General features: G+C 40.0%; 1 protein-coding gene across 8 annotated transcripts; it reads left to right on the top strand.

Annotated features, from left to right (window-relative positions):
• Window positions 1–46193: 46193 nt before the first annotated feature.
• LOC118230027 (ephrin type-B receptor 3-like) lies at window positions 46194–122434 on the top strand. Of its 8 annotated transcripts, none has more exons than XM_035422704.1 (16): window positions 46195–46859; window positions 88408–88472; window positions 94763–95435; window positions 98439–98594; window positions 100739–101074; window positions 103287–103411; window positions 103903–104065; window positions 105340–105448; window positions 108147–108199; window positions 108732–108938; window positions 110082–110329; window positions 111185–111400; window positions 111812–111961; window positions 112806–112999; window positions 115482–115637; window positions 118127–122434. In XM_035422704.1, the coding sequence occupies exons 1-16, from the start codon at window positions 46796–46798 to the stop codon at window positions 118233–118235; spliced, it is 3024 nt and encodes a 1007-aa protein (XP_035278595.1). In that variant the 5' UTR covers window positions 46195–46795; the 3' UTR covers window positions 118236–122434. The 8 variants fall into 8 exon arrangements, with proteins under 8 accessions (XP_035278599.1, XP_035278598.1, XP_035278600.1 ...); XM_035422703.1 differs by having other exon boundaries at window positions 103900–104065; XM_035422702.1 differs by having other exon boundaries at window positions 103897–104065.
• Window positions 122435–144179: the final 21745 nt, after the last annotated feature.

The raw sequence follows: 144179 nt of genomic DNA, 5'->3' as shown, positions 1-144179 counted from the left end.
AATACGAACCACAGCGAAATTCACTTAAAGCAAACGCATTTAGTCACGCTCGGGGGTCAATCCCACGCCTTTCTCTATCTGTGACCACATTCAAAGCAATGTAGCTGCGGTAATAGCTTTTAGCCTCTGCTTTCAAGTTCACTTGCCACGCACCAACACAAGCTGTTATTCGCATGCAGTTTAGTGATTTTAAATTTGGATCATTTTCCCCTCAAGACTTATCCTATGTACCCAATTGTATGTATGTACAGTGCAGTCTTCATATCAGGCCAGGCCCCATCCTTTAAAATGTTGGCATTATGCTATGTCTGTATACATCGGGTGGCTGAAGGTTATCACTTTGGCTTTTGACATCCAAACTTTTATGAGCCAATAGAACCACTGTTGGCATCCTAGGGTATTAGTCCAAAATGGTGATTGAGCTGTGGTGTAATGCAGTAGCTTCTACCTACAAAACTGATCACTTTTTAGCAAGATTTTTTTTTTTTAGTCTGTAAACTTAACTCTGCACTCTTGTTTTTTCTTGTGTGGGTTACTATTTCCTGCTCTGTCTTTATTTTGTATTTTTTCATGAAAAACTTGAGATGTCTGAGTCAGAGCTTGCAATAACACTGGCACAGTGTGACTTCCATTTCTCACCATGAATAAAAAAGCATTAGAGTATTATTATTTAGAGGTTAAGAATGTGTTATTTCAAACAACAAATGATGATGTACAAAAAGGATCAGTTTTATTGGAGTTCTGCAGCTCACTGACTGAGATGTTATGTCTGGGAGTCAATCACTGATGAATCAGCTTTAGAAGCAAAGACCTAATTCATTTTTCATTGCCCACCCTATTAGGAAACATCTGAGGCAGTTTTAGCTGCACTAAATTCCTATTACCTCAATTAAATTATATATACAGTCTCAACAATCTTTGCTCTGATATTGTCTTTACGAACAACTTCTCCAAGTTGATCGTTTCCAGGTTAACTGGAAGGCTCATGAATACCAATGTTGGTGCTCTTATACGAAGGTCCTGTTTCAAATGCTGTTTAAAATCTCTTCCTAAATGTGGTCCATGCACTTTTTCAAGTGCCACCCCTCACCACCTTTTTACTCTTCTCTATCTACGTCCTCCCCATCCCTCCATCATGGACTCTTTTTTTCCCCTTCCCTTCTCCCTACCCTTTTGGATGTGGCCCAGCACCCCCAACTCCCCACCTTACTGTGTTTTGCCAAGTGCATAATCAGGAAGTTCATCCATGACTGACAGCAGTGGCGTAGCCAGGAATTTATTTCAGGGAGGGGAAGTTCAAATTTCAATTTCAACTGAACCAATAAACTTTGGAATGGAAATTATCAACCAAGGGTTGGGGGTTGATTATTTTTCCACTCTTCCAGTAATCATCTTCTGATCTTCTGTGCGCATTTGAAGGGGCTTTTGGATCTTTGCAATCAACTAACGGCATATCTCCAACATTTTGGGGGTAGGGGTTCAAACCTGAAACTCTTCGTTATGTCTACCACATTGTCTTTGAGGACAAAGATGTTACAGCTTTCCATTTCTTGCTCCCTTAACATCCCCCCTACCCACACACACACACGCACGCACACACACACACTTGAACAAGTCATCATGCCTCTTGAGCTATCTCCATATCACACACCACAAAGGAACTGACATGCATTCTTCTGATACTCTTCCCTGAGGAGATGGTGACCATTTTATACCTTATAGGCCACCTAGAGCTACAGGAACAGGCTATTTCCGTTTTGAGAAGAGGCATATCGCCGACTGACAACCGTGGCTGATTTACACCAACTCTACCCCTGGAGGGAAGAAGCCAACTCTGCCCCGCCGCTGTGGACTGTGGACTCCCAGTTGCAGTTGGCTAGTGATACAGATGAGGTTATATCCAACTGGACTGTAGAGCCCGGCCAACACTCGTCATGAGTGCCTTCACCAACTACGCCATTCAGCATCTACCTCTGCCATTCATCATCATGACTTAATTGCCCTGTGTTCTATTCTGGGTCCGTGGTATTATGGAGCTGTTATTTTATGTTCTACCCTGCCATTAACGATCAGTGTCCTTCCACGGCTGTCTCCCACAATGATTTACTGAAATTCACCAAGTCAACAGGAGCCATATGCTGAACACCCAGTTCCTCAGTAGAGGGATTAATAGGCATTTGCTGGCACCAGCAGGCATAAGCAGTGGAGGGTGAACAAGATACTGGTGAGTGTGCCCTTGAATTACAATAAAGACTGATTCTCTCACTTACCTGTCATCTTGTGTGCTGCTTGGGGTGCCTGGTGTGGATTCCTGAAAATTAACTGAAGAAAAACAGAACCTGGGTTACAGGCTGGCTGAGGTTAATCCAACAGTCACATGCTCTGATGCTATCAAAGAACCGGGTCACCATGCAACAATAAATACAACACCACAAATACCATCAAAGCCACCTATCTAGTCAGAAATCTTTTCAGTTACACATAGGGTCCCCCTCCTATATGCTGTACCTGGGCTATGCACAGGGCACCACAAGTCAGTGGGGGGAACCAGGACAGCTCAGCTGACTCAGCTGTTGAGCTGTAAAAAAATGTTATTTCAGATACCAAAGTTACAGAAAACTGACAGATTTCACAAAGCACAGAAGTGTGAAGACTCATAAACATTCTAGAATCCTTAAAATCTAGCTTCCTATAGAGCTGAACTAGTCGCATTTTTCATTTGTCTGGTTTTTATCATGTGGTCTTTCAGAACTCTTTTGCTTTTGTATGTTGTTAAACAATACAAGGAGTGCAACAGTGTGATCATTAGCAGTAACTAAATGAATAAAAATCATTGTGCTGTTAAACATTTTGAACACACCAACATGGCAACATCTTGCAAATGGATGACTACACTTCATCTCCAACATGAAAAAACAAGCATTATATTCATAACAGAATTACTGATTATATTTATGAGGAAAAATTGTGCCATCTCGATACATAAACTATTGTATTGATCTTTAGAGTATGTATATTGCATTCCAAAATGACCAGAAAGCCTGTACGGGCAGGTTGGAAGAGGTGAGCCTGTGAATAAACACTGGGTATAGTCATTAATCACTGAATCAGTCATGGCTGACATGTCATAATATACCACTGCATTAGAGTGATTGTAGTTTAACTTAAAACAACCATTAGAAAGCTACTGCAGGAAAGTATAACCACATCCCTGTCTGTGTAACAGAGAAATATAGAACACACCAGTTCATACTTTAAGGGAAATGCCTGAATTTCTGGTAAGATAAGGTGTTCACAGACATTGAATTTCTTGGCTCAGTATTTGTGGGTAATTAATGGTGATTTGCAGATCTTTCCTGTTTAACTGTGTGTGCGGCTCATTAAGAAAAAATGCAACACAGCGATTGTTGGAAGTAAATTTTAGACTTGATTGCAATGACTGAAAACACACTTTTTAAGTTTTACATTTTTAGAAAACTAGGGAAAACATGGCCTGCTGCTTCAACAAGTCACTGTCAAATAAAAGAACGTCAGAGCATGTATGAAATCATCACCATGTAGGAATGGATATTTTCTATGCGATGATTTCAAATGATCAACTCATTTTCCCCCCTCATAGTATTTTTATATTTTGAATTTTCTGAAAACAGCCTTGTTATTTGACATCTTGGGCTTGTAATAAGGTCATGGAGGGATATGTCTTAGCCATATTGGTCATACAAGTAACTATGTCCTGAATGAAAAATGAAAAACTTTGTTCGTTTGTTGAAACGTATATATTTACATCTTGACCAAGGCCCAAAACACACTGCAGTATAATTGAACAGAGCTCTATATTGTTTATTGTAAAAAAGCTGCGTGTCTCTCTGTGTCATTCTGTCAGGCTTCCTTTTTCAACATGATTTAAGTCCTTGGAACTTATGTGACTTAACATGGAAAGATTTGAGTGGCAGTGGAAGTTGATTTTGGCTAAAGCCAGAGAATACTGAGGGGAATAGCCCCATCCCAGGAGGGAGGCTAGAGAGCGGGCCTGTGCAAGAATTTCGGCCAAAACAAACTTCTGACTTACTCCACCCACCACCCTTATGCGAAGACAAATGCACACATTCAAACGAATGCAACCGAAAATAAGCGTATCCTCCTTGCACACACTTTGCTTAATAAATCGTCAGCACGATTATCTGCACAGTAAGAAAAAAGAAAGAAAAATAGATGCTATCCTGTTGAGTTTTCAGCCCCCTAATTATTTTGCTGCCTCAGAACTAGGTTTAAAATAATGGAAAAGTGAGAAGACAAAATTTTGTGAGAAAAGGCTCAAAATATACAGCATTTAAGCATTTGCTGAACACAACTATGGCCTTCTCGCTAAACCTTATAGTTTCATGTAACAGTTCAGTGGTACTAAAGTACAACACACCTTATGTTGCTTTGAACAGTTAGCATAACATCCTTCCACGAATAAACTGTCCAGTGTATTTTTTCATACACATATTGTTATTGGAGTTTTGCCTTCCTCTTAAGACATGATTTGGTTATTGTGACAGCTTTATACTTGGAACGCACAAGACATTTTTTAATGCTAATTTGCACAATTTATCCCATATATTTCTCTGCTGTCTACAGGTTATTTAAACTGTCCCTGCTTCATTCACAGGACTTGCTGGGAAGGTGGTTCCTATTTTAACTTTTAGAAACCTTTCCACTGGAGTTGACTCACCCTTGAGGTATTTGGCAAATCTGAAAGTTCTTGTTTTTCTCATATTATCACAAGAAATCGTAGTCCTCCCTACAAGTGAAAATAAAACATCTGCTGTATGGTGGTCACCACCTGTGATTTAGCCTATGTCTAATATTTCACAGTTTCATTCAGATACTGTCTTTGCTTATCTGAGACCGTTATGCAGTCATGTATATGCCCTATCTTATATATTATCTACACTAAAAGCTGAATATTTAGTGATTCCAGGTATTACCTTTCTGACGGGTAAAATGGCAGTGACCCAACCTGTAAGTGAATCTTCAGCCTTTTAAGGGTAGGGGTGTCACTTATAAACTCGGTGTAATTTTCATTCAAAATTTGAGTGTATACTGAAATTCTCAATCTTGCATACACATTAAAATATAGTACTTATCAAAGTTGTATACATCAGATAGAAGCACGTTTTGGTCGATATATCAGGTTGAACCTTTAAATGTGTGTTTAGCTTACCTTCCATATCCAGTGAACGCCCTAAATGTTGGACCATTCATGAACCATTCATCATGTGTAGACCTACACAGTTCATCATATCCTATAAGAAAGCTAGGGGTCATCCAGTTTTAACTGTAAATATCACAAGGATTATGGGATTGAGTCTGCATAGTTGTATGAACTTGTGACATGATTGATAAATGAAGCCTCTGGGTCATTGGCTTCATAATTATTCATATTGTATTATGATATATGAAATCTAATATATATGATAAAAATTAAATATATATTTCTACAAAATATATAGTACATTTGTATTGTATTTAGTTTTTTTCAAAATGTCAGGGGTACAAACACCCTTTGGGCCTCAGCTGCCCAAGTAACAGCTATCAAATATAGGCCCCCTCTGCTTTGGGCCCCCTGGCACAGTTGTATTTCAGCTGGCCCTGGTCTCCTGTTTCATGATTGCCAGCTTCTGCCTTGATGGTTGGAGGTGGGGGGATTGTGGGGGATTATGGGGGAGACGTGATGGAGTGACAAGGGAACTTCTGGCTTTTTGTGGTGTGTAAGCACATCCTCATTGATTTTCTCACAAAGACCTCTGAAATTGAAATTACGCTCCAGCCTTTGCGGTACGGAAACCGAGCTGTTACTTTTAACATTTCCTTTAAAAAGTTTCTACTCTCCTCAGCCCATTCGACCTGCTCTGCATGTGAATGCTGGAGAATGCACGCGATATTTGTCCTGTGAAAGCCTATTTCCACGAGACGTGTCAACTGCCCTGTGTTGTGTACTGCTAGCTAAAAATAACACCGGAGTGAGGTCTTTCTGGAGGGTCCCGAATCTGAGGACAGGACTGCATTGGGATCGGGCCATCTGTCACCGTGACAGGCCGATGGCGTCAGGCGTTGGAGAGTGTGACATTCCTGAAAGAGCTGGGCCACTGGGGCTGGAGAGCGTGGTGAACATGCACAGACGTGGCCCGGGATCACATCTGGGGCGGAACCCGATCTGCTGCCAGCATTTGGGGCAAGAGGGGGATGGGGCCGTTTCACTTCTGCTGATCACATGTAGTTTTTTTTTTTTTCAAATAAATCCATCAGCCATTTTGGGATACCTAAATTAAGCACCACAGTATACAGTTTAACAATATGTTGTACAGACATATGCAGGCTAGGTGCCCTTCACCAGGAGTCCCTCCCCTACAAATAACGTTTGCCACATACACTGTTCCTGCACACACACCTTCCTCAGCATACAGACCTTGAAGGAATATCCTATCCTTCAGCAATGCAGCATGGTATAATGGTTAGGAAACCGGAATTGTTACCTAAAGGTTGCAGGTTCAATTCCCAGTGCCATTGTACCCTTCAGCAAGGCACTTCCCCTGAGTTGCTATATCGAGCTGTATAAATTGGATAGTATGTAAGAATGCAAAAGCAGGGTAAACCGCCTACTAATGTGGGACTAGTTATAGCCCAGGATGTTCTGTAATGTAGTTTATACTCGTTATGTGGATAATTGCAACAGAGCATTCATACGGGATAAAAGAATCTTTGCGTTTTCATCCAGTCACTGAGATGTTTCGTCTAACGTTTTGGTGGCAGCCTGTATCTTTACATCATGAACAGGAACCCCACTCAAAGTCATCTGCACACCACTTGTATATGGCTTCTTCTAATTGTTGGTTCCCAGGCACGGCTCTTGACATTCTGCTACCCTGCTGGGAAATGCGGTTTTGTTTTTTATGGGTTTATTGAGTTTCCTGGTGTAGGTGACATCATCGTACGTTGCAGTCATTGCTGCCCCTGGGTTATTGTAATCCACAGGGATTTGGGCCATAGCACCCAGTATAGTAGTCAAGAGAAAGGATGACTCATCTTCTTATCTTAAAGATGCTTATACTCAGGGGATGACATGAGGGGTACGCAGGTACACTTACACGGAGGAAATATGAAAATATGCTGCAATTTTATGTCAATAAGAAAAGCATACCTAAAAATGAATACGTGCCCCAAAATAGATACAATAAAACAGTAAAAGCTGGAGATCTACAATGACCTGCTGGGTAGGTACCTGGAAAAGCCTGCCACCTGTAACCATAGTTCTCAGATGACGATTCCCCTTTTACATACCTGGCATGTCTGCAAGGAACACGACCAGTGCCTGCAATGCAAATTAGGCATGTGCTCTCCCTAAGAGGGAACGGCATTACAGAGGAGTCATCTGGCACCATCCCAGACTGCAGTCCGTAGTCTGTTAACTGTTTTGGCCGATGCATGTATATTTTATGTTTCTTTTCTGCTGTCTGCTATCGCTACAGGCGGTGGATTTCCAGCTAGGAAAATGAATAAATGATGCAACCACATTCCCACCCACAAACACACAAATTACCCAAAAAAGGGAGGGACTGCCTTATGTTCATCAGCATGAGTGATGATGGACTTTCATTCTGATGAAAGAACACCTACAATTACATTTTATTCTCTTTGGAAAATACATAAGGGACATTGAAGAAATTTTCTGTGGCTGCATCTCCTTGCATTGACCTTTTGAAGCAGAAATGAAAAGAGACAAATTGAAAGAGCTTCTTCCTAATGTTGGATCAGTCGCTATGTAGGCCATTAGCTCTTTCTCCTTTATATCTGCGTGGGTATGATTTTGTGTCATCTTCTACTGTTATTTTTAAATCCAAAAGAATTGTTGGTGAAAGTCTTACACTAACCTAGCTTGTTAGAGTATGGGCATATCTATTACTGCTTTTAGTTTCTGCAAAAGGAGGTTTCCATGAGGTTTGATTATTATTATTGGATTTCATTTATTTTATATTAGGCTTTCTGTAATTTTGTGTTCTATGCACTTCTAATAGATAGAGCCACATTTTTATTTCTTTTTTGCTTCTAATGTTTAACATCATGACACACTGTGATGACTAATTCACTGTCATTGACTTGTTTATTTGTACTTCATGGTTTGTGTGACTATCCTTACCCAATAACTGCTAATGGTAATACATCTGCTGTGTCCACTGGTCTGGGATTCCCCGTTGTGTAATTATAAAGGGGGCTCATGAATAAACTAAAATTGCCCTTAAAGGTGTCAGAATCTTCCCAATTGCATGATAAGTAAAACATTTAAAAAAAACTTAACTCAGATATTACATTTACTGAACAAATGAATAAATAAATGTCAAAGTGAAATTCACACATTAATGGAATGTTCAGAAAAGGTGTAGCTGAGAGGTTCAACTTATTTTTGAGTTTTAAAGTGTTACTTACATTTTTTGGTTTCACTTGCTCTTCATCTGAAGATCAAAAAATACTGTGTGCACTGTGAGACTGCATCGATGCCAAGGTCCCGTTCTACCAGTGTTTACTCTGAGTGAATACGAATCCGAAGTGGGAGGATTATTTTCATTTTTGCCTGTTTGTCGGAAGATGTGATTCAGAAGTTGGACGCAGGACCAGAGAACGTGGCAGCTTCAGGGTGGCCACGGCCTGTCTCGCCTTCATCCCCGTCACAAGGGCCTGAATGTAGGTTTTTTTTCCTTCTCAATACCAACTCGACACGTGCCACATCAGTCAGACAGAACTCAAACTGGATTGCAGCAGGTGAATTTTTCAGCAATTTGGAGTAAACCGAATTCTCTCAACGATAATGTATGATAGAGAAGACCATTTAAGGACAACGTCTTGTTCATTGCAAAATACAAATATGTATTCTTGAAATAAACCAATGTAATCATCCCTGAGTTTTGTGGCTAGTGGCATTCAGATAAATGCAAATGAATACACTTTTCCTAAATGCCTATACTCAGAATTCATGAGTCAGACCTACAGATTCCTCATTCAAACAAACAAAATGTAATTTACATTTCAGGATTTTAACTGACATTCCAGTGCAGAGACACCCAATTTATTATGCTTCAGGTTTGTTCCATTTCTCCAGCTGAATACATACTAAAGCAATCAGGTTAAGCATCGGTATCAGCTGAAGATACAAACACTTTGGGAAATGAACCTGGAACAACTGAGTTACATGCCCGATTCTCCAACTATGATATTACTGTACCTCTGCTCCAGCTAATTCAGTCTCACTTGACCATGTTGTACATCAGGTTGGAAAGGAGCCAGAGACCACTCCTGGTTTGTGTTGACTTGTGTCTGGAAGGTAATGGAATCACTAAGCAACAATTGTCCATTAAGGTCTAGCTGTAGCCAGGGGAGTGTAAGTGTGGTACAAGGTCAGCAGTACTGCTTGTTCTCTCTTCTGCCAGAGAGTCCATTGTCCAGTAGTGTCACAAATTGGCCAGAGATTACTGTACACTAACCTGGTGCGTTGGGTTTAAATCAGTCCCTGATCGGAGGAGAGGAATGAAAACTTGCAGTACTACTGGTCCTGAGGGTTAGATTTGAGTATCCCTGTCAAATAGGTTATCGGGTGTAGGAGCCATAGAATGGTAAATAAACAACATCTCAGTTTACTGTCATAATTTTTTTTTTTAAGTTAGCATAACATAAAATGAATCATTTGAACTCAGAAGAAATTTAGTCCTAAATTCCAATTCCTATTAGCTGATGGAAAACTGGAAGAACATTGTCAGTGTTAAGTGAAAAAAAAGCATCTAAGTGGAGAAAGTAAGCAATCTGTTTTAGATCTATTAATCAATGGCTTTAAAGGATAAATTCTTTATGATAGCTGCATGTGAACTGTGAAAGAACAGTGCTTATAATAAACATGACAAAGCATATTCCATATTTGCATCATCAACATTATCCCTGAAGTCACTGGATCATCTGAATATATGACTGCCTCTCAGGTGTGTTTCTGGTGATCCTAAAAATCGAGCCATGTCAGGATGGGGCCAAGCTGTGAATAATCTTAAGTCTCCAGGAATGACTACAGGGGACATTGCTGGCATCAGCGTTCCACTTCTTAATTATTCACATACACTGCTAGAGCAAGGTCATCATCAGAACTTCAGAGACAGCTGAGAAGCAGGAGCATCAGACGGATTAATGTCTCCATATTTCAAAAAGGCCCTTTGCCTTTCATGGGGGTTTATCCCTCATTCTCTCAGCTATGACAGGCAAAATGAGCTCTCAGTTTACCCAGCCCTCAGATAAAATGAGCAAAAATGCTGTTCAACATTCACTTTATTGTTTATCAAATGTTTTCTGCGGTCAGCCATATGAGGACATTACATAGTTTTATTGTGACACCATTGCTCATTGGGAAAAATCAATTTATTCTTTAACACAAAATCAATTTTTTTCTGAAAAAGATGTGTTCCACAATTATTGGCACCCTTGTAATTAGTACTTTGTGCTCCCCTTCAAGATAACAGCTCTGAGTCATCTCTTATAATGATTGATGAGGTGGGAGAACATATATAAAGGGATCGGAGACCATTCCTCCATACATAATCTCTCCAAATCCCCAGTCCTTGCTTGTGGACTCTCCTCTTCAGCTCACCCCACAGGTTTTCAATTGGGTTGAGGTCAGGGATGGCCTTTGCAAAAGCTTGATTATGTGGTCAGCTTTCAGATTTGAAAGCATGTTTTTGATCATTGTCCTGCTGATAGATCCAACCACGACCCAATTTTAGCCTCCTGGCAGAGGCTGCCAGATTTTGATCAAAATCCCCAGGTATTTGATAGAGTCAATGATGCCATGGATCCCAGCAAGGTTCCCAGGCCCTTTGAAAGTCACAGTGATGTTTCACACTGGCGTTTGTTGCCAAAAGGCTGTATTTTTTTTCATCTAGAACCCAGTTCCAATTAAAGTTCCCTTTAGAAAACATTGAGCAAACTCCAGGTGCTAATATGTGTGGTTTGCCAGCAGATGCATTCTTCTGGCAAACCTTTGAAATAGCTTATTGCCATGGAGTTGGCATCCAATTGCAGTTTTGGAAACTTGGTGACCCTAGGATGCAACAAACGTCTGCAATTCTGCAATAATTCTGGAATCCTTGGAGAAACGTTTGCCTCTCGAACCATACTCACTGTGCATGAGGGCAGCATGTACTTGCATTCTCTCCCAGACAGGTTGAGCAAGACACCTAACCCCTAACTGCTCTGGTGAATGAGAGGCATCAATTGTAAAGTGCTTTGGATAAAAGCACTATATAAATGCAGTCCATTTACCATTTACCATTTAATGGAATTATGAAATTCCAAACAGATTCAGCTTAATTCTTAATTATTGCCCTAATAGTGGAGATGGGTATTTTAAGATGAAGTAACACTTTTTTTATTAAAACTTCAATTAATAAATCTCAATCAATGTAGTAAACTAGATAGCCATTGTAGTTATTTTCTACAATCTTCCAGATCTGCTGCCAGTGGTGGCAAGGGGAAAGAAAGGAGAGGGGGGTAGTGGAGGGAGGGGGGTAGGAGAGGAGAGGAAGGGAGAGGGTGACAGGCAGGGGGGAAGCAAGCAAATTTCAGTATACATCTTCTACTCGCATATAGTATACAATATATAGTATTTTTACACCTCTAAAGACCATGAATATAATTTGGTTATGAAGTGTCCTTTTGGAGTCTCTAAATGTCCTTTATGAAAACCTGCCAAAACACTGCTTTAAAAAAAAAAAAAAAAAAAAATCATTTTTGTTGGTACTGTTGGCAAATTTTAACCACAATTGTATTTGTCCAGTGTTGTGGCTGTAGCTCACTTGTGTTTCCAAAACAGGGTATTAATAGGGGATGATAATCATTGTCATAATGAAAATATGTACTGAAACAATGGGAAAATGATTTTTGAACAACTTACAGCATAAAACCTGAACACATTGCATCTGTAGGCTAGGATCGTAGGAGGATAGTCACACTCATGGCTTAGAAGCAAAATTTAAACAGCATTTAAGTGTATTCTTGAACTCAGAAGTGGTTTTCTTCTTTTTCTCTGCCCATTTGTGCACCAGATTTATACCTTTTTCCTGTCTGGCTTGTAGGCAGGTAACACTAGCTGACTAGCGGACACAATAACATCTGGTATCATGCATACTTTGGGTAGCCAAACAAAAACAATAGGGCAGCCCCAGAGGGTGAGAGCGTCACAGTTAGAACAACGCAAAACAAAACTGAGTCCATTTTAACAATATGATACATCTCAACATCAACTCTGATTCAACATATATATTATTTTTGTTTTTAATGCAAATTAAATGCAATGTTATGTGCCAACATTCATTAAACATTGTGTTTCATTAATTAGGCCTAAGTTAGTCATGATGCTTGAGTATGCAGGAGCCCCCATGGTTGCTCTTGAGTATTCAGGAGCCCCCATGGTTGCATCCCCAGCTAATTCCACTTCTGCCATAGAGGTCATGTAAATATATACTTTTTTTGGTCCCGTTATCTTGAGATCACAACTTATTTACCTCTTGATCTCAACATGACAAAAGTTGTTTTCTTGCAAGAATTTTCTCTACCATCTGAATGCACAGTGATTATGTGTGAAAGACTGGGGATAGCACATCATTATTCTATGAATCTAAAGATTCAAGTATTTATGCCAAATTGCTACAGACCCATCTCAGATACTATTGGAAACTTTTCAAATACTTTGAGGCTTCATTGAGAGCCTGCCTGGAGTACCAGATCTGTGGGGTTTTGTACTTCAGACCAGTTCCACTGTTCCAGGCAAACTCATTCATGCACAGTTAACATTAATGCATTTAAAACTATTCCTGTGGATAATTGGCTCTCGTCTGATCTACAGTTAATTATGAATTTTCCAGCAAATCCGCAATCCATTGTCATTATAGTCTTTGACTTAAATTGCACATTCTGGACAAAGTGAGACTTCTGGACGAGCAGAACAAAAATGCACAGTGATTGTGTGTGATAGATTGTGGATATGTGGTAGGTTATCTGGCGATCGCATTAAAACAATTTTTGTTATGTTGAGATCACAAAATAAATAAGTTGTTTTCATGAACAACAATTTGTGATATTGAGATAACCAAAGGTCAAGTGGAATAGTCATCAGTTGACATAGTATACTGTCACACTGATGTTTCAACATCAAAACAACATAGTAGTGATGCATTGCAATACATTATCTTGTACAAGGTTCTCCAATACAAAATACATAGATAAATAATTTGCACAGTTTAGAAAAAAAAAAGTCACTTAATTGGTGACCTACAGATGGGTTTGCTTGCCTGACAGAATTTTGTGGGGGTAACTCCCCATGTGTTTAGTTAAAATAGTTATTTTTATGTGTCTGGATGCCATCTGTGTGTTGGACACTTTGGGGAACACCTGCCAACCCTTTTCTTCATCAGTATGCTGCCTCGCACATCCGTACATTTGTTTTTTTGTTTGCTTGTTTGTGTGCATTTTAATTCCACCAAAACCATTCAACTAAAGAAATAAACAAGAAACAATGGTGCCAGCCAAAAGGCCTGGAGGCAGTGCTGGCCTAGTCCTACATGGACATCTTCCTCTCAGCCGGTAAGAAGGGTGGACTGTCTTGGAATGTGTCACATTTCGTTTCTGGTTTCTTTTGCTTGGTTTATACACACCTTTTACACCACACAACATAGGCTAGGTTAGGGTCATCTAGCTTTAATCATAGGTCTGACTTTCATATTATAGTTAGGCAGCTAAATGGCTGGCCAGGTTTACTCGGCACCTGTAGATTTGTAGCTCGTAACAATATGTAGATTAATAAAATGCCTAAACCCTGCGTAGCTTTTGGGCTGGCTTCTGACTGAAAAATGCCACTCCAGGGCTGGGCACTGTTTGAATGAATAATGTATCCACATGGAGATGGCAGAGCATTTTTTGATATCCAGCTATCCAGCAAAGGAACATCCCACATTAATTATATTAATATTTCAGAGCTACCTTAGATGAAATCAATGCCTAAAATGGTTAATTAACATCTATTTAAGATTGCCTTTTACTTCTGCTCACTACCAGACTTACTATATTTTTGAGTATGACAGTGGACCTTCAATTCATATAGTTGTTTCGTTCCAGCAAAATTCTCATTTTATTTTTAAGTGATTAGACACCTTTTCAAAACCATTCAAGTGTAATCTGATTGCTGTTCACCTAATCCTTCATCATAATTCATTTCAGTGAAATTTCACTTTGGGCCCATCCAAGAATGTTGTAAGTGTCATATGACATGTCAACTGATGACTATGTCACAACATAAAGGATGTTATCAATTTGACATTGAAACTGACATGAAGACCATTTATGACAGTTGACACCAAGTGGAAGAGACATTTATGAATGGTCATGTATGTTTATGTCAGGTGTCAATTAGTGCATATGTATGCCTCATGCATACCCCCTTCAAATACAGTTTTACGCATTTTTCATACATTCAAAAAAGTATACGTAATTTTTGATGTATTACTATTATGTATTAGGCCTACCTCTGTATATTTTTATCTTGATAATATACTTTGCAATGTATTTCATATTTTTTGGTATGGGGTAGACAATGACCATCAGCACAGAATGGGTCTTGCTGTCATAATTATTGTTTTATTTATTTATTTTCTTTCAAATGGAACCAGCTGTGTCCTTGAACCAGCTGTGCTAGAGAACGCGGTTTGTCGGCTGAATTTTAAGCAGACAAGAGAGGGCACCGGCCAGTGCCACTGCTCTGCTCCCTGATCTCTGCTGAATTTCAATTCCTGCTGATGATGGCAAACCCCAGCCTTGGTTCTTTTCTGGAAGGATTGGAAGTGACCGTGACTGCTAGCCTCTCGGCGCGGCAATCAGTGGACTGCCAAGTACTCTCACACAGACAACTTCAGGTTCTGTGAGGTGAGAAAGTGAAGTGTGCACATAGAATTTATTTGTTTATCTTATATATTTATCCTTTTGAGAACCTAGGCTTACAGTGCAACCTCCCTGTAAGAACATATTACAAGACGTATATTCATAGAAGCTGGGTGCATTCAGATTACTGGATTGAATGATTTTGTGAGAAGGACATGTTTTCATAAATTGCTGGCTTGCTTTAAGATGATAATATCAGTGAAAATCTTTGCTTCTAATTAACTCACCTTTTAACAAAATATAGTATGTAACTGGTTATTTTGCCTTGGGGAAATGCAAGCATCATAACCTTTGTGTAATTTTGAGTTGACCTGTCTTTTTGGAGTATTTGACTTGCACCAGGAATCAAGTAAAATTTAGTTTGTTGTTTATATTGACAGTTGAAAAAACCTTACCTATAATTTCCATCTGAAATTGAAATGGCCTCCTGTTGATGTCAGTTACATGTGGGAAATTGCAGTGCCCGCATGGATGCTGGCCTATGATCCCCAGAGGCCATCCAGACTTGAAATTTTGTTGTTTGCTGATGTACATTGACAAATTTAACAAGGAGGCTTGCATTCTTACTGAAGCAACAAGAACCTTTTGAGACCTGAAAAAAAAAAATGTAAACCCATAACACCTATGAGGCCATTGTAGTAAACCTACATTAGTAATTTAGACTAATTTAGAGTACACTGACAGCAGCAACGCCATAAAATCCCAAATCATCCTATATACTATTCTTTAACCTTGTAACTGGGAATTTTTTTTTGTTCAACATGTGTATAAATGTTTTGGCTTTCCCATTACAGAAAGCTTGGTGGAGCTGGGTATGTGTGCTCTTTTTTTCTAGGGAACAGGCTGAAATTTACAGAAAAATGCTGAAACACAGTGAGCTTACCTTAGTGTCACCTCTCTTCACCCTCGAGCCATGGAAGTTTGGCTCTGCTGATTCAGACTGAGTTTTCCCCAAGGGATGATCCCCTCACTTTTGGGAGATGGCCTTGCTTGAGCGAGGCTTTATAAAGGTTCAGGGAAACAAGGCTTCTCGAAACAAAAAACCTTTCCGGGTTGTCAAAGGATGAAGATTAATGCCTACGCCAATTCTCTGGTGGGGTCTTAGCTCCTGAGTCTTGCCCTCGCTTGCACATTTGTATATGGGCCCCAGTCTTCCCTTGTGTTCACATGTTGCTTGGTTGCATGTTGCAGGCCTTCGGATATTCAGTTACTTCAAACACATTCAAAGTGTGGCAACAATGCAGCTGTTCAATGTGCATTCTCTAAAATCTGTCACAACCCTTGCACTGGAAGGAGTGGGATGTGCTTGATCTGTGGTTTAAAAAAATGGAAGGTTCCCTTTCCAAGAATGAAACAAGTGTTCTCAGGAGAATATGAACAATGTGGTACCCAGCTGGTGCTTTCTTCCTTGACACTATCCCTCCTACACACGTACAGGAACATGTTATACATCTTATACATGTCCCACAGCAATGCTACACCAAGCCAGTGTAAACACATATGATCCGATGCTACATATTGTATCATGAACCATTATAATGACATTTTCCAGCATTTGTGCTTTTATTTCTTCTGTTCCTCAGAAGTTGGCATCGCCATAATATTGTTTCTTAGGAGGGATTAGGGCCTGCATCCAATCAGTTGTGCTTAACTTTGACTTCCATTAAACAAAAATTATTTTTTCATTTTTATCCCTGATTGGGATGGCAGGTATGCCATCCCGCCAAGTTACGCCTTGGCGGGGGCATGCCCCCATACCTATACAGCACCGAGAGTTTGGCACTTTTCAGGGTTCCCCACAGAAATAACCACAACAGCCACAGACACTCAGCCCTTAAAAACATTAAATTCTGTACATTCTGACCCCATTTCAACAAACAGAACTCATAAACAACTTCACATGTCCACACAATAAAGCCCCAAACTAAGGGGATTTTGCGTTTTCTCCTTCTTCTTCTCTTTCTTCTTCTCATTCTTATTTTTCCTGCCGCCTTTCCCACTAACAACATGTCTCCCCATTGGACATTTCACTGACACCAGCCAAATCTTCACCTACACGACCCAATCAAAAACGCGCATACACACGCAAAATACCGATACCTTTCTACTCTGAAACATTTGCAGGGTAAATAGCTAGTCCGCCTGTGGCCTAGTGGGCAAGGTTACAGTCTTGAGAACACGGGGTCGTAGGTTCAAGCCCAGCTTGGAACACGTTTCTTTAACCTGCTTCAACCCTCACTAATAATTGTCTACTACTTATCAATTATTGCTTTTGCACCATATCTACCTGCCGTTCACCGTTCAGTTATTAACCAGCTACAATATTGCTAAGCCATATGGATTCAACGGGAGCTAATCTGTGTTTACTGGCCTGTGATCTTTAAAACCACCGGCAGGTTTGCTAATGATATTGCATAGCTATGGCATGGTGCTGCACTAACGAAGTCACAGACTGGTAAACCTCCGGTTTAAGGCTTGAATCACGACTCGCCCTCAGGCAGACCATTTCCTCTTTTATACAAACGTTTTCTTACGGTTATATTTCCTTTACCAAAACTCACTCACGGCCACCCATATGCATTTCATGACGGCAAATGTATTCCTTTTATTAAAAAGTTACACCAGTTCACCGCTGTGCCATTTCTACGAACTATATTTCTTCACTTGGCTACCGTACAAAACCTTCTTATCAGCAAACGCCACGTTTGTACATTCATGTTACCTCGCCCTGTTTTCTATCTAGCCACATAGGCTACAAACAACTACGTATGTATGTTCTGCAACTCCGCAGTCTAAACAGCTAGTCTGCCCGTGGCCTAGTGGGCAAGGTTACAGTCTTGGGAACATGGGGTCTTCGGTTCAAACCCAGCTAGGAACACGTTTCCTTAACCTGCTTCGACCCTCACAAATTATTGTCTACTACTTATCAATTATTGCTTTTGCACCATATCTACCCGCCGTTCACCGTTCAGTTATTAACCGGCTACAATATTGCTAAGCCATATGCATTATGACTTACCGTCTGTACGTTCAGTTATTAACCGGCTACAATATTGCTAAGCCATATGGATTCAACGGGAGCTCTTCTGTGCTTACTGGCCTGTGTTCTTTTTTAAAACCACCGGCAGGTTTGCTAATGATATTTCACTCACTGCATAGCTACGGCATGGTGCTGCACTAACGAAGTCACGGGCTGGTAAACCTCCGGTTGAAAGCTTGAATCCCGACTCGCCCTCAGGCAGATCATTTCCTCTTTTACACTAACATTTTCTTACGCTTACATTTGCTTTACCAAAACTCACTCACGGCCACCCATATGCATTTCATGACGCAAATGTATTCCTTTTATTAAAAAGTTACACCAGTTCACCACTGTGCCATTTCCACTAACTATATTTCTTCACTTGGCTACCGTACAAAACCTTCATATCAGCAAACGCCACGTTTCTACATTCATGTTACCTCGCCCTGTTCTCTATCTAGCCACATAGGCTACAAACAATTACTACGTCTGTACGTTCTGCAACTCCGCATTAAAACATTACATCTAAAATCATGATTCACTCATAAGTATAACTACTAGCACTGAACATGAGAAAAACACATTTGTGCGATAGATTGCACACGTTATTTAACCCTCCACTTCAACAACGAACATTAAATACAGACTGTTATATGTACCGTTTGATAAGGAAACTAAGCTCGCTCATGGTCACTTCATTTACTTCGCACTATAGTCTGTGATCATGTCAACCTTCACCTACATGCCCATTCTGCTAAAAAAAAAACATGTTGTTTCAACTACGTAATTTCATCATTTCGCCTAATTTATCTCACACTTGTTATTTTCTCATATGCAAAGCCTGCTGGGATATATGCGTCTGCTCCTATTCTCCACTATCAACTTTTCCGGTTCTAGCTTAACAAAACAGCAAAGAGGATTCCTGCCTGCAGATAAGCCTATCAAAATGCCTTATAAACCTTACAAACACTAAAAGTGCATCTTCACGAAATAACAGACAACGGAGCAGGACAGAAGGGTACACAAGTTGCGACCTAGGCAGCTCTAATTCTACGGGCTTGCTGATTCTTTTGTCAATCAAGGCTCGTTGGATGCCCGTCAAATCCGTGAGTAGCCTACATAGCTACACCCTGCCATATTTAACCTTTTCTGATGCGTTTACAATTACGCCACCGCACCATTTGTCACAGCCACTGTTTTACATATATAGCAAACCGAAACTGCTAAACGTACACGCTCTTCAGACTGTACAAATTCACACAATGATAGCCATAATTCACAACCGTTTCTTACAGGGTCACTTCGCATTTCTCACTCTCGTAATAAAACGCTTTGCAAAAAGAAATGATATCTCATAAAAAACACGTTTTCAACGTACAAAAATGCCAAGTTACTCAAAAGTATTGATATCAAAATGACGCCAAGTTACGGTACTACAAACAATATAGGCTATCTTGCCTCACCGAAATTTAATAACATGTATTCCAAAGCAATGCTACCCAGTATTTCCTCAATTCTTTAAAGTCACTTGGCCCTGTGTTTTGTAACCTTACCATATTACAATGTCATGCAAACGTTGTGTCAGATCAAAGTGTCAAATATTTCGTATTGCCTCATTGAACACATGGAAATTCATGTAGAAAACTGCTGGTCAGTCACTACAGGAAGCATATTTCTCCAGAAAACATATGTTTATACTTGCTTCTGAACTGAATTTGACTAAATGTACAAGTGATTGTATATTTGCAACATACAATAAATACATGTAAAATACATATTGTACATACATACATAGAGAACTTCTTTATCCCCATGGGGACATTTCTCTCGCAGCATGTTACATTCACATTTACGAACAGACATTTATACCAAGAAACATACAATCATTCACACAACAGAAAGGCTGGCCACCAAAATACATACATACCAATACAAATTGGACATATAGATGCCTTTTCAATCAATCATGACTGTGAGAAAGCCATCCACACATATGTTTGGCCTGTCCATGTACTGCACACTTATATACACACAGGGCCAAGTGACTTTAAAGAATTGAGGAAATACTGGGTAGCATTGCTTTGGAATACATGTTATTAAATTTCGGTGAGGCAAGATAGCCTATATTGTTTGTAGTACCGTAACTTGGCGTCATTTTGATATCAATACTTTTGAGTAACTTGGCATTTTTGTACGTTGAAAACGTGTTTTTTATGAGATATTATTTACTGTAAAAGACCCCCAAACACAAACACATACACACACATGCATGCGCGCACGCACACACACACACACACACACACACAGATTGAGATTTGAGATCTCCCTCGTGTGTAAATTCTCTGTGTGTAACGCAGTGAGGAGCAGTCTGGATAAAGCTGTAGTTTCATTCTCAGACCTCTGTCCTCTCTGCACAGCTGCAGAGAAGATGTAGACTCACCTCCATCTTTTGGTAAATTCTCCATAGGGTACACACACTGTGTTTTCGTTGGTGATTGTGTGTACACATCTTTCAAACAGAACCCTTCTTGGGACTGAAAAATAGAACTCAAAGTCAGCATCTTTAAACTGCAACAGCTGTGTGTATATGGAGGATGTAGTTAGACAAGGACCATTGGAAAATATTAAGTCACTCTTTCCCGTAGAACAAAGTTGTTATTAAGTTTATCTGAAGTGTTACGAAGGCCTTATATATGGACATATTATATGAATCATACATTATGATCACTTGTACATTAATACTTTATGATGGGTAGTAGTCCTGCAAATGTTTTTGTTGGAATACTGATAGTATGACTGGTTGGTCCATTCAAGAGGTTTTAAAAATTATTTTGCTTGGGGGGAATGCTGCAGTGCGTGAGTTATGGTACAGTAGGCAGTGTGGCGTAGTGGTTAACATTTGATTACAGTGTGCGGCACTGCCATTGTAGTCTTGATATCTAAACTGCATTGCTTCTGTAAACTTTCCACCATATAAAGGAAACAGGAACTCTAAGCTATGTCAGCAATCGTAGCGTTAGACTTAGAGAATATACATACTGCAGATTTGTACAAAGATTATTTTGGCCAATTGTAATGAAAATAGCCAGGTAGGTGACATATACCACCAAATATATCCCCTGAAATATCATCAATATGCTCCAAGCAAGTACAGGTTCGATGATCCAAGACATATACTTGTGTATTATATTAATAATGTTCTTCGGTGATTGTGTCTGTTAATGTTATTCTGTTAATTAAGCATTGACTGCACTTGCATGCAGGCTAACTATCTGCTATTAGCCGATATGACCTCGGCTGGAAAAACGCTCTCTGAGTGTTGTTTCAGTCTAGCTATGTTAATGTATTGGGATAAACAGGGGTTAAAGCATCCCAGGATAAACAAACATGTAACTTTAATTGAAATGATACCTTCATTTAATGTCATAAAGGGTATTGTGGTAAATAATGATCATGCTTGCCAAAGACCACACACATTATGTAGGTTTTGTCAAGCAGGAATTATGTGGGCTTTATTGCACAATCACAGATTTAATGAGAGACATAAACATTGTACATAAAACTTGTGCATTTAAAGCTTTTATCTCAAAAGCATGTATACACGTACCTCTCTTTAGCCATTGAAATGATACTGCTTGTAAATTGTGCCTCTTGTACCAATGAACATTATGTATTTGGATCCAGCTGCAAAATACCTTTCTCGTAAGAGTAACCGAACTAACCATTAAAGTAATTAGTGACTATTTTTCAAAAAGGGTAACTTGATTATCGCAATTGAGAAGTACTTTGTAGGGAGTTCTTTTGTTTTTGTAAGGATTCAAGATCTAATATTCTTGGCATGATGCCCACATGCTAGAAGATACACACTTATGAGCTCGATTACATTTTGACTCCTACTCCTGATATCTGATTAAACTTGGTCTTACCTACTGACCAACAAATTTTAATAAAGAGTGCATTAAAACTCACATTACAGGAAAAAAAAAAACATTTAATCTCAGGACGGTGCCCCCAAGTGGAGATAGAGAGAATTGGGAACATTTACAAGCTTGTCTGCAACAGATAATTGGCTATTTTTTTGAAAAATGCATTTAGTCCGACTGTCCTGCATTTTATGACTTACGTTTCATGGACCAATTTGCTGCATTGCGATAAGAATATCCTGCACATTTAACTGGTTTTGAGTTCGAGATTTGATTGTGGAACACAGAGGGAGGTGAGAGGGAAATGTCATGATGGAAATCATTCAAAACTTTTGAGGAAAAAAAGGCTAAATAAAGAATGAGCCAGAATTTGTCTGCAAATATTTTACTTCAGTCTTTCAATAATGAATGACAGAGTTAATTTCATGCAATGATGTCATGATTTTCATGATTTCTTTGATTTGTTTGTGGGTTTCAACTTTGTGCATACTATGTTCATGCTTGTGCCTTTTGTGGTTGTATATGTACGTGTCCATGTATTCATATCCACATGCGTCTGAACACACAGACCTAGAGGTCACTTATTTCACTCGCAGACACCTCCTCAAGTATTGATCAATTTAAAACAGGTTATCGTTATAAGTTTGGCCTTCACTGTACTATTAAACTGATATAGACTCATTTCCAACAATTCCAGCATTGAAGTCTGCCTCAGTCAATCATAACGAGAAAGACACCAGACAATTAATTACATTTCCAAAGATTGCATCTCATTATGAGAAAATGTTTTCTCACTTGCTTCACAAAAAACAAATAGTTCACTAATAATAAGTGAATAAATGACACCCTTCATCCCTTTCAGTGTTTCAAAACCACTGTTAAATCTCAAGGTTGATTATTGTGCACGGTGTACAGTATTATACATTACACTTAATAATGCAGTGTCTGCCTATTGTATGCATGGACAAAGCCTTGTATTTGGTTAACTCATGGGCTTGCTGTTCAGTGCTCAGGCATTCTGGCAGACAGTAGATGTCTGAACGACGTTGTTCTGGCCTAGATACTGACCCCTGTACCCCAGGGGTCAGTGTGTGTGTCAAAAGCAGACTCCACTCTACTGATGGGAGGGATCACACAGGGGCCATAGAGGTTATGTTCATTTCCAGAGGTCAGGGTCACAGACGGAAGCCCTCAAGCAGATGCAGATGACTGATGAAGCAGGCTTTTTGTCGCATGTTGGCATGCGTGACAAACCATGTTTTGAAAACAAATTATTTCCCCCCGAGCTGTCATTGGTTTTGATTCAGAAGATACATTCAGATAGAGAAACTGGCATTAGGTAAATGATGTAAAATTAAATAATGAAATGATGCTCATTAAAAGTATTTACAATAGTTATCACATTTATTTTTTAACTTGCCTTTGCCCTTTTTTTCTTCCAATTCAGGAAGCGTAGTTTAATGTAGAAGCCCATCTCTCTTCTTTATTGTCAGTCTGGGGGAACACAAAATAGAGTACCAGCTGTTGCTCCTTTTCACACCACAGTCAGTGAGCGGGGCAGCCATTGGGTCAGAGTACAAATCCCAGGAAACAGGCGCCCAATTGGCCAGAGGAGTTATTCATGATGAGGAGGGGATTACCCTCCCAACACAAACTGAGAGAATCAACTCCCTGGTGATGTTAGGGCCACTTTTTTTTTTCTTTTTCTTATCGTTTATCATAGCCTACAATCGGTTATTTTGTGTTGTGTATAGATAATGTAAAGTATGAGACAGTGAGACTCCTTTCAGACAAAGCTTGGATAATTGATCCCCCCCCCCCCCACACACACACACACACACACAGAAATCCCCACCTCATGCTCTTTACTTTGCTAAAGTCCTCACCCCCCAACTGCAATCCAAAATTCCTCAGCCGCCTTTAGATCTGCGGGGGTTTAGCCGCGACCAGGCCGTGCTTGGTTCTAAATGTCAACAAAGTTTCGTTGGTCTCTTGCTGTCATTTGCCAGGACCTTTTTGCAAATGACATTAAGGACTACATGGTTCTGTCCAAGTACATTCCAAATAGATGGTAAATGGTAAATGGACTGCATTTATATAGCGCTTTTATCCAAAGCGCTTTACAATTGATGCCTCTCATTCGCCAGAGCAGTTAGGGGTTAGGGGTTAGGGGTTAGGTGTCTTGCTCAAGGACACTTCGACACGCCCAGGGCAGGGTTTGAACCGGCAACCCTCCGACTGCCAGACAATCGGTCTTACCGCCTGAGCTATGTCGCCCCAGATGGTGATCAGATTTATGCCATATTGACTTGCCATTGATAGTTTGAGGCTGCAGTGCCTTTGCTCTCAAAAATCTCTCCATGATGCTTACCTAGCTAACATACAAATGGTTATTCAGAGATTGCAGACTGATGAAATAACTTTGCAATGGGCCAAACTATAAGGCAGTAGTAGCCAACCCTGTTCCTGGAGGTTTTAATTTCAACCCTAATTTGGCACACCTGACTCTATTAATTAGCAGCACAGAAAGCTTGACCGACATCCCAACAGTAACCAAGCATGGACAGGGCTTGGGATTGGTCAATTGCTAATCATTTAAACCATATAAATTCAGGTTGTTTCTTGAATACAGCTTTACACAATATTCACACAAATAACTGTTTAGGTCATGCCCATTTAGTTAGGGTTAGGGCTAGGGTTAGGGTTCCAGGTGGATGGAGCACTATATCTAAAAGCACTCTTTCCATGGTTTGTATTCACTGTTGGAACCTGTAGCAGAAGCCAATCTTGAGAATGAGTCTGATAAGCACACAATCTCCATGTAAGAAGTGAAGTAAGATAAGATGGTAGTCTATGTAAAAGACCTTTGTAAATAAACAGAAACCAATGCTGCTCTCTTCTCACACAGAGAGAAGGCCAGCCCACATTTTAGATTCAGAGTACAGTGATGTGTACTATATGGGCCTCCAGTTATGAATCTAACAACTGAGTGATAGACAACCTCTAGTTTTTTTTTTTTTTTAACCCTCTAGGTTATAGAGTGGAAGGTGGCACATACCTATTGATGATATCACCATGATCAAGGACTGAGAGAAAGATTGCCTCCACTAATCTGTATCTACAGAAACTAGGAAAACAGGCTTTATTTCTAAGCTAAGCTTCACCCTTCATTTATCAGTCAGTGCTTTAACATGAGCCTTAATTGAAAGTTTAACATCAAGCCAGATACCAGGGTATTTGTATTTATAAACTCTTTCAATACTATCTCCATTGAGACTGGTAATTGTTAGATTGCTTTGATCAGATATTTTTTGTTTTGGAGAACAACATAAATTTGTTTTGCTTACGTCTTACATTTACATTTAAGTTTTAGACCAAAAAGCACTCTGAAGTGAAAGTTGCAGGTGTTTAATGGCCAGGTTTATAGACTCAGCATTACAATGAAGTTCTGCATAATCTTCAGCATAGAGATGGGCATTACGAGTACCCAAGGAAGACATAATGTCATTAATATGTATAGTGAACAAAGCCATTCTGCTTGAATACAGATACATATACTTTTACTGGTTGAACAGATACAGATAGCGTCATCTCGTCACATTGCTACACCATAAGCTTTGAAAAGTATTGCAATTACGAACTTAATTGGAGTGTAATGTGATATCCTGTTTGTACAATATTTGCTGTACTGAAATACTATTAATCATGGGGATATTCAGTCACTGTCTTACCAGGCCTAAATATTGCTTAAAGCACTTGTCAGACTCCTGATGAATAATGCATGATGAATAATGTGAGGTTTTTCTGCCATCCAAGCAGTTCTCGCTGTATAACATCTAAAGCAATGATTAGAGCACATCTCCACAATCTCACTGCCCTCCACTTTGTGCACTTTATTAAAAGATGATAGCCCTATCTTTAAACCGACTCAGACTCGGAGTGCTGGTGGACAGTGAATGTGGAGAGGTTTCACATTAAAGGAACAGTGCCACTTTTTAAACTCAGTGAAGCACACTTCAAACGGCTTTGGCTCGGTAGCTTCCTCTCGTTATCTTTTTGATGTAAAAACAAATTGCACTGTCTTTCAGCATGTCCAAGTTCTCAGTACCCCTCTGCACTGACCCATTTGTCTGCTCTTCACTACACCCAAAATTAAAATAACCTGATAAACTTGGTGAAAAGCTCTATTGGTCCTCAAAACTGTTTGATGTCACTTTTAATCAGGTATAAGTATCATAACGCGCAATTCAAAGCTTTTAGTATATCTATTAATGATGCATAGTGTCTGTTCATATTTGGTTTACACTGACTGCTCTTTAAGTATACTCTTATATTTAATAATATGCAGCACTCGATTTGACACTTTATTCCTATTTTTCACAGTACATGCATTCTGTGATATGATGTGCAGTACAGTAGCTATATGTTACACACACACACACATATATATATATATATATATTAAGTTTACATAAGACTGTACTCTGAAAGCTTACTGGAGATTTTTTGAGTTGTTTCTCTGACTGAGAATAGCCCCCAGATAAAGTGCTGGATGCACCAAGCACAAACCAGGGCAATATATGGGCCTATAAATAATTTGTATGCCCAACCAACCAACATTTCCCCAAGGATTTCATCTCCCTGTTGAACAAAACTTAGGTGACGTAGAATTGTCTCTGATGAAACACACCAAGTCCATGGAAACACTTTATGAAGTTACTTTTCAAACATGTTTATGTAAGAAAATGCTTCTTTTTTTGATATGAGTCACAGCCTAAGATCAAACTCCTCCACAGACTGCCTTATGCTTTCGAAGCCAAAAAGAATCATGCTTGTTGTATTTTTATCTGCTCCCAAGCCAGCAACAGAGAACATCTGTCTCAGAACATAACGATTTTTCTGCACAGAATTGCCTGTCATATGGATATTTGTTGTAACAATTGTGTTATTATTGCTAAGGCATAATAATAATATCAACAACAACAATAATAATAATAATAATAATAATAATAATGGAGGGGAGGGATTACTGAGTTAGTTGGATAACTGTGCTGAGTAAAACTCAATAATGCACCAGGGCTTGTATTGAACCTACCACGGAGCTGTTCTGTGTCAGCATTGATTTCAATGAAAAGCCGTACTTAAGTATTGCTTAATAACTTAATAATCATGACACAGCACATTCATATAACTGCTTCAAAAGTCATTATTCAACCGATTAATCATCAATATACACCATGAAAATTTGGTTTGGTTTTAAATTTAGATTCATTATCCAAACGCACATCAAATATACACATAGGCACATACACACACGCTCGGATTAATACTTGATTCTGATTGGCATACATACATAATTATTCATGTTATTTATGCATAACAAATTGTTTGAAATCACTTTCTAAAGTGATGCAAAAAAAGTTTTTTAAATATAATTAATTAGCTAGCTAGCAGTAACAAGACTGGAAGTTAATAATAAGTGCTTGCATAACATTAAAAACAGGTGAACAGGTAATTAACATTCCTTTGCATTTGTCCAAGGCTGGCACAGTACTCCATGTACGTCTTCTGTATTTTGGACATCGATCATTAATAATCAATTAAAACTTTGCACATTTTTGCATTTATGTTTACCTTTGCCAAATGCACATCAACGTATGGCACATGGTTAGGATTGTGCTTTCTCATTGACTCCAATGCAAGCTGAACACCATAAATTAAAAAAAAAAATTAAAGCTTCCATCTGTTGTTTTCCTTTTTTATTGACAACTGTCATTTGATTTCCCGCCATTATATTAATATTTATTGTGACATTCCATTTAGCATGTATGATCACACAGCAATGGAAAATATGTTCAGACAAACATGGGATTGTTGAGTGGTGGAGGGTTTTGATTTGACAGAATAGCTATGTATCGCTTCTCATTGTGCTTGGGTTTCAGTTCTGCTCAATTTCCTCTGGGTGCTCAGATCTGTCATGTTGAACGGCCCCATAGTCCCAGCTGCCTTTGGAAGTGATGCCACTCCTCTCTTTCAGCTCATTTCCTTTCACACTTATCAGGAAATTCCAGATGAATCATCTAATAATAACTGCTGTCCAAGAAGCCAGACACTGAACATTCACTTCAGTTCTACACAATAGCCAGATTTTCCTGCATGACACAAGCAGGAAGTACACATATTAGCCATGACAACATATGACAAGGTCGACATGAATACAAACTGATGACTTCAAATGGGCTTTTGGACCATTAAATGGACGCAGTTACAATAATATTCCTCCATGAACATAAATAATATTGGTCTGAATTTGTGCAGATTTTACGTTGAAAACAAAAACCGATCCAAGTTTGTCCAGACCTATCCTGTACCAAGGTTGAGGTTCCCTGTTCTACAGTATTTATCTGGTCAGTCAAAGTAAAGTGGGAAACAAGTGGGGGATGATGAGGGGTAATAAAATTGGGGAAATAGTTGGCCGACACCAGTGACACCTGTGAAGTAGTTCTGAGAAAAACCATATAACATCACAGTGTGTTTTATCCTTCCTGTCTTCACCCTCACATTTGGCTCTTTTCCAAATGCTCTTTGTTCAGGCATTCTCTATAAAACAGAATGACAAGTGATGTTGCTTTAAAAAAAAGTAACAGATAAATACAAAAAAAAACCTACCATTTTAAACTCTTGACTTATTTCACTAGGTTTGAGTTAAAATGTGCACAGTTGCATATACAATATATTAAATAGAACATTACAGACACAATTCACATCACATTCACATTTATATAAATAATTATTTAATAAATAATACCAACAAAAATATACACACATAAATGTGGAAGCTTAACATCTCAAAACTGTACTATCTGCACAAATGACCATAATTATTAACTGTTTTAAGCACATAGATTTAAAAGCCATTCAGTTTCAGTAACAAATATGTGCTACTTTTATAATTTCCTATCAAACAATATTACTTCCAGATTTATATAAAACAATGTGCAAATACTAAAATAATTAAAATTAAAAAAAAATTGCTTAAAGCCAAAAAATCTTGATGAATCTCGACCATAGTGATTAAATGACCATTTGCGGTTGTCAGAACTGACTGGAAAGCAAATAGATTTATGTTGACTTACTAATGGAGTCTCTGGCTTTTAGACAAAGTCACTGTTTGGAAGAAAACCCCTCTTTTATATTTTAACGGCACAATGACAGTTAGAATTCAAATTACAAGGCCCCAATTCTGTCTCTTTCTGTGGTCTGTAATACAGTGTTTTCACACTTCATTCTGCCAGCACATTAGAGTGTTTGTGTGTGCCTTGTCAGTATAATTGAGCAGTAAATGGTTGTGACCATCACTTTTTGAGTGGAAAGGTTGACTGGGACTTGCTGAGAGCTCAACTGTCCTAATTTGAGGACAATGGCAAGGAGACAAAAGGCCTTTGGGGTGAGAAAAGCATGAAAGGGGCTCTCTTGCTCAGTAGTGATGGGACCAATTTGCTTTCTGAAATGTGTGGGGCCATGTTTGTGCTCACTACAGCATTAAAGACTGCATGCCTGCACACTGCCGGGAGAAAGAGCACACAGGAAGAATGTGATGAGAAGAGACACAGAGAGAAAGAAAGAGAGAGAAAGAAGGAAAGAAAGAATGAAAGAAAGAGAGAGAGAGAGAGAAAGAGAGAGAGCAATGGGGTGAGAGATGGAACAAACAGCATTGATTTGCAAATGCACGCATTTTTCTTCTATATTGTTCAAAAGGGTCCACTTAATTCAGCATCAATTAAATCCAACTTCAAGATTTTCTTTGTTTCAGTTCAGAGATAAGCTCAGATGAGCTTGATTCAGTGGAAATATCTGGGAACAAGTACCATTTCACTATGTCCTTTGAACCTCTGGCATAGTTTGTTATGGTAATTGCCATAATACGAAGCAGAATTAGTATTATATAATTTTTTCCCCCACAGTGTCTGTAATAGTTTCCTGCAAGCACAAAATCTTAAAATTTTATGGGGCTTAATTTGTGTCCAAATTTAAAAAAATATGTATAATGAGTTCTAGCCAAAGCAAGTAAGCAGGTGCATCTAAATAATATACAGTATATTAGGACTAGATATGTTTTAAAGCCTTCAGAGCAGTGTTCACATTCTCATTGCAAGCCACAACGTTGGTGGTCCGAATCCAGCCATGTGGCCTTTGTCACATGTCACTCCCTCTCTCTCGCTTCCATTCCTCCTATCTCTATGCACTGTGCTGTCCAATAAAGCTGGCAAGCCCTGAAAATATATCTTAAAGTGCTGACAGACCTTCATGTTGGTGTGTTCTACTGTGTTGTACATTGGCATTATAATACCAAAATGTGTCCAGTCTGTTGTTAAAATTTTAACCAGCAAAATAATGACTGAAATTGACTGGAGTAACAGCTACTTGTTTGGCATACCATTGTGGTTGTGGTACAGTGCATTGAAAGTTTCAAACTGTGTCCCTAGCCTACTGTGGAAGCTTTTGAAACAAGATGCAGCCATCAGGCTATTCACCAGCTTTTATCTCAGATTACTGTGGATTTGTTTATCCGCTGAGTCATTATTGTAAGAAGAAAAAAACTTCTGGATATTCTGATATTTTAAGCAGACCCCATTTGAGATTGGCTCTGAAAGACTGGAACCATAGCAAGAGATGTTCAATCACTGCACACCAACAGGGGGCTTATATTACCATTAACAGGCCTGTTTTACATGCACAAACAAGCTGTGGCAGATTTTACCACTGTTTTACAACTACCGCATCATAAACATGCCCTTTTTATACTGCTGCTGTTGTTGCAGCGTTCGGAAGGAGAGCCAGGCCGCACACAGTTAACCGTGGCCTTATACCTTGTAACTGGCCAGGACTGGACAGGCCTCAGACAGAACTCTCCCGTTGCTCCTGGCCTGTAATCGACCAGCTATTATCATGGCTCCACTCTCCGCTTGCCACGTCATGGGACCGTTTTCAGACGTGCCAAATGTCCTCATTTTGATTCCTGAAATTACAAAACCCACAAACCAAAGGAGCAGGTTAAAGAATTAGATCACCATTTAATGTTTTCTTGTCATTAATTTGGCAGTCACCAGTTACGTTGCAGGAATAAAGTTTTTATTTTTGCTTTAAGATGGAAGCTGTTTTCAGATGAAGCTGCTAACAAGTCTGTTGCCTCATTATTTCTTCCAAGACTTTTTTTTTTTTTCCACAGAATGATTGTCTGTGGAAACTGTGGGTTTTTTGGACAAACATTTCTAATTCACTGGTTTTGAAACTGTGATAAACATTTTTGTATTATTTATTTATTGTATACAGCGTCCACCGTAAAAATTCCAGAAGTGATGACAAAATGTGCTGGCATTTGACACAGTTTAGGAAATAGTTCAAAAGCAATCAAAGTTTGGGAGGTTTTCAAAGAGTCATAAACTTAAATTCAGATCCTATACAGTGCTGTGACAAGTATTTTCTCCCTTCCACATTTCCTCTATTATTGAATATTTGTCATAGTGAATGGTTTCTGATCTTCAGATCTTTTAAAAACATTTCATTTATTTAATGAAAAAAGTTATGACATGATATGGATGCATCAAAAGTGGAAATGTTTGGATGATATTGGTCCCATTATGTCTGGCATAAAGCAAATGCAGCATTGCAAAGGTCAGAACATCACACCAATGGTCAAACATGGTGTATTATTATTAAATAATAATTTTAAAATGTTTTGTGTTTACACAGGTGCCCTTTGTCTAATATTACATTTTGTTTAAAGACCTGAAACCATTCAGGATGACAGATATACAATAATAGTGGAAATCCATCTATTATCCATACTCAAGTATCCTGGTCAGGGTAACGGGGGCGTGGGGGCAGAAGCCTATCTCAGCATGCATTGGGTGACAGGCAGAAATACACCCTGGACAGGACACCGATCTATTGCAGGGCACGCACACCATTCACTCACAATTACTCTCCAATTAGCCTACCTGCATGTCTTTGGACTGTAGGAGGAAACCGGTGTACCCGGAGGAAACCCACGCCAACGCAGGGAGAACATGTAAACTCCACACAGAAAAAAATTGAACCCAGGACCTTCTTGCAGAGAGGTGACAGTGCTAAACACTGCACCACTGTACCAACCTAGAGGAAATCAGGAAAGGGGCAAATACTTTTTCACCCCACTGTGAGTTACTTAACGTCACTGGTATTTAGCAGTTGCTGTTATCCAGACTGGCTTACCATGTAAACACAAGCGTAAAGATCAAAGATCAAAGTACCATGATTCCCTAGAGGGGGACAGTATATTCCCAAGAGAGACAGCAAGTGCAGACTCGATTGACAACTTTCCCGTTATTGTCTACTCACTGCCATTGTCTGTCATTATTATTTTTAGCTCTAATATCATGACTAGTATTCTGGATGAATTTAAAATTTTTTTTGCAAAAAGCTGTGTGCAGAGCATGGACTATGCTTTGAAAAGAACAGAAAAATGTGATTATGCACTGGAGTGTCTCGAGGTAATTCTCTCCAGCAGCAGTTTTGTAGTCTTAACAAAGCAAACTCAAGGACAGTGTTCTGCAGTACTGAGATTGCATGAAGACCTGAACCCCCCTTACGTCTATGTCTGTTTCATGTTAAATTTTATGGGAATAAGGTTTTTCCCTGAATGTTTTCTTTTCTTTCTTTTAACAACATTTTCATAGCGTGAGCAATTTGGCTCTTTTCATTAAGCGAGGGAGGTAGAGGGGAGGAAAACAGGAAATCCGAAAAACCTTTGTATTCTCTTCAGCTACCTTTTTGGAAGAGGTCAGAGCACTTGAAAAAAAGCATACGGCAGAAATCCCACCAGTTCCCAGATGTACAGGGGGGGGGAGGACCTCCAGGCCACTGTCATTCTGAGGGGGAACGGCAGGTTAAACTATATGAAAAGAATGTATATATACATAAAGTGCAGTCAGCTTTAATTTCAGGGTTTAATTTGAGGAATTACAGACCTTTTTATACATAGTTACATGGTTCTCCCATTTTAGGGGGAGCAAAAGTAATTGACAAATTAATGCAATTGTCATCATATTTAGTATTTGGTTGAAAATCCTTTGAATCGGATGGCTGCCTGAAGTCTGCCACCCATAGACATCACCAGACACTAGGTATCTTCCCTGGTGATGCTCTGCCAGGCCTGTGGTGCAGCCATCTTCAATTCAATACAAATTTTATCCCCATTGGCGAATGAAGTTACAAAATTTGATCAGTGCACTGGAATGTTAACCTTTATGGAAATCAGTCATGGAGAAATTTTGTGAAAGGCACAACCCGCAATTTCTTCGTAGTTTAAAGAGAAACATTTGACTCTGACTGAATTTGGCTCCACATTTCCATGGCATATTCAGAGGTAGTATACGATACTACCCCAGGACATTTTCACACCTCATCAAATGGTCTACTCTGACTCTGTATAAAGAAAACTGAAGTGAAATTGGCCTTCCAGTCACAGAAGTAAGTGTGTCAGAATTCATAGGGTAGGTATTTACATTTGGAACAGTAAAATTATTGATGACTGGAGGCAACTGGCCTAATACCATCAGAGGTTGGGTAATTGGCTTGTGTACCAGTAGGGTACGTTAATCCCTCCCAATGGCCCACAAGCTATCAGGTGAGTCAGTCAGAGATGAACCAGTTGGTGGTGGCTCTTTCCTGTAGTACTGTGTGACTTGTTGTCTAAAATATTCAGATGCTTGAAAGAAAAAGCATCAGAGAAGTGCAAAAGGTGCAATAAGGGAATACGGTGCAGTGAGGGAGAATATGAAAATGTGGGTATTGGATATTCATTAGTAGATATTTGATTAATTTGGTGTCAAATGTTCATCTTTTCACAGTTTGCATTTTGAAGTTTGCCAGGATGTCTGGTTGACTCCACAAAGTGATTTGGCTTTCAGTTTCTATTTCAGAATTTGAGGCTTGAGATTTAATGAATTGGGACTGGGAGTACACATATTTCTAACATAACCACTCTTGTATCTCAATGTAATCACACCAAATACAATGTGACATAAACAGCAACACCTTTTTCGCTTCCGTGAGTCAGTCAGCCAAATACTATTAAAAGTGTTATTCTGTCAGCTGTGATTGCCTCTGTCATGGGAGCGAGTTTGGCTGGTTTAAATTTATCTGGATTCAGAACCAGCAACTGTACGCACAAATTATCTCTACAATGCACCCCAGTCTGTATTGGTTATCAAATTTGACTTAATTTGTCAACATAAGAATAAAAAAACTGAAGAACTTTTGGAGAATTCAGATGGAACTATGCCACTTGGTTAAGCTACATACAAATTATGTCAGGATTGTTGCTTATTGCACAGTTATTGTAAAGCACTTATAATAACTTTAAAAAATGTTTTATTATAACACTCAACACTCTACACTCAAGAACTCCATGCCCTGTTACATTTTCCTATTTAATAGTAGGCTGATTAAAGTAATCCATTATTAATGTTTCTCTAGAACACAGTGTTGTGTTGCCATACAAAGCCACACAGTAAAATTCTTAGTGTCACATTAATTCAAAACAGAGTCGAGTTTAAATGAGTCCAATAAGGGCCAATTGCACCACATTAGAGTTAAAAGCACGGTATCAGAGTTAATTTCACACTGAAGTCTTTTCTGTGCTGTGGCATATACATCTCACATTAAGGCCCTCTCTATTTTCCCCCCAGTAATCTAATCCAGATATCATCGCCAGGAGATAGAAGGTCACATACTGGAACTTCCAGCTTATCTCCATTTATTTTACATAGAGTTCCACCCCCACCTCTTTTAAGTCCTATCCCTCCTGATAAATGCAAACCATTCTACTCGGTACTCATCCCCACCCCATGAACCAATACCACTGTAATGACAGCATGCAGTACATCATAGCCCTCATTACTCATGAGCTAGCTCCCATTTTTTTTTCTGCTTGAAGAATTTAAGCAAATGCTCCTCAAAGTACAGAACCACCCTTAAAACGATTCTGCACTCGATGACCTTTGTAATGTTTTTACTGCTGTTGTTTTGATATTACTATTTTACAACAGACAGCCGAGGATGTGAAAGTAAACTGTTTCAGAATAGAACAGTGCAATAAAAGGTCATGATATTAGAATCAGTGTAAAATTCTGGGGAGCAACCATGCTTTCACCTTACGGGTCAAAAATCATTATACAGTCCACTTATTCATGCTGGTACGGACTAAAATATGATCTGAATTCAGAGACATGCATATTTAATTGATTCAGATGATTATCATGATGACGAGGCTAACGTTGACCTACAAGCTTTACGATGGCAAAGACCCCGTCTGTAATGTAACATAACAAAGTTAGGCCTTGTAGGCCTTGTAGGACAAATGTGATATATTTTAACATGCAAATCGTGGTTAAAGGTATATCAGTAATGCAAACATTCATATAACTTATTTTGTTTTTTACAATAGCTTTGTACTAATCACTACTAATGTATTAATGTTCTATGTTTAGTGAGGTACCTTGTTGAGTATTTCTGTGTATTGCTGTGTTTTGTATATTGTTGCACTTGTATGTGATGAGCTATTGTGTTGAATAGTTTTTCTGTCTGCCTAGGGGCTGCAGATGTAAATTTGCTCAATCGTTAACTCTGGCCCAGCTGATATATAAGCTGTATATTGTCCTTGTCAAATAAAAAAACTCATAAAACATGAATGAAATAAATATAGAAAATGTATGTGTATCACCATATTCCTTGTATTGGCTAGCTTAAACAACATAAAAAAGTTTGATCTGCAAAAATGCTTATTCTGATTTCAATGTAAATTTGAAAGACTGTTGTGATTGTAGACGACCTCACTTTAAACAGTAAAGAAAAAAAGAAAAAAAGCTAGACATACTTGCTGGTGCAAGACTCTCACCACACCTTAAACTCTGTGTTAATGGCAGGGTGAGAGAGGCCCAGCTTTGATGCAGTTCACACCATGTGACTCACCGGTTATTGACTGGACCATAAAGGATGTGTCGTATATCTTGTCTAAGCCCAGATGTCCAGACAATTTGTTCCGGCCTCTGGTGCAATCAGTTACAGAGGGGTGAGAGGCTGAGTGTGTGTGTGTGTGTGTGTGTGTGTGGGTGGGTGGATGGGTGGGAGCAGGGCTGTATTTTATGGTGGTTATATACAGAAGGAGCTACACAGTTTGGCACAGTGTTTAAGGAGTTGACTCGAAACCAGCAGGCACTGCTGATGTACCCCTTAAGTACAGTACTTAATTTGAATTGCTTCAGTAAATATCCAGCTATATAAATGCCTACGATTTTTTTTGCACTATAAGCAACCGTAGATAAGATTTTCTTTAAAGAGTTAGTGTACCACCCTTCCAGCTTTCAATGAACTATGCAATATCATATGAACGTTATTCTGCAGCATTTCTGGTGAGGGGGACCTGTCTGTATTTGTTTCCCAATTTTCTCTTAATTTGGAATTTCCAAATCTGTGTGTTTGTATGCATTTATTCAACTGCCTCTGTCACTTGCTGAGAGCACAAATAAGAACAAACTGTCCCCGAAAACATGCAGTGTCAATCCACTGCTTCTTTTCACTCCACTGTCTTCCAGTCTAACCTGCTCAAATGATGGGCTCTGTTCTGCCGCCCAGCAGCACCTGCTTATCTTTAAAATTCAGACATTCATGTGGTTCTCTGTCAACCCAGAAATGAGCTTTTAGTAATTAGTGAAAAAAAGATTTCCTGTTTTGTTTTATTGGCTTTTAAATAAATGACACATAATTGTGATATTGTTATATTCTTGTATCCATTCTTCAAACTTAAGGGCAAAACAAGTCGATTGAATCCCCCCTTTTAGGGAAGAAATGAAACTATGATCTTGTAGTAAGGTGGGAGAATGCTGCCCCACCCTATTCTTTCCTTCCACTTACGTCAATTATAGAGGAGTGCCTCTGTGGTCACAGATTGAATCAAAGCTGTGAATCTCGGAGTCTGTGAAAATCCAATTTGTTTTTCTCATCCGAGCGACGGAAGTGGACTTCTCCTTTAACCCCTAAGAGCCGGCCTCTTTCAATCCAGTCGATTAGTTCTCAGAGCATTGTGTCAGATTGGGACTGACCAAAAAGCGCAGCCGTGGTTACTAAGGCTACACCCCCCAAAAGCATCCCCCACCCCCCCCTCCCAGTCCATTCAAGCCAATTAACTCTGCCCTCTCCACCAATGTCACTCCATTTCAATCGCTGACTTCTGTCACTCTCTCCAGAGAGTGCTGGATCATACGGCCCAGGGTCAGCACATACGTGACAAAGGCAGGGATGAGTCACCCGCAATTACCACATCCTGCTCTCTCGCTCCTTTCAGAATGAAAGACCCGCCGGAGAGGACGAATTGGACGAGCAGTTAACCCTCTGATACTGTAAACTGTTTCACAGTTTATTTCAGGGGTCCGTGAATTTGTGTGTGCACCTGTTTTTTGTTTTGAAAGTGTCTCTAATTTGACTGTGCCCTGACTTATAAAGGCATTTTGGGTGCCTGTAATATTCTGTAGTCTGTAATATTGTAGACGCAGGCTGCGATGTCTCATAGGAAATACTTACCACTGAAGATGATAATAAATGTAATTTGAAAACATATAATGATCAGGTAATATATATTTACAACCTATGGCTGCATACCGTCACTGTACAAACTGTTTTGGAGGTGAAGTGTATTTTTTTGCCTTAAACCACAAACCTGCTGATGTTTCTGTTCAAATACCGGCCATTGTAAAGCCAGCAGGTAATGAAACACTAATGTAAGTATATGAAATAGCCTTCATCATGCACAAAAATTGTCTGAGCCAATTAAAAACATACACTAAAACGTAACATAAAAACTCTTTAAAAAACATTATATTTGTGACTAGATGTCGTGGGGACTGAACAAGTGGATTTCTGTTTAGCAGCGCAAGTACAGGATGTTGTATAGCGGCAATGTTACCACGTCCCAGTAACATCGTACTAGACATTGTGTGACTTCACAATTGCATTTTCAATTTCTTTACCACAGTTATATGGTAAATGGTACTGGATAACTGTTCACATTTCACTTGCTGACTTTAACCTACTAGTTAGGTAACGTATATAGAATGCATAACCTAAACCTAAACAAAAGCACCATATAGCATATAAAATGTTTATATAGCACAATGTGTGGACAAAATAATCTAAAACGGCATTAATTCACTGGTATGTTGCCACAACCTACCATTGTAACAATCAGCTGACGTCAGCTGTGGAATGTTGCTTGGATGTCAGAAAATGACATTACTATATTGGGAGGTTGCAGCAACCTGGCATTGTAATGTTCAAGCATCATCAGTTGTGGAACGTGCCTGTTTGTTCAAATTTGTTTCATTTGTTGTTCATCATCTGTATTTTAATCCAGTTATAAGAACTTTCCCTAAAGTCTGAAGTCCAGTGTACTTGGTTATCATCATCACTACCACCATGACTAACAGTCTGAAGTAACACAACACCTTCAGACGTGACAACATCCTGACAGTAAATACCCTTTCATCAGAACTTGTGTGTCACTACCTGGATGAGAGGACCAGCATTGTCAGCTGGGTGTGAAATTCTTCCACAGTATTCCATTAGGTGAAGAAAGAAAGAAAGAGAGAGAGAGAGAGAAAGAGAGAAAGAGAGAGAGAGAGAGAGAGAGAGAGAGAGAGAGAAAGAGAGAGAGAGGGGGTAACTGAAGGGGGTAAAAGGGAAGAAACGGAAGGCAGACAGAAAGGCAGAGACTTGCCTGTCTGCTAGCAGTCTCGCATTAGCTACAAGGGCAAGACTCTTCTCTGTGAGTATATATAATTGTAGGCCCAACATAATAATAGACAAGCAATCAAGAGACAGACCTGACATGATGGCTGACGAAGAGAGGAAGAGATCAGGCTTGCCAGAGATGAATTGCAGTCTGGTGGGACTCACAGAAAGACTGCTTCTATATCTCTCTTTACGTGTCATGAGCTGGACTCTAGAGAACAGCTGGCCAAGAATAAAACCATGTATAAATCATTTGAGGGTTATACACATGGATAGATGGTTCTTGGGTAAAATGTCTGCCTGGAAACCACTTTCCAAGGCAAATCTGCAATGTAAACACATTCATTTGGAAAGTCTACCATAGCATAATTTATTTATTTAACGGAAACTCTTTTTCAAAGCAACTCACACAACATACATTTTTACATTTTGCTATTCATTTGTACAGTTTGGTGTTTACTGAAGAAATGGTTAAGCACTTTCCTCAGGGCAACAGAGCCAGTGCTACACATGGGATTTAAACCTGCAACCTCAAAGTTACAAGAGCAGTTCCATAGCCATTTTGACAAACTACCACCCACTTGGTTGTACATGCAATATTTCAAATTGATGGGGTAAATTGCTATTTGCTGTCACACAGTACCTCCTCCAGGCATTATATTTCCTGTGAAAGTGTATGTTCCTTGACATGCTTTCCAGCCACATCAAATATGATTCTAAACTGCATCCATTTTAATTAGAAGCCTCGGTGCTCTGAGAATGTGTCAGTGGAGCTTTAATTCGTACATACATAAATTAAGTTTGGGTTGGAGGGCAATGCCAACTTATATCAGACAAAAATGTAATTTTTCTGTGCATGCAGTGTTTGTATGGGGGGGGGGGGGTTGCTAGTAGCAATGAAACTAGTTATATGTTGTTCATGCTTTAACTATAATGGATCTGAGAAAACAACAGACTTGTTTAATGATTAAGGCCTCCACAACAACAATTCACAGGAAATACGGAAGTGGCTGTTTTAAAGGAAGTGTGACCCCTGAAAGTGATGATTCCCCATCCCCCTTCTCTCTTTGATTCATTGATAATTACTTCTGGAATGTGTGAGTAGTGACAAAAAACACAGACATTTGTTTCTACACCGTTGTGACAACATTGGATGGGTGTTATGTGAAGCTCATTTAGTACCAGATGGGCACAGAGAGCTTCTCTCTAGCTGCTAAAAGAATGGCAGTGCGTGCTTGGCAGAATCAACGCTGCAGAATGCATCCAACACAAAGAGGAAACATGCTTCTGTATTGCTGTGTCACTATGCTCCAATGTTGAAGCAAAAAGTGGCTCCCAGCTCACATTGCCGGTAACAATGCATTTACCATCCCTGCACTCTTTTTTTTCATTTAGTGATTGTTACATTCCTTTAATTTATGCTTTATTATTAGTTTAGATTATCATTTAGATTAAATATTTCCCCTTTGCCATGATGACTCAGTCAAGAGACATAAATGCATCAGCTGCAACAGATACAAAGCAAAATAAATTGAAATAAAACAGAAAACACAACAGAGATATTCATACAGGTATAGAAAAACATGGTAAATAGATTGACATTACTCTTTATGGTGGAGTGTCTTTGGATTTCTTCCTTCCACCCTGATGGGTTACTGAAACTTCCTCTAGTTAAAGATGATTTTCAGTACAATCCTGTCATTATGTTGCTGTAAAAATAAGACAGTCAAAAAGATAGTTTTTTCAGTTTTGAGAACACAAAGTATTGCGGGATATACCTACCTATGATTTCTTAGTTTGTTTGGTTTATTCTTCCTCATCATTTCTTTAGATGATGCGTATTGTCATACAAACTTTCTACATTAGCACTGGAAATAAAGGAATTCCAAAAAATTTTGTTCTACAACTAATTAAATTGATTAAAGCAGGGATACCTTGGAATTAAGGGGGATACATTCACGAAGTTAAAGAAGAGTGAATCGTTTGTTTCACTCATGTTTCTCTCTATTTCATTCAGGAAGTTCAGGTAATTAATGTAAATTCATTTAAAGGCCCATACTGGTATTTTAAACGTTAAAGCTAATTTACTACAAATGTTCTACTTTACATTGCTGCAAACCAATTTGCAACAGCTTTTTAGATTCTTGAATTTGTTTTTTTCTAACCATGTGACCAGGTGTTTACCTTTCTGGCAGCCACTGGTTTCCTTTGATTTCCATGTGGTATGAAAATCAACTTGCAGAGATTTGAAAGTTGCTTGAGACTGGTAATCCATCATCGTAAAAGTGATGCCTGAATTATTTTTTGTCAGTTACATTATCATTGCATAATAATGCATTTTAAAGTGCATATTGATATAAAAACTAGCCTGGCTAGCTTCTGAGTAGTGAAGTCATGTAAAACAAAATCCCAATGTGAAACTGCGTTGTTACGGAACAGAATAAATTCTCACTCTGAAGTACTCTTTGAATTTGGTGGTGAATCTAGGCTGCAACAATCTGACAATGGGAGACATACATCATGCATACACACAGTATACATTATCCTCTATTAAGCATGCAGACATGGTGAAGAGGTATAGTTATTTTTCAACCAAACATTAGAATGGACGTGTCTTGTGATCAAAGTGACTTTGACTGTGGCGTGATTGTTGGGGCCAGACATGGTGGTTTTGAGCATCTCAGAAACAGCTGCCCTCCTGGGATGTTCACACACTACAGTCTCCAGGGTTTACAAAGAATGGTGTACTAAACCAAAAACATCCAATGAGCAGCAGTTTTGTGGGGAAAAAAACACCTTGTCAATGGGAAAAGTCAACGGAGAATGGGTACTCATTCTAACTAACAAAAAAGCATAACAGCTGTTTACAACAGTGGTGTGCAGAAGAGCATCTCCAAATGTACAATGTGTTCAACCTTGAAGTAAGCGGAAGACCATGCCGGGTTATGCTCCTGTCAGTGAAGAAAAGAAAGATGAGGCTGCAGTGGGTGCACCAAAGCTGGATGAGTGAAAATTGTAATGAAAATGCAAATGGTAGGATCAGAATTTGGCATAAACAACATTAATTCATGTATCCATCTTGCCTTGTGTCAATGGTGTCAGCTGCTGGTGGTGTAATGGTGTTGGGAATGTTATCTTGACACACATTGGGCCCCTTAATACCAACTGAACATGATTTGAATGCCACAGCATACCTAAGCATTGATGGTGACCATGCACATCTCTTTATGGCCACATTCTTCCATTTTTTAAATGGATACTTCCGGCAGGATAAACCGCCATGTCACAAACCACAGATCATCTCAAGCTGGTTCCACAAGCATGACAGTGACTTCAGTTTGCTCCAATGGCCTGCATAGTCCCCATATCTAAATAAAGCAGGTTCTTCAGAGAGTAGCTTTGGAATGAGGCTGAACAGGAGGTTCGCAGCATGAATGTGTGGCCACAAAATGTGGAGGAACTGTGTGATGCTATTAAGTCAGCATGGACCCACATTCCTAAGGAAAGTTTCTGGCACCTTCCTGAATCCATGCTGCAAAGACTTCAGGCTGTTTTGGAGGCAAAAAGGGTTCCTACCCGATACTAGAAAGGTGTGCCTAAGAAAGTGGTCACTGAGTGTACATTCACTTGACATCCTACAAAACATACACACTCACACACACTCACACGCACACATGCACACACATACACACACACACACACACAGTATTATACTCTGTTATATATTTGCTGACATTACACATATTGTCATGAAATTGTCCCTTATGACCTACATGTCCCTCTTTTGAGATGGCTGATGGAATAAAGTTTCCCCTGGTTCTGTTTTTGCTGAACTTCAGCATAGTATCTCCTGCCAAAGAGCAGGAGTTCAGTAAATTGTGTGAGGCTACGTTTCGGGTCACTGACCATCCATTCAGCCCGTGCAAGAGAGCCTTGGACCCATGGAGCCACTCAGAATCCCCAATCTTTTCCACCTGAAGTACTTATATTTGTTCTGCGTGCAATATCAACTGACAATTTGGAAGCATACACTAAATAGGATGGGTGTTATCCAAGCACTGTGACAGACTGATAGATATTTAGCCCATTTGCCAAAGACTGTCTCATAGACAGATTTATTGTTTCACACTACTGCTATGATTATTTTTTTTTGCCTATGAAATATATCTGGATAGAACAATAATTGCCTGCCAACTACTGTCACTCCTAGTAGGCTTAGAAAAACACAGAGCTTCCTTGCCTCCATTGAGCAACTCAAAGTTTTGCGTTAGCGTTTCAAGGATAGATGCTTTGGCTTTGGCAGACAAGCCTCTCAAGCAGGAATCCCGTGAGTCTCCTAATCAGCTCAGCGCTGAAATCTCGCTGTGGTCGAAAACGCAGATACAGGCTTGACTTTTTCCAATCAGACATTGCAGGGGCATTAATCATGCTTCACTCCCACATCTTTCTGAAGTACAATTTCAGATTGTGATATGTATTGCAGAATTATTCTTTTTTTATCACTTACAGAAGTATGATCATTACTTTTTCAAAGATTACAGCAAAATGTATTTTTCATGTGTGGCTGAAGTAGAGGTGTAGGAATCTAGAAAAATGTCTGAGACCAGTATCCATGGCAACTTAGAAATATTGCCATTGATCAGCCTTGTAGGTGGTAAAAATAAAATTCTGTGCCTAGAGTGTAGACGTACTACTTCCCAGTACTGATGGTATCTTTTAATAACAACACTCGAGGCTAGTGAGCACAGCGGTGTTGTTGTAGAACATTTCCCCTTCTTGAATACTGTGGAAATTAATTTTGCATTTGACAGCAAAGCGTCCCTCCCACTTTGTTACGCCTCATTCCCAGTAATTGGAAATAACCAAAATGATGCGGAGACAACTTGTACCTGAGATTAAACCAGCGCCTGTGTTGACCTTTGTACTCAGGACACCCCTCCTGAAATTCCTGCTCTTCAGCTGTCTGTGATTTTATTTTAGTTTGAGCCCTGAAAAAGTTTCATTGTCTTCACTGTTAACTTTTACCATAATTAATGTCAATTGGTACATGGGAGTTGTTAATTTTTGGAGGAATTTGCTTGTACATTAAGGCCGTATAATGAAACTTGAGCAATACAAGTCATTCTTGCAGGGGTCCAGGTAGAAAGGTCTGCGTCAGAGAAAGCATCCAAACATTGCAGGGAAACAAACAGGGAAACAAACATGAGAAACAAGGGCAAATCCCTGTTAAGAACTTCACAGATACCTTAAAGGCATTTATGCTAATTGGTGCAGCATATGCAGGGGGTTCATAATATAGTAAACAAATCATTATAATTATTCACCATTTTAACAAGTGAGAAATATTAACAAATACACACAAACGTGAAAAATATTGTCTCTTCATTTTGCGCAGCTATTTTACATACCATGTGACACAGTGAGGCCAATTCAGCTGTTTTTTAAAATGATTTTGTTGATCTTTAGACATGAAATTCCCTGACTGGTTCCTCCGAGGTCAATATATGTTTATATGTGAAAGTATATGTGAAATGCGTTGACATTATACTGGTAAACATATCACTATATATTAAAAACACATTTAGGCGTTTATACATATTTTCCAAACCATTTTATGTCATGCGTGTTTTCATGTGAGCAATGTAATTTACATTTTATTTATTTACAGTATATTTTGTTTTGGTACAAGGTGTCTACTTCACTTTTTTAGGTAGCAGAGCAGAATAAAGAGGGGATGAAAAATGTCTATATGGCAATGAAATGTCAACCACTTTACTCATTCTGTTTCTAATGCAGACCAGGTGTGGGGCACTTTTTAGAGCACTCCATAGACCTACAAAAAGAAAAGAATTCACAATAAATGCTTGAGTCTAACTTGAAAAGCATAGTCTGACAATAGACAAAAAAGGAAGAAAAACTGTAGAGGATGAGAAAGTGCATTTTCTTTTGTGTCCTGCTGCTAATCACGGTGCAAATCCATGTCAAACCTAACCCAACTACTACGTTAAAATGCAGCTTCAAATCGACCAGGGCTATATAGGATAGGGTGACCAATGTTTTATTCAGTAGGAATTTCCATTCATGCAAACAGAACCCTTGAGGGCTGGTTTTTACCCAACCAATAGTTATGGTTTAACATACTTCAGCAAACATTCCAGGCCAGGGTTTCTTCAATATGAATCCCAATCCCTATTTTAAAGCTTTCCTCACATCTGTTGAACATTTCATGAAAAACATCCAGTGAAACACTTTCAAAATCCACTTGAAAAGGGATCCTGTTCCCTCCATGGCTGTTCCCTCAAAGAATAACAAGCAAGCAGACAATTAACATTGGGATTTAGTGCAAGAATTAATACAGAACCATCGGTTGCTTGGCTCTCTTAGATAGGGCGGTGGTATTCGTTTGTGGAGCTTTGTCCTTTGTTAAATTATTAACTTTAACAGTTACATTTTGTATGTCTCTAAAACAATACGCCGACAAATTTAACCAATGCCATATTTGGATACACGATCGTATTTTCCCATTAGCAGGACTAATGTTTTTGACATTTATGTATTTAAAAAATAATGCATGTACTTATATTTCACCAAAGTAGCCTTACTGAATGCATTTAAGATTTAAGGGTGGGTGTAAATTTCTTTAGTGGTCCGACAGAACTCTACTAATGGCTAAGTTTCAGAATATATGGCGATGAATCGGCTACTATTGCCCTCAATTTACGACCGTGTCTCATTCTGACACATCTGTCTGCTTGCCCAAGGCAATACGGGTGTGGGGGGGAGTCATGTCTGTGACCAGTAAGGCCAGGTAGCTGTGAGCCGCAGGACAAGCCCGGTGTGGTGAAAACAATACATGGGAAAACGGGAAGCGACTGAGACGCATGCCCTATACACTCTTCGGGAATTATTTAGCCCCCTAAACCAATATCTAAACCCGACTATGGTCACAATAATTCTGCTCAAAGTTGTATTCCTCGTTAAGTTAGTAATGACTTGAAGGACGAAGTCGCTGACTCATGGACGGAACCGTTCATGTAGTAGTGGAAAAGCAAGTATACCCGCCGACGTTGGACAATACCTATTCAGTAGGCTACATAATAGCCTACTAACCGATCTAAACGCAAGAATGCATTATTAAAAAAAAAAAAAAAAAAAAAAAAAAAACAACTAAGTGAGCCTTCTTTTCCGGTTTTTCTTACAAGCTAATGTCTTTCAATTTATTGGCATGTGTTTGGAAACAATATGAAATCGTCACTGAAATCCGAGCACAGGGAAACATCATCCTATTTTTAATTAACATCCCGAAGGGGGCGCTATGTGTCTATCGTGACTGGGCTCTTTACCCTATACACGTTTGATCTTAGACCTGCGGAGCTCCAGCACAAGAGTCGCGGGAGTGCGACTATTGGAGGAGGACTGGCAGCTGCCTTAACCGTAACTCCTCCTCCGCTCCCCGAACCTCTCGCTCCAAGTCTTCATTCCAGTACTCAAACGGAGCGAAGCAACAGCCTTGCGGAGGTACACCAAGAATTCGCTCAGGGAATTACAGTGTCCGTAAAAAAAAGGTTTGTTGTATCGCTGGATTAAGACCCTCACGTGCACATTTATGTGGACTACATTATGGTAGGCCTATCTGTACAACAAGAAGAAATAACATTGTAACCGAATCTACAACCTGCGGATTTGCTTTGGAACAATTCAGACGCACCAGACAACACCATTAAGTCCACCCGGCATCAGAACATCAGTGTTTTTTTGTTGCGTGTGGCCAGAGCAAAGAGGGTAACTACCCCGTTGTTACACTCAATGCGAAGCATACGTGGTGTAAGACTTTAGCTCTGTCTTGGTTAGGCGGCATACCCCCTTGTGAGAAGGGTATCAGAGTTTTTCCATTTCATTTTTTCTTTCTTTTTTGTGGAGATAACCCTGGAGCAAGTTTTTCTGGGGACAAGTTAACATTTTTCGGGATTTCACAAAAACTCTCACAGGAACCTGTTTTCATGCCCGAACATACTTTATGACAATGGATTATTTGCTATTTTTATGCAGCGTTTTGCTGCCCGTGGTATTAGCTGTTGAAGGTAAGTGCATACTGTGCTAAAATGTAGTATTTCTGTAGTATATGGGTGTCCTATGTTTTTTTTTAATTTTTTAAATATATTTATTTTTATTTTATGGGAATTGCTTTAAGCTACTCTTCGCCTGCCAAGATGTGCTGTTATGTGCCGTTTGACGCGCTTTTCGGATACTGCAGCCTGCTAGACTACACCGAGTTTGATCCAATTTTAGCTACACTATACGAACAATAGCACATTTATCGCGGTAAAATGTAATCCTGTGTCCGAATGTCACATTCGGTGTGATCATCAAGTAGCCTGCGTCTCCCTGTTCAGCTTGGATCTGGACGCTTAAAGTATCCCTCTAGAACCCATAGCGGCAGATAAATCTAATAACGGCCAGGTTTGGCGGTGACACTTCCCAATTTAGTATAATCAACGAAAGTCCGCGGTTTACTACCACAGAAACGCACTTAGGCTACCAAAGCAAACATTATATTACTTAATTACTACGGCAGTAATTACGACCAGCTATCGAAAAAAAGAAAGAAAAAAAAAAAAACATTTGAAATGACGTGGAGATCAGGAATTAAATAGCAGTGCGAACAAATGCCTTTATTTATTTATTTATTTATTTATACATACATACATACAGAGCCTACATACCTTGGAAGAAACTGATGCTTTTTCTGTTAATCAATCAGTTTATCTGACGACACTCTAAAGCGGAGACTCAGCTAGCTAGTTAACTACTAGAACGTTGACGTTTGCGTTAACAATATTTGTTTTATTAACACCTCCTGGCTCGTCAGCTGTTTCTAATGCTACCTATAAAATACAGGCTCCTGGCTTCTGTGGTAATCATAGCGGGGATGTTAGTTATGAGACATTCTTGGTGTAATATCTACCATAACTTTCTTCGAAATATCTAATACCATGACTAGTTGTGCTTTGTTTCTTGGCTATTTTGATGAAATATGTATTAGGCTATACCAGTTTTTATTTTGTTATGCATACTAAGGCATCCTATGAAATTCCGCTAGGATCTAATGTAACGGCATTTCTGTATTTAAGCTCTCAAATCTACAAAAAAGCTTCAGCCTGCAAATCATATGGGAGGTGTTTGGATACCCAACTCTTTCTGCGTGTACAGAAAACTGTTGTTGGGTAGGCTATTGTATTGTTGTGATCTATAATGATAACACATCACACTATTATTATTATTATTATTATTATTATTATTATTATTATTATTATTATTTTGATACCCATTCGTGGAATTGTACGCATGGAATGTTTTTTTTTTTTTTTTTTCGTGCGCGTAACTAAGTTGCAGGTACTTAGTTCTGACAGACTTTGCCGACTTCAAATGGAGGTTGTTTCAATATTAAGGGTTAAATACAACTAAGCTATTAATCATTCTAATACTAGTGAACAACAACATACTGCAGTATTCTAAAAATAAGACTGAGTGCTTGCGAGAATTCAATTAAAATTTACCAGAAAAAAACTAATCTTCATGGCAGCCCGCGTACACTAACTTCGCCGATGGCTAGAACTACTTGACCATGCCATGGGGAAACTTCAAAGCCACGGCTTGTTACCATTCTACGATTAAGAAGAAACTCTTGATTTTTAAAACAGATATCTAACTTTGAAAATAATGAAGGTGACCAGAATATCAATTCTCCACAATCAGATGCAGTAGGTTAAGCAAACTGGGACTCCCCACTGAGGGATCGTGTTGCGCTAATTTCCTTTGGGTCGACAATAAAGAGTATCTACTTTAACAATGATGGGTATTTAAAAATTTGAATACTCAACAGTTTCGAGGACGTTTGCCATTGAGAAGTTAGCCAGAGTCTAACCAGGTGTAACGATATAGTTTGCAAAAACTCCCTCAGACCTCTGATAATGTAGGCTAATTCACATTTCCATTAACGGCTTTCAGTAATCAAATTTTAATACTATATTTTTTTCCCCTATCGTCATTACATACTTAAGTATAAAATTACATTAAATAATAGCATTCGCGACGAAATGACCAAGGAAAAGTTTTGGATAACAACTTGAATATGTCCAGTATTTATCATATTGAGATACTGTGGCTCACTTCTGACAAGAAGTGACAAACCAAGTCTGTCTATAGTAGCCTAGAGCCTATGATACATTTGTATTATACCTGGTCTATTTGTCTAATGTCCTGGTGCTGTCATAATAATAATGCACTTAAATTGCGATATTACCACGTATTCGCTGGAGGTGACACATTAAACGTTAATTAATATTGTATCTATGCAGTCTGCAATCAGTCTAGTATGGTAGAGACGCGGAATTCGAAGTCAGACTGGTTCAGTTTTAAAGTTATGTGATTAATGATCTATTCTATGAAGTCTTGCCATTACTTCTAGTATAACGTACTAAAAGCTCTGTAAGGTCAAATAAAATTAAACTAGTTTCGTCAGCCTGGTTTGTGGCCTGCAGATCTTACATTCATGCCTGATGGCTTTCTTGTTGATTTATTTTCTTTTATTTTTTCTTTTTGAGAAATCTACTGGCTGTAAGTAAAGTGCTGGTGGGCTAAACTAATGGGATAGCTCAATATTTGTGTGGGAAATGTTTAGGGACTGTCAGCTCTCCCACACTCTGGAAATAAGAGCATAAGACTTATTTCAGTTAACTCAAAGATTGGTTAAATTTTTTTCAAGTTGAAAGTAACATTTACAGGAAGCAGGTGTGTTCATGCAATACAGAAGTAAATGTTAACACTATGTCCAGTGAGTCTGATACGCTCTGTGTTACATGTGACACATACACACACACGATTTTTTTCACCTGAGTAGGTCTTGACCAGTTGTAACTTTTTTTTGCCGTTTATTGTACTACCCCACTGAGTTCACTAAAATTGTCCAACTCTTGAGGTGTAAGAAATGGGAAACGTGAAATGGAATATTTAACTAATCTTGAATTTTATATGTGGCAAAAAAAAAAAAAAAAAAGACAGGAAGGTTAGCTTCATTGTAGAGTTGCTCCTGTGGCCGAAGTGGTTTTCAAGGCCAGGAGCAACACTAGCCCCCATTTGAAATCCACTACATGTTCCGTGAAGGCAGAAAAAAATAAATACATTTAAAAAAAAATTATACAATTCTTTATTTGGCAATTCATCCATTTGTTATTTTTATTTTCAGTTCATTTTAATTACTTGATCTCAAGTTAATCTTAAGTTAATCACAAGAACTGCACTGTTTTTTTTTGCCATTTTATTATGCCTAAGTGCTCTTAATTGGTTCCCAAGACTCTTCAACAGGTCAGAAACAAAAACATTTTGAAGGATGTTTTTTTTCGTAGCAGATTCTGCGATCCACTGCTGTTTTATTAGTCTCTGTCTGGGATTTTTTTTTAAAACTCCCTTCTCCATTCCTTTGTAATCTCAAAACCTTGAGTGATTCACTGGCAAGTCTTTATGTATTTATGTTTTTTTCCGGTCTGCATGGGAAAATAATACTGCTGTTTTTTCAAGGTCTTAGTTGCCATGAATCCATGTAGCTGTTCCATATATCAATGCAGGACTCAGAGTAAATGTTCCCGTTTAGACTGGTACTTTGAATCCAACGCGAGTGTCAAGGTGGGGTTAGATGGAAATCGTTCAGCGACCTTATCAGTGTGGTGCAAAGTCATGGCTTTTCGCTTATATCTTTGCATCAGTCTCCCTCCAAGGACTTCTCTGTGTAGCACAAGGCAGACTTCTCTCAATGTATTATTCATTAAATATTTTATTATTACAAATAACTGTTCTCTCTGCCTGGCTCACCGTCTGGGGAAATATTCCGGTGCACAATGTTGTGTTATGAACGTTTATGTGAAACCCCCGACCCTCAATGCTCTCTGCAATTTGAGTCCATACCTTTTGGATTTCCCTGAATTGAGTCACACCCCAGCAGGTCTCTTTATGTGTGTTTCATCCCATGCAATTTGCTGCACTCCTGGACCTTGTTTTAATTCTCTTCGGTCCTTTGTGCTTGGAAAGCCCTCCATTATTACTGTTATTATCACTTAACCCTTTGAGGAAGCAGCTGAGGTGCGGCCATTTTGTTCTGCACACTTGCTCCGAGTTAAATAAGGAACCTAAGTCAAGCTCCATTACAATCCCATTGACAGTTAGTTTACTCAGGCCCTATGGGTTTCTCAAGGGTAAATGGGCTTCAGACAGAATACATTCATAACGGACTGGCTTCTTTGATGCCATTTAAAGTATTCTGTGGACTTCACTGAAAAATATATGCAGGCCCTAACCATTACATTCCAGGTCTTTTAAATTCTAATTATTTTTTCATTATTAGGTTGAGTAGTGATGTCAGCTTATTCTCACAGACATATCAGTTTGTTTTGTAAAACAAGAAAGAAAAAGTCCATTGTGTGATTGATCTACACCCTTTAGACTGCTGGAAGTTTCAGAACAACTGTCATCTCTTTCGTGAATTTTCCGATTTCCTTAAAAGGGTTATTGTAATACAACTTATTTGGTTATTGTAACAACAAACCAAAAAATTGGAGGGAATTTGCATGACAGAAACGTGCCTTTAAATTAGTAATGGGGAGGGAAAATCTGCCAAGCTACAGACTATTTTTATGCAGATTTGGTCTTGCGAGTGTGCAGTGACTGTTTCATCCAGATTGATAGCGCACTGACATGCCAGGTGAGCAGGGGATCGAGGGCAATGAGAGATAGAGGACAAACACTTTAAACATTTATTTAAATGGCTGTTGCATTGCATAAATAGTAAGGCCACTTCCCCAAATAATAATGAAATGTTTCCTCAGTTGTATGTAGAGTGCCTGTCTTTCAGTCCAAAACCCCCGATTGAAGAATGTTTCATTTTAAACAAAGAAAATACAAGATTGCCATATAAATGGGCATGTACATACGTCTTCTAATTAATAATAATAATAATAATAATAATAATAATAATAAGATTGCCATATAAATGGGCATGCAATGTTATTATTATATTATTATTATTATTATTATTATTATTAGGAATCTAAGTCAAGCTTCATTAGAATCCCATTGATTCTAATAATAATAATTTGGCTAATTAGTGTACTCAGTTGTTGAAGAGCACTTCATCTCTCTGGGTGAGGTGTTCATAGCGGTGGGGCTCCTGCCCTTACCTCCCCTGGGAAAAAGAAATTTACATCTCTGCTCCGCAGTATGCAGTAGCCCGGCGCACAGACATGTTTTAACTGAGGAATAATTAATGGAGGAAAACTGAGCAGAACCCTTCTCCGAAGCCCTTTTTATGAAGGTTAAAAAGACTGCAGGCCCTCAGATACTCACACTGTGAAACCACAGGCAGGCCTGTGTCTCAGCCGATTTACAATTACTTTAATTTATAAAGGGCTATAGAACAGCTTGATTGCTTATTAGGAAATGACGAGTTTTCTTACTTATCGCAATCCCTGCTATATTTTTTTAAATGTTTTTTTTTTCCAACTAAAACATGGAGTACAACAAAATATTGCCCGACTTCTTACAAGTAATATGCACTTAGGAGCTGTGTGGATGTGTACATTTCTCAGTTCATTGGAAGCAGCAGAACACAAGCAGCATATTGATGTATGTAAATGAACAGGAACCACCTTTCATGCTGCAGTGTGTCTCTTCCAGTTTAATTGATTCTAAGAAGTAAATGTAAATTTAAAATATTATCTTGTAGCCTATAGCCTAGTTTGTGTATTGGGAACATTTATTTTAAGCTTTGTATTTGGACCATAGGCTTACCCTTACAAATTCATCATGTTTGTTGTGCACCACAAACATCAGCCTAATAATTGCTTAAATATCAGCTGGACAAAGTTAGGAAGATCATTTGCCACTGAAATGGTGCCTCGTTTCCTCTTTCTACCCAAATGTGCGGGACCAACAGCCCTAAGTTACAGATGGATTACTATCGGGATTTTTACGCATGATATATTACTATATAAAGCAAAACCCATTTTCAGTCACTTTTCTAACAAGTAAAATTCACATATGGGAATATAAAAATATTAACACACAGTTTAGACACATTTAAAAAGAAACTTTTTTATGTATCAATATTAACTAGCGAGATTTTAAAGAATGTAGGTAAGATATTTTTTTAAGTAAACTTCAAACATTAAAGTGCTGGAATTGCAGGTTTTATGTTTTAGTCTCTAATTTATCAAGGGAATGAGTTCTGTTTAACCTTATGTGTTTCGTTTAATACTCGTGACAAAGTTAATAAATTGAAGACCGAAGAGGTCTGGTCGATGCTGAAATAGGAAAAATTGCCTTAATCGCAGAAGAAAGTAATCTTTAAAGCTGAAAATGAGGGCCCTCTCAGAGGTGCAGCTCAATTATGGACTGGCTGTCGACCCTATGACTGCAGAAGAGCTGGGCTAAACTAACATTGCAGGGTGATCGTGAAAAATGAAAGACTTATGGTTTGTTCTGACCATAGATAGGAAATTTTATTTTTTATCGAGTTTGATGCAATATTTTATTCAAGGGACAGCGTGGTTAGCTTCCATTTCTTTTATTTAAACGAGAGTAGGTTGAAGTCAGTGTAACCTAATAACCTAATAACTTCATTTTTAAGGCAAGATAAATAGGCTACCATTTTCACATGTCAGTAGGCTAGCACATATATTCTGTTTATTATGTCACAAGTTCATACACATCGCCCTTATAAGGCCGGTCCAATGCAGCGGTATGGCACTGAAAGCAATTATTATCTTTATGGCAATATATAATTGCAAGCTGTTCTGATGAAACTAACAGATAATAGGCCTGCGCTGCAGTCGGAATCAGATCAGGGTCACAGACGAAGGAGAAGCCATGTTGAACAGAAAGTCTTTGTTTGCTCTAGATTTGTATAAGGGGAAAGCTGAAAGAGGCTCCCATTAGCCGGAGTGACAACTGGTCATATGTGTGCAATTGTGCATCCAGTCATGGTAGTGTGTTTGTGTGTGTGTGTGTGTGTTTGTGTTTGTTTGTATGTGTGAGTGTATGTGTGTTCTAATTCATCAGTTGCAATCATTGAAAATAACTCAGTTTTAAATGCTTGTAACTGGTATAAAATTATAGTGGACGCATACCAGCCAGTATAAAGCTTTCCTTTGAGGCGCCTAAAGAGGCTGTCTGCGCGGCTGATCGAGAGGCCCACAAAATAGCAGGTCTTTGACACTGGCTGCTGAGAGGGGGGAGAAGGGAGTGTGTCTGGAACCGCCGATTGCCAAGATCCCGCCGAAGCTGTCGGCAGCTAGCGGAGTGGAACGCCGGAGTCCTTCAGACGCGCATTCAACCTCCCAGTCAACAGCAAAATAGGCTTTGTCATTCCTAAAACCGAGAAGAATAAACACCCCAAACAAAGTCTTTGGATGCCGAAGTTTGTCAGTGTGTTACCCCTGGTCTAAAATGCGTAGTGCAAAAACAAAAGAGCTTTAAATAACGAAAACAACAAAGTGGTCGTATTTAAAATGCAAGCCAGAGTTTTGGGTCTAGATTGCAGAGCACGTCATTCTGAGAACATTTGGTGTTTTTTCGTTTTGGCTGTTGTGAGAGATCTGAGGTCAGTTATTGTGTGGATGGGATCAATTCAGACTCTAAACATATATAAGCAACGGTGTGCAATAACCATAGGGATACTATAGACATACTATGAAATACAGTCAAGATGATGATATGACATGTGTGAGTTGTATGTAGGGTGTGAGTTAGATGAGGCATGCATGACATAAATGTGACAATGTATGAGTTAGATGGAAATCTAACTGACTGTTGGCCCCTATTATGTGCCTAGTTTCATAACTTCCAGTTGAGTTTGAGATCTGGCTGACTTTATTAAGCTTGACTGAAGCAGTTTGTGGATATACCATTGTCCCTGGTATTTAACTGCGAGATTCCTGTCTACTGCTGCATTATTATTTAGTCTTTATGTCTGTCTGCTCTGATTTTCCTCACTGCATTATAGTTGCATTCTATTACTATGCTGGGTGTTGTGCCAGTCATCACTTGATTGACAACAAGAAAAGGGTTGACAGACTAAGAAGAAAATAATAAAGGGTTATATATTTGAGAATACGGAAGTACACACATTGTTCCCATATACAAATTCATGCTGCTGCATTGACCTTTTTTATTTGTTATGACATGATAAGCATGTCAACCCTCCAGTTGGGATGGTGAACACCCGATAGAAATACCCCTATAATTATGCATACACCAAGGGTATGACTTTCAAGGGATTATTAAAATAAAAATAACACTTATCATTATTGTCCGTAATATTGTCTACCCCACCTGATCTGTCATTATGGGAATTGTTCAACTCTACACTCAGCTGGGTACAGGTTTTGTTTTACCACACTGCAGTTTCTACCCTACAATATATGGAAATCAGTTGAGTACTGGTACAACCCACAGATCCATTTGAAAATGTGAGGTACAACATGAATACTTTCAAAAATTTTGGTTTTGAAGAAATGTATTCCCTTTCTGCGATTTGTAGTGCAATTTCTGATTTACCTCTTTACAGATTCTGCTACACCTATACCGTGGTAGGAGTTTGTTCAGTAGCTTAACAACCAACCCACAGATCTGTCTCCAGATTGCAGAAACTGTGTCACCCGGGTATGGAGGCAGTTCACATGCCACAAGTGTGACAATTTCAACGATCATAAATAAAATGCCCCAGGTCAGCTGGTTAGGAGGAGGCAAAATACCTAAAATCTTACAAGATTTTTACAGGATTTAAAAAAATGGGTTGAAAGGCATTTAAATTTGGGGTCTTCGTCGATCGTTTATGAAATGAAAGGTTGCTGTTGTTGTAAGAAACAATGACTTATTTTTTAAAACGTATTAAAGGTTCTTCAATATCGATAGCAAAATTCTTGCAGGGCTCGCTCACGTTTTCAGTGCCTGTGTTCTTTCAGGCTGTATTCATGGGTAAATAAGCAACTTTAAGGATAGACTTTATCTATGAAGTGACTGTATAAAGCTGTAAAAACATTGTAAAAAAAAGTCTAAAGTTGAAAGTTTTAAAAATGATGCAAATGGTTTTGAAAGGAAGAAAACAACATTGCCTTTGATGGGCCCCCATATGTCCTGGTGTTTGTTTAGATACGGTTTTATGGCTGTCTTGATATGTTAGTCTTTCATGTGGATAGTTGTTGAAGGGACGGAGGAAGGGCACTTCAGAGGCGTGAAAACATTAGGGGAACATGTGTGAAAGTGGGCGTTTTTTTTGGCTCTGCTGGGAAAGCTCACGGCCCATGTCGATGTGAGCATCGCATATACTGCATGTTCTTGAACAGTCGCTAACAAATTGCATCAGGGAATATCATGCTATTTCCAGTCAAAGGAAATTGCATTATTTATTAAACTGGAACATTTTTTAAAAATTTCTTCAAAGACCTCAAAGATTACTTTTCATCTTGTTTGTGTTTACTTTCTTAACAGATGCTTATATCCAGAGCACACTGCAGTCATAACAAAAAATATGAGGCTTTTAGCTAATAAAGGCTAAAGCAAGTAAAGCCTTAATTGAATTTAGCCATGCGTTGTCTTTAAGGTTTACATTTGATTGTGAGTCAGCATTAGATTCAATGTTGATTGGATCCAGGCCTTTGTCAATTGACCATCATTTGGCCTACATGTGTGAGCAAAAATCAAACGTGGACACGAAGTACCATACTGGCCCAGTACTATAATGAATTGGTGGCTATGGAGAACAATCTAGTAATCTCAGTTCTTTTGGACTTCTGGACTTGTATGTTTGCTATTAGCAGTTCATGGTTTACTGGAATACCCTACAGAAATTCAAGGGATATGTTGCCATCTCTGTGGAGGCTGTTTGATCATCCGTGGGCATATTCCCACAATCCAATGTTCCATGTTAATCAATGAATTGCATTATATTGCGGGACCAGTGATTTAGCACATTTCCTCCAGCTAGTTGGATTGCTATGAAGGGAGAGAACTTTGGGCCGCTTTCACAGCATGTCGATGATGTGTGCACCCCGAATGCACTTCCTGTCACATGTAAGCCTTCTAATAGTCAGGTGAAAAGATGTGTTTAGGAGTCAGTGGTAGTGTCTGTGAATAACGTTCTCTGAAAATGAAATGGGGACTGCAGCATGATGAAGGAAGAGATGATGAAGTACAAAACCTGGGGGGGGGGGAGGAGCAGTGAAAAAAGGCTAGGATTGGACAGCACCTGGGATGGTATGCACTGGAGTTTAAGCAGGTTCCTTCCTTTGAAAAAATGTTGAGACAAAGAGCTGTGGAACATTGACATGCTGGCTGAGGTTGTAGGGTAAGGGATTGTGCGTTTCTGCTTCTCCCACTGGATGTTGTTTGTGTGTGTGTGCACGTGTGTGTATGTGTGTAAATCCTTGTGTATGTGTGTGTGTGTTGTGCATACATCATTGTGTGTGTGTGTGTGTGGTCAGGGGTTAAATCTTCCGTCTCTGTCTCTGGCTCGGTCTGTCCCTGTGCGTTCCCCAGTGTGATTAACCTCACCCCATTCCAAATGCGGACAGATCCGCGCTCCCCCCCCCAATCCCTGCTCCCAAATGAAAAGCCAGTGCCGTGACGTGAGCTGGAAGGAATCCACTGGCTTTTTAATGAAACTGACAAGCAACCTGGCTCGGATCAATGGAAACATTGTGCCAATGTTTCTAGATGAGACCTCTGACCGTGTATCAAGAGCCAGTGAAGGAGTGCGTGGCATTCCTTCAGCGGGGACCAGGGGCCCTGTGAAGACGGTTTTGTAAACACCTCACAGCTAGACCAATGAGGGTTTGTAGCTGGAGGGGAAGGCACCGCGTGTTCTCCCTTGGCTGGTGTGATTCAAAACCGGAGATGTTAGTTATTTTTCCTCTGTTCGTAAGAACAGGGCACAATTATAATTAAGAATGCACTGGTTCCGTTGCCACGGGTTAGATATGAAGGCGCTGCTTCATATCCCGCTTAAAACTGGCCCGAAACGGATCAGTAGCATTCAGGTTACTCTCCATTCGCAAACGGGGCTATGCTGTCATCAGAGATATATCTGATTTGTCGCCGGACTGTCAATATCCCAATGGGAGCATCAGAATATTCACAAATGCGCGGAACAACACATCAACTATATCCATGACCACAGCAAGAAAGCGTAACAGTTAATAGGTTTTACCCTCGTGATAATCTGACTCCATATTAATTAATAAGTTATGTTCCAAATTAGAATTTAGGCTTGATTTAGAATGGACCTCAGTTCGTCTGAAGTTCTACACCGAGGGTCAACGCAGTTTCACCCGGTACGCACCGCGGATACGCCCGTAACGACAATTTAACTAGATGTTTGCAGACGACACAGCGGTTGTGAGATTTCCCTCATGGGGAGTATAACCTAATTAAGGTTCAGGGACTCCGAAAGGGCCAATATTGGTCATCCCAGGATCAACTTGGTTCTGCTGACGGTCCCGCCTTAACTGAAAACTTGGTGATCAAACAAGTCCAACGGGCAGTTCCCTAGTCATAATTGGGGGAAACCGACTTAGAAGGCTTTTACAAGAACGAAACATTGACCAAGACCACACAAATCAAGTCATTAACAGTTTTAATGTCAGGTAGGTTATACACTTAAAATAGTCAATTTGTAGTTACAGAATTTAGAAAATAGTCTAACAATCAAAGATAAAGATGAGCATACCTGACAGCAGTCTACACACAGAAAGAGTCTTGTGTGGGAAGTCTGATTGCAGACTCCCAGAGGGCCCTGTTCCTCTCCTATAAGAACCCAGCGGAAGGCAGGTGGATGTCGCCACAAAAGGCTCATAAAACCATAAATTTACTTGGAGGGGGAAGATTGGAATTTGGTTCCATCCTGAGGATCAGACAGATGGATTTACTAGGAGGAGTGTCCCAAAAATACAGTTTACTTCCAAATTTATTAAAATAGATTTTCTATAGGTTTGATGGTTTTAAAACCTAAACCAGAGCATCACTCGCACAGAGACCATAAAAACCATACCAAATATGAATATTTGTTCTTGTGATTGTCAGGAAAACTCTGAAAAACATGAAATAACTGTACAATCTTTCACATGAACCAACCGTCAACTCTCAATGTCCCTCCACAGTGCATCAAGACCGCATAGTGTAGTGTATCAATGCACTCGACCCAAATCGGGATTTACTTCCCAACAAAAAGTGTGCGTGAGTAAATTTCTCTCCTTATGAAGGTTGGGAGACAAGTTACCCAGCGACACCAGGCGAGGGCACTGTGACTGTCCCTCAACCGTCCTGAGCAACTTGCCCCACTTCCACCATGCGACCCTACCACTTGCCATCTGAAACCTCCAGGATGTTGGGATAATTTTAGAATTGCTTGACCATAGAAAAGAGGTGTCACCTGTTAACTGTCGCAAAACCAGATGCCAAGGTCTTACGGGCCACTCTGTCCCGACAATATCAGACTCTGCACCTGGCGAATTGCTTTACGACAGTCAGAGAGGAAATTCCACTCTATGCCTGTTCCCGTGGGCCTTACAGTTCCCCTCTCTGGCCCCGTGGGACAAACAGAACGCTGTCCCAGGGGTCACTGAAAATGCCCAACTTTGACAGCAGTCCAGGTCCGGTGTTTATGGTCTCAAGCCCGGCCTCGCTGGAAACTGGAGGGGGCTGAGAACCAATGCAGCATGAGTGGAGGTGCGCAGAGAGTGTATCAGGTGTCGAAAATAACAGCATTGAACCAGGGTGATGGTAAAGATGACTGCGCTAGGGATGACGCACCCTCGGAACACCCAATCCCACCAGGTGTACGTGTCCTGGGCGGACCGGGTAGAGGAGCTGGCCAGGATCTCCGCCGTTCTTTTGGCCAGATTCACCTCCACCTAAGCCTGGTTGATGTGATAATTGGTGTCACGGATGATCTGTTATACCAAACTCATTAGGTCAGTCAGGGCCCGCGTTCCTTGTTCGTAGAATGTGTCCTCCCACCACGGGGAGACGTCCACCTCCAGTGGAACTCGGCCTAGAATGTTGATCTGACCCATGGCCAAATCTTCCGTCACTTCCAAGCAGAAAGTGTGGTTTGCTGGACAGGTCAGACCTCCATACGAGAAAGAGTTCATCTCGCTGATGACGCACCATTGTGTGTGGGAAACCTGGATAGCGTCAGCGTGGCCATGCAAAGACTGCACACTAATGAATTTGGTATCATTGGGAGAAAAAGGTTGTAAGGTGTTACAGGTACAGATGATATAGCTGGAGCTTTCATGACAACACATGCGAGTGGTGAATATGGTCTCTGTGCCCCTCATAGTGATATACCCGGTAAGGTGATCTAATTTTAGAACCTGATTCTTCACTACTACGCCGATAGAGCGTATGGTAGTGGAATTTGGGTACACCTGTTCTGGGTGAATTAAAGGAAAAGAAACAAAGAACCCAATACATTTTGTGTGGATGGTTATTGAAAATGATAGTATAAAAATAAAGAACAATTATAATAAACATACAGTATAAAAATAAAGAAAAACACAAAAAGCACAATTTACGACATATAAGACAAGTAGTGTTCGGGGGTTGTAGCATCCTGAAGTCTGTGACAGATATATTTTAAAATGAATGTGAAACTTGCCATTAACATTAACAGAAATTCCATAAATATTAAGAAAATTTCACATATTTCTAAAACATTCTTCCAGAAAGGACCTACAAATCCCCCTAACCATGAGGTGTGAAACTCTTTGCCTGTAGTTGTGCAAAGAAGAGAAAATCTAGGTATGGTTACTATCTGCATAATTTGGGGTTAAACCACAACTGACAAAAAATAAAAAGATGAAAAAACAAAAAGAAAATCAGACACTGTCTTGAGAGTGTAAGTTTACTGCTCCTTAAATATTCAACAACTGACAGAGAAGGGGGGGAAACAGAACAAGACAGACAGATGGGGAGAAGGGAGAAAGGAGGAGGAGGAACAGTAAATGAAAAAGGAGGAGGAGATCTAAGGAGAGAAAATGTAGAAAAGTAGAATAAAGTGAGACCAGTAAGCCAGTCCTTGCCAAAAAATGACCCCCCTTTCAACATTTTAATGCTAAAAGAAAATTTGATGTAAACTTAGGAGTAAGTGCTTCTTCTCCTTATTTATTTATTTATTTATTTGAGATATGTAGTTTGGAAGACTTCTTCCTTAAATAATTTTCCTTGCAGGCACAGATGATACTGGCCCTTATTAGCTGAGTTTAAGCTTGATGACCTTATGTTCATTTATGGCATTTGACTGGCTTATCAACGGTTTGCTAAAGATTCTAATATGTATATGTTGTGCTATGGTGAAATTCACACAAAAATACCATTAGATCTCTAGTATCTAACATGCCTTGGCTAATTTAATTGGCACCCAAATAAGTCTGTTAGTGAATTCTACCAGTTTCTAAATGGCGTGCACAGGCATGCGTTAATAATTTATATATTATTAGTTAATATTATTAGTTTAAATCCTCTGATTTCCTCCTTGTGCCGCTAAGACACACAGAATAAAACCCAGATGAAAACAATAGGGTACTCCAGAATTCACTACACTTTTTTGAAAGCGAGCTTTCTAAAGAAAGGTGAATGGTGGTACACCTATGCCTATATAATTTAATTTAGCTCTAGGCTAATGGTTATTTTAGTTATAATAGGTCAAAGTCTATTTTTTGGTTGGTTGCAAGCCATGTTGGAATTTTACCTTCTACACTGGCTTATCTCAACTGTTTCATAAATCCTAACCTATTTATTTAATTAATAGTACACCACTGTTTACTGAGACAGATAACACAGGCCAAGGACCTTGGTTCCAGCACCTCAGAAATGCAGAAGTTCTGTGTCCTGATACCTTTTCACCAGTCTCAGAGGTCTTTAGACATGAGTCCCACGTGGCAAATTCCAGACGGTCGCCACCCTTGTTGTAGCCTGCGGCTACACTTTCAGAGGGATGGAGACTTGCATTTGCCGTGGCACTCAGCGGTCCTGTGACATTACATCGGGCACGGTACTCAGAGGTTCAGTGACTACACTGGTACCGGCCTCGATCTCTGAGACTTAAAGTATGGTTTTCTCCGGACAGATACGAACAGTTTCAAAACTTGGTGCAGCTGCAGTCTGCACTGTCAGAGGTCTTGAGACGTGTGTACTGCCGCAGGGCCATACCTGGGTTTAAGGATCAGCACAGACTCTGCTTTCAGGGCTGGAACTTCGAAACCGCGGTTATGCACCTGATTCAGCATTCAGCAGTGTTTTAATATCATTTAATTTAATTATAATAGGAAGCTTGCCACTTTTCCTGAGTTAGCCCTCTAGCAAAGTTCAAACTTCTTCGCGTGTGCATTCTGTGATTGCACACGCTTACTGGCAGCTATAAACTTTCTCCCTGTTCACCTTCAAAATGCACTGGCTTTTCACCAGTGCCTCATTTCTCCTGAGTTTGAGCAAGGTTTTCTGCGCCTCTGCGCAGAAACAGTGGTAAGCCTTGCATCAAAACTCCCTTCCTTTCTACAAACGTTTACATTTTCGTACACATACGCAACCATCTACTGCTATAGGCTAGTTTTTTCTAAAACGCATTTTGCCATATTAGCACAACACATTTCCTAAAAACATGCCAGCCTAAGCTTCTCTCTTTCCCTGTTTATGCATTCCCCCGAAGGGTAGTAATATGGAAAATGCCTGGTTTCTACGGTCCCAGGCCTGTCTGGGATATGTCGATCCCCTGCACAATGACTAAAACTCTCCCTAGCACAGGCTAATATACAACAGAATTGTGTCACTCACCACACCAAGGATCGGAAACCCAGAGAAGAAAATGCGAGATACCCACAGTGAAGGGTATCACGCCGGGATGAAAAACACCAGCAGAAACTTCAGGGAACACTCCAGATACTCCATATCACGTCGAGGTCACCACTTGTAAACACCTCACAGCTAGACCAATGAGGGTTTGTAGCTGGAGGGGAAGGCACCGCGTGTTCTCCCTTGGCTGGTGTGATTCAAAACCGGAGATGTTAGTTATTTTTCCTCTGTTCGTAAGAACAGGGCACAATTATAATTAAGAATGCACTGGTTCCGTTGCCACGGGTTAGATATGAAGGCGCTGCTTCATATCCCGCTTAAAACTGGCCCGAAACGGATCAGTAGCATTCAGGTTACTCTCCATTCGCAAACGGGGCTATGCTGTCATCAGAGATATATCTGATTTGTCGCCGGACTGTCAATATCCCAATGGGAGCATCAGAATATTCACAAATGCGCGGAACAACACATCAACTATATCCATGACCACAGCAAGAAAGCGTAACAGTTAATAGGTTTTACCCTCGTGATAATCTGACTCCATATTAATTAATAAGTTATGTTCCAAATTAGAATTTAGGCTTGATTTAGAATGGACCTCAGTTCGTCTGAAGTTCTACACCGAGGGTCAACGCAGTTTCACCCGGTACGCACCGCGGATACGCCCGTAACGACAATTTAACTAGATGTTTGCAGACGACACAGCGGTTGTGAGATTTCCCTCATGGGGAGTATAACCTAATTAAGGTTCAGGGACTCCGAAAGGGCCAATATTGGTCATCCCAGGATCAACTTGGTTCTGCTGACGGTCCCGCCTTAACTGAAAACTTGGTGATCAAACAAGTCCAACGGGCAGTTCCCTAGTCATAATTGGGGGAAACCGACTTAGAAGGCTTTTACAAGAACGAAACATTGACCAAGACCACACAAATCAAGTCATTAACAGTTTTAATGTCAGGTAGGTTATACACTTAAAATAGTCAATTTGTAGTTACAGAATTTAGAAAATAGTCTAACAATCAAAGATAAAGATGAGCATACCTGACAGCAGTCTACACACAGAAAGAGTCTTGTGTGGGAAGTCTGATTGCAGACTCCCAGAGGGCCCTGTTCCTCTCCTATAAGAACCCAGCGGAAGGCAGGTGGATGTCGCCACAAAAGGCTCATAAAACCATAAATTTACTTGGAGGGGGAAGATTGGAATTTGGTTCCATCCTGAGGATCAGACAGATGGATTTACTAGGAGGAGTGTCCCAAAAATACAGTTTACTTCCAAATTTATTAAAATAGATTTTCTATAGGTTTGATGGTTTTAAAACCTAAACCAGAGCATCACTCGCACAGAGACCATAAAAACCATACCAAATATGAATATTTGTTCTTGTGATTGTCAGGAAAACTCTGAAAAACATGAAATAACTGTACAATCTTTCACATGAACCAACCGTCAACTCTCAATGTCCCTCCACAGTGCATCAAGACCGCATAGTGTAGTGTATCAATGCACTCGACCCAAATCGGGATTTACTTCCCAACAAAAAGTGTGCGTGAGTAAATTTCTCTCCTTATGAAGGTTGGGAGACAAGTTACCCAGCGACACCAGGCGAGGGCACTGTGACTGTCCCTCAACCGTCCTGAGCAACTTGCCCCACTTCCACCATGCGACCCTACCACTTGCCATCTGAAACCTCCAGGATGTTGGGATAATTTTAGAATTGCTTGACCATAGAAAAGAGGTGTCACCTGTTAACTGTCGCAAAACCAGATGCCAAGGTCTTACGGGCCACTCTGTCCCGACAATATCAGACTCTGCACCTGGCGAATTGCTTTACGACAGTCAGAGAGGAAATTCCACTCTATGCCTGTTCCCGTGGGCCTTACAGTTTAACCGAGGCTTCTGAAGTTAATCAAATGCCCAAGGCGCTGTTTAAAGCCTTTTCAAAGCGCACTGTGTTTCCTATTTATTTATTTTAATGGAAAGGTCAAACAACCTTACACAATGTTAAATAGAAATAAACCAATCTCCGTGTTGGTGCGATGAATTAGCATGTTGAATCGGTGCTTGACCCCTTCATTGTGTGGTGTACAGTAGAGGTGAAGGGTCACAAATACACAGGGTGAGTGCTGTTGGAAAAAAATAAACAGAACACCTTCATTAAAGTCAAGGAAAAGCCTATTTTACTGGCTGTTAATTATTAATGAAACTCAGTGTTGCTTAAGTAGTCCCCACACGTTTATCATCAGAAAAAATAAGGCTATTTGCAGTGCAATAAATAATATAAAATGCACACACAAAACAGCTTGATTTTACAATCTTTAAGACATTTAAGTGAGGCCCTTGTTATGGATGGGCAGTAAGCCATAGTGGACATCTAGTCCAAACCGGTGCGTTTTAGGTCTAGAATGAGTTTTTCAGTCATCAGCTAGGCTACACATATGCTTGCAACACTATGCTAGATGTCTGTGATTTTGTTTTGTAAGAATATTGGAGTTGGGACAGACCGACCATGCTAATATTCCATAGGAGTTTTTAAACAAGCGGTTGTGTTTCTTACATGATATGTCTCTCCTTCAGGGCACACTGGCAATTTCAGAACTAAACACTTGTGTTAGACTCTGAACACTTATCACAGGGCAATAACACGGCAGCTTTAACTCTCCTCAGATGTGGTTTGAGCCTTGTTCATGTTATTTTATCTCTGAGCTTTTCTTTTTTCATGGCTAATTCAAATTGAGATTCTGTAAGTTTGCAGGAAACAGCTGCTGGAGCATTATTTTGTTGAATGGCTATTGTCTTCCTGGGCTGTTGACATTCTTTCTTGTCAACTGCTTTGTGAAATCTGACACTTGGGCGAAAAGTCACACCCTTACTGCTATTGATTTGCAGTCTGTAGTCATTGCAGTCAATAGTCAGAGCTAAATTGATTTATTTCTTCAGCATGCATATTCATATAACTAAGTCATATAACAAATTAATTAAGCTATCTTTGCTAAAATCAGACTGTGTTCTTGGTTTTATGGAGACAAGGGTAGAATTCCGCTTAGTCTTTTGTCATCTCATTCTTAACCTCTCTATCCTCCCCCTCTCTTTTTTTGTCTTTTTGCTCTTTCACTTTTGATTCTGTTCTTTCGATCTACCTCCCACTTCTGATGCTTTCCACTGCTATATGTCTTTACCACATTCAGCAAAGTGTAAGAGCCCCACTCAATCAACATACACTGATGAAGTGCTGCTGAAGATGGACATAAATAGCCACTCGAAAATGTATTGAATGCAAAGCAAAAAAAAAAAAATCCAGCAGCATTAGCAAGCTTCATCATTGTACAGCACAGACGTTAGCACAGGTCTTTCCTTCCCCCCTTTTCCATTATTTTCACCTTTCCACACAGCCCTCCAGCCCATCTGTGAAGTTGGATTGAACCAGCCGTGCTAAATTGGCTGAGGATTGATAACAGATACCACCTGTGATATGGCCCTTTTAAGATCTGTGCTTGCAGATTTGTCACCATCCACTGAATGCTGCTATGGAGGCTGAAAAGTCATGCTTAAAAAGAAAAAAAAAAACAATCTTCCATATATTTTTTTTTTTACATGAGTGCTAAGTATTCCTTTCATGCAATTTTCCTTTCTCTGCCTCATTTCCAATTGCCTGCCCTCTGTCTCTCTCTTCTCAGAGCTACGTGTCACCTAATTGTGGTTTTATTCTCTCGGCTACTTCTGACTCCTAGTGTGATTAAACCCCTTAGCTGCCATCTGTGTCATGGGGGTGTTTACCGAAGCTCTTGGCCGTACCCGCGTGCTAGCGGGGGGTGTTTTATTATGGGGTATTCTCGGGTCAGAGGTGCGACGCGCTGTCCCACGGCTCCTATCTGGGACTCGGTTTCCCGTGAAGGTCAAGCGCCATTTTATGTAAATAGCGTCAAATGGGTGACACTTGTGTGACAGCTTTGACATGTGCCCCCCCCTTTGACCTTGATGAAGGGTTTGAGAGAGGTTGCGCGTTTTTGCAATTTAAAAAAAAGGACAGGAAGTATGCAGTCATGCAGTGAGGCCAACACTGGGCCTCGAGCAATGCTATTGAATGCTAGGGATGCTATTTTCGTTTTAAATGGAGAATTACAAAATAATGTACACAAATAATTAATGTAAAAAAGGTCTGATTGAATCTGTGATATCAGTACTGGGAGATGTTAACCAGTTTATATGTAGGCTATTGATGTCAGTACTGGGAAAGGGAAAAGCGAACTCCAAAGCCAGTTTTACCCTGATACATATTCCCAGGAGCTGTGAATAAAGGGATGGTGGTGATGAGAGATTCAATTTAGCACACCATCAGTCAATGCAAGAGGGAGAAGGAGATTCACGCTGACAGTCCACCCCCCCCCCCCCCACCCCCCACAATAGGCTAGGGGTTCCAAACCTCATGGGAGGTGAGGTTTTGGTTAAATCAGCGAACGACCCGACCAAATGTAATTATTTATGAGTCCTGTGTATTGATTGTTCTATTTGATTTCTTGGAAAGGGGCTCAGCCTAATTCGTCAAGCACTTCGGTTGTTCTTATAGATTACCCATAGAGTTTAGACCCTTTCTGCAGCTGTGCAATTAGCGTAATGCAATTCAAAACTTTTTGGGTTTCATCTGAATTCCCTCTGCTTTCTAACACTCATTGTCCATAAATGTAGAATAGAACAATTATCTGAAAACAGCGAAATACCCTGTTGGTATTTCCTAGAAATTCCAGGCCTACTCAATCCACTGCAAAGCAGCTCTGTGACTTAGGCCAGCTATTTGATTATTTCATGTATACGTTTATTTGAAGCTGTCCCTTCTGGCTATCTTAGACTGTCTGTCAGCACGTATATTTTGCACGGATTTACATGCTTGGGAACAGGCCTGTTTTTAGGAATGGGCGAACTAGGCGGTCGCCACCAGCTGGGAGGGGCGCCAAAGTGGAGAGAGAAAATGTTTTTGGATGAATTTTTTCTACGACGTTCCATCTACTTTTAAATATCAGTCAAAGTGGTTCCGATCCACCCATTTATAAATATGCCAATGCTCGCACTGCACTATATACGTCACACAGTTTTGCTGAAATTGCCCTGACACGTGGTGCCTGGCTGACCTGTGATGTTCGCAGTTGGAGAATGACAGCACCAAGTTGAAGTTTCATGAAACTAGAACATTGTTGATTTAGAGTTTGAACGCCTATTATCGACTGGAATTGGACAGGACATGTATCGACCATCTCAAATGGTAACATATTTATTTCATATTAATTCAAGATGACTGAACAGCGTTACCTATTAATGTAAGTTCTGTAAAAATACACATGAAATTCAACTTTATAATATATATTTTGTTATATTAATATGACCTTGTTTACAACATCAACTTTTAGGCTTAAAACATGCTTTGAATTCCTTCAACGTGACGATTAGCTAAGTGCAACTGGCCTGATATCACTTCATGGTTTCTTTACGATTGTTTTGCTCTAGTCCTTAAAGGGCTAGAATACATTTTAACAAAATAACATTTATTTAAGGTGGATGAGAAGATCCAATGGGCTATTGTTGTAAATATTTTGTCACGTATATGCGTTGTCAATAATAATACATTTTCCTTATCTGTTTAATATTCAGTTTGGTTTGTTTTATTGTGTTATTTGGCTTTATTTATCTTGTTACCCACAATAATTGGAATATTTAAGTGAATTCATTAATAAAAAGCTGTTTTGTCTTTAATATTAAATGGTGGCTGTGGTGGGCGTATGTTGGTAGTTAGCATTGTAGCTGAAGTGTGATGACAGTTGTGCATTCTTGCATGTTGTTGTTGTTCTTTTTGTGGGGGAGGGGCAGTGTGTGTCTGGCCTAGGGCACCAAATGGCCAGAAACGGCCCTGCCTGAGAAGTTCCCTTACCAGTCTTCAAACTCCCAAACCACTGATGAATTTGGCTCACAAATTGAAAATGTTTTGGTGTAATATCTCTGCGGTTCAAAAACGACCTGACACTGCCCTGATCACGATAGAGGGAAGCTGAAAATGGATTTATAGTATTCACCTAGATGTTTTTCGGTTCACGCACACTAACACACACTTTACTGTTAAATAAAACTGTTCACTGAGGCAACTTTTTAATGTACCACAAAGTACTCAGCCAGTAATTAAAGATAATGAATATGCAGAATATTTTGAAACCAGCGTATATACACAACTATAAATCATTTTGAAAAACTATGAATGTTGCGCAAAAAACTCATTAAAATGCTTCTTCTGGACCGGATAATTTTCTTGTACGTTAGGTCAAAGACTCAAATGAATCAAAAATATTGAACAATCAAAATGCATCCACATAAGTGGATTAAAGTGAAGGAACATTTGCATGAGAACAAAGTATTCTGGAAATAACACGGTAAGAAGTGCCAGACATTAACTTTTTGACACAGCTCTAAAAGTAAATTCTACGTTGATGTGGGCAGCCCTACTGGATGTCATGTCTGCAATGCGTAACCGTGGACACAGAATTATCAAAGCCTTTAATTTCCATAGAGAAATAAGAGCTGACACGTTATTCTGATTAATAAGCATATATTTTTCTCAAACATGTGGCTTGGAATCGTTGAAAATGTCTTTAGTTATACCTCTGGCAGACCACCAAGTGACTTGACAGGGTGTACTTACATGCATAATGCATGCTGCAGTCCATTTTTTTTTTTTTTAACCACAGTTAGTTGAGTGCATATGTTGAGGCTATTAAACACAGTAGAAGCTATGGCAGTGTGTCACAATAAAAGTTTGATGAGGGGCTACACTTTTTCAGGTCATATCTGTCATCCCCTTTACACATAATACAATACTGTGCCTAGTCCTGCCTTCTTTTATTAAGTTCCGTGTTGTTGTTTAAAACATTCACTACCGAGCTGCTAAATATATCCCTGCCAGGTTTGTGCTGGTCATTAGGAGGTTTCATACAGTTCAAGCATCAACAGCAGAGTACAGTAAGTACAATAAGCATATAAACCAGCAAAATATACATTATGTTTGCTACTTTACACTGCAATTCTGCAACCAAACACTGCAACCAAAGCAAATCATAAAAACAAAACAAAACAAATTCAAATTTATAATTACAGTATGTACAAGGAGACAAAGAAAGAGAAAGCAGACAAATAAGAGCAGAGTAACCAAATGGTTTTAAAAGAATAGCAAGATACAAATGTACTTTTTTACATCATGGTATATATTTATATTTCCCACATTTTTTGTTCACTTTGGATTTTATTGGTACCATATGAGCAGTGGAAATCTGGGGAGAGTAAACGTCAAAAAGCTTGCAATGCATTGATCTAAAGGATTAAACTTGTCTTTTCCCCTAGTTACTGTACATGGCCACTGGGAGTGGTAGGGGTGTGGTCAAGCAGTCTGTAATTAAAGCAGTCTCTGACTGACTGACCTACATTCGTGTCTTTGTTGTGTTTTTATGTGTGTGTGAGAGAGATTTCCTCACTGATGTCAGTGTGTTCTCTGCACTTAACCACTCATTATCACTAAACCTGTTTATTCCCCACTTCACCAAAGTCGAGCTACCGCCAAACTTGTGTTGTGATTTACTGGAAGAGGCTGATTCATGCCCTCTCTTGCATTTGCAACTTTTAGGCTGTGTATGTGTGTGTGTGTGTGTGTGTGTGTGTGTGTACGTATATGTATGTCTATCTGTTGGGGGAAAAGGTGCATGACCATAAATATTCTGCCATGACCTGGTCCCAGTCTCATGCACATGCTGCACTGTTTGACTGAGTTTTTATTCTCACTTGACACGATAGCCTAAAAACAACCTGCTACTCTCAGCCACAGATATCGTCTCTCAAGTGTCTGAAAACGGTAATTACAGTTTGTGAGATTATATTCTTGTAATCTGATTGGTCCTGCCAGATTTAGGTCAGCATTAGGTTCTCAACCCTGGTCTTGGAGGCCTACAGGGCTGGCTGGCTGGCTTTCCTTGTTATTTAATCAATTGATCAATTAAAGCAGTTGATAGAAAGGTAAACTCACTTCACCTAGTCTCTTAGGTCTGAACTGTTTGCTAATTGTAAGGTGATAACAAAAACCATCAGACCCTGTGGCCCTGGAGTCTCAGGACTGAGAATATTCTGGGTTATCGGCTAATGATTGAGTTGTCTTGAATCACTGTGTCACCCAACTCATCTGACAAGGTCATCATTTGCCAGAAGAATCACTGATGATTAGTTCATTACCAAAGTGCATGCCTGGAATTTGAGTGGGCTTGTCTCACATCACAGTGTCAGTTTTGCTACACTCATGGTGCTGTATGTTTATTAGCCTGTGACTGGTTCTTCAGTCTTCAAGACACTATAGCATAATAACAACTGCCTGGCAATCGCAACACCTTGCAACTGCTTTCCTGCGACCGGCAGTCATGAAGATGTAGTTGTACCATCATGGAGGGAGACTAGTACATTGGATATCTGGCACCATCAGTAGGCTGGAAGAAAAAAACTAATCTTGGGTTTCTCCCAATAATATACGACCCAGTTGCATGTCCCGCTCTGTGGGGACTTCCCTTGCCTTATGGTCACAGCTAAGTGAGGGTGGACTTGGCCGGTACTAGTATCTAGTACAGAGTTGGCTCTGTTCTATGGAAAAGAATTATGATTAGATTGGGCATGGCACCCTGATATCTGATAAGTGCACCCCAATTCATCCACATGGATATTTTCAGTTAATGGCCGTTGAAACCGTGAAATCCGGGCCCCATCCAAATACTCACTTCGTTTTTTCCTATGTCATTTGCTCACCTGAAGTGTCTTCTGATTAACTTGTAATTTTTCTTGCCATATTCTCATATACTTATGCTCTATAGATGTTAAGTGAAGGAAATTACCTTTGAGCTTACAGGCACAGCTCTGGTTTACCATAAGTGTGCTGTCAAATTAGCTATTTTATGTTCCCCAGTTAGCATTGCTTCTGTGGCATTGCTCACTTGCGCAACAAGAAAGTGACTTTGGCAAAATGGATCAAGTTACATAAGAATGGTTTGTCTGTTTTTTAGGAGTTCATTCCACACTGTCAGTGAAAGACATAAAACAAATGCGTCTTAAAACCCTCATTTGAAGCTGAGATGTTCTAGCTTATTTGCTGTTTGGCTAGGTTAAAAGTATAATTAACTTTTTAAGCTATGCCAGCAGTTTGCAATTTGTTGCCTAAAAAGGTCATCTGAAATGGTCAGAGAATGCCATTATGTTAGTTATGGTTTTGAATGGTTTCACAGAGAGCTCCATGATAATGAGTGCGCTGCATTGAACTAGTCTTTCATGTTTGGCTGTCTTTACGTTGGCTATTACGATGGCTCTCTCAGCTGTGTTTGCAAGACATTAGATCGGTAAACACAATGACAACTCTGTTACTAAACAAAGGGTACTCTGTATAATTGAAGCCGGAAGGCTTTGGGCTTGTATTTGTGACTGTCCATAAAATAGTTAAACTGTTTGAAGGCTTTATGTATTGTGAATAACACAAACACAATGATGAAGAGATCATTGATCCTTCTGACGGCGGGATTGAAAAAGGTGTATAACAGCTGGGTCTCTGATTAGAGGAACACTGATGCATTTTCCTATTTGAAATAGTGACCCTATGATTTATTAATTCAACTGTCAGCTATTTGTTAGGCCACAAATAATCTGGAGGTGTGTCCTTTCACATTGAGGAGATAGACTACATGTCCAAAAGTATGTGGACACCACTTCAAATTAGTGGGTTTGGCGACATCGGCCACACCCATTGCTTGTGCCAACAAGTGCATAAAATCGAGCATACAGCCATGCAATCTCCATAGATGAACACTGGCAGTAGAATGGGTCGTACGGAAGAGCTCAGTGACTTTCAATTTCCTGCTAGAGCTGCCCCAGTCAACTTTAAGTCCTGTTATCGTGAAGTGGAACCTTCGAGAAGGCTAGGTGATAACGCATTTCTATGATTATCAAATGTTTAAGCGCAATAAGCAATCATTGCCATCGTCTGTCTCTCGTCTTTTTGCTTTACTCATACCTGATGCGGTAGTAAACAACCAAACTTCAGAGGCCACGTAAAATGCTCCCATCTGTAAAAATACTTGTGTCTATTGGTTGTTGATATAACATCCACTCAACAGCGAGACCTTGCAGCTTCCATATGATTGACAAAAACACAGCATGTGATCAAAAAAAAGCTGATTGTTATTACGCTTAAATGACATTCAATTATTGTCAATATGGTTCCAGCTATTCAAGGTACTTCCAAGAATTCCTTAATAATTTAACAGTGCAGGCAGATGCAGCATACGCTGAGAGGCGTCACCACCAGTTTCACCAGTGTCACGCATGACTCCACAACTTTTCCACAACGTTGAGTCGTTTTTTAATGAAACAAGTTTCAAAACAGACAATTGAACTTACGTTTATGTCACAAATTCTTCATTACACTGCAGCGTGAAATTTGTGATAATCACTGGATTAAAAACAATTTTATACCATTGACGCTGGTATTGAAAAACCACACGCCTTCACGTGAATTCATATCGGGATACTGAGAAAACGGTGTACAGCCCAGCCAATCATGAGATATAATCATGGCATAATCATCTGTCTAATCACCAGTCAGTTAAGTTGCTCTCTATTCCACTGGGCTGAAATTAAGAATGGTTCACATGCACTAATGCTAACTGGGTGAGATGTATTCATTGGAAAGTGCTCAATAGTGCTACAGAAATGATGACATAGGTTTATGGAGTCTGGTGCTTGAGAAATAGGAGCATAATCTAATTTAGTGGAACTCAAGTTTGGACTCTGCTTGTAGTCTAAAAAATGAATGCCATATTGTAGTCATTGTGACTCACCTTGGCTCACAAAAAAAAAAAAAACTTGAAACTTTAAAATATAGTTACCTACAGCATCTGTGTATTTTCATTGTCATGAAAAAAGAAATGCCCAGTGACCAGGCATTAACTCACCACTGCAAATCGCACATTCACTGAAAATGTATTGCCCCATTTAAGTCTGTAGCCATGTACAAATAGTCTCTTCACCATTCAAGATTTTTTGATACATCACAGATTGACACATTCAAGAGTCAAGCTGTGAGGTTATTGTACTTCGTTTTTGTGTAATTGGGACATGTAAACCCCCACCCCACCCCGCAGCCATAATGGATTGACATGCCTCTGATGTCATTCGATAGATGGTATTACAATCAATATATTACATTACAGCAATATATTTAACAGGTCAGGGACACACATTCAGGGTACCTTCTATTATAAAGTGTGAGACACTCGCATACATACCACACATGTATCCTTTAGACAGCTAAATTATTCAAGAGAGCTCTCAGCTTTGTCTTGCTTAAGGATGGAGAAAATGGGACTTCCATTGATGAGTCCACACACATGTAAATAGGGTTAATCCAATATACCATCAATAGCGTCAGGATATGGCCAATAGGAAGGCAAGGAAAATATGGCGTGTCAGAGGCATTTCTGGGATAAGCGTTCTTAATCCCGGTCGTTCTCTCCTGGCTCCACACCATTTTCCAAGCGGTCCCCAAGTGGTTGAGGGCTGAAAACAATTTAGAAAGGTCTAATGAGTCAAGTTATTACAGCGGCCAAGTTTGGGATTAATTAACTGAGTGCAAATTAGGAATGCATTTGACAGCAGTTCGGGGAGCCGATTGTGTGAGATTGACTGTGCTGGAACAGATCTATGGGATTTATCTGGCCGAGGCAGTTTGGAAAGAAACGGAGATGATAAACACGATCTTCCTGTTTCAGGTTTTGTGATGCCAAATCCCAAAACGTGAAAGTTAACATATAAACGTAAATTCATCCACATCTGCTTGCTATTATAGGTCGATAGAGGTTCTCACGCGGAAAGCTTAAATTCTCTGAAAACCTTTTACGATGAGTCACACTGCCCAGTGACATCAGCATATCGCGAAGAAATCATGTGATTGAGGTGTGATGTCAGCATATTGCGATGAAGAAATGCCAGCAGTGTCAAGAAGAGATGTGATTCTGAAGTAATGTCACAATATCAAGAAGTGATGTAATTAAGAAATTGTATTGGAGTATCAAGAAGTGCTGTCCAAGTATTAAGTGATATAATTGTATGTAAAAGGTTCTACTGTCATAGTGTCAAGCATTTGTCATTCAGATAGATAAGCGTGGGTATGTCAGGTCGGTAAGGAAAAAGGAAATTTATTTAGTCACAGAGTCAGTCTAGCTCTGTGCGTGAGTGTATGTGTTCATACGTGTATTTGTGTGTGTGTGTGAATGTATCTATGTCCATATGTATTTGTTTGACGGGGGATATAGTATGTTTTGTTTGTCAGAAACAAAGCCCATAGAATCCTTGCTATGTGCTGCTTAACTGCCGTTTGTGTTTGGCCTCCTGACCTGAATCCTAATGAGCTGGCAAAGAAACATCATCGAGCAGAGTGCCTGAAGTGACAGCCCACAACAGGTATTTCATGTGACAAGCCTGGGGGCCTGTATGTCACCTGGAAACCCCCCAACCCCCCTCCCTCTCCCCCCCCCCCCCCCCCCCTTCCCTTCCTCCCACTCCCCCCAAAGGCAAATAAAAAGCACTGGGGCAATAACTCCTAGCACAGAATGAAAAGACGTTGAAATGATATTTGTTCCCGAGTAAACCTTGACATTTCCAACAAATTATCTGTTTCCACTATAGCAGAATTGAACAATCCATTTTTCAGCTGTGGTACGATCGTCTTTTAATTACTGAGAATGTCCCAGGTGTTAGAGAAATGGCATTTTGCAGTAATAATAACTTTGGTTTAGTTTACTGTGGAATACAAAAGGTTTTTTTTTTTTTTTTTGTCACGACACACCTATTACACAGCATGATTTCAGAATTCTAATATGCTAAAGATTATACATATCCATATATTCAGTGTTTTTGTTTATATACATTCATACATTTAAGACCTGTACAGCAGGAAAAGTCTTTTGTCATATATGCCGCTCAGACACGTCATGTTAATATCCCTGCCTGAGATTTAAATCTTATCAACAAAAGAGGTCAAACAGGATTTGCTGCGTTTGCGTAAACATGTACGTGATGTTATGTTTGGATGTGGGTGTGCGTGCGTGCGTGCGTGTGCGTGTATGTGCATGCGTGCGAGTATGTGTGTGTGTGTGTGTGTGTGTGTGTGTCTGTGTGTGTGTGTGCCGTGCCTGCTTAGTTGGCTCCACGCTCCCAACGCATAATTTCCTGGCTCGCAAAAGTCTGTCACATGAATATACAGTCCTCTGTTTTATTGCTCGGAAAGTGAATAGTACATAATTTATGGAATAGTTTCGCCGTCTGCATTTCTGAGAGTACCCCTTTGCATTCCTTCCATAGGTCCTGTAAGATAGATGTCGAAATCTTAACACTCAGGCTGCAGCGACTGAGATGCATTCTGTAGCGGCAGGATCTCCGGGTGATAATACCGCAGGTCCCCTGGGGAGGCAGCATGACCACAGTTTTGCATTGTTCTCCTTCTTTCGCGAGAGAGTGGCTTTCGGCTGAGCCGCCGTAATGAAACGGGCGGCCGTTAGCGTCGTCTAAGTGCGTTCGCTGAGAATGTTTGCTGATGGATTGATCCCTGGCCGGCAGTAATGGAGAGGCAGACTGCGTGTAGACGAGGTCTGTTTACAGTTGCGCGCAGTGTGGCAATCAAGGAAGCGGCACGGTGCTATGCTGTTCATTAGCATCACGGATCCCCACATCCGTCAATACGCACACACACTTCGCATTTGGTATATGATGCGTTTGTATTGGCAGATGATTACCAAACTAGTTCAGGTGAAGAACCAAGGGCACATTCTGGTGCGTAATACATATCGCCACAATCGAAAGAAAAACAGGAAGAGGGTTCAAAACTGTATGACATCCAAAGTCTCTTCCCTCTGAACCAGGATCAAAATTTTGATTGTTTTATGAAAGGACTGCCCTTGCAGAGTACATCTGAAAGCCCTCTCGCTAACATGAGCGACGCAGCACAGTGGTGAGATGTATTTGTTACTGCAATCCAAGTGCATGTGACATGAGTACGCACACACACGTATAGAGCTGTAGCATGTCCATAGAGGTTTCTGCACTGGCTAAATGTGCATGGTACGGCCTTGCGTGCCAGGACGAGAATGCTATGCGGATTGCTTTCTTTCTCTTTCTATCTCTCTCATTCTTCTGCTTCCTCTCTCTCTCTTTTTCCCTCATTAGTTGTTTCTCTCTCACATGTGATCAATTTGTTTTCTCTCTCTCTCTCTCTCTCTCTCTCTCTCTCTCTCTCTCTCTGTCACATCTTGCTTATCAAGAAGAGGCAGGCGTAATTACTTAAACTCTGAAGCAATGCTGCGTGGACAGGCGCACAGCACAGGGCTGGATAGCCCGTGGAGATGGATGTGTTTGTAAACTCAATGCATCGGCTGGGATCCAGGGGAATTGCTGTCTGACATCCAGGGTCACGACTTAAAATGAGGCTTTTGAATCACAAATAGTTCAGTACGCTGTTGAGACAACCTGAGACAAATCCAGTCAGTGACATTCACAATGTTCTGTAACATTTCCAGCATATTAGTCATGTGTGCATGCTCCCATTACACGTACTAAAAATTAATCACGAGACTGAAAGACAGTTAAGCCATCATGCCGCAGATCCAGTCATCCCATAATGCAGTTTTCCCTTAAGAATTCAACTTAAATATGTCAGTTATTTAGTTTTTGTTGTTTTTGCCGTTATTGTTTTATGTCTGAGTTCACAATTTCTGTAGATGATGAATGAAAGACATTTAACATTTAATCATAGTTAAAGGATTTTGTTTTAAGTACTGTTTTGAAGGTTTTAAAAACAGTCCAGCAAGAGCCTCTAACCCTCTAGTTAAAACTTCAGTTCCCAGACTGCTGTGCCATATTAAGTTCAAATAGGTTATAGGCCATCATTGTATACATACATGTACACCTGTGGCCATGCCTGCAGACACACACACACACACACACACACACAAAGGCATACCCATATTCATATCACACAGACAACCTGACACTTGCACCAGCCGTGGATGGGCATAAACCTCCTCTTATGTATTATGTATTTAGTTTGCACTAATGGTGTTCGGGGCTGTCATTGTTAATAGCATATACAGGCTAGGTTTGTTATGGGAGGGTGAGCCAGAGAGGGAGGATGGCTGATGGGTGGAGGTGGAGAGCATTTTAATACAAAACTGAACTGAAGAAAGTGGGCTGTCGGGTGCTAAGAAACTGCCCAATATTACTGTGTCTGTTAATACCTCTCAGAATATATGTGCTTGAATCACAATTTAAGAATCTCCAGTTCGCACAGAGAGGGAGGGGGACAGTTTGTCAGAGGAAAATAAATTATAGGAAAACACAATTTCATTTTAAGCATGCATTTGTAGTCCTTTACGGAACACTTTAATATACCACAAAGAACAGTATTAATAATGCTACAATAGTAAGCCGAATGAAAGAAATGCTTGGGGATTTTGCACATTGTGGCTGCGCACTGCAGCCAATTAATTTTTATAAAAAGCCTAAATGCAAAAAACATCTTTCTGAGACTTTCTCCAGTTTGGTTCATAAAAGGAAAGGACTCCCTAAGATACCTTTGAGGAAGAGAGTAAAACATTCATTTCAAGATCCAGGAAGAACACAGGAGCTTTGACTACAAAGAGGCGTATGCGCCTAGATTCCACTGTGCTCCGTATATATTCCCATAGTGAACCCCTTCTTAAAAAAACCGTGTTCTGCCTAATTACAATGGAGACTTAATTTCAAGCTGTGCATACTGAGGTGTTATTCTATTAGGAAACGATGGAGACATTAAAAGGAAGAGCATTGTGAAAATGGGGGAACCAAGGAATAGTCCAAAGTGTGAAATTTTTTGATATGAGGTGCAGAGCTCTTTTAAGTGTTTCACTGGGAACATCCCTTCAGCAGCGTCGCCTTGTCATTTATCATAGAAATGGCTCTTTCCCCCACAATGCCCATAAAGCTGGCCTTACGGCTGTAGAATGGTAATGCCTGCATTAGCATTTCCTCGCATGGTTTTGTATGGCAGCAGCATAATGGTCATTGGACTGAGCTTTAAAACAGAAGGTTACGGGTTTGAATCCCTGGTGGGACGGTACTGTTTTACCCTGGAAATTCCATATAAATGAGGGACATAAAAGCATGGAAGTCACCCAGCACAATTGTCTTCGCTGTGCGTATCCATGATGTAACGTCTGGCCCGTAATTCGGTCGATATTGGAGTCCGAGATGAAGAACGCAGGCAAGGCCATTCTAAAAGCCTCGAGACCTGCCCTCAAGCCAGCTCTGTGAGATTCTCTGTGATTTGCTCTGGGAAAGTCTCATGTTTTAAAAAAACAGTGAAAAAAAAGTCAGATTTTATAAGCATTACATATACATCCATTCGCCATGCCCCCCCTCCGCCCTCCCCTTGCATTAAATTAGGTTTTGCACCCCACTGACTTGGAATCCATTGGTGAAAGTGTGAACAGGGTCTGTTAAGTAAAGCAGACTTTGACCCTTACTCGTGCCTGCCCTCCTGCTATCAGCTCTGGTAATACGCTGGCCTTGAGCCGAGGTGTTGAAACTTTGAGCCTTTCAGTGTTCTCCTAGCCAAAACATTTGCATGGTGTAATCAGCCATCGACACCATGTGATCCTTAATGTGAATGTAGCCTGGCGTTTGTAACGAAAACACGCACTGCTCCGTGTGCACTGGATGGGTTTGTCGACTTCTGGACTGAGACCTATGAATGGGCGATGTAGGGATACTGTCATACAAAAAAGCCCCGCCCCTTCAAAACGTATGTGTATATCACATATACACATGTATGTATACACCCGTACAAATTACTGCACGCCCACGTGCACACACAAAGCATGCTTGTTTAACTACACTCTCAAATAAAGAATTTAAATGTACAATACAAACCAATGGGGCCCACATTTTTTTTGTTTTTACCAGGGATGCCTGACACCACACACACACACACACACACACACACACACAAGCATGCACACCTGGTTCCACAGAAATTGGCCTCAGGGCTGCCGGTTTGTCTGATCCAGTGCACTCTGTAATTAAAGACCTCTTTCAGAGTCCCAGTGCTCATTGAATTCAGCAATGTGCACACAACCCCTCAGCCCTACCATGTACACCCAACCACACACACATGTGCACGCGCACACACACAGAATTAACTGTGTAAAAAGTGCTTTATTGTATTTCACTTCCAAAATGTTTTATTTCAAATTGAGAACAAACAGACAGGCCTAAAGAGGTCTATTGCTATCAAAGTAAAAGCCTATTCACTCATTGACTGCTTGACATGAACTCCAATTCAGGACTTAGCCCTCTTTTCTGCGATGGGAAAGAAAATTAGCCCCGAGCGCTTACATCCTCCATCCCAATTTACCTCAGCCTTCATCTGAAACCTGTAGTGGCCTACAGTGATTTCAGTTAGTCAGACAGTCGTAAGACTGCTTTCTTGTTACCGCTTGCTTTATTTCTTGGCCCTGTGTTTCTCATTTTTTGCAGAGGGGTGTTTTTCAAAGAAGGGGGCAGGCACGCGTGTTTGCATTTGGGCTCATCGCTCCCCTGTCGGAATAGCAGAACTGTGATCCAGCACTTAGAAACCAGATAGGAGATAAACCCGTTGGTTAAGTCCAGGATTGAAGTTACATTTCTCAAAAATGGAATGAATGCTCTATTAGTACTTACAGGGAGAAAGACTGCTGGGACAGCCATTATGGGATGTAGGATAGATGACATAGGGGTGATGAGTGTGTGTGTGTGTGTGTGCGTGTGTGAGTGTGCGTGTTTGTGTGTGTGTGTGTGTGTGTGTGAGAGAGACAGAGAGAGCGAAATAGAGAGAGAGAGCATGTGTGCAGGAATATATAGGCTTTTTTTCAGTAAATTCCTCAGAGGGCAACTCCCGCCCACACGATTACCCTTTCACCAATTACTGGTGCACATTTCTTATAGTATTTCTGTGCTTATGCCACTCACGCACTGTACAAAGGGGAATGTTGCCTGCACCATTTAAATTTAAATAGAAATTCACTCTCTCCTGTGCCCCTGTGGTCTCTCTGTTTTCCTCTCTCTCTCTCTCTCTCCCTCTCTCCCTCTCTCTCTCTCAGTTTCGTTTCACCTCCAGGGCTAATAAAGGCAGCAGCCGCAGCAAGCACAAAGCAATCGGCATAATAGCTCTAATAAGTCTGACGCAGTGTTTCCCCCTGCTGTTGACACTTTTCCTGGGCTCTGTGGCTAAACAGAGCCGTAATGTTTGGAGACAGGGGTTAGGCGGGGTCTCGCCTCCCCCCGCTCCGAGATGTGCCTCCGCGGAGAGCGGGGACAAAAGGAGAGAAAATCAATTAACAGCGAAGAAAAGTGGGGGGACCGCAAAAGCGGAATCCTTGAGCGAGCGCTTTTAATGAACACCCTGTTGCACCGAACACACAATCGGCGGCCAATTCTTGCGAGACTGCGCCAGTAAGGAAGGGGTGATTTAACAGGAGGTATTTCAAACGAGTCCTGAAACGGGCTATGCCACGAATCACCTGAATGGGATATTTGCCTTTGCCTTGAAAAAGCATTTGTGAGAAGAGAAGCGGTGCTTTTGCAAGACTGTCCTCTTTTTTGCGTTTGTTTTCCCAGGGAGGTAAAAGCTCCCCGGAAAGCAAGAAGCAGTTTGAGTGAAGTGTTCGCTAATCTTTCAACGGTGCTTGCCGAGGCCTATGAGTCAGGCCTGCTTTTTTTGCAATTCTTGAAAGGACAAAGACATATTTTAGGCTTTTACCCCTGGGCATTCTGTGTGTGTGTGTGTGTGTGTGTGGGCGTGGGTGTGTGTGTGTGTGTGTGTGTGTGTGTTGTAGGAGGCTCGTCTTGGGCAGGATCTGACTGTCTGCCTTTCTCTGTTATTAACCCTCCCTTGTCATTAGGGGCTTATGCCGTAAGGGCTGGTGGGCAAATGCCTGTTTGCATTTGTGCGTGTGATTCTCTTCATATGCGTCAGCACATGTGCGCATACTTTTCAGCACATGTGTGTCGGGTCAGAGGCCAAGTGTGCATATATACCAGTATGTTTCTGTCAAAGCATATTTTATGGGCTCTGAGTCCATTTCAGTAATACGGCGTGCTTTTGTGTGTGATCCTATTCATCGTTGACTACCTGTTATATGGTTGTCTCTCTGATCACTCACAAAAGTTTCTTTTATTTTATTTATTTTTCTTTTCTTTTTTACAATATAATTCCATAGCTATCCAGTTAATAATACTGCAGTGTTCTGCGGTGGTTTGGGAAGGTTAACTGCCACCAGAAGATTCCAGGTTTAAATTCAATATTGCTGTTTCTCTGTGATTTTCTCTGTGTTAACTCTGAATAGCTTCTTTCTAAACCAGGAAAACCATGATATATTTGAAAATAACTGTCAGGTTTTCCCAGATCAGCATGTCTGCATAGAAAATAAATAATGCAATGGAATTATATGATATAACCAGCTGCTCTCACATGCAATTTAAATGCTTTTAAAATTCTAAATTCAACAGCATCAGTCAATTCATGCTTAGCAAACATAGCGAAACGGAAATGCTAAACAGGTGTGCCAAGATATTTAGGTGTGATGGACTAAGAGATCAGTTATAAATAAATCAGCACAATAGCTTATTATGCCTATTGTGTAATACATTCTTATTGTGCACGCTAGCAATTACCACACAAGAGCACATGGAAAGTCATCTCTCGTGCGTGTACCATGATCATTTGCAAACCATTTTGGCTGTTTCCCAGTCCTCATTTTACCCCTGTTTTTATTAATTGCGGGTCACTGTTCTTCAAAGGTAATCTGTGCAGGAAGGAGGCTGTGTTTGGAGGTTATGTTTCGGAAACCTATCGTTCCGGTTTTGTGGCATGCTTAAATCCAAATCCCTCTGATACGGTTCCCACAAGCTTATATTTGCCTTTCCACACGTAAGGCCATATCTTGTTTCAGACATTTGCCTTTAGATTATCATGTTGGAACTATCCAAATGTTAGATTAAACCAAGAACATTACTAGTATTAACAGTATAATCAAGTATTCACAGAAATAAAGTTTTTATTAAAATATTCTAATATTAACTGCCGTATGCCTTATAAAACTACAAAACTGAACCACAGTTAATCATTTCTATGCCTGTTCTATGCCTTATGATCTATACTTTTGAGAGTTTTTTTGTGCGTGTGTTTGTGCGTGTGTGTGTGTGTGTGTGTGTGTGTGTGTGTGTGTGTTTGTGCATGTGCATGCTTGCGTGCATGTGCGTATGTATGTATCTATGCGTGTGTATGTTTCTACAGTATGTGTGGGTGTGCTTGTTTGTGGCTGTGTGTGGGTGTGTAATTATCCACAAGGCGACATATTCTCTGGCAGTGTGGTGACAATAAATTAACTTAAATGCCACTTACCACTTGCAAGCTGCATTGTTTAGTCTCAGCATGGCAGTTATAATTTGAGAATTGGTAGTAGGCAGTGCCGAGTTGAAGTTATAATATCAGTTATTTCAAAATCCCCATACATTGTTTCATGTACTACAACACCACAAAATCCACAAAGAGTAGTTATACCTCTGAGTAATGTAATGAAATTCAATTCACACTTCAGGGGATATGATCATTATTGTGAGTGTGGTCTCGCATTTGCATATCCATTTTAGTATGCATACTGCAAGTATACGTCTGTCCAATATTTACCACTATATGTGTGTTTCCTGTTGCTAAACCAAGTGGTTTGTATCGATTTTCACGCGTTCTAGAACATTTGAAGAAGCAGAGAAAGGGAGAGAAAGATTAAAGAAAAGAACTCAGCTAATACGTCTCATCCCACCAGACATGAAGGACAGCTACGTGGAGAGCAGCTACACAGATGCAATTTGTCATTTTCTGTTTTGATTAGCTGTCTTTGTTAAATCCTCACATTGCGCAGACTTGCTGCATGATAATAGCATGTAGTTCCAATAATTGCTGACAGGTTTGTGAAGTGGTTCATTTCAAGTGTTTCCATCACAGTCACTGTTATCTTGAATAAGACACACTGTAGGCTTAAAGGACAAGTGGAAGAGGTGGCAATGGAGGAGAAACAGAGTCTGGGGGGTTGTTTCACGAAACTTGGGAAAGTTGAGCTGAGATCAGCAAGATGGGATAGATTTCTGCTGGTATTTTTGGAGTGTTTCACATAGGAATTGCTATTGCAAGCAATGAATGCATGGTGTTAAAGTGCGGTCGCGTAGGCGATCAGAAAATAGCTTATTGTTCTCATCCCCCTGCCCCCTTTTGGATTTGAATCAAACTTTTGCTTTTGTGCACAACATCGTAGTGCTTCTCTGCTCTGTGTGGGCTGGCCAAGGGTGTCAGTGGCCAAGGTTACAAGGGTGTCTGAGGAGAGGAAAAATTCAGCTTGAGGTCAGATTAAATAAGAATTTCATGTTGCAATATAAAAATGGGATTTGTTTGCAAACTATTTGTCTTATTTTAACTACAAGTTCTTCACTGTAGTTCCTAATATAACCTACACTATAGTAACGTTAGGTGCTTTGCGATTTGCAAAATTCAAATGAAACCTACCCACTGCATTTAGACGCCATGCGTGAGCTATATCACCTGTGACGAAGCGGTAACACAAATTTGCCTCAAATGTGGCTGTCGTGTGCTCCCAGTGCATTTAATTACTGCACCTAATATTCTGTAATAGCATTACATAGAACTTTCATATTGATCGTGTGGCACCATTTTCTGCACTCAAAAGTGTGGGCTCGAGAAACTGAATGAAATCAGTATTTAGTTCACAATGCGTAGAGCTGTCATCACTTTACAGAGGCATCTGGATTTTGAGACTTTGCTTATTCCATGGCATTGTCCAACAAGCCCAAGAAAGATGCCAGTTGCAAGGAAGTGCAGAGTTGTCACCCCTTACAAAAAGTGTATAAAAGTATACCACTTTAGGATATAAAGTGTAGCAGTAGTTCATAAATGATTACCTTAGAGTTTAGTTCCAGAGAATATTAGGTCCAATTTAGTTTTATAAATTACTTAAAAATATGCCTGAAATATACTTAAAATAAACTTAACATGGCCTACTTAAGTATACTTTTAAAAAATTAACCTTTATGTTGTCAGAGAAGTGAGGATTGAGTACAATAATGTTATGTTCTGAATCTTAACAGTTTTAACTGCTAACACCCTCATTTAACATTTGGCACTCTGATTACTGAACACAAGTGTATCAACAGTTAAAAGTCTCACTTATTCAACATATAAAATATACATTTATTTGATTTAATTTGTTAGTTATTATCAAAGATATTATTTATTAATTAAATCAGCAAATCTGTTGATAGGCACGGCAACTTGTTGGATCAACCTTTATCAAAACGTACAACACACAACCAGATTAAAATGAAGAAGTTTGTTAAGTTTCAACAGATATTCAACATCTAATCAAAAGACGAAGGTTCAACTACATTACAAATTGAATGTTACAGACATGAACAGGTTCCAGTCACAAAAGAAATTAATTAAATGGAATGCCAAACCACAGTTTGTTTCTCCCAAGAAGATTCCAGGAAAACCAAAACAGAAGACCAAAAACCAGAAGACAGCAGAATGTTCCAAAAAGCCAGGGATGAAAATGTAAAAATGCCAGATGAGTTATAAGACCAAAATATCAGACCCTGCACCCACCGAACACCAAGAAGCACCAGCCCAGATGCAAGGTTCAGATTCCACAGATGCCAACAGCAGAGGTCAACCCCCAATGTCCATCACAACCGGAGCCTTCTCTAGACATTTGGGGGCCCTAGGCAAAAAAAAATCATTTGGGGCCGCTCCAAAACATTTGCACTTTTTGATTCTTCAGCTTGGAAACCAATGCTACTGCTGCAGCTGTCTCTGCAAGATTAATGCAGGCTGGTGGTATTAATGTAGGCTGGTGGGCAGGGCATGCCCTCTCCACCTGAAATACACAATGAAAAAAAAAATTATTTTCAGCATCTACTGTTTTACATTTATTTCACAGCATGCTAGTATGGAATTATAATGACATATTATATATTATATATATTATGACAAACAGTGTAATACCCATAGGGATAATTACATTGAAATAATTAGAGCTATATATGTTTTAATGTAGGTATTCCCTATATTATCTTAAGTAAATTAAGCACTACCACTGTTAACTGGCTAATTAATTTGATTGCAACAATTGATGGCAAGATCTGCCTGCCTAATTAATAAACACACTAGCTAGCTGGCTGACTTGGTCTGAAGTTCAACCCTTGCACTTGCTTGAACTAATTGCTAGGTACGCTGAAAAGCTTGAAAGAAAATCAAATGTCATGGAGAGTTGAAAGCTCATTGTCTGTACATCAGTTTTAAAGCCATTGTGGCTGCCATGTCTTAACAAGATTACTAGGCAACATTGAGTTAGCCACTAATCAAACTCTTGGCTATCGTCACATATATGATTTAGTTGTACCTTATTAGCTAATAGCTATTGGCTATCAAGCACACATGCTTGTCATGGTTGATAGTTAGCAGCCATAGCGCAAAAACGAAACATGTCCGCACACTGAATTTACACATTATTGCTTTTACATCAAAAAGTTAATCATTTAACAATAAAATTTCTGAGAGTTTAAATTCAGTGTGCTGACATCTTTTGTTTTCACTGTAAATGGTTAACAGCACCGCAAGGCAAGCAGTAGCTATCTAGCTGTTAACTAACTGGTTGTTGACTTTGCAAAGAGCAACAGTGAGTATGCATACGTTACACACATGAATATGTTAGGAGGTAAACGAGCTCAGCCACTGAATTCTTCTACCTTCAGGCAAAATATTTTACATGTAACAAAACCAAATTGCTCGGCGTGGTTTCCGCTTGAAACAGGAACTGCTTCTAAAAATGTAAATTTTTAGACAAACATTATCTATATATTTAGATATTAATAACTTTCAATAAATCATTTCAATTAAATGTCACCAATTGCATTCAAACTTAAAATCAAAAGGACCATGGTTTTGTGTGCTCTGTGGCCACACAGGGTCTCTGACCCCAGAAAGTAATAAAACTTTCAAAGGAGAGAAAACTCCAGGATACCCTAGGTTTGTATACAGAGATAAGATCTGCAGCATGACTTTTAATTGCCCAAAGGATTTTCTTTTGATGTTTGTCGAGGGGAGAACAGGGATAGCGAGCGAAAGAATTTCTACGTTCAAACAGAATAAGCTACTCAATCTCAAGTGACACTGCATGGGCTATGGGAGAATGTTTGCCAGATCAGTTATATTGTCTGTCTCGCAAAGACAATAATCAAAACTGGATATCCGAAAATATACTACTTTCTTTGTATGGGAACATGCAAACAGTCAGACTGGTAGGGCCATGCTCCTGTTAATGTTTGACCTAAGATCTCTGCCATGAAGGTCACATAAACAAAGTATTTCATGCTGTGGCAGTTCATATCTTTCAAGTAACTAATTATCTCCATAGTTATCTAAAGGGTGAGTATGATCGAGGAAGCATGTCTCCGTGCAATCAAAGAAACATGCATACTTGCAAGGACAGAATTACATGTGCAAGAGGCCTGTAGTCATTGCACTTTTATTTGCGATTTGCAAGTGATGAGTTTTCGTGAAACGGTTTTTTGACAAGATATTGTGATCTATGAGTGAAAATCCTTGTAAATCGCATTTGTGAAGCAAGGCCCAAATTTGTTTCTAGTGGAATGACTGTTGTTGAATTTGAGGTTATTTCCCCCCCCCTTTGCTGTTGTACTGCCTCCATAGCTTTTATGGCTCTTCTTCTGCAAACTTGTTTAGCCATATATCTCTGTAAATTACTGCTACTGCCCTTGAGGGTGCAGTGCAGTCCTCCACCGATTCTCATGAGGAACCCCGCACAGTAGTAACACGTTTAATTAAATCTTTGAATAAGGGCTTTAATAAAACTCTTAATGAGGACTCCCAGATCGCTGGCATTTAGTGTCTTTTCCCTCTCTTTTTAGAGTTTTCAGACAGCCAGCAATTGTTTATGGAGGAAGAGCTGGAGCTGTTCTCACGTGTACAGCTCTCTGCCAAAAGAGACCAGGCAGACAAATGCTTTTCAAGAGTCAAATGTGGAAAGCATTCATCTGCATGTGCAAGCCTTTTTATGCGGCCCCCAGTCCAAAACGTTTGCTTGAAAGATTTTATTTTCCATTTTCAATGATTAATACTTTGTCACCATTATCATCCAGTATGGGTTTGCATCAGAAACATTTTGTGGCAGTGACTGTCGGTGCACTCATGGGCTCTGAATGTATTTCTTGTAATATACCCTAGCGAGGTAGACTTTTGCAGCTAATTGATGTGACCAATTCGCCAATTAGCCAAAACCAAACTGCAATTGCATAGGAGGAAGAAAGTCTTGTGATGACAGTGGGATGCTGTAGGAGGCATTTCTATTCTCAGTGCATCTCAAAAATCTCCCCTCGACGTGGCCTTTTAGATTGTTTAGATGATTGGTGTTAGACACAACAGACTTTCTGATTTTTGCCTTTTAAAATAGTATTTTATTCCCTTGTTATTTGAATCTCTTTTTAAAACTGTACCTCTCTGTTCTGTGTTTTGTTTACAGAAACTCTGATGGACAGTAAGTGGGCTACAACAGAGCTGGCCTGGACATCGCATCCAGAGACTGGGGTGAGTGTGTGTGTGTGTGTGTGTGCGTATGTGTGGATGTCTGCAAATGTACTGTATGTATATGATTATGTGGGTGTATATATAAGCCTGAAAACATGCTTCCCTGTGTGCTTGAGGTCTGCCTGTGTGTTTGAGGCATGTATGCAGCTGTCAAGTACTCTTCTCAGTGTGTACAGCAGCATAGTAAGATGGATGTATGGACAGAAATGACTGTGAACTACAGTATCTCTGGTGCTGCTAGTCCTTCTGAAAGGTTTTCACTTGTGTTGATCATTTCCAAGGATTAACTTTAAATTCATGCAGGCTTGTTCTCTGAAAAACGATGACTAATTCAATTACAACAGTTTTCATTACAACTATTATTTAATTTTGTCTTCTTTCCCAGAGACTCTCAGAGCTAATAATTGTTGGAAATTAAACCAACAGAAAGTGTCTGGATGGTTGTGGCAATCATGAATTACTTTTCTGAGGGCTGTCAGTGGTACTTAGTGTGTTTTTGGCTATGTCCAGTCAAATGTATTTACATCCAGCCAAAACCATGCATTTATGAAACCTTTATAGGAGGCGCCCTTTAGACTCTTATATGGAGTGAAATCACTGCACTCTTCCTTTTTCATAGAACCTTCTCTGTGGGGGGTCCCTCCCACCTCCCAGCATTGTCTTGGGTCTGACCTGGGCTCCTCTCTTTCCCCACTCGCATCGTAGTAGGAGCCTTTGACCCCCCCCCCAGTCAAATCCCTTTACTATTACACACCAGCTGCTTCCTGTCATACTAATAAAAATAGTCCTGACCTTGTCATACCAAAAATAAATATGAACGAAATATAATTTTAAATTAATTGCTGAGACTATATGTAGGGGCTTATTTTGAAAATGTAAATGTTTTTTTTTAAATTTTTTTTTTTTTAATCTTATTGCTAAAATCTGAGAAATACACAAGATATTATGCCTCTTTATCATACAAAGTGGTTTTGGAAATTATCTGATAAATGCATATAGAATAAATGTTGTATTATTTTATTATGTTATACATTTTTAATGATGTCTATGGATGTGAAATAGTCTTTCAAAAATATACATTTTCTGAGATAGAATATAATTTTTATTAGAAAAATTGAATATGTATAACATATATGTTAATGTACAGTGAATTCCATGTTTGGGACAAAGACATTTTTTTTCTTGATTTGGCTCTGTACTCCGCAATTTTAAATGTGTAATCAAGCAATGTGGTTAAAGTGCATATTGTCAGCTTTAGTTTCAGTATGTAAAAAATACAGTACTTTTTATACATAGGTTCCCATTTCAGGGCACCATAATGTCTGGGACATTCATGTTATGTCATGTTTATCTTGAATTCTGTGACCCATAAACATCACCTGGTTCTGAGTGTGTTCTGTGGTGATGCTCAGCCCTTGCTTGCTTTGGGGGTAGTTGCCTTAAGTGGTCTCTTCAGCATATGAAGCACATCTTAAATTTGATTCACATTGTGTGAATGACTTGGCCAGTCAAGAATGTTCCAGTTTATGGCTTCAAAAAAATCTGCTTTAGCAGTATGTTTTGGATCACTGCCTTGATGTAGGATGAAGTATTTGGTTTAACTTGAGCAGATTCTGTACACTTCAGAATTCATTCTGCTGCTGCTATCAACAGTTGCATCATCAATGAAGACACATGATTCAGTATCTCTGGCAGCCACACATGCCCAAACCACAACACCCCCACCGCCAAGTTTCACAGATGAGGGGGGAGGGGAGTGCTTTGGATCTTGGGCAGTTCCTTTTGGCCTTCACACTTTGCTCTTGCCATTACTCTGATACAAGTCAATCTTGGTCTCATCTGTCCACAAGACTTTTTTCCCAGAATTATGAAGGTTCTTTTAGGTACTTCTTAGCGAACTGTAACCTGGCTACCCTGTTTTTTTGGCTAACTAGTGGTTTGCACATTGCAGTGTAGCCTCCGTAGTTCTATTTGTGAAGTCTTCTGTGGACATTAGTCACTGATACATCCACGCCTGCCTCCTGAAGAGTGTTTCTGACCTGTCAGAGAGGTGTTTGAGGGTTTTCATTATGGTGAGAATTCGTAAACCACAGAGGTCTTCCTTGGCCTATCGGGCCATTTGCAATTAGTGAGCTCACCAGTGCTCTCTTCTTAATTATGATCCAAACAGTTGATATTGGTAAGCCTAAGGCACATGTTTCTGACTGCTTATTTCTCAACCTCATGGTGGCTTCCTTGGCTTTCATTGGCACAACTCTGGTCGTCATGTTGACAAATGCCAATAACAGACTGCAAAGGCAATTAAAATCCTAGAATCAAGACTAGATACTAAATGCATATTGATATCTGCACAATGGAAACAATTGAGCACACCTGACTTATCAGAAACACCTATAACCCATTTGTCCAAAACATCACGGTGTCCTGAAATGGGAGGACTATCTATAAAAATTTCTACCTGATGAAACCACAATGTCTAATACTAAAATAACTAATTTAAGCAGATAATATGCACTTTAACCACATGTAAAATGTTTGATTACTAATCTAAAATTGTGGAGTACACAGCCAAATAAAGGAAGAATATGCCTTTGTCCCAAACATTATGGAGCTTACTGTATATTTATGGGCTCCCTCTCCTAAACATATCTCATTAGCAAACCACCAGCAGGATAGTGGGTGAAATCTTTCTCTCACCCAGGCATTTCATCCTGTTATCAGTTTATTTGTATAGGTGGCAATATATCTACCAACGGTATTGTACTCCTGGGTGACATAGAGTTCACTGTATTCTTTCTCTCAGTCACTGCAGTCCCATTCTTTACATTGAATTTGACTCATGGGCCCTTCAGATTATAAACTGCAATGTGCAAAAATGCCACCAGAAGTCATTTTCAGCGAGAGAACATCAACAAGTGAAGTAGATAACAGTGAAATCTGTCTAAACTTGTTGCTGTGTTTTAGCATGGAACAGTGAAAAATCAGCAAGGAATTTCATCTTATTACAAAATTGAAAAGTTAATCATGCCAATTTCAAAAAGATTTTTAACCCAACCCCCTTAGCATTGAAATTTGAATAAAGAATTCAAGTTGCTTTGCGTACTGAGAGCGCACAACTGTTAATCCCAAGTAGATGCATCCATAATGTCAAGTTTTTTTTTTTTCAAGGTTAGCTTAATACATCGCTACTGACCAAGCCAGCTAGTTCTCTAGCTTGCCGTGCATACTTGGGGTAAATTGGCTAACACGTCAAAACTAGTTAACTGTAGGTTAAATTAAGATTAGGTTAAGATTAAATAAAAACATTTTATAGCTTGGCTGAATGAAATGAACTTGTCCAATATATCCCAGGATATTTATCAACTTTATTTTGCTGTCTTGGTTGCTTGACAACCTTGTAAAATGATAATCCATTTTCTTCCTTTCTCACCTCGTCTGTGCTTCACGGTGTTTTCTCAAGTTTTTGGGAAGGTTTTTTTGGCCATTATGTTCGACAGTGAGTGTGTGCATAACCGCTTGTTGTCAGAACAGCCCATTATGCGTTGTTCCTCCTAAAAAATCACTCCAGGAGGCTTAATTGGCACATTTCCCCCTGTTGATTTCTTTGTTTGTTTATTGTGCGTGCGTTTGTTTTCTCGGTTGCTAGCAACGGCTGTGCGGTCATGGTGGCAGACGTTGCTTGGGAGGACCAGCGTTCCTGAAATAATAAAAAGAAAAGCATAAATATTTGGGATCATGTCCCAGTCCTGCTCACTCTGTGCACTCCAACTCATCACTCCTGCTCGTTCTCCATAAATCATGAGTTACTCATATTTTGTCTAATCAAAGTTACCTAAGAAATGTGTCCACACAGAACAGAAGTCACCAAAGGAAGTTAGAATACTGGAATATGCTGCAGCATCTGCCACAATATGGTACTTAAACAATCATTAAGCTGCCATTTTTACTTATATACAGGTGCAGGTTGGGGAATTTCATGATTTCTTTTGGTGGAACTGTCTACAGAACGTGCTCGTATTGACGACAAAGTGCTGAAAATTACAGCATTTATTAGTGAGAGCAATGCAGTACTGGGTGGCGGAGTGCATTCAGGCGTGTTTGTGCATGCCGAGGTTTTTTTACAATAATGAGTAATGATTGAAAATAATGTTGACTTATGACAGCATCAACAAGACAGGCCTTCTGCCATTCCCTAAGGTAGTCTTATTTATTTCAAGTGCTTGACTTGAAAATATAAGCCGCTGAACAGGGGTCACTTGGCCCACTGGCTATGGGACTGTAAGTTTTTTTTTTTTGGTTTTTTTTTTTTAAGACTGATGAGTAACTGGATCTGACATCACCTATATCCGCATTCTGTTATTATTTAAAAGAAAATACTCCTACTCTCTCAGCACGTTGACACATAGCTACTGATACTATAAGTCATCAGTAAGATCAATACAGAAGTTTCCTCTGTGAATTTAAGCTCAAGACAGGTCTTAGTTACTCTGTAGCTGTCCGGCTGAACAACTGGCCTTTAACTCATATATCAATAAGTAAATTGAAGCTACTAGCTTGCAATTGTGATTTACTGCTTTTGGAGACTGATATGAGAGTTGCCTCTACCTTCCTTGCTTAGAGACATTTTGTGAGAATGACCTTTTAAAATGTCTGAGTCTCCAAAGTCACCCACCATAAGTTAATGTGTCTTTTCACTCCATGCCACAAAAGCATGTTTTGCCCACGGTGGTAATTGAATGTGCTGCAAGAAGCCTTCAAGTCATCTGAGAGCCTGACGCTCTGTTTGGATACAATCTATCTATTGAGCTCCATGAGAAAACGTCACAGCAATATTGATGTTCTGCTTGTTAAAATGCATCGTGGGAAGTGGCGTTTTAAAACTACATTCAACAGTTGTTTTGTTTTAAATCTTTCATTATTTTTTATTTTATTTAGTTTTCAATTTTGATTCCAATTTCTTTTTAGTTTTAGTTAGTTTTAAGAGTGGGTTTGCTAGTTCTAATTTATTTTTCATTTGTTGGAAATGTTTCAGTATCAGTTCTAGTTTTTTTTGTTATTTATTTATTTATTTATTTATTTATTTATTTATTTGTGAGTGGTTACCCCATTTGTGAGTGTAACAGTTTTAGAGGTTTATTGGTCCTGTTTTTCATTAAATCAATAAATATATATATATATATTTTTTAACATTTATTTTAATTCATTTTGCAAACCATCTCCAAGCTTGAAGCCTTGAATGATTTAATGAAAAACAGGACCAGAAAACAATCCACAGTAAGCCTGAAAGAGAAATTAAGTTTCCAAATGTTAAGCAAATTTCCAAAACAACAAACATGCATATGTGTATTTGTATACATGTGTATGTATGTTTGTGAGAGGGAGATACCAATTACAAGCAAAGATTAAGCAACACTCACACTGGCTGCAGTCTTAGCCATCCTAGGAGAATGTGCTTTTAGTCCATCAGATAAACTGCCTTTTCACATCCTTGAGTTATTAGTCTTTAACAGACTCTCCTTTGGTTTTCATTTTCTCTGATAATGGGCAAAAGACACAGAAAAGAGTATATAGTTTTTTTCACTAGCCGCTGAGGAGGATACAATCACTGCGCCATAATTGAAACGTAATTGGTTGAGAAGCAATGCAGCGAGCGCTCCAACCGGAACGAGGTAAACAGGCACCCCATTTCTGTCCCACTGCCTCTCCTCAATAATTAGGATAAATGGGCTCCTTACATACTGATTCATCGCCAGAGTAAGCAGAGACGATGGGGTGTGTTAGGGGGAATAAAACTCAACTTTATGACATTGACTGGTGCGGAACTGATGAGGTGCAAACTAAATGGCACAGCATTTCATTTATTTTCCATCCCGCTCTCCATTCCTAATTTACTTTCCATTTTTCTGTCATGTTTCATCGATTTTCTTCATTCAGTATGAGGTTCGGTCTTTGTATGGTATGAACTGGATACCTTATACATACATACATGCCATATTATCTTCAACTTCATTGTGTGTAATGGCCCTAGTTCTAAAATTGTTAACACTGGAAAATGAATGCAAACTCTGCCTGTTGAGTCAAGTCTTTAAACCATTAAACAGGTTGATTTAGGAGTTCTACATTCTATCTGTTTACATAGCTTTGTTGACTTTTCTTGGTTTTTGAGCGCTAAAGGAGTTTTTGTTATTGAAGGGCAGAATTGTGTGATCCATACATATGAACAGGACATGAATTTGCCTTTTTCCTTGTGCCTCTTCCTCAATCTTTTTTCTCTCTTTTTGTCTTTTCAGTGGGAAGAGGTGAGTGGGTATGATGATGTTATGAACCCCCTAAGGACTTACCAGGTCTGCAACGTGATGGACCAGAACCAGAACAACTGGCTGCGCACCGACTTCATCCCTCGCAAGGACGTTCTGCGGGTCTACGTGGAGCTCAAGTTCACTGTGCGTGACTGCAACAGCATCCCCAACATCCCAGGATCCTGCAAGGAGACCTTCAACCTGTTCTACTACGAATCCGACACAGACAGTGCCACCGAGACCACCCCGTTCTGGATGGAGAACCCCTACGTGAAGGTAGACACCATCGCCCCCGATGAGAGCTTCTCCATGCTGGAATCCGGGCGGGTCAACACCAAGGTGCGGAGCTTCGGTCCTCTCTCCAAGGCCGGCTTCTACCTGGCCTTCCAGGATCTGGGGGCCTGCATGTCGCTCATCTCCGTCCGCGTCTTCTACAAGAAGTGCTCCACCACCATCGCCAACTTCGCGGTGTTTCCCGAGACGGCCACTGGGGCCGAAGCCACCTCCCTGGTCATCGCACCGGGGACCTGCGTGCCCAACGCCGTGGAAGTGTCCGTCCCGCTCAAGCTGTACTGCAACGGCGATGGGGAATGGATGGTTCCCGTGGGCTCGTGCACCTGCATGGCCGGGTTCGAGCCTGCCATGAAGGACACGCAATGCCAGGGTAAGTGTTGGCAGTATAATTTCAGAAACACTGTTGACTGTTGTTTTTAGTTTTTGATAACAGTTTGCCATCACATTCCTTTGTAACTTCTGACACCTCACAATAATGAACACTTCCATGTTTACAAATAATAACAAAAGAGGTATGCTAGTTACAGAATTACTGCAAAAATGTAATCTTTGCAAATTGTATGCTATTATTTTCTTTAAGGTTTGTATCAGGGACCTACTGCTGAATGTTAAAATATGTCAAGAATAAGTTCCATTTTCTGTCTAAGACTGCAATGCAAGCTCTGTTTTGATTGCATAGATAGCGTGCAGTATTGGATGTCCCAATAGGTAGATAGTGATAATTTCAGAACTGTCTTGAGGCATCGATTTTTAACTTGGGGGTAAGTGGGCTAACCTGAAGAATGATGAAACCCACAACAAAGCTATGAATTGAGTATGATGAGAATGAAACTACAAAATGTGTTAAATGGATATATTACTTATGTGTGTAGGGGTAGTAATATCTACCAAATATAACCTGGTTCATTTGGTAGATATTAATTTTCATAGGCTATAAATAGAAGGATTTTATGATCCTGATGTGCTTAGAAAGCCTGTCTTCAAATATGGCATAATTCTCAGCAAGTGTTTCACCAACATTTCATAGGCATCATAGACAAAGTCCATGGGAGCATTAGGCACGAAAAACACAGAAATACTGCATGTATTTTTCATTTTTGGGTGAATATTTACCTCACATTTGCAATAGAAAACATGTCCGGAAGTTGGAGGGACAAGGAAAGGTAGATTTAACAAGATGAGGGATCAGTAGACAGGGGAATGATTGAGAAAAACAAATTATTTAGATTTGCCAGATGTTCATCTACTATATCCCTTCAGTCTTCTCTGCTTCTTAACTACATAATGTACCAGTTGGTAATAGCAGTTTCTGGTGCTGTATTACAGTACAGAATGTGCATTGCTCCAGTACTGCACTTGGTCACGGTCTATAATGGATTTTCAGAAGATGCATGAAAGTGGAATTTTTTCAGTTCAGTGGTAGTGACACAGACATTTCAATGGTAAGAATACAGAACTTAGTATCCTGTATGTCTGTCTGTGGCAATTCACAGTGGTATGACAGAGAAGTCAATTCAAGTTTAATCCCATTAAATTTAATTCAATTTGATACAGCAAGGCTTTATTGGCATGGCTGCAAAACTAATGCAAAAGCCAATAAAAATTAAACACAACATATATCAAACAGATAATAATTATAATAAAAAATAAATAAAAAAAATAGTTAATGAAAAAGAAAAATACATGCAAGTTAAATGATAAATTCTCTCTGATATCCTCTCACTGTAGATTGTGGTATGGGCTGGGGGGTGGTCATGGAAATATCTTCCTTATTGCTTCCTCAGAAACTTGTGTTTCTACTCAGGGGCTCAAGGTTAAAACCCTGGTGACTAGGTCGAATAAAAACGCTCTCTAATCAAAAGGCTGGAGACAGAGGGGGGTTATTCTCTCCTCTGTTGCTCTCCCGCATTAATCTGAAGGCTGCCGGACTCATTAATTCCCTACAGCATCGCACGGAGCGCACCAGCATTAATGCTAATCAGCAAGGCTTTTTTCCTTTCCCGAACACCCACTATTCTTTCGCTCTTTCCCAATTCCAGCACAGTTCTTATCTGTAGTTCAGTAAGACTCACGTGGTGTTGGGGAGAGAGAGAGAGAGAGAGAGAGAGAGAGAGCCAGAGAGAGGTCATTTGCATATTCTCTGCCTTCATCTTTTTCCTCATTCTTCCTCTCAAGCAAGAGGGAAGAAGAGGCAGATTTTTTTACCTTCCTGGAAGTGATTGATTAGCTCTTTCAGTCTTTCAAAAAACCATCTTTCCATGCTTAAAGGCGAGAAACCCTCGTTCCTTAATGAAGACTTGGGTTTGAACAGCCAATTTCAGGCTTTTCTTAGATCTTGACTTTATCAAAGCAGCAAGTTGGTTTGAAATGTAAAGATAAAATTGCACCATGCAAAGGCATGTATGTATAATAGCACTTACTGTAAAGAAAACTCTTCCTGATGCAGTGACATCCGCTCTCAGATCAGGCATCATTTCACCCCTTCTGAAAAATAAATCATCATGTTCAAGGATATAATATATTCTGAAATATTCATGATACATGAAAATTTATGTCAATTATATAGTTATTGCTGGAACATTTATATATGAAGCAAATTGTAAATTCTGTTTAAGAAGATATTTTGTAATGTGTTAAATATGTTAATTGTATTTGCTTTAATGCATATCCTACAACATATGCATATTATGCGTGGAAGTAGCATGTGTCATGCATTTCAACCGCATGTTCCATATATATTTGTATTTCATATTTTATAATTGTTTCCCTAATTTCATGAAAATATTGACATAAATGACTTCCTTATCAGAGAACAATTCATGTCTGTGTAAAACCACACAAAAAAACATCACACATATTTATCTATGAACATTACCAAATGTTTATATCGTTGTTAGAATTCTCTCTCTTTCGCCCAGTGTATTCTTTGCCGTTCGAAAAAGGTATGCTTTTTCCAGTGACAGAGCAGTTCAAAACTACGTGTGGGCTATTTAAATGCCTTTTTCGAAAATAACAACTAGCACTGAAAGATGTCACCAAGTGTAACTTGCAGGAAGACAAAAGATATGCTAGCATGTGTGTTGCAGCCATGTGCTTCTAATGGCTAGAGCAAGTTAGGGGAAATCGTTCTTTATGCTTGCTTAGAGAGCTTCTTTGTAGAAAACAGGTAAACGCACAAAATAAAATTATTTACAGCACTGCCGATTGTCGAAACAAGGTACGGAATTTCAGTGGTAACAGAAGTACCAGGACGAAGAATCAGACCCATAGAAGCAGTGTTAGGAGACTGTGTTTCTGGTTTACTGGCATTGAGGCTATTTTGACTTATGAACAATGCATGGTCTGTGTGCACTTCTGCCCTGCCCCCCTACAGCTTGCAGTCCTGGGACCTTTAAGTCGAAACAGGGGGAGGGGTTCTGTTCCCCCTGCCCTCCCAACAGCCGCAGCAGCTCCGGAGCGTCCAATCTCTGCTCGTGCCGAAACGGCTTCTACCGGGCTGACAGCGACTCGCCGGACTCTGCCTGCACCAGTGAGTACTGGGAACATGCTCATCAAGCACGCACACACACACACACACACACACACACACACACCCACACACCCACACACCCACACACACACACACACACACACACACACACACACACACACACACACACACACACACACACCCCTACACATGCACAGTCACACATTCTTACACATAATACACACACACACACACACACACACACACACACACCCACACACACACACACACACACACACCCACACACACACACACACATTCTTACACATAATACACACACACACACACACACCTACACGCACACACACCCTTATACACACATGCGTGCACACGCAAACACGTACTCAAACACACATGCACAAGATGATGTATTTCAAAATGCATTTTGAAAATGTACATTTTTCAGAATTTCCTCAACACACGGTATAATATACATTTTGAATAGAAAATGAATTCAGCACCAATTAGACATGTACACAAAATGATCATTTTCAGGTTTCCTGCTGATATGTTTGTATTATTTTATTAATGCAAAAGGACAATGACAGGGAAGAGACCGTAACAAACGGAGAGGTTACAAAGCGAAATCGGAATAGTGCACAGAACAAGATAATCATGATAAATCACAATGGGTGGATGAACAACATGTAGGAGACTGGTACTTTCTGTTCATCATTTCTGCTACTGTATTTTCAGAGAATGGGCGTGATTGACCTTTAAAGCCGGTGTGCGCTAGCGCACGCTCACGCTCATGCGCACGTTTGTTCACATACGTTCCCGCAGAGAGGGTCAGCGTGGAAACCCACGCCGTTTTTCGTGCGGAGCTTCGGAGCTCTGGAGAGGTGGAAAAGGAGCGAACATTAGCAGAGCCCCGCGCCGGGTCTCGAAGGCTTCGGCGGGGAGCTCTGGGGGCCTAATTGCGTTGGCGCGCGCGTGTGTGGAGCACTTCGTGACAGTGTTTTGTGCATAATTGGAGAGGGAGTGCTCAGAATTCTATCAGCGTAATTGGCTGCGAGACACAAGAGATGAACCTTAAACTTGGCTCCAGCAGAGAACAGAAGAGAAGAGGAAGAGTTTGACTGCTGTGTAAAAAAAAAAAGCAAAGAAATAACACAAATGCTCCATTATTTTTTTTAATTAATTATATTTTTTTTCAGAAGGGATGCATTGAGTTTTTGTTTGTTTCTCCCACAGAGCTCAGAAAGATAAGGCCTGATAATTGGATCAGAGTAGCCTCTATCCAGTCATAACCACCCCACCCCCACCTAGCCAGAGTGCAAACCGTTCCAACTTCAACATTTAAACCCACATTCCCTCCGGCCAAATGCCTCCGTGGCAGAGATATGCACAGCATATGACAACCAAGATTTTTGTTTATTTTTTATGTGCTACTGCTAATTATTTTGGCACTCTGTGGATGAACTACCAACACCAAACTATGCAGAGGAAGTGTTTTGTCAGCTGTGTGTCCTCATTGTACATGCAGAAGGTTACACAATATGATTATTTATAATTCATGTCTGAATAATGAAATTATTTGAGTAGGTCAGCCTGGCACAGTGGATGAGATCCATCTGAGGGTTGCAGGTTTAAATACTGCATGTTTGACCTCTTATGCAGCGTTACATTTTTATGAGCACTGCAACTAAAACGAGGAGTTGTAGCCACTCTGTGTATCAAAACTGAAGTAAAAACAGGTACATGGTGTACACAGGGAGCAAAGATTAGCTAATGAATTTTACCCAGCAGTGCTCAAACAATTTTGCCTTGTTATGACACACCACTTACCTCCACTAACAGCAGATGATGTTTCTCTTGTTAAGCTGAGAGCATATATTCTGCGCTAATATTTTCCTTATTATACGTTATATCGTGAATATAACCTTCGGTTGCGTACTGGAGCCCCTGCTGTTGACATCTGGATAAGAGGTCCCTTAATAACCGACGGTAAAGCAGGAGAGATGCTGACAATAGCTAGCTAACGTTAACATCAATAAAACTTTCCTGTTACCTATACATTTGTACACAGATTGTTACCAGATTCATACCTGTGAAAACAGCTTTAAATATGAGATTTTGACTCAATGATCAAAATCGACTGACAAAAGCTGAGGCATTAATGCATCATACCGTTCTCCCCGCAGCCGTTCCCTCATCCCCCCGGAACGTCATCTCCAACGTGAACGAGACCTCGCTCGTCCTGGAGTGGGGAGAGCCGCGGGACACGGGTGGGCGGGACGACCTGCTCTACAACGTCATCTGCAAGAAGTGCCTCCCCGAGCGCGGCGTCTGCTCGCGCTGCGACGACAACGTGGACATCTCCCCGCGCCGCCTGGGCCTGACGCAGCGGCGGGTGGCCGTGCGGAACCTGCAGGCCCACACCCGCTACAGCTTCGAGATCCAGGCCGTCAACGGCGTCTCCAGCAAGAGCCCCGCCTCACCGCAGTACGCCGCCGTCAACATCACCACCAACCAGGCCGGTGAGTGCCCCGAGGCACCTGAGGTTATTGTGATGGTCCTTGTCGCTACTTTTCCAAAAAGAAAAAAGTGGAACTATGGACCATGCATAACTCCTATGTCTTCGTTTTATGGTCATTGAATTTGATGAGTGGCTTTCACTGAACATCAAGGTTATTTTCAAGCTCTGCTGGGGCTGGGGAGAGGAGGCCACAAGGCTGCTTGTAATCAGACTTGGGTCAATTCCATTTCATATCAACGGGTTCGGCAAATTAATTGAAATTCAATTCATTAACAGAAAAGAAAAAAAATGCCCATAAACTTCTAGGAGGGTTTTTAAATTAGTTAAACTGATTTCAGTTTGAATTTATTGAACTGAACAGGAATTTGCCCTAATGCTTGTAATGGTCCTTGTCCTCTTTTCGCAAGAAAAATGGACCGAGGTTTGTTTTATGAGGATGTAAAATCCTGGTGACATGGAAATATAAAGCATTTGTAACAGCCTTGTAAGAATAGTCTTTGATGAGCATCTATAACTGCTGTATTTTTCTTTTTCTGAAAACAAAACTAAAGACAAACTGAGCACACTTAATTAACATTTTGAGATAAAAGAAATTATGCCATTTGTTTCCAGAACACTCCCTGGGTGCTCTACTTCTAATACAACAGAAAAAAAACTGTCCAAAAGATAAATTATGTTCAGCCAAGCCAAGCCCCAGTGCATGAAAATGATAGCCAGAAAATGGTTGGCCTCTTTCTAAATTCCATTCCCTCTGAATGGGTTTCTCTATTTCTAAATACATAGGAATGACATGGGCAGAACAACACACAAAGTTCCTTCTGCCATGCTCACAGCATTACTATGCCGTGGTCTTCCAGTCCATTCAGTGTGCAAGCATCACACGCTTGGTTTAAGGCATTAACCTCTTTTGAGATGCTACAGATGTTACAGCAGGCATCTTAATGTTAGGGGGTTGCATGTGTGTGAGGTAGAGATTCTCTATAGCTAAGGCCAGCTCATACAGAAACACTATTATCTTTCTCTCCCTCCTTGTGTTCCAAAAGACCTCTGAATACAATGCACCAGGAATGCCTATTTACACCCGGTGGCAGAGGGTGGGGGGTGGGTCGGGGGGGGTGTGGTACTGCTAGTCGGCCGTTGTTTTGTGTTAGTTGGTCATGGAGGGTTACACGGACCCCCCTCCCCGATTGATATCTGCCAGAGCCAAAGGGGGTTAACTAGGAAACGGGGGTTTCACCATGATCAGATTATCTTGGGGCTTCTCTCAGGGTGTTCCGAATATTCATTCATCTTTTAAGACTAAAAATAAATATGGGGTATAAGCCGTTTGAGCTTCCATGGTTACCCAGGGGTCTCAGCAGGGAGAGACCCCCTTAATCCCAGGACTGGGGAGATCCGGGGAATCCGCCCGGGGAGCATTGTCTTCAGGGGTGGACGAGCGGGGAAGGGTGTCTAGCTGTGAGGCTGGGTGTTTGGGAGAGGGTGAAAAAGAAAGGGGAGCAGAGAGTGAGGGTGAGGATGAAAGAACAAGGCTGAGGGCTTAAACAGCCTTCAACAAAGAAAGTCGGAGAAAGACAGAAAAACGAATGTGACAGCAAGGGGAAAATGGAGCCGGACCGGGCAAAAGAGAGGATTCTAAAGGAGGGGAAAATAAAAGAAGTTGAAACCTTGGAAATGAATTGAAGACATGAACATAAACATGGGAGGAGCCAGTGTTTATGTGAGAGGTGTGTGGCACAGAAAGACAGAACGAGAAAAAAACTGCTATACCCAGCATGTGAGAGGAGATAGAGTGGGGAAGTTAGATTGGCCATGCTGCAAACAAATGTGTGGGAGACAGAGATGGCGTGTGTTTTGCAGCTGATTAGTTCTGATACTGTTTCTTCTATTGATTCCCCTGTCTGTTGGGGCTCAGGAGCCCTTGTCTGATGGGAATCCAAGATGTAAGAGTTAAGAAAGGAAAGATAATACATATGATAAAAAGCAGAATATTCACATTAAATATTAATGACTATTAATGTCCAGACTCCCATTTATGCATTCAAAAGACACGTTATGAAACAGTGATATCGTCTAATGTCCCATTGTTACAATATGAAGGCTAGTCCTGTGAATTCAAATAGAGTCCTTATATCAGTTGGAGTTCCCGGTGAAGTAAAGGTTAAAGGCATTAATCTTAATTTAACGTCCAGCGTGTTTTCTTGTGCTCGCAGCTCCTTCAGCTGTGCCCACAGTTCACCTAATGGGAGCCACAGCGAGTACCATGAGCCTCTCCTGGCTTCCTCCAGAAAAACCCAACGGAATCATCTTGGATTATGAGATCAAGTACCACGAGAAGGTGAGAAGCACCACGAAACAACAGCACAGGAACGCACAGCATTTTTCTTATTGTGGTCTTTATTTTTTCACAAGCGGGAGTTCACAAAGGAATTCCATCCTGTCTCTGACTTCTTTGTGTCAGCTCACTCTACCTCTCCTCCTCCTCCTCCTCCTTCTTACTCCCACGCTCAAACTCAAAGCAATACGCACGCAACCATACCAGGCTGGGGATTTAATTCGCACAGAGCAGGCAAACCTCGTTCCGCACATTGAGTCATTAAGAAACCTGTTGAATGATGGCTGGTGTGTTGCAGAGGTCAGGTGGAGCATTTGCCGTTGTATCCCAGATTGACCTGAAATACTTCAGTAGATGTCCAGTTGTATAAATGGATACTGATGTGAGATCTTAAATTGCCTGGCATTAAGCCATCCTCTAAAGAAAGCAGTGGTCGCTGTAATGATAAGGGGGACTTGACGAATGACATCGCGGTCGTTGTCCGTGAGCTGCAGGGACAAGGCGAGGCCATCGCCCACACGGTGACGGCCCAGCGAAGCTCCGCCCGGGTGGAGGGGCTGAAGGCCGGCACGTCCTACGTGGTGCAGGTTCGAGCGCGGACCGTGGCGGGATACGGGCGATACAGCAGCCCTGCGGACTTCAGCACTAACCTGCAGAGTGAGTTCCCCCCCCCCCCCCATGCTTTCCCCGTAGGCTTTGCCTCTCTTCACACAACCCAGCTAGCACAAAAAAATGTTCATTCTTACCACGTGCCGGTTAGGTTAAGTTTGTGGTGAATAAAAATGTTTTTTTACAACCTTTTTTTTAAACACGCCCAACCAAACTTTCCAGCTACACTGTAAATATGTCCAGATGACACTTGTTTTCCGAGAAAACCATTTTAGAATGTGTTTGCAGCCTGACTAAATCACAAGATTTGAACATTCACAATGTTTAAACCCTTTTTTTTACGATTTGGGGAAGATTTGTAAACAACTTGTTCTTGCGTTTGTGTTTTTTTTGTTTTTTTTTGTGTTGCAAGAATGTCCTTTAAACAATTCTTCTGCTAGCTGGGTGGTCTCTCTGTTGAGGGAAGTGGGCACGCCCGTGATATGATAAACCTTCAAATCCAAAGGAACTTGAGACAGTCGAGATGGTTATGCTGATACCTCTGGATTTGATTGAAACACTATCTGACTACGGATGAATACCCAGACATATCATACATAACATAAGTCTGCGGTCAGGAGATTCTGTCTTCAGAGAGCCGCACCTCCTTCGGCACTGCAATTTGATGCATAATTTCTGAAGAGCAACATCAGCATAGTTACCTAATTAACCGTACTGTACACTTCACACCTACACATTTAGCAAATTGTGCTTCAGTAAAACGTATTCTTAAGCATAATTCACCAGCAAAACCTCTGAGGTGCAGTAAAACGTATATCTGAATTAGGTAGAGATGAGATGAATGTTGCATTTTTGACCACAGATGTATTGCTTAAATCAGTATTCAAACGCTTGTTAGTTAGTAAAACATGTCCAGAGCTTTCTGCTGCCTCATCAGTATTCGGGGAAGGGAGCCCTTGAACCCTGCATAACATAACAGATAAATTCATTGATATGATAAATTTTTCTGCTTGAAAATGCAAGCGCTGTGAGTTGTTACACAGATCAAGTTCATAGCAATATTCATCCCTAATATCTAGCACAAGTACACTTTTCATCTGAATTTACATTTAAAAAATGCAAAAGGGAAAATGTAGAATTCGGCGATAAATTGGGATAATGGAGGCTTGTTAAATAGAGGTCAGAACACAAACCAGATTACACAGGACAGTACTGGATTGGGTTTAACAGACTTGGCTAAGGGGAAAGTGAGTATCAGAGATGAGGGGCGGTGGATGTGATGTGAGTGGTAACTAGCTTTTCCATCCTCTTCTGTCTTGTAGGTTATCCAGAGAAGTCAATACAGGAGCAGCTGCCCCTCATCATCGGCTCGGCAACCGCCGGCCTCGTTTTCATCATCGCCATCGTCGTCATCGCCATCGTCTGCCTCAGGTTAGAATCTGCGATCGCACGCCATGCCGGGTCACATGGTAACGCATCCCGTGGTGGCCTACATTGGCTCTGACACATGCTCTGCAAGAAGCAGCCACCTGCGAGTTTAACAGAGCCGACCTATTGCTCAACGTCAGAAAAGTGAGGTTTTCGGCTACCACCCATCTTGCCTTTGCCGGATTTGCAGGCAATTGCAGCCGTTAAGAACTTGAGTACTTCAATGCACTCCGCTCTTTATCCGGTATAATGCCACACCACAAGTTTCCAGTTCATACAAGCAGGTCGAAGTATGTAACACAGACAAGCCTCTTTCAGCAAGACTCAATTTTTCAATTTAAGCAAAATTTTTATTTTATTTCCCCAGGCCAGTGCTCACACTCTGATGTGCTTTATGAATACAGGCCTTTGACTTAAGCAGAATACACTTTACCTGCGTTCCTTGAGTAGATACCAGACTGTGTAATAGGTAAAAATGCAATCTATGATCGCTGCTCCAGAGAAAGATATGGACTGCATTATTATACTGAAGATTAAAGCCTCGTTGAAGTTTTTTTTTGTCAACACAGATGCTCTAGGAGTTTCTTTGTTATTTACAACTGAAGACAGAGCCTGTGATTCCTAGTTGCCAAGACACATAAAACATTGTAAAATATTTTGTTATTTCAGTAAACTTTTTTTGCGTTTGCATCAGGATAGCAGAATTGCATTATTGACTTTTTAAATGACTTGATAACCTACTCCATTACTGCTTCTAAGTGCTGCCAGTGAATAGGACATGCTATGTATAATTTTATATGGGCTGGCATGTTTTGAACCTCTAGCAATTTTAACAGCCCCATTGAGTTTTCTGTTAAAATGTGGCTACTTGAAATTTTCCTCATGCAAGTTACTGTAGCAATCGTTTTGCCCTGATTAGATTAAATGGAATCTTATCTCAAATCTATTCTGCAGATAGAAGCTGGGATTCAAATTTGTGGTCCAAATCCATAGCTTTTCCAGAGATTAACGCTCAACTTTCCACTTCCCTTTGAGGATAGGAGGCTCCCTACAAAATTGTCCCTCAGGACCTCTGTGTCTATTCACCCAATTAGCCTAATCCTATAATACTTTAGCCAGTCCCAGTAGCCATTTGTTGAGGCCAGACGGTGAGGTTATGCATGAGTCCAGATTAATGCTTTGGTTGTAATTCTCAGAACGTGAGCTTGGTTCCATATGAGTTTCCTTAATGTGGCCGAGAGGTGCCCCCTTTGCCAGAGCTGCCGGTGGCCTCTTCGACCAGAACAGCTGTTAAATATTCTGTCTGGATCTGAACCCAGTTTAGAGTGTCTCTGTTAAGACTGTACACTTTTGCTCTACTTCAGAGGACTGGCCAAACCTCAATTGAGAACAATAGCCTTGTAGTATTTCTTGATCTGAAACAGGAAGTTACAGTTGCAATATTAGTTCCCTGAAATCTAAAGGGTTCTACCAACGGTTGTTACACTATTTCTCAGTCTTCTTTAATTGCTGCCACCAATTGGAACTCCACCTACAGGAGATCACAATCCATCAGAAGTAATAATATATTGTTTATGAGCATGGCAAATCCCTGGAGGTTGGGTGGATGCATCATATGTTTAAAACTATAAGGTTGTGAGCCTGACAAGTGAAGCTAGCACTGGGCTGAATGGTAGTGCCACACACTCCATTTAGCGGCTTGCTCATCATCGGAGCAGTGACAGGGAGGGCAGAGATGCTGCCGTGTCCTCTTGGGTCCTCTTTGTCCACGGGGCACAGATGGACACCATTCCCATGGCGACAGGGTTTGTTCTGACCTTCGTGCCAATCGGCCCAAGTCCATCATGTGTGGCTGATTAATCGCTTTCTTCTGCGTTTTTTTTTTTTTTTTTTCTCTCTCTCATTGATACACTATGTTTCAGTGCTTCGCTGCGACTGTGAAACGCAGGCTCTGGCATATTTCAGATCCCGCATTTGAATTGGAAATGAGATGTAAATTACCAGCAGGCATTATTGTCCTGGTTGAAGCTTCGACAACAAAGGAGCCACATTAACATCTAATTCCAACACCCCCCTCTTCTTCCCATACCCCTGAATTAATATAATGATTCTAGACTGAAAAAAGAGAAGAAAGGCTGAAAAGCAGAGAATCAGCAGACCACAGAAATGTTCGAGGAGGAGTGCTCAGTGCCACTATGAGAGACAGTAGATGATATCTGCAGATGCTTTCCGCATCTGTGGAATTTTTTTTGCCGCAATTCCTTTGTAACAGATGACAGCGCCGTGCAACAATTCTACTTAGATGGTTCCATTTTCCGGAAAAAAAGGAAATCTGCCTGCTTTATTTCTTTCATTACATGCTTCCATAGATCCTTAGTGAGATAGCCATTTGAGCCTCTGTTGAAGTGTCAGCTCGAGCATATTTAATAATACAGAAAGAAGACATTCCTGGAGAGTTAATTATACAATGTTACTTAAAGACCACATTCTGTAGTAGTTAGAGAACTGGACACACCACTAGAGGGTTGTGGGTTTGCACCCTGTGTGGTCAAATCCCATATGTCGTTAACGTAATATCTATCTTTTGTTTAAAAATATTTTTAAAAAGATAAACTATGAATGGCGCCCTGGAAAGGCTGCCCGTTAAGATAATGAATAATTGAATGCAATAAGACTGAGGTTGTGGTGTTTTTGCCCACAGGAAACAGCGCAGTGGCTCAGAGCTGGAGTATACAGAGAAGCTTCAGCAGTACAGTAAGTCTTTCCCCCACCACTGTTTATGACGCGCTAAAGATTTGTATCCAGTGTGCGTGATTCCAGCATAATACCTTTGTTCTAGGCTTATGTAATAGTGGGATTACACCAGCCTAAAGGTGGTTATGGAAGAAATAACACCTGCTGTTGTTCTACAAGGAAACACAGTGAAAGTGTCATCAGCCACTCATCGTTTTGTAAAGGCTATTGATGCTGATGAACACTTTCCTCTAGGATTATTTTGAAATGCCTTACCTTTTAATGTAAAAAGCCCTTGAAGAAGTAACCCCACCATGCTCTAAACCTATGTGATACATCATTGGTTAAGTTAGCTTGATTCACAAGCTCTGTTTGGATCCCAAACTACTATACGGATTCATCAGAAGTACCTTGAAAAAGCACATGCCTGGAATTTGAGCAGATTTATGACATATAGTAATATCATCAATGTTCAGACTCAGATGAGTGGCTTTTTTTTTCCTGACCGGTTTAAAAAAACAGTTTATATGACTGCTGCTTTTCTGTGCGTCAGTCACTCCTGGGATGAAGGTCTATATCGACCCCTTCACCTACGAAGATCCAAACGAGGCCATCCGCGAGTTCGCCAAAGAGATCGACATCTCCTGCGTGAAGATCGAAGAGGTCATCGGCGCAGGTAACCAACACAGGCTCCTCACCAGCAGGGGGAAGACCGCTAAGCACTTCCAGGCCATACCGTTAGAGGACTTCACTTCAAGCGGTACTTCGATCATTTAAATTAACCCCGCCCCCCCCACCTTTCCTTTCCGAAAGCTGCTTCATTCACAATTCTGGTCCTGGGGGGCTACCACACCTTCAGAATTCTGTTCCTTTTCTACCCTTGTCTTGACCCTTGTCTAACTGACTGACCCTCCCCATTCTGAAGGTGTCTCCAGAGCCAGGGATTGTGCCTACCCCAGCTTACCACTAGGGTAGGGGTCAATTCCATTTCAGTTCAGTCAATTTAGTTCAGTCATTTCACTTCAGTTCAGAAATCAATTGAAATTATATTAATGCTATCAGATAATTTTTCAATTCGTGAATTGAATTTAAATCCAGTTACCGAATCGACTAAATTGAAACTGAATTGATCCAAACTATGCTTATCGTTTGATGGCCTCTTGATCAAGAGTTGCCAGTCCTGTCCCTCTAGAATGTTCTGTTGTACCTGTGCCGCGTAATAGCATGTGTCAGTTGGCTATTGAGTTCCATTAAACGCAGTTTGTGAGCTACTTCTAGCAGCAGGGGTGTGTTCCTAGATATCAGTTTTGGCTTGTCTGTTTGAAGACCTGCAACCGAGTGGAACCGAAGTGTCCGTGCGCACAGCTTAGCCCCCTGCTCTACGGCATCGCCTCTAACTCTGAATGCTGCTCCTAGAGACTGTCGCTTCACAGCGTCTGCATCTGGTGACAAAACACACCCTCTCTTCCCCTTCCTCCCTGTCTCTCCGTCCACACATGCGTCCCTCGACGCAGGCCATAGGTGCAAACCGTCCTCAGGCCTCAAGCTCCTGTCCCCACCCACCTCTCGCTCTTCCACCCTCTCTCCCTCAGAACTCTGAACATTTCCCTTCCTCCCTCCCGCCCTCCCTCCCTCCCTGCAGTTGTCACTCTCCCCACACCTTCCTCACCCTCAGTGTCACCTCTCAGCCCACAACCCCCTTGCCCTCTCTCTGCACCATCTCAAGAAACTTCCTCCCATTACCACTCAGGTTTGTCTGGCAGTCTCCATCACCCCCTGGCTCCTTGGTTTTAACCTCCAACTCTCCCTCTCCCTCTCTCCTTCACTCTCCCCCCACTTTTTCCCCTCAACACTTCCCCTCACCCCACCTCCACCTCTTTCTGTCTCCATTCCTTCTTCTCAGGAGAATTTGGAGAGGTCTGTCGTGGCCGGCTCAAACTCCCGGGCCGGCGGGAAATCATAGTTGCCATTAAGACCCTGAAGGCGGGGTACACCGAGCGGCAGAGGCGGGACTTCCTGAGCGAGGCCAGCATCATGGGCCAGTTCGACCACCCCAACATCATCCGTCTGGAAGGCGTGGTCACCAAGAGCCGGCCGGTCATGATCGTCACGGAGTTCATGGAGAACGGGGCTCTGGACTCCTTCCTGAGGGTAAGGGGGTGGACGTAAGCGCCGATCCAAACGCGAAGTCGCCATCTCTGACTCCTCATGCCTCCGTCTGCGCTCGCTCACACGCACGCCTTCAGACATCTGTGTCGCGACCTCGTTGCGGTACTTATGCCAGCGCGTGTGGGGCTCAGAATCCGAGCAGGGATGACACAGAATTGTGCACCACAGATTAATGCTAAATCCCGCTGGATCAGGGATGCCAAACACACTCGTTTCATTTGTTTTGTTGAAAAATTGTGATCGGCTGTATTTTTAAAAAATAATCTACATACAACGTTAGCGTGAGTCTGGCATATTGTAGTGGCGGTAGGGCCGACGTGTTTGTAATCAGACGATTTCAGGCTTGAATCCCTGATGGGGCTCCGCAGTGGTGCCCTTGAGCAAAGCACTTAACCTCAATTGCTTCTGTAAATATCCAGCTGCATAAATGGGCAATGTGTAAAGTGTAAGCTATTCGCCCTGGATAAGGGCATCTGCTGAGCAAATAAATAATGCTGTGTCGCTTCTGTAAACATTGCCCAGCACTAGCGACTCCCAAATCAGTCTGCAAATAATCCTTCTCCACAGTCTCTGTTTCATAAGGGAAGGTCCTAACCTCTCTGCAGCGAGGCTCTGTAAAAATGGCATGTTCCTCTGCTATCTTTGGCATTTAGAGAGCACTCAGTCAGCGATGAATCATAATCCCACAGGAATATTAAACACGCAATGCTAAAGAACAAGAGGGAGAGAGAGGGAAAAGAGAGGGCAAAGGGAGGAAGGAGCTCTGGTTGTAATTGGATGAAAATGTGGTATGTGCTCTGGGTGATAACCTCCCTCCTGTGCCTTTGTCCCCTTTAGCTGAATGATGGCCAGTTCACAGTGATCCAGCTTGTGGGAATGTTGAGGGGTATTGCGGCCGGGATGAAGTACCTCTCTGACATGAACTATGTCCACCGTGATCTGGCTGCGCGCAACATTCTGGTCAACAGCAATCTGATGTGCAAGGTGTCCGACTTTGGGCTCTCCAGGTTCCTTGAGGACGACTCCACTGACCCGACCTACACCAGCTCTCTGGTCAGTATGCATAAGTGGTCACCACCGAATACAGTTTAAAGTGCAGATTCCCAGCTTTTTTTAAAGGATATTTTTATGCATTTAGTTTGGACCATATATATCTGTATATCGCATCTATGAAATGTGAAAGTTATGAAGATTTTAGGTAGTCTGTTCTGGCTCAGCGATAGTAAACTATGGGGAGTTTGACCGGGGTCAATTTATAAACTGGATTATGCATTTCAACTGCAAATAAAGCTTATGCTTGATGCACTGTTGGATGCTGCTAGATTGTAGGTATGATCTTAAGTGAACTGAATGACCTGTTTTCAGTATTATATTACTGTTTTTATATTGTCATTATCATTGTCATTACTTCACCTGTCCTTGCGTTCTTCTGTGTTCACTCACTGTCTGTCTCGGGCCATACAGGGGGGTAAGATCCCCATTCGCTGGACAGCCCCGGAGGCCATCGCCTACAGGAAGTTCACCTCCGCCAGCGACGTGTGGAGCTATGGCATCGTCATGTGGGAAGTGATGTCATACGGAGAACGGCCATACTGGGACATGAGCAACCAGGATGTATGTTGATGCACATCTTCTCCTGGGACACGTACTGCATATGGCCTAAAATGTGCTAAATGACCTGAAAGTTCTTTCTTTAACAGCTTCTTCCTGGGCGGTTCTTTTAAAAAACTTTTTGGAAACGGTGCCAGCTAACATTTTCCAACATGCAATTTGTTAAGAAATATATGAATGGGACGTATTGTGCATATTTTTAAACAGATGTCTTGTGGACCCTTTTCTGGTGAGATGTGTGCTGAAAATGAGCAGATGCAAACCTAGCCATAATCACATTTCCATCTATTTATTTATTTATTTATTGCATCTGAATAGTACTGTCTTTCTTCAAAAGCCAAGAGAATGTCTCTGGCCTACAGCAGCTATATATGCCTGAACCACAAGCTTGGAACCAAAAGAGACCTTATTCAAATACTGCATTTTAAATACTTAAGCCTTTTAGACACCAGTAAATTCCTGCAGATTCCTGGCAGTTATAAAAGCAAAATTTATTTTCAGCAATATTCAGAGCAAAATGATTATTTTATGTGATTGTACTTTCCGGTTAAGCAAGGACTTACATATTCCCAGCCCTCAAAGAAGAGCCTTGTGGATAGATTAAAGAAGTTTGGTTTTTCATTAGCAGAGCATTAGTAGTTTGTGGGATTGAGAAATTCCTGGAAGGTTTTTCTTTTCATTTTTACAGAACAATTTTCAATTTATGTTTTAAGGCTGATAAACTTTGCCTTACATCCAAACAAAATGAACGTTCCCCGATGTTTTGTGTTACCTTGGGAGAAGCTTGGTGTCTCTGCTGCATATGTGGACCTGTGGGTTGACCCTCGCCTCTGCCCCCTCCGCCCAGGTGATCAACGCGGTGGAACAGGACTACCGGCTGCCCCCGCCCATGGACTGCCCGACCGCCCTCCACCAGCTCATGCTGGACTGCTGGGTGAAGGAGAGGAACCTGAGGCCGAAGTTCCCTCAGATCGTCAACCAGCTGGACAAGCTCATCCGTAACGCAGCCAGCCTTAAGGTGGTCACCAGCACGCACACAGGGTGAGTGTAACGTCAAACACACACCACCCCACAGTCTGAAGGCTTCGAAATTTAAAAAAAAAATACATGCCCTACAGTAGCTACAGTGTGCATGGAGTTGGTTTGACATTTGTTAAAAATAACATTGCGATACCATATTTAATAGCATATAATCAAGGTACGTTTTATGTGCATTTTGAAATACATTCATTTATTCAGTGCGCTGTGGGTACAGAAACATTGCTGCAGGAAGCCCCGCAGATATACATATTTTTTTAGTCATTAAATTTTGTACCATGACTCAACCACAATAATGCTTGCTTTACCGCTATTGTTTTACTTCGTAGGTTAATCTTGCAATTAATAACTTTTTGGTCTGCCTGCTAGAACTATTGTTCTTACTCAGGATGACTTTTTCTTACAGATATTGTTTCTAATAGATCAATTAAAACTCCTCAATGATAACCAGGGGATGTTTGCAGTAAATTTGTATTTGTCATGCCTGGCATATGTTTCTGTTAGTTTGGCAGAACCTGTTGCCGATAGTATATATGTTCTAGGACTGGTCTCCACCGTAATGTTATAGTTATGTGGCTTGGGCAGAGTCTGGAAAGCTGGTATGGCAATGGCCTAGATGATTAAGTGATAGTAATTAGCAAGATTAACAGAAAGCAAAGAGGGGAATGGCTTTAATTAGCTTTCTAACGAGATTTTTAAACGGGCCAAGGGAGGCCTGGCCTCCTGAAGAGTTTAATGATCAGAAGCTGAGAGACTGGTTTGCAGGATATTCATCACTGTATGTTGCTTCACATAGATGTTGTGCCCATAACTCATGGTACAAGTGTTCAAGTGCAAGTGAATACAACGGAGAATATAGGATCGTGTGATTATTTCATTCTAGTGGCCTCTGGCAGGGTTTGATTTGTGTAATGTGTGAGTTGGGTGACCTTCAACTTCCAGGGGGAGGGTACTTGCGTGATAACATTGGCCACAAGGGCCATTGCTGTCAGTGCCTTACGGTTTGGTCGCAGTCAAAAATCCAAACCCCTTACAGCAAATGTGGTGGCTCTGCACTCAGAGTCAGTAAAATTCCCTTCGCCCAGCTGTCACCATAAAATTCATCACTTTCAGCCTCACTGACATGGCCCAAATGTTAGTATTGTGTAAAATGACTCGCATATGGGTTGGTTGAAGAAAGAAAGAAAACAAGACAAAACATGTAACGCGATGGTAAACGCATCATACTCAGCGTTGGAGCCTGTCAAGGGACCCACAAAAACAGTGATGGAGGTGCTCAAAGACCACTCCTTGTGCACATTTTCACAGTCAGTATTGTCAGTCCCTGGCAGTCACACGATCACATGAAGTAAATCTATCAGAACATATGTTAGCCAGTTACAATGGTGTAAAGGTAGACAAGAGCTGTTCCAAAATCCTGTGTCAAAATTCCATTAACAATATTGATCGTTAAATAGTGTTAGCTTGTTAGCACGATAAACAAAAAAACTACTATTGCTGTAATTATTTCTATTTCAGTGCGTCAATGCTAGAATTAGGCTGTTATCTGTGTAATGTACTGTAGCATTTTTTAAATGTAGCACTCATTTGACATTCACTCTGAAACCTCTTGAGAAACACTACCTCGAAAACCCTAATGCATTGGTGTGCCAATTTCTCCTTTTTACTGATTTTTAAAATGCATGTCTTTTTGTGATAGTGTCCGTGCTTCAGTGCCAGCACATTTAGCAAATTGTTCTTTTGGCCTTTGTGCCCAAGCAAATTACCATTCAACAAGTACAAGAAAATGCAAAAATCCTGGCTTGGTCTTGGGTGGTTGCTATTAGGGAATGTTTACAGTGGCACCTTCATGCTGAGAGTTGAGATAGCAGTTACAGTTGCCCATTAAGGAAATTTGCTTGTTAGGTTAATGACTGTAAGCCCCTCGATCCAACAAGCAGGCTTATTAGAAATCCTTCCCTTCATCCAAGCGTACCTTGGTCCTCTGCATATTTTTATCCGTCCTCTGTGATTTATGAAATGATGAAGGTTTGCAGCAGTACACAGAGTGGGGATAGTGGTGTCCTTTTCTCTGAATATTTCTCTGCTTTCACCCCCTTCTCCTTCTACCATTCCACTCCTTACTATTCCTTAATACAACTCAAAGACCCAGCAGATGCAGATCACCTGTGTGCTGGGTATTTAGATTTTAATAAACTTGAACCCTTTCACTGGTGTGTATAAATGCAAGGAGACCTGTTTGTTACAATAGTGACTCGTCATTGTCTCCAATACACTCACATTGCTCCACCTCCTATATCCCACTATCTCCAGTCCAGTCCTCACAGTGGAGGAGTGGGAGGGTTAGTGAACTCAGTGACCCTACAGGATTGGAGAACCTGTTGTGGGTGAGGTAGGGAGGGGCGGTGGGCTTGGGCAAAGGTTTTGGGGAGGTGAAGAAGTGCCCTGACCCTCTATCCCTCTCTTTCTCTCTCTTTTCCTGTAGGGCCTCCCAACCCCTCCTAGACCGCTGCATCCCCGACTACACCACTTTCGCCACTGTGGGTGACTGGCTGGACGCCATCAAAATGAGCCGCTATCATGACAGCTTCCTCAATGCCGGCTTCACTTCCTTCGACGTGGTGGCACAGATGACCGCAGAGTGAGTGCGAGTAGGCGGGAGGGAGAATGGGGAGGGTACACAACGCTTCTCAGACCTGCCCGGGCATTAACATATCTTAATTTATAGCAATATGTCCCAAATATTTGAAGCACACCTGATATGTTAAATGTTAATTGCACTTCAGAGTTTTATTTAGACCTCTTTAGATGCTTGGAAAGTTTGCAAGAAGTATCAGTAGTCTGCATGATTTCATTTGTGTTAAAAGTGTTACAGTCAATGCATCACATTTGAGGACAAGAATAAAAGCAAAATAAAAGCAAGAAGCGAGATACTAGAGTACACAAATGCAGTAGTAAATGAGTCATTAAAGCCAAATAAATGAAAATTTAAATGAAGCCACAGTATACTGAGCATTCGTGAAAGTGTACCTTGCCTTTAATAGGCGTATCAGTGTGTTCTTTAGATTTTCTGGCCATGGGAATTTGAACACTATTAAGGACGGTTTCTATGCAGGTAACGATATCATTTGAAAGAGGGTTTTGTGGTCATATTTACAAAATCGTGAATAAATAAATGTCTTCATAGCGTTTCCAAATGTCCTGTGAGGTTACCCACTAACTTGTACATTACCTAGTTGAAAATGTAGAATTTCAATAAAGGGTTAAAGCGACGTAGGTAAAACAGGGCCCAGGTTAGGAAAATCATGATACCCCTAAAGTGTTGTACACAAACCATCCGATTTGCATTCATAAGTGAGCATAATAGTCTGTTAGACCCTGCTCATCACACTTTTTATGGATAATTTAAAATCTTTTGGCCATCTGCTGCATGTATAAAATCGCAATTCACAGGGCCAGATACCACATGCCCTCTACGCTTTTTTCGGAAGATCACAAAAAATAAATAAACGAGATTAACTGTGCAAATATCAGGAAATAAATGGAAAAGATAATAATAAGAATTCTATCGACCTCATTAGGAGAAGGATAGCGAGTGGAAGCGAGCCAGTCATTTGTTTCAATTTGGAAGGCTGACAGGTGTACGGATCTGTGGTCCCACCCTCAATCTTAATGCCCGGTAATTCGCTTAATGGGCCCCGTTTATTATCATTTTGCTCTCCATTGCTGGCACGATGAGGCTGGAGCGGCACCACAAACCTGTGTGAGATTTCGGTAATCAGGGGTGCCACACAGACAAAATGCCAGCCAGACAGACTGAGGTCATGAAGACCGGCAAACCGAACGGAGATTGAAATTTCAAGGGGAACCTGGTGCAGTTTTTCCAACTTTGGTTTTCCAGTAAAACCCCGGCCACATTAATGGCTCATAGTGTGAAAGCCGCACAATTACAGTCACTTCAAATTAAATTCTGATAACCAAATCAGTAATACAATTGTTCAACACTGTTTGAGTGGAGTTTTCCCAGTTTCACATATGCAGCTGTGTTTGTGTTCCATAATGGAAAGCCTGGAAATGGAAAGTGACCACTTTGCTAGTCTTTTCTGTTTGAACTTTGGTTTTTACTACGCATCTAAAAATATAAATGAAATATATTACTGAGATAAAATGTGTAGAGAGGGCATATTTTATGACTATATGAGAAGGTATGTAACCCTGGTATTTAGAGAACATAAAATGATTTTTTTTTTTAAATACACAAAATGCTTTTACAATTGATGTCTTTTTTTCATCATACAAAGTAGTTTGGGACATATACACTATATGACCAAAAGTATCTGGACACTCCTTGGTCTGGGGCTGTTTTTCATGGTTTAGGCTTGGCCCTTTAGATCCAGTGAAGGCAAATCTTAATGCAATTATGTTCTAGGCGATTCTGTGCTTTGAACTTTGTTGCAACAGTTTGGGGAAGGCTCTTTCCTGTTTCAGCAATGCAACGCACCTGAGCAGACAGCAAGGTCCATATAGAAATAGTTTTTGTCAATATCAGTGTGGAACTTTACTGGCCCGCAGAGAGCCCTGGCCTCAACCCAAACCAACACCTTTGGGATCAATTGGAAAGCCAACTGCGAACCAGGCCTAATTGCCCTATCAGTACCTGACCGCACTAATGTTCTTCTGTCTGAATGGATGCAAATCTCAGCTGCAATGATCCATCGTCTAGTTTTAAGCCTTCCCTAGTGTGGAGGTTGTTATAGCAGCAAAGAGTGGACCAACTCTATATTAATGCCCATAATTTTGGATGACATGTTGATGTCAGGTATCCACATACTTTTGGACATGTGGTGTATAAATACATGCAAGATTTTTGGCAATGGTATTAAGTTTATATGATGTACTTTCAATAATATTATAAAGATGTTTATATAATACAGGTTATTAAAATAAGATCTAACATGATAATATAATAAGTGTAGCCCCTACTGTCTGCAGACTGTATGTAATTAAAGAATTTGACAGTGTGGATTTGACAGTTTAAGGAGCTGAAATGGTTTTCGAAACATCTTTAAAAGGCTTTAATCTCATCTCATTGTGACACCTTCTCTGACGTTTTCCTTTCTTCCTCTTCAGGGACCTTCTACGGATAGGAGTGACATTGGCCGGCCACCAGAAAAAGATTCTAGGCAGCATTCAAGACATGAGGGTACAGATGAACCAAACACTGCCCGTCCAGGTCTGAAAAAGTGTACCCTCCGCCCGGAGCCAATGGAAAACCCCAGCTGCCTGACCGTCTCTGCCAATCAGAAAACTGGCTTGCAGTGCCTCAGACTTTATATTCTCCTCTCGTGTTCCCGCATCATTTGCTGCGTTTCCTCCAAAAAAAAGGTGTAATTTCGTTACTTTGAACTTTTTGAAAAACAATCAGCATCTCACGTGGTGCTTCCAGGGGTACATTTGCATGCACTTGTGTGTTTGGTGCGGCTCCGTCGGGACTTTCTGTACCAGTTTCTGTAACTGTCTCTTGTCAGATCCCTCCTTCTTTTCTCACCCAAGGGACTTGGACATAGATGGGGAAATGACAGACAGTGGTTTGAGGAAAACAAAACGTGAACTGATGTAGTCACGATAAAGGAAAAAGTGTTTTATGGCAAGGAGATATCTGATTTTTCATCTGTTTCTTTATTCATGTCTTCATATTGAAGATGTTTCATGGAAAGGGTACAACTGTGAAAGTGTCGAAGGAAGAGAATGAGACATTTTGCATTAGTCTGGTATTGGGAGAAAGAGAACTGACGTGGCTTGGTTTTAAATACCCGCGAGGTGGAACTACAAAAGAACTTGACAAATTATTTTCTGAACCGGCACGTTTAACAAACAGGAATTCTGGATGGTCTGAAAAATTTGGGAAAACTGCAGTTTTTTTTAAACAACTATTGCAATGGCTATTAATGTTTGTGTTGGCCATGTTTTATTATCATTTTTTTGTTTCATGTTTTTTGGAGACTCATATCAGCAGGTAATTTTTGTGAATCTCCTTGCGTGTCCTTGACTTTTCAGGACAGTGGGCATAACTGAGGGAGTCAAGGACAATGCAGAATCGATGGACAGGGTGACCTGCCTTAAATTTGTGTGTGAGAGTGCTTACTAGAGGCATAACACACAAATACTGTACAATACAGCTTCAACTATGTGCCACAGTGGAAGGTTTGCGCATGAACCGAATTGTAACAAGAAAAATGAATTTCTTAAAAAGCACGGCTGTTTGTTCATTGGAAGTTTTTATATTTTTTATTGGATCCAAAATGAAAATATATATGCATTGCTCAGAAATTCAAAGCGACCGTGAAAGGGACCTTAAATATCTATCTACAGCTATTGAGTTACGTATTATCTCATTCTTCTTCATTTGTTCTCCATTGTTCTGGTTCATTTATTCATCAGCTTCCTGGACAAGAGGCCATTGGAACTGTGGACTAAAAAAACAAGAACACAAGGTCATTGCTGTCTCATAGAAAAAAAAGGATGTGGTGTTATTTCTGTTCCAAACAGCCTGTTCTGTATATGTGACAAAAAATATAAAAGGACATTCAACAATACGGATACACTGTAGAGGAAGTATTATGAGATTGTTGGATGTATTCAGATATCGGAAGAACAACAATTGATTGGAAGAGAGGCGTCTTGAAGAATGGAGATCTGGGAAGACAAGTTGAAATGAATGGATTTACACCCAGAGCATTGGCAATTCTATGTGTCCCCAAAATCATAGCTCAGTTGCATTTTTGTAGTTTTTCTGGTGTACTGGATTCAGAAACAAGCCGAGCTGCACATGCTTTGCTTTGAAATTTCTAGTGCAATAAGTTTTCCCATATGTAAAATGTTATTTTTCTGTATGTATAAGCTCTTCTCTTTTGTAATTAAGAAACAAAGAATATCATCTTTATTCTCCTGATTCTGTTAGCTTCCATAGCTGCTCACCCCTTTTCACTGTTGAGAGTTCCTTGTAGACTGCTGAGCATGGCTGTTTATCTGTGGCAAATGGTAGATTTGCTTTTATGTATCAGGAGACATGGCAAAACGTAGCTCTCCCTGGTGGAGCTCGATGACAGAGCCCCATCCACGTGATTCCCACAGCAGCGGCTCCATTGCTCCGCTCGGTGACAGAGCCCCATCTGGAATGTTCTAATAGAGGAGGCTCCACTGCTGAGCCCAGTGGCAGAGTCCCATCCAGAACATTCCAAAAGCTGAGGCTTCGCCGTTGAGTCCAGTGACAAAGCTGCATCTCAGGGCTCAATTATTTATGGCATTGAAACCACAGATTCGGATTCTTCCACCACAGTCAAAAGTGGAAATGTGGCCCACACCTGTCAAAGCAATTAGCATAGCATACAAGACCTGTCATATGGAAAAAAACATATTTACTTCGATGGATTGCCAGCTGACTTAACTGTCCGTTTCTTCTACCCGGCCAACCTGTTACAATTTGATTCTGGCACAGTTTTATCGTAAACCCCTTTGGTAGCACCGTACGCAGCCTGTCAGATCGGCATAGGTTTGGCCTCATGCGCAAAGCCTAGGAAATGATAATACATTATGGCTCACCAGGACCTTAGCGCTGAGGCTGGAACAAGAGCTATTGGAATGGACCACACACTCACTGCGATAGATGGGCCATGGGCCGTGCTTTAACATTGAGATTAATGAGCAGCCTATGAAGACTCTTGGATGAATATTATTGAGAAAGGAAATGCAATATATGCTAATATATTACTTCTGGTCTGTGACAGTAACATATTGTTGTGTCCCCCTGGGACAAGCCTCTAGGACATTATGATTTATCAGGACATTTGGCAAAAAACACAGCCATGCTCATGGCCTATTTAGTTTTCATTTATAAAGGGCATATTAACTCGGAAATGACAACAACGTGCAACTTTTGATCCATTGCTCTTCCCCATGAGAAATACATATTTTCTTTCAGTTTTTATTTTGTTTCTTACTGCAACAAAATACCTGGTTGTCAGTTTTTGAAAGTGGTGCTCCTACGTAATAAAAAAAAAAAAAAAAAATTAAGTTGCGAAATAAAAACAACCTTTTTTGTTCATCAGTGCATTCCATACCAATGTCAGTTATATACATTGTACAACAAGCCCTACAAATATGGAAGCACCACCCCTCCTATTATACGTTAAGAAAATTAATGAATTAATAATTAGGATCTTGTTGGAGATGAGAACAATATTTATGAGCGGGTGTATTGTAATTACCATGGTTGTCTAATTGCTGAACTTTCTGCAAAGAAAAGCTAAACCACTTAATGAAACAAGATGATAAATGTAAGTAAATTAAATGGAAATGGCTTCATCAAATCAGATGGATTGGATTTTCACTCTAACATTAAAATGGAACCCTGTAAGTGTGTGTGTGTGTGTGTGTAAGAAAGAGAGATAGAGAGAGAGCCTATTTTAAATAAATTAGGACTGGTGAATACTGTTCCACAAGACTGAATAATAATAATTACAATTATAATAATAATAATAGTTATAATAACAACATTAACAAGAAGAACACCTGAGAGCATTTTGAAACATCAATTTCCTTGATTTCAAGGAATACAAAAACATGCAGCGAATGACAACATCAGAAATTAATATGAATAATACCTGTGTTCATATACCTTAAGAAACGTATGTGGCTTCACATCATAATCATAATACGCTTCCAATATATGCAGAATTTTCTTAAGATGTGAAGGAAACTGGAAAGGCATTTCTTAATCTCTGGTACATAGAAGCTTTATTTTGAGTACACACATATAACCACTTTTTAGTACCTACATCTTGTAGCTTAAGAAATGTGTCACAGAAGTTGCTTTTCAAGTTGCTTTTTTTTTTTTTTTTGACAAGACACTCTTTATGATTTAATTACCCATTGTGTACTCAGGTTGTTTATCCTGAGACTGCTTATAATCATAGTCTACTGTCTCTTCTCAATGTTGATTGAAGCTGGAATGGGAGCATCACGATGCTACTGAACTATATTTCACCAGCCCCCAAATTCTCTTAGATATTGTTTGGTGCCAATGTCTCTTCCAGCCCTTTTATATGTTTGTGTCCCAACATTCCATCATTTACAATGCCACCCTTTCCATATGCAGCCATGTTGTGTCCTGAATTTTTTTTTTTTTTCTGTTATGGTTTTGTATGCTTTTTTGTAAACAAACACATAAAATGCCTGTCTTCTAGTCACTTTCTGTATGAATACATGTGTGAGAGAGTACTGTACCTATATAGTAAGAACAGTTGGAATGCAATTGTTTTTCTCTTTGAAAAAACATGATGTATTTAATGGTGAAGACAAAAAAACTGAAAAAAATGCATTCTTGTAGAAATATTTTTAAAATAACTTTTTTTGCAATTAAATTATTTAAGAAATTTATGATAATCTAGTGACTGAGTCATTTTGTTGTATCATTTTTTTGTTCGCATTCATTTTCTCTCTTGATTTTAACAGTCTTGAAAATGCACACAGACGTATGTGCTGGTCTCTAAATGTAAAGTCTATGATAAAAAAGAAAACAATATTAAATAAATAACAAAAATAAGATTTAACAAAAGTGCAAATTCTCAATTGAATTTTACAATAATGTATTTAACAAAAAAATTTATTTGCAATAAAAGGCAGTTTAGAATACTACCATGATTGTACAGAGCAAACTTATATTACATACAATGTATTTATCCTTGAAGATTTTGGCACTTTAAATATTATTTGTCTGTGTATGTGTGTGTGTGTGTGTGTGTGCACATGTGCTTCTTTTGTGTGTGTGAGTGTGTGTGTGTGTGTGTGTGTGTGAAACCCATTCAGACCATTTGGAATTTTTTAAGGGGTACACCTATAACTACACTAGCACTTACCTGCCGATAATACACTACTTTAGAGGAGATTCATTGATACCACTGCAGTCACAATTTTGCAGCTTAGGTTATTTTAGTGAATTTCTGTACTTTGTGTGACATAGGCAGTAGCATGGAAAATAATTTTTCACAAATACAACTTTGTCAATTGCACAGAACAAAAACAACAACTGTATTATTTTAGTTACAAATACTTTCCATTTGTGTGGTTAAAAACTACTTTTTAATAACAGCACAGAGTCTCATTTGCTTATTTTCACTTACCAGTTATCTTAATCTTAACTGAATGATAATCCAAATATTTTTTTTTAAATGTGAATCTGGTTGTCAAAAATAAAATTGTTTTTCTTCTTCTTTCATACGCCATTAAAGCAGTTCCCCACCTTTACCTTTTCTCTTTTTCTTGCTATCCTTTTCTCCTCTAATCTATCAGTTTTGTCATGCTTGGTGTGGCTAATTGGTCACATCTGTGCAGTGACACATGGGCCTGACATCATTACTGGGCACACAATGTGCCGTTTAGCAGGGGACCTCTTTGGGCTTAGCACTGCAGACACCAGCTGACTGGAAACCCTAATTACAGCCCAAACTCCACAACTTGCTAATTGACAACAACTTACAACAAGGCAGAGAGCAACATCAATGTGGGTAAGGGGGGGGGGGCGGGGGGGGTGAGCACAACTAGGAGAGGGAGAGATGTTTCCACCTATTAAAATAAAAATAAACTGTAGACCCATTTATTTAGGAAGGGATCAGTGATCATTTTGTAAGTGCACATTTTTGAATTTAGGCCATGCAAACAACTGGTCTTCTAAAGCGTTTAAAATTTGCGCTTTTTAGTGTTAGTCTCCAAAAATAATGACTGTAATTGGGGGTACTGAATTTATTTATGATTAAAAAGATTGTTAGTATTCAACTTTTGCTCGCTCTTCAGGTCAAGAAAAAGCTCTTTTAGAAAGCTTTATAAGTTCCATGCACCCACATGCCTTTTAACCCTTTAAGGTGTAAGAAAAATATTATTAGAATGTTCTTAACTGAGCATTCTAATGCTGATGTAACAATCACTACTACTAACTGAAAGCAATTGAGTTCTAGAACACTGACGTAGAAGTTTGAAAAAAAAAATTCTTAAAATGGTCGAGGAATTTGATTATTCTGACATGCCGTTTAAATTCCCTGTTCAGAAAAAAATGCATTGCTAAATTAGATGTTATTGACATTGTTACCAATAATTTGAAGTTGGATTAAAACAAAAACATTCATATGGGCCAGGCTCAAAAACATGGTATGAGGAGCAATTATAACACTTTGGTGTAACTAATTTTAACTCCTCCTCCATTCTCCAAGGTCCATGCCCCACCACAAGTAGCATCCCTCCCATTCTCTACCAGGACAGACAGGCCTTTGTTGGGTCCCTGGGTACAAGCTTTGGGACTCTCAACTGGATTATCTCCACGGTTGATGCTCAGAGGGAATATTCCACCAGATTACAGTAAACCAGCCCCTGAATCTCCAGATCAGAGCCAGACTTAGACTCATTCTTACAAAGTGCCAGTGTTTCAAAGGGGCCAGGGTGGTGGTGGGAAGAAGTTTGTTGGCGTGTTGGGGGTATGGATGCAGAGCTAATTTCACTCAACCAAATCCTCCAAACAATTCAAACCTTGCTGGTTGTCTGCTACTCCCATGATAACAATGAGGAACATCAAGGAAAATATGTGAATAGCACATGTTGTTTGGGTGGCTGTACATGAATATGCAAAACTTGCTTTTTTGATCGGCTTCTCAATGAAAGGCAATAGAGAATTTTATATAAAATGCACATATTTCTAAAGATTTTGTAATTCTATAAACATGCCTGGCCTGCATAATGATTTCTGGGTTTGGCCAAGAAGGCCTTCAAATTAAACCTGACACAAAGTATAAAATGAGCTGTGTTACACAATAGCAACCTATTCAGACCTGACCCTAAGCACATTGTCCTTATCCTAAACTTGTTTTATGTCTTACAGAACATAACAATACTCAACATAACATCTAATACTGCATTAAAAAAGTAAAGCTTTGCTAAATAAATGACAAAGTAAACTTTATATAAAACTATGTGCTAAAATATAATGCATAAAGTACTTTTAGCAACATGTCTCAGAACCTAAATCCACAGACTTACATCTTATATAAACTTTATCTTTTCTTGTACTCTCAAGTCAGTTTTCCCTTAGCAGCTCGTATCACCCCAATCTATGTCCAGCCCAGGCTCCTGTTAAAGATAATTAATGGTTTGCGTTCAGCACCACTGAAAGACAGTTGTGAGTGACATTGATGAGCGCCAGGTGCTGTTGACTGCGGAGGTGACTGTGGAAAGGGGACACAGATTTCAGTAGACAACTCATTAGCCAGACACCGATATTTATCATTTTTAATCAATGCAGTGCCAGTAACAGTGTGATTATTGCCTGCATGAGAAAGCAATCATTGTGTCCTCTCTGCTGTCCTTCAGAGGGAGAGAGAAAAAAAATTGCCCCAAAGGAAAGGCATTTTGGCAGATGATAAAACATGTTTAACCAGTCACTGCCGTGCATTGTCTGCACCGTGTGTGTGTTGATTGACATGTCTACACTGACGCAACATTCTTTGGTATATTAATTATAGTGTGTCATTTCAGTTACAGTTGTATATTTTTATATTGTTCCTGGTGGAAATGCCAAGCTTGCCACACCTGAAAGTTATTATACATGGAGTCCACTGGATCTGTTTTTGTTCACAGGAAGGTTTTTGTTGTCATTGCTTGAGATTAATGCAACCGAACAGAAGAAAAGCCACTGTACCAATTACTGCAGATGAACATGACAAGAATAACTGAAATGTGTCATGAGAGTTTGTACTAATGTGACTCAGTTGAAAGTGTGTTGGGTGTTACATTTTCTCTTGTCTTCCTGGGAAATTATTTTTAATGAATAATTGCTTTGGAATGTGTTTACGAGGATAGAAACAAAAAACGAAACACACAGTAGGCACTGTTAAAAGGAACTGAAAGCAAGTTTCTGTTGAAAGCTAGAATTTTGGCTCCCGTATAGCAAATGTGGTGTTTCACTTCAGCAGGGAGCACTTTTTCTATAAGCCAACACTTTCAAATGTGGTGTATGGGAGCCAAAATTGTAGCTATCAATAAAAACTTTCTTGATCTAAATGTAGCAAAATGTACTCTTTTGTGCTTAAAAAAAACATTGTTTTCCATTTAAACTGAGTGAAGTTTCTTGTTTTGCACACACATGCTGTTTTTATAACGTAAAATAAAATTTTATTATGCCCTTGAATCAAATGGCGTTTCAAAACAAATGTTTTTTTGTTTTTAAAAAATCTTTTAAATGAGGTTTAATATATGGCTCAATATTACTGTGTCAGACAACATTGTTGGTTGCCTTGAGGCAGTCTCCTTTCACAAAAAATATGCTACAGCTCAATTGTCTTCAAAGAAAAATAAGCATGCAATGTGCTCCTAGTCATAGCATTGCTTTGAATATAGTTCTGGTATGTAGAGTGTGAAAACAAACTTGTCACCACATATGTCAACAAATAAAATAGCTTCCTCAATCAAAGGTTTGCAAAACCTATACAAAAAGTGGAACTGTTTGATTGTAATCAGCTAGCTAATCTTAGTCTACTTTTCGCGGTCATGTGTCATAATATACTCAATATGGTTCCTTACTGTGAGGCTCAACATGATAGAAGATGTCGGGGAATGAAACCCCTTTGAATAGGATCATTAACCGCAAAAGGACGGCACTATTCGGTTTATTTTGCCAAAATACCATTGCTGGGTTTTAGAAAACAATGACTTCGTGTAATTTGCTGACATTGTAATAAAAGAGCAATGATAGCTAGCTTGACCAATGATAAGTTCCTATTCAGAAAAGTGACAGGTTTGGGGGTGTTTTCCCACTTACTGGTTAGTATACGTTCCTATGACGTGTTACCGACTGTAACTATCCAACATGTGTGGTTGGCTCTAATTTGCATATTATTTAGCATACCCTGTTGGGGGCTGTGATGTGATCATATTTCTAACACCAAACTGAAGAATGTATCATTCTATATATTGCAGTTATGTATACACATTTTAGAATGTATACATATTTTAAATGCATCTCCACAGTTTTGTACAAGTAATCTCACTCTGAATCTGTTCATTCTATTTGATTATTAAATTAACTGTCTTGTCCTACTTTGTTTTTAAGAATAGCAGTTCTCTGATCCTACTATTGACATTTACATAATGCAGCTGTATCAGCAATATTAAAATAAAACATGTGAGAGGTGTTCAGGCTTTTAGACAAGCTGAAAGTATTTTATGGTTTTATAAAAATGCATGCCGGGTACTATGTTAATTTAAAGGTGTTCAATGAAGAAAAATATTCATTGCTCATGAATATGCTAATAAATATTATTTCTTTTTTCACAGTGTACTTCTCTCTGCATTTCAGCGGTATATCAAAAGCTCAAGGAGAATTTGTGGTCAACTGAACAGTAGTTTTGAAATGCTCATTTTCTGGTTTCAAGGCCCCTGAATTGGTTATTACCAATTGAAAAAAATAAAACAAAATAAAACAAGTTTTCTACTGAAATCACAGAAGTGGCACTATAAACTGACAAAAAGTAGCTATACTGCAATCTTTTTGCTACACTACAAACAGTTTTTTTCCCTTAATAATACATGATTTCAGGGGTTTCTTCATGTAGTGTGTAACAGTTTGCTAGTTATTAGCAATGCTGAACTACTGGCAGCAAGTGTTATGTGTATGAATGGAAAATATCTATGTCAGGCTTCCTTGTAGCTATCCTGTAAAAGGTGTTCACCAGTGTAAAAATAATTTCTGCTTAAGAATAGTGTGATGGAGAAGGAGATATGCGTACGTCTGGTCCCCAAGGGTGAGAGGCAGACCGCCTAATGGCAGATGACAGGTAGACAAAGGACTGGGCAGTGGGGGGGCCGCGGGTAATATGTTAACATTCCCCTTATCCTCGCAGCTGCGTTGGCAGGCAGGCAGGAGGGGAGTGTTTTAAAGTGCAACAAAGTGTCAACTCATTATAGCCTTCACTTCACCCTTCTCTCCTTCGCTACTGACCTGCAAGCGCCATAAGAAAAGAAAACAGCGCCGGATGAAAACAAAATTATTTCTGAAATGCACTGAGCCCAGCAAGATTTCCACGCATTTGACGGCAATAAAAAGGATTTTGGTGCGAAGTATGCAATAATGAAAAGCGGGATGGCTATTTTCTGTTTTCAAATCAAAAGAGAAGCAGATTGAGTATGGATGTTCTCGTTTTGTCGTTTCTTTGGTAAATGTCTTTTTTTTTCAAACAATTTCACAATTGGAGCGTACAGTATTAATCAGCAGTGGGAGCCACCTGAAAGTGACTCTAGATTAATGTTCGGTGACTAGACGAAATCATCTACAACGTGACTCCACCTGCAGCCAGCGTAACATCAATGAGAGGGGGTCAAACAAGGGACAGTGCAAGGCGTTCTCAAAAAAATGTAATGGAAGGACGTCATTTGTTTTTGGGAAAGTAGGTTAGTTGATGACGCAAACTGATCACAAAGCAAAAAGCAGCCATTTTGAGTGGACGTGTCTCTTCGGCGTGCAGCAGTCAGCATAATGGATGCATCAGATGGGGCATACGAACCAATGACTGAGCGTTCGCTGTGTACGTGGAGAATAGAAAAATGGCCAAAGTCTATTCCTTGTTCAGCTTCAAAATAAATACTGTTTGTTTGATTTTGCTGATGCCGGTCATGCCACTTTTAATGCCACTCTTAATATATAAGTTCAATAAATTGTGACATGATGTAGTTATATGATATTACATTTAGTAGGCAGAAGCTTTTATCCAAAGCAACATACAATAAGTGCATACTGAAGGTCATTGGAACAATTACAAAACACAGGTCCGATAAGGTACGATACTATATTATGTTTACTGTTCATATTACATGAACCAAAATTTGACATAACAAATATGAAATAAGCATATCATGTTTTGTGTTTCAATTGCCGATTCTGCAGGTTTTTGTCTGTCATAAAATTTGAAACAGTCTTTGCGGCTAGAGCAGCCACAAGTGACAACCATGGCAATAACAGAGCAGATGTACTATGATTTGTTTCCTCCTGTGTTCTGACAAACATTTTTTGTCCATTACATGCTCGCCCCCACACCCCCAACCCCCAACCCCCAACCCCCAACCCCTATGACAGTCGTAACAGGTTCTTCAAAATCCCTGACATCCGAAGAAAATTCATTTTCTGAGTGCAGGTGATTGTGATGAAAGCTGCAAAAAACTATTTCTGAAGAGATGAGAGAAGGAAACCGGAGAAGTGAAACACAGACATGCTATTAACACACGCTCAACAATTAAGTTCCGCCAGCCTCGACCACAACACCATGAATGGCGGGTAAATGAGGAACAATGAGCGTTAATTAAGACTGACAGACTCAGGGGTTCCGAGAGCGAGAATGGGCACAGAATGCTCTTTGTGTTCGTGTCATAACGTTTTAGGTTCACAGCTTACATAATGCAGACTTCTGAACACCGACAAAGATTCTCACACTATGAAGTGCGTGCACACGCACGCATGGTTCAATGAGAACACAATGGCCACTGTCAGGCTTTCACTGAAACCAGCAAGGCTTCAGAAAACACATTATTAACTGTTCGTTGTCAACAGCTCCTCAGCTTTGGTATTAATTAGGATAAAGCTCTAATGGATTATTTAGTAAACAGAAATGCAAAATAGTTCAAACATATTAAATAGGAAAGAAAAACATAGTGCAACATGCTTAGATGTAACACGTTGTTCGGTGTACTCAAATAAGTGAAATAACTCATTTTGGCATCCAAAATCATTTATTTTTAACTCAATCACTTGTAGTCTACCGATATTTTACATTATACTTCATAATAAACTGATAAATAGTACTATGTTAATCCTAGTTTAGATAGAAAAGATAAATTGAACAGATTTAATACAAATTTGAATTTAAGTATACTGAATTCCTTTTCAGAACAGAAAATTGAATTTTCTGTTCTGAAAAGGAATTCAGTATACTTTTAATAATTCTTAAAAATGTTTTCTAAGAATTATTGTATATAATTGACTGTTCCATATTCTCAGAAAATGAAAGAGAACTGAAATGTGCTGTCAGAATTTACATGCATTTCTTCAAGTTTCTTTGCACATTTTAATTTCTAACTGATGCATATTGTGTACTGCAAGATACAAAATACAGCAAGATACAAACCACAAAATACAAAAAAATTATTCTCCAATCACACCTTAGACAATTACAGCAAATATGATGGCAGACAATATAATTACATAAATATTTAAATATAAGAAAAATAAATAGATTGTTATTATGTAATGATACATGTACAGAATCCGCTCATCTGTGGCGATCACATTCTGCTCATCAGCCATGATCACCCCTTGTCTTGATGCCCATCAGTGATGATCGCTCTCCGTCTCAGCGTTTCTGACGGCACAGTGCCCAAACTGAGCTGGAGACAGAACAGGACAAACATCCTCCATTCTCTACTCATCTCTTCCTCCTTCCCTTTGCGGTAAAGAAGATGGCAGATGGTTGGGTTCCTCTCTCGGTCCACTGGGTATATATTTGTGCACAGCTGGACAGGGGTCTGGCTTGGAAAGGATCGGTGGTGTGTGTGTGTGTTGGGGGGGCGGGGGGGTGTGTTGTTAACATCTAAATAACTACCTCTCTATGCAAATAGATTCAGGAAATGTGTTAGACTCTCTCCTTTGTTTGTATCCAGGCTGTGTAAGCTATTTGCTAGACCTGGATGGAATACTTTATTTGAAACCATTCAGACAACAATAGCAGGTACCTGACTATCCTACGTCCATGTCCACCAATATCGTGGGGCAAAACTCTAATTTCAAATGCTTTTACCTTTGGAGGGAAATGCTGCAGTGTTTTCTAATTTTACTCGAACCTTAAGAGTTTCAGAAATACAGTTGATCCAGGTCTTCTCTGCAAACAATTAAACTTTCAGTATGAATCCTCTTTCAATAAATCATTTTGTGCTCACTTGCATTCATTTGCCTGAGTAAATATGCTACCCTCCAAAGCCAGGACTAACCACATGCAGCTATCTTCAATTGTTAGATAAGAAAATAATATGGTTGTACGATTCATTTTTCTCTGGATTCAATGTTCAAATTAACGAATAATTATGATGAAGATGATAAATATTTTGTTGTCATTTCTAATTGATTGACCAATAGCAGCTACAGAGAGGGAATTCCACAGACCAAAAATAAGTGTAGAATTATAAAATATCATAAAATCTTTTTTTTTTTTTTAAAGTCATGAAATTATATAGAGAAATTGAATATATGTGATTATGTGCATTAATCCTATATTTAGAGAACATAAAATGTCCAGAATAATTCCAACTTTTCCATGATACTATGAAAATATCTGCATGCAAATGTATTGGTAGTAAATATATCATTTACATACCATGATTATTATATTGCGTATGTCCCACACACTGAATAATATATTTGAGATACCATATGTATGCAGTATATTTTCAGAAATTAAATTAATATAAATGTATTTGTCCCACTCAAATGTCAGAATTGCAAACTCATCTGATTCTAGAACATTTCTTTTAGCTTTTTAGGTTCTGCCATCACCAAATTTTATTTTTAGATATGATAACAATAATGGAATGCACAATAACTGTCATATATATTTCTGGGGAAAAAATAAGAAACAAATTTGTTTAATATTTTTCCCCCAGAAATATATATGACAGTTATTGTGCATTCCATTATTGTTATCATATCTAAAAATATTAATATTTTAATATTTTTAGATATTATTTTTAATATTTTTAGATTTTATTAATATGAAAGCATATCATTTTCAGATCTTTTCAAATTATACGAAATGAGTATTTTGTACCAAACATTGGTGAAAATAAATATTCAGTTTGTCAGTATCAGGAAGAAGAATCTAACTGCTGTATAAATGTTTCAAGCATTTAAAATAAGGTATGGATGCAGGTCTGTCCTCCTATGACTTTCGCATGATTTAGTACTATGTGGCCCGTAGTATTGCGTATCTTGACCGGGTCACAGGAGAGAGCATAAGAGCAGTGCACGCTCTTGACCCAGCAATAACAAGCGGGGCATGATTGCAAACATCCGGTAGGAAATAGGGATGTATGTCTATATTTTAAAATTAAGATACTTTCTCAACTCCTGTGTACAATAGTCATTTTGTCACCTCTGATCAGTACAGTTAAAACAGGAACAGGAAAAGGAATTCAAAGTTTTGAATGCCAAATATTATCAGGAATCAATAAAACTAATTGTTTTCCCTGTAAACTCATCCCACTGAACTGAACACGACAGAGCAGAGATAGAAGTAGGCTTATATTTCCCTTCACAATAGAAATTTTCACACTGAAGTGCATTTCTGGAAATGACGTAATTATTTCTAATATGTAACAGAACATTAGAATGCATTGCAAATTAAAAGGGCAAAAAAGATACAATACTATTATTCAGATAGGTAACACAATTTACCAGGATAAATCAGGTTATGTCATCTACTGATCTCTCTCTCTCTCTCTCTCTCTCTCTGTCTCTCTCTCGCTTTCTCTATCTGTCCTCTTCCGCAAAAATCACTCACTAATATTTCTATGTCCAGACAGGAGTAGGAGTTAGAAAAACTGTGTTGTTCAGTCAGTAAAGGCCATGTAATATGTCTCAGTGTTTTCTTCACTGATCTCTCTCTCTCTCTCTCTCTCTCTCTCTCTCTCTCTCTCTCTCTCTCTCTCTCTCTCTCTCTCTCTCTCTCTCTCTCTCTCTCTCTCTCTCTCTCTCTCTCTCTCTCTCTCTCTCTCTCTCTCTCTTTCCCTCCCTCTCCAAATATAAGACACATGAATACAACGAATCAGTAATGGTCTTGCCAAGGTTCCATGCACACAACGTTCACATACAGTTCACGCAGTTCATATATACACATAAATGTGCACACCCACACACACACACCCATTGTTCTTTAAAGGTGATACTTTCACAGATACTTGCTCCAGTGTTTCCGCAGGCAAGTTCTCCTGGAGTCTACCCAAGCGTTCACAGCCAAAGAACAACGAAGCAGGAAAATGAAGCTGCCAGCTTTTCCCTCTTTCCCCTCCGGTCACTGTCTCAACCCTGCACTTGTTGCCAAAATGTGCTTAATGATTGGAGTGCATAGTAACTAGAGTTTGAGCTGTTCTTATCTTTTAAATAATTTAACCTGTAAAATCTGCCCACAGGCAAAGGCGCACATGCAAGACGGCATTGTATCAGTCAAATATATTTCAGATAATGATAACCTTATATTAACACAATATCCTCTGCATTTATATTTAAAACATTTTCAATATTATTCACCGCAAACCATAAAAAAATCTGAATAAATAAAATCAAGAGCATACTTATGCACTGTGGATTTATATGGTAATGGTGAGGCTAATAACGTTATTAAGTTGGGACACATAAAATACACTTTTAAAATCCGAAGGAACATAATTTCCAGTCATTATAATGGAAAATAAGTAATTTGTTTCACCCATAATTGGTCAGCAAATTATCCTTATACTTTTAAAGTGGTAAAGCAGTACTCACCATTGGATTATAATTTTAGCATGAGTCAGATACATATTACTTACTGAATTGCACAAATCTATAGCAGTCCTGCAGATATGCTTGTTTTCAATTTTCAACACATTAAAAACATATGACTAACCAAGAAGTTTTTGGTTAAAAAAGTATTAAAATTAAATTCTGAATATTGGTGGAAATTGATGTTATCCCTCAAATAAAATCTGGAATGGTGCCAAGGGCTACCAAAAATATATTTTTTAAAGTATTTCAACCCAAGTTCAATCAGCATTTTAAAATCTTAAAGATGCACTGCAATGGCCTGCTCTGCCTTTGCACGCATTGCAAACTATGTGTTTAGTTCTCTCTTCCCCTGTGTTTTATGTGTCTTATATCTGTTTTATGTCATACCATGCATAACCAGGGGTTATAAGAACAATCAGGACTTGGATTTGTACCTCATATAGGCTTAGTATTTTTTTTCCACCAAATAAAAAAATAAAAAAATACTGACTGTGTACCTTGTGAATGCTAATTATGATAATATTTCTTTATGTTTCATGTTCAGGGGAGCCATTGACCTCAGGCATGTAGCAGCACCCATGTCTGTTTTTTACGTGTACCATAATGTTTTCTCCCCATCAGGCAACGATGGCCGTTGGCTTTAGCTCAGGGGTTGGGGGTGGGGGTGGGGCTGGGGGTTGCATAGCAGAGGTCACTGTGGATGAGGGAAGGTCACCTGACCCGACAACAGCGCTTGACCCCCACGGTGGGGCGGCTGCCTTAGCCTGACTGCTGCTCTGTGGGGCGTGATGTTCACCCCATGCTGCCTGTAGAGCTTTACTGATTAAAACACGACCTTTGAACTGCAGCTCCGGCACAGCCATTGAGTCAGAACTAGGCGAAACATATTTTAAATGCCACTTGAAATCAAAAGGGTACAACCCCTTGTGTATAAATAACACCTTTTAAACACCTGCTTTCCTGAATGGGAGGGGAACACACTTGTAATAACATTTCATAAGATACACCATGTAAATCTGCTGCGGTATATTTATGATGTGTCTTGAGCATGGCAGAAACTGATTTTTGTTGTACTGCGCCATCTCTGGTGAAGTTGAGTTTTGGACAGATGTCAGAATCCATGGATGCAATGGATACGCACTGTCACCTTTAAATTTTAACAGGTCTTTTTAGTAAAAACTTCAGAACACAATTTTAACATTTCAAGTTGTTTAATTCCATATCCAATAGCCAACCATCCCCGGAGTCACCGTCTCTCAACTTTTCTAACATGCATCCCAAAGACAAAGGAGTCACAGGTTTTAAATTAAAAAAAAAAAAGATTATCTCCTTTCGCCAAGGTCAGAGAGAATCTGTCCTTGTAAAATTAGTATAGTTATTGGAGTGTATTCTAGCGGGAATTGGATGTTTAGTGAACAACAAACATGATGTCCCTGTCTGTATAAACGTAACAGTTTTTACAGTAATGCCGTTTCTGTAACTGACAACATCCTTTTTTTGCTGTTGTATGTTTACAGAATGCCATCTAGGGAAGGGAAAAGAGAGGGTTGGAAACAGCAGCCATGATAAATCACCTTTAGCAGATAATTTCCATTCTCTCCTCCCATATTTGTGTGGTCTGACATCAGAACGCCCTAAAATACATATGCATTAACCCAAAGACACAAATTTTATGGATGCCACGTCTCTCTTGTTTTCCCAGCACAAACATCCGGTGCGGCACCTTAGTAAATATGGAAAAATGCTATTTGTCTCATTAGCATCTATAAAAGCCCCGCAAATTCTAAGTAAATATGGCCCTAAGTGCACTAAAATTATCCTTGCTGAGCAGCGTGCAAAAACCACTTGTAAACCTTAAAGTGTCATTCTACATTGTCCACTGAACATCGTTAATTTGGTAGTAGAATGAGTAAAGCTTTAATATTTAATAGCATGAGCATAGCTTTGCGCACATGACTCAAAGATGGTACATCTCCTGTGCACCCTTTCCCTTTTCCTCTCTCTGATTTCCTTGAGCCTCCAGCACTTACTTGCAGTGGTGGATAAAGAACGATTAATGTGTTCAATTACAGCACACATTTGAGCCCGCTGGATTGGGCAGCAAAATTCATTGGCAGTCAAGGACTTTTACAAGAGGGGGAAATTCAGGCACTGTACATATTATTTACTATTTTTTTTCAATACTCTGCAAGTCCGTGGCCTATACCTTAAATCAGCGAAGAAAACACTGAGACATATTACATGGCCTTTACTGACTGAACAACACAGTTTTTCTAACTCCTACTCCTGTCTGGACATAGAAATATTAGTGAGTGATTTTTGCGGAAGAGGACAGATAGAGAAAGCGAGAGACAGAGAGAGAGACAGAGAGAGAGAGAGAGAGAGAGAGATCAGTAGATGACATAACTTGATTTATCCTGGTATATTGTGTTACCTATCTGAGTACTAGTATTGTGTTGCCTATCTTTTTTGACCTTTTTATTTGCAATGCATTCTTATGTTCTGTTACATATTAGAAATAATTACGTAATTTCTAGAAATTAACTTCAATGTGAAAATGTCTATTGTGAAGTGAAATATAAGCCTACTTCTATCTCTGTCGTGTTCAGTTCAGCATTGCCCTGCCTCTATCCCTGCTCTGTGGTGTTCAGTTCAGCATTGCCCTGCCTCTATCTCTGCTCCGTGGTGTTCAGTCCTGCCTGGCCCTGTCTCTGTCTGTGCTCTGTGGTGTTTAGTTCAGCATTGCCCTGCCTCTATCCCTGCTCTGTGGTGTTCAGTCCAGCCTGGCCTGCCTCTATCTCTGCTTTGTGGTGTTCAGTCCTGCCTGGCCCTGCTTCTATCCCTGCTCTGTGGTGTTCAGTCCTGCCTGGCCCTGCCTCTGTCTGTGCTCTGTGGTGTTTAGTTCAGCATTGCCCTGCCTCTGTCTGTGCTCTGTGGTGTTCAGTCCAGCCTGGCCCTGCCTCTGTCTGTGCTCTGTGGTGTTTAGTTCAGCATTGCCCTGCCTCTATCTCTGCTCTGTGGTGTTCAGTCCAGCCTGGCCTGCCTCTATCTCTGCTTTGTGGTGTTCAGTCCAGCCTGGCTCTGCTTCTATATCTGTGTAAAGCTTAAGATTGGAGCAATGTATCGAGCAACAGCTATGTAAAATTGAAACGAATCAGCATTCTCTTTTCAGGATGCACTTCAAAGACACATCACTCACTTTTGATGTTCAGCATATCAACACCTGGACATAACCAGATGGAAGAAATTTTGTCTCCACTATTCCTTATCGTTAAAAGAGAAAGCAAGCAAACAAAATCCATGTCCCCATGGATTACTTGATGGACATGTTGACAATGATTAAAAAAAAAAAAAAAAAACCTATAACTTAAAACTGTCAGTACACAGGAAGGTCCCTTTGTTGTGTAAAATAAACCAAAGATTTGCAAATGTGTAACATTCAAAGGCACCGAGCACAGCGATGTAGAAATACTGTGGACAAAAAGATGCTTAAACAAATGCAAGATCACAATCCCATTATCCTCTCTGGGTTTGGCGTTTTTGACGTGATGGGGACTGTGGGATGATAGATTCTTGCAGCTTTGGCAGGGAAGCTCACAACTGGAAGGGCACAGAGAATTTCAAATGAGCTTCCTGCCACTGGCTTTCACCGTGATCACAGCAGAGGCGGGCAAATGTGGTGGACCCAGGACTCTGGTAGACAACCGGACAGGATAAGGGTCAGAGTTGAGTGGTTGCTCTGGGGACGGCCGGCCCGCATCCATTATTCAGCATACTTCTTTTAGTCGTCGCATTCTGAGAAGTGTAAAATAATGAAATTAAGCCGAGAGAAGACTGAACTCCTCACCTTACCCTCGATCCCCACCCACCCACTGACATAGCCGGAGACAAAGAGCCACTTCTCCTGGGCTGTCCCTCCTCTATCATTTCGAAAAACAAAGCAGCAGAGAGAAGGCGAGAAAAGGGCCATTCAGTGCTCTGAGGGTGTTGCTAAACAGGATTAAGATTTGCAGAATGAGGTAATTAACACCTCTCTGAAAGGGGGACCAATGGGGTCTCTGTTTGTGGAGCAGGGAAACAAAAAGCAGATTAGCCATCTGGGTGTTTGCTGTACTGCTGCGATAAAGAGGCTTAGGCCTCATAGCCTCCTGCTCGCATAGCGCGTCCAGCCTGGGAGAGGAGCACTGGGGCAGCCACAAAGAGCCAAAGCACCCCCCCCTTTCCCCCATAAGCCTACCAGTAGAGAATAGTGCATCTGCCTCCCAAATAAATATAAATTGTAAATACATTTGTTGCAAAAGACTGAGCTTTGGGAGGATTACAAAGGCACCCGATTCAAGAATTCAGAATTATGAAAATGAGAAAGTCAGTGAAGTGTTCCTTTATTATCTTCAATGCATATTTAGAGCTCTACATTGTAAAAAGACCTGGATCTGTTAAATTGATTTGAAATACATTTTCTTACCAGCTCTAACACTAATAAGGGCAAGCCATTATCCAGTATCATCTATAAAATTCCTACAGTGTCACAAGATTGAATGCTATAGATCACAATGTTTGCCAAAGGTGTTATAAACTGAAGTTCCAGTAATGATGGGTGACATAAATTGTCATGAATTTTGGAATACTCTATTCTGCATCAAGCAACTAGACAGAATAACAATGCAAAAACATTACTGGCTTCCCATGTCTTCCCATCCTTCCCATCCTTCCCATGAATGTAACCAGTGTCCTGTCGAACTGCCACCTCCCCCACGCATCAAATTAAAACAGATCCAATTTTGGCTGCGAAGCAAAACCACATCTATTACTGTTGTGTTTAGAGAGTGTTCAGTTAGAAAATCGTGCACAGTGTGCTGCACTGTAGGTTGCTTTAGCCTTAAATGGTTTTGAGTGGAGCCATGTTGGGAATGTGTTAATACAGGTAAAACAAACTTGTCTGAGGGGATCAATGGTTTTGCATTGTGTATGCAATAGCACTTCTGCTTTTAAATCACGTAGTCTAATTTTTCTACCTAAACGGAACTGGCTTATAACAATTCCCCAGAGACCACCTCAACGTTCATGGGAAGAATACAGACACCCTATTTTGCATGTAATTTTACATTTCCTTTTAATTTTCAATCCCTTAAAGATAATATAGCAGTAGGTACATTCATCACTGAATGGAATTTTTTTGATTACACTTTCCAGAACTGCAATCCCTGATAAGTACTCAAAATGGAAACCATATTTTGAATAAGAGGGAAAGGAAACCATTTTGAATTGTGCTTCTCTCTTTCACTGGTATGGACACAAAATGGGCCTCATTCACAAAACATGCATATGATCACATTTGATCATAAACAGTTTGTAAGAACATTTCCAGAATCATTTCGGCATTCATCATTTTTTTTTCTTATCTGCATTTGTTCATGGCTGTTTCCTTATGCTAATCATAGGAACAGGATTGCTCATAAAATTTACAAACAGCCAGCATTCGTCATTTTATACACCTGGGATGTGCACAAAAACAAAGGTCTGCACATGTGTCATGTATCCCATATTGATTTTTTTGTAAGAACATTTTTAAGAACAAACATTTTTTTTAAGTTTTGTAATTGAGCCCCATTGACTTTGACTTCTTTCATAGCTCTGACAATCCCTGTAATCCATGTAGTTCTGTACAATTTTTTCTACTCATCCTGTGGACAAATTTACAACCCCTCATTAAAGAAGAAATGTTCCATATTAGTGAATGGCGCTTTGATTCCCTGGGATTAATTGGGATTCATTGATTAAAAATGCATAATTTGAAATGCATGCAGTAAGTAGATTTACACTTACAGAAGATGCAGGTGAATAACCATTGCAATCACAGTCATATACTGCATATCAAAACGAAAAAAAACCCTGCAAACTATTTAAAATGAAAAAACAATATGCATGCAGTCCAACATTTCTTCTGCTTCTTAACAATATTATTTTGACCTACATGTCCAATATAGCAAAATGCTGCATCTACAATTTTCCAAGGCCAAGAGCATAGGCATACGCATGATGCCCTAGCTGAAAATAGTGATGGAATTACATGAGAAGTAATCCAAACTTTAATACAAAGTGATTAAATAACATGTTAGCGCATGGTGAAGTTCTTCTCAAACTGTAGCGCCTTTGATACCCATGCTTTATTTAAAAATGCAAATGACATTTTTCCCCAAATCTCCCAATCTGGAACACCCAGCTGTATTCATTAGCTCACCACCGCAGTCTCGCCTGTTCAGAAGGGTGCAGACAAGCGGGTCCTCAGTGCTGAAACACACAGTGACCCGTGATGTGGGAGCTCCACAGTTCACCGGCTGAACTTCCACAGATGTCGTGTCAGGGGAACACACTGCACATGCTCATTCCACAACCCTCTTCCCTCTCTTGGTAACCCCAAAGGCGGCTATGTGCAGTGCAAGGCAGTGGGGGCCATTCACACACTGCAGGACTGTTTTAATAAGATGAGCCCCCAAAAACCCCTTCATACTTGAATGCACCTCTGTTTCATGGTGGCTTTGTGACAGCACTTTGACAGTTACTCTTTGTACAAATGCGAGAGGCTCCCAGGTTTTTGTTGTCTAAGTTCTAGCATCAGTGCAATCTCATGAAGAATTTCTAATCAGTAAGCTTTGGGGTATCATGCCTGTTCTGGTTTTGCAAGCAAGTTGTTAGTTGGATTATAATTAGTCTCAGTTTAGTTAATTCTTGTGGGAAAGTATTTGCAGATATGCTCAAATTTATCAGCCTGTAGTCCCTGATATGTAGGTAATATCTGCATAAACAAGTAATGTTTTAGAAGATAAGAACAGTGCAATACTTGACAGCAAGAAGAGGGCATTCAGCTCATCCAGAATCCAAATTTTCCTAATGCAGAGTATTCAGCACAGTGTTGAACCTCATCGTGAAAACTCTTAGCCGTGGAAAGCTATATTCCATGCATTAACAACTGCCTGAGTTGTAATGAAAAAGCCCAACATCCAATTATATGCTCCATATGCCGCTCAGAAATCTGTCATAGTTCTATACATGTTCAGGGTTTTGGTTCCTTGGTGTAAATTAATGTTCCTTCCAAAATAAAGAAGGTAAATTCAATGGCTATTATTGATTGTGCATTTTATAAGCGAGAAAGCGTCTCAAGCTTCGACGTTACTCACCATTTTTAATCAATTTAGTGGAATGAATGGATTGCCACTGACTGTCCTGTCCTTACCTTGTGAAGATCTCAATGTCTTCTAGTATCTAGGTGAGTTCCCTAATTATGATAGGTGACCACGCAGAGAGATAGATTTTAAAGCGGATGGTTTGTGATTTAGCGATGTGGCTGTGACAAGCCTCCCTCTTTCCCCCTTAGAGAAGCCGATTCTCATCCTCATCCTGGGAATAGTTACTGACCGCCTGCCCCTGGCAGAGTTCTAGCCCTGTGGGGTGTCAGTGTCACACTCTGTGGAGATGATTAGATGTACTTAACTTCTGATGGGAGATTGCCAAAGGGATATCATGGCAAACACCTCTCCAGGAGTCACTGCTTATCTGAGGCGGCTCCCTAATCCTGTATCCAATTTACTCTCAAATACGGAAAAATACAGTCGCTCTGTGTGCAGTGGGGTTCTCCTAGCTGAATGGGGATGAATTTCAATTAAAAAATGGCTCTTAAAAAAGGCTTCCTGTACAGGTGTTTATATGGGTAGCTGTGCTAATCCACTACTGCTGGATTCACAGCTGTTCAGACCTCTACATAATAATCATTAGCACTGATTAATAAAATTGAATCCACCGTGTACCTTCTGCAGTTAATGATTTATGCACATTTGCCTATTTAATGCCTACTTCTATTATTCAGGGCTTGGTTAGTACTTGAAGGGGAGACCTCTGGAGGGGAAATGCTACTGGCAGAGGTGTTGGTGGGCCTGTATGGGGCACTCTTCTTTTTTTGGTTCTATGAACTGAATAAAATCCAATGTCCCAGAGCAGTGATGGGGACACTGTGCTGTAGGAGGTGGCTTCCTTTGGATGAGACATTAATCCAAACCTGACTCACTGAGGTTTTCAAATATGGACGTTCCAAAAATGGATGTTCTTTGGCCAGTTCAGCATTAGCCATCCCCCTATAGCTGAATGGCTACAGACTCCTTTATTATCCAACGTTTTTTTATTCCCCAGGTGGAAAAAGAGAATCAGTTATAAGTAAAAATACTGTGCTTTGAAAATGTGGGTGAGTACAGGTAAATAAGATAAGACAAAGGGAAATCTGAAATGATTTTCATGTATTGTGCAATTATCAACTTGCCATCCTGGACATTTAATGTTTCAGGCGATACTTTATACAGGATAATACACTCAATTTGTCTGGAACTTAAGGAAACTACCAACCATGTGCCGTTTTTTTAATCAGTCCTGGATTTATTTTTTCTCTAATTGTCTTTCTTTAAAAAAAGAAATTATTCATAATATCATGAATTATTACATTATTAATCTATCATTTTTTTGTACTGTATTAATGATGTATTAATTCACAATGATTAGTATTCTAAATATATTAAAATAATGATCTGCACTGGTGGTTCCAGGCGATATCAGGTTTCACACCAGGATCCAACTTTGGGAGTGCACATAATTTTAAAAAGAGTGAATATACTATAATTATAGCTACCTGTAAAGTAACTGTTTTAGCAAAGTATATGGTATATTTACATTTTTCTGATAGAAAAAATAAAAATGGTACATTCAAGTTTCACCTCACCTCACAAGATATTGAAAAATGCACAGTATGTATCAGTATGCTGTTGAGAAGATTTCCCTGGCTTTCTGGTGTTATAATTCAAAGTAGTGAGCAGGTGGCACATTGTGCCATGTATACATTTGCAAGGACATTTTGTTACTGGTAACTATGAAATGCAAGGCATTCCCATTGTGGTGTTTACAGCTGCAACACATTTTCCTGATTACATTTTTTCAGCTTCCATTTTGTCCAGGCCGATAAGCCCCCTGTGTTTATTTGTCCTGACAACATCCAAGAATAATAATGCCGTGTGGGGTGCCTCTAGCCATTTACCTTCCTACCTGCTTACCAAATTAAATATTTTTGCTGTAAAATACACCAACTCAGTTTAGAACTAGAACAAAAGTTAAAAATTAATATTTCTCGCCTGTGGGCTCAGTTTGGGACCTGACTGGATCAGGTGAACTATCAGAACTACCTCTTGTGAGTTCAGTTTTGTTGGTTGAATTCATTTTAATGAAATATGCCCTGTTACTAGCAATTACAATGGAAGTCTCATGAACTGTTTAGTATTCACCAACTACCATATCCATTAATCAAATTTGTGTCATAATAAAGCATATTTTATCCTATGATTAATTGTTTTTGGCTTTCATGTTTATTTTGTTAAATTAACACTATAGAATATGTTCATATAGATACATAACTTGAAACATAAAATATGCTTTGCAGTTACATGAAGTGTATTTTCTTGCTTTAGAATACAAACCACAACATTTTTTCTGTACAGTATGGTGGCAGGTGAATACACTTTCCATAATCTTTAAAAATCCAAATCACCTGCTGAATGATTTTATGGAATACTTGGCTATAAAGATGTACTACAGTAAAAAAAAAACCTCTGAAAGCCAGATTGAAAATCTATGACCTACATATCATCACATTTCAACATAACTCAGCCCATACTATCTCCACCGCCCGGGATTCTGAGATATGTTTTTTTTTTTTTACCTTCTCTTACCTGGTGTAAATGTGACCAAACTCAAATTGCTCTTTACTGCCATTCATTTGCAGGCCCAGTCTATCATATATAGATAAACCACAATGCACAGCTCATGAGTTCAGTTACTGTCAGTCAGCAAACTTTTTTATTCTCACCCATTCTTAACTTCTACTGATTTTTCCTGGTGACCATAACCAGAATTGATCATAAGCAAGATGTCATCTGTTCAAGATGTCATGTGTACCAACAGATGTTGTGATACTCTTCAAGTCAGCTTTTAAAGAGTAATTACACTCACTGTTTCAGCCTGAACCCGCCTACTGCACGATTTTTAAAAATGCAACCTGAGGTCGGTGGAGTAGGTGTGTCCGTCTCATTTGCATAAAGTATTCTATATGCAAATGAATTTGTATAGTGTAGATGCACTAGGCTCATGAAACTCAGATCAAACTGTCAAACTAGGCGTTGCAGATTAAATATGAATCAAGATTCAGCAATTACATGACCTATTTCCTTAAATATTTTCAGAAACATATTTTAGTGGATTGTTTAGGTGGACTATGAGAAAGTTTATAATCAGACCACCATGTTTTTCTGGTCTGAAAAACATTGGGCCAAAACCAATCTAGCCAGTTAGGTGCTGAGGTGTTCCTTCGTTTTAAAAAATAAATGGACAAATTGGTGGTCGACAACAGTTTTCCAACTGGATATCTTGATTGACATCTACATTAAATAGTAGTATATCCAAATATGTACTCTGATATACATGATTAGGGCGGGGCCAGAACGGAATGCAGAAAGCATTTTTCAAATGTTA

Source organism: Anguilla anguilla, chromosome 6, assembly GCF_013347855.1.
Source record: "Anguilla anguilla isolate fAngAng1 chromosome 6, fAngAng1.pri, whole genome shotgun sequence".
Lineage (NCBI taxonomy): Eukaryota > Metazoa > Chordata > Actinopteri > Anguilliformes > Anguillidae > Anguilla > Anguilla anguilla.
The sequence above is the reverse complement of the archived record's forward strand: the minus strand, read 5'-3'. Positions and strand labels throughout refer to the sequence as shown.

What these genes read in the sequence shown, in the direction of transcription:
- LOC118230027 (XM_035422702.1), top strand. Translation starts at nt 46,796, where the DNA reads ATGACAATGGATTATTTGCTATTTTTATGCAGCGTTTTGCTGCCCGTG. An exon ending in CTTCAGCACTAACCTGCAGA is followed by an intron (nt 104,066 to 105,339) that starts GTGAGTTCCCCC and finishes TCTGTCTTGTAG; the next exon opens with GTTATCCAGAGAAGTCAATA. An exon ending in GTCACCAGCACGCACACAGG is followed by an intron (nt 113,000 to 115,481) that starts GTGAGTGTAACG and finishes CTTTTCCTGTAG; the next exon opens with GGCCTCCCAACCCCTCCTAG.